Genomic DNA, 144,179 nt, shown 5'->3' with positions numbered 1-144,179 from the left:
AATAATAAAGGTCCATCTTTCTACCTATAATCCACTTTAATACCTGTTTTTTATGAAGACCTGATTTTTACCAAAGTTCCCATGGGCTTTGCATGTTCTAATTCCCCATAATTTTTTATTAAGTTATTTGAGATCCATGTACCAAAGTTACACTCACTCCCTTCCCATAATGTATCCTGACCCTAACTTTATCTTTCCTTATTAGCCTTCAGGGGTAGTTGATTCAGGAACACCCTATCACCTCACCCCCCAGGATATACCTGATCTCCTGAGATGTTAAGATCAAGTGGAATTCCTATATAATAGCTTTAATGTTGGACCCTAAATTAACCAATCACACCTAGGCCAAGAGGATATAGGCCGTGTGAAGAGCAGCTCATCGAAACCTTAGCAAAAGTTGGTGTCAGGGGCAAAAGCTAGACAGACAAAGGAAAATTAGCCTTAGGTTGAGAGAAAGCTCATGATGGAACAGAGGACACACTGTTAAGTTAGAAATAGTACAACACTCTATGAACCAGGAATTTAGGCAAATGTCCAGCGTGGCTGGATGGTATAAGTTTTACAGAGTGAGTACAGCTTGAAGTCAGAGCATCCAGGAAAAATGCCACATAAAGGAGGCAGGGTTTGAGGGCACAAAGTAACTTGCTTTGCCCCTGACTCCCTTCTGAGGGGATAAAGCCTGATGTCACAGGGCCAGTGATAAGAAGCACAAAAACAAGCACAGTGAACATGGCTTAGATAATGGTGCTAGAGATAAATGTTAGAATATTAGAACATTTAGAAATATTAGAATACCTGTATTAGAACCTCAGTATAATTTTGTGTCTTTCTGCATTTTGTGCATCAATATTCATATGTATTTATCCACACATTTAATTTTTTGGTGTCCTTCTTTCCATCCTGCATTTCTTTGTATCTATTTGGATCATTTTCCTTCTGCCTGAAGGAACTACTTTTAGTTTTGCTTTTAGTGCAGGCCTAATAGTGACATACTCCATCAGTCAGGGAAAGACAAATACCTTATATCACTCATATGTGAGATCTAATAAACAAAATAAACTGAAAAACAAAATAAAACCAGAGGCATGGACACATGGAACAGACAGATCTCAGAGGAGAGGGATGTGGGGAAAACTGGAAGAGATTAGCCAAAGAACATATATGCATACATGTAACATTACAGACAACAATGTGCAGAAGGCCCAGGATGGGGAACTGGGTAGAGAAGGGCAAAGGGGCAGTAATGGGGGATATCTGTAATGTTGTCAAAAATAAAAATAAGTAAATTTAAAAGTATAAAAATAAAAAATAAATAAAATTATATGTGGTCATGTGGCTTTGTTTAGCTACTAACATGTTAGTGGAAGGGATGTGTATCACCTCTGAGTGGAAGCTCTAAGAGCTAAGGCATAATGTCACCACTTCCTCTTTCCCTCTTCCACAGGGAGTGGACACACTCTGGAGGGAGACTGAGGGTGAGGGTGACAGAGATCAGATATCCCAGCCGATCCATGTAATGTCGGCCAGAAATAAACCCTGCTAGTTTATGTTACTTAGACTCTGACAAGTACAAATACACTTGGAATGAGTTATAAAAAGCATATCAATGCAAGGTATTATTATTCTTTTCCTTAAAATTGAAGGCCAGGAAATAAACCCAAAAGAAAATTGGAAGTAAGAAAAGTGTTCATCTTAAGTGAGAGCCTTTATTTCACATATTTTTCCAAATGGGAGCCCTGACTGACTATTGACAGATCAATTAACAGCACTACAACAGGGGTGAATATTGTAGAGGGTTGGGACAAAATTATACCATACATATCAGAGCTGTTTGATCTGTTCAAAATGAGATGTTATCTGGACCTCCCTCCTGCTGTGAGCCAAAGAAAACTAAATCAGAGAAAAATAGCTTGATTAGCTCTAATGGCAAAGCCTTAAGTGGCATACAAGACAGCACTGTTGACATGAAGATTTGCATTGCCCTTGGTTTCTCTAAATAGAGAAATCCTGAATCTATCACCCTATCCACTGGCCATGGTGCCAAAACATACTTCCCTAACTTGATGGCAGAATGAAAACATTTTCATAAAGTTTCAGGTCCCTTTATACCCCAGTCTCAAGGTTGAGCTTGAGACAGGAATTGGGGGAGCACAGAAAAGGGATAAAAATAACCAAAGTAAAATCTCTTCAATCCCTGTCTGTTGTAGGTAGTACATTCTCCATAGTTTCATGGTCAGAGATACTTCCTCCATCCCATATTTCATGATGACACTTTGCTGAGTGAAGGGATGCTTATCTTTTAGAGCCAGGCAGCTTTAAAGACTGCTCTCACCAAGCTACTGCCCAAGGAAGCCTCCAAAAAGGTAAGTGTGTACATGCAGCAGGCCACTGGCCAGGGCCACTGCACTCATTTCTGCTCTGACATCTCAGGCACTGATATTTTTTTAAGTATTCATGAATATGTAATACTAACTTTGTTGAATCTTTAACAATGATTTCCTCATTATGAACTGCTTAAAAAATCTGCATGCACTTTTCACCAGAATGAGCTTAGCACAATTATGAGATGAGTGGATTGCCAAAGCCCAAGAACGCAGAGTTAATGAAATTGTCATCAGCATGAGCAGTGAGTGGCAGCTCGATCTCTAACTTCGTGGTTAGCATGTGAAGAGCAAAAGCAAAGAGAGTCTGTTGTATTCTAAGTGCTGAGCAATGGTGTGCCCAACCTGAACAGACACATCATCCAGACTTCCAGGGAGATAAATGGATTTCAAACAAGTATAGATTATCACAAGAAAGCATGGCCTAGTAATGTAAGTAGCGTGGGAGAACTGGGTTCTAGACGCAGCTCTGTTATTGAGCAGCTATGTGACCTTGAGAAAGTCATGTAATTTCTTTGAGTCTGCTTCTTTATCAGGAAAATAAGGAGATTGAACTAGATGATTCCCAAGTCCGCTTCCCTTTCTAACATTCTGTGATTCTCTGTGAGATATGTTTTGAGTCAGGCTGTATAGAGTATCATTCAAATGGGTAATGCTCTGGACTGAGAGCACCATTCCTATGGAGACAGTCCTCACTCCTCATCCCCTGTGAAGGCTGGAGTATGGAGAAATTGTGTAGTTCAAATCAAGAGCTAGTATGATAACCCAAAAGGCATTTAGCTTGGCTGGATCTCCTGGTTTTAGGCATTTGTCTTGGTCAGAGAGAATTACCCATAGTCCCCTCAAACCCTCTCCAGATCAGGATCTCCCATCTTACATCTCTGGCCTGATAGCATTACCAGTGCCTCACTATGCCTGGATTTCTACTGGTCCTAAGATGATCTACAGTTATTAGCATGACCCTCAATAATTCTGCTCAAACTTCCCTCCTCCAAGGCCTGTCACCATAGCCAACTCTATCTGTATCTCCTAGTGACCTTAGCATTATGGCTTTTTGTAGGTCCCAGAGTCTATACTTCAGTAGCTCCTTCTGGTAGCCAACAAAGACTTCTCTCTAATTTCAGCAAAACTGTGGGCTTGATCTAGAACAAACTCTCAGAGGCTGGTCTGAAAGTTACCAAGGAAAAGGTCTTCTAAGCTGTGTTACCATCTTTTTTTTTTAATAAGCCCTCAGCCCCAACTGTGCCTCAAAGTGAAGTTTATGACCTTAGTTCTCTCCTATATTCACTTTTCACCCAGGGTTCATTCTTCATCTTTCCAGAAGATCTTCAGAAATTGAAAGGCACTGTTTCTCTCCTGTTTTTGATGTAAGACTCTTCAACCCCAAATCCAGACCCTGTCTTTAGACCTCATGCAATTATTTCTGGTGGCCTGAAGTGAATCTCAGAGTTTCTGGACTTGGTGAGCCAATTACACAACCACCTGAACCTTCTATTAAACAACAGACAGACAGACAAACAACTGACAATGCAATTAGACAATACAAGGAGCCATGTGTGTGGCATAGATTATAAATATCGTTATTATTTTTATAAATAAGAAATAACATGAAAGCTAAAGTAGCTTTGTTATCTTCCCAACTAAATTGTTGAAGAGTGAGGTACAAAAATGTGTTGACTGAATTTCCAGAATGTTTCAGGAACCGTGCTAATTTTTATCTCATTTAATTCTTATAGTAATACCATGAGATAAGCATCACTGTTGTAATACAATAAAAGAAAATAAATGTTGAGAAATGCAAACATCTTTCTCTAATAAGTAGCACGGTTTGTCTTTGAAAAGAATTCTGACTAATGAAGATGTTAAACATACCACGTTGTGTATCTTTCAAAGCCTGAGTCATGGACCTCCTGACCCAGTTTCACCTGCTTCTTAAACTGTAGATTCAAGCACCTCCTCCTACACTGAGAGATCTTCAGGCAGGGTTCCTGTCTGACAATCTCTGCAGGAGACTCACATACACTAAAGTTTATTTACAGGCATTCTATAGCATGCTGGCACCCTCTGAAGTCAAAGGCTGTGTCTCATAAATCTTCCATGTGCCTGGCAGCATCAAGCACAGAATTGGGCACCTGGTAGGTGTCTCATTAAATCCATGCAGAAACAAATTTGTTCAGATGCAGCCTTTCTCTTCAAATGAGCAACATTGTCTGTGCAGAGGTTAAGGTGGCATGAGCCTTCCTTTTACAAACACAGTGCTACAAAACACAATACAAGATGAGATGCCTGGAAGAACAATAGTTCAGGAAAGTCCCAGGGCACTCTCACTTTGATTCCTTCCACTGCTCCCATGCTGGTCCTTGGAATCGGGCAACAAGGAGGGCGGTTGCTTCCTGGGCTCCAGTTTGATTGAAAGCTGCTCTCCTTGGCTCCTCCTCACTCCTGAGATTTGCTCAAAATTCAACAAATAACTTAGCCAAATACTACACAGGAGTACAGAAAATATAAATAAAATGAAGACAGATGCATATCTGGGATACATGTGTTATTACCTCATTGGCCTTGATATTTCACAAAACAGAGTGACAGTGATTAGCTTTTTGAGTCCAAATTCCCTTTTGGAAGGTAATTACATGCCTGTGCCCAAGGGACTGGTATAACATCAAAAGAGCCCTCCTTCTTCTTTCAGTTCTTTGTTTCTACATGAATTTAAGGTTAATTTTTCCAAAGTAAATACTTATTTCCTTAATCAGAAAAGAGAAATGTAGAAAAGTGGTTTGTTTAACATGGGCCTCATATTCAAATAGCAGCACAGAGATCTGCTTAAGGGAGGAACACAAAATCTGATCTTTGCTCCATCTCCTAAAATGAGGAAAGCCATAGAAAAGGAAGCACTGATTATCTCTAGTGAGTAGATTTTAAATTTACATGTCAGCACGGCCTCAGTAATATATTCAATTAAAAGTCAGCCTGATTATGTATCGATTCTACACTTTCCTGACCTACTACTGTCTAGGCAATTTTCTAACCACTCTCAAAATATAATTCGTGCTTCCTGGGAAAAGACTGATGCAAACCAAGAATTCCCAAACAAGAGCTGAAATATAAAGCTAATTATTTCAGGCATGCCTCTGCTGCTACAGCAGGTCTTCATGGTTCAAGAGAAGTCTTAGGTCTGCTGCAAAGGCCAGGTTTCAATTTGGGTAATTAGACTTTGCCCTACCCTTGAGAGGTACCCTGACATAGTTTCCTCCCATTTCTTCATGAGCCTCTACACATCTGTTTTTTTTTTAATAACCTTGGTTTCTACACACTCTGCCACTCTGACTGCATATTCCTAGGTATTTCTCATCAGCAGGATCAGAAAAAATGGTTTCAAATCCTTCAGGACCTGTGTTGATGTTGTCTTCCCCCAAAAGCCTGCCTTGTCCAATTCCCAGCAGAATCAATGATGCCTTTTATTCTGTATCTTTTCATATATCTCTCTTTTTAACACACTTAATTTTCTTCAGTCCCATATGATAGTCAGTTGTGGCATGTCTTCCTTCTCCCATTGGAACGTAAACCCTTTATGACCACAGACATATCTGACTTCTCGCAACAATCCTCATGGCCCCTAAGTAGGGGAAGGGGGGAAAGCTGACATCTATTAATGTTTTTTTGTGTACTTAGCAACATAAATAACATAACCTAACAAGAACTTCAAACCAATTGATCCTAAATTTACAGGGGACAAAAAAAGGATGCTAAAGATGAGGACATATGCTACTCAATGTGGCAGTGCTAAGAAGTGCTAGAGCAGAGCTGGGTTTGCAGGACTGGTGGACCCCATGGCCCATGTAACAGCCCAGCTGACATCATTTTCTTAACCTTATGCAGGGCCTGACCTGCCATGGGCACTCAAGGTTGATAAGTAAGTAAGTAAGCAAAGTTGATATCCAATATCCTTCTCCATCTAATACCTTTCTGACCTATTTCTGAGCTGATGACCCAGTCACCAGTCATTCGTGGGGCTTGATGGTCCCTACTTGTAGGCTTCCTATCCCCACCTCTTAGTGGCTATTAAGGCTTTGGTAGAATCCTATCTATCTCTACCCACAGTCATTTGAAGGATCCCTAAACAATGCTATAACCCTTTTCTTTTAACTTCCTACTCACTACATGACTAGTTCTCAACTAAGGTATCAGACCAATGTACCATACTTCTAGATCATGTAGATTAATTTTTCTCCTTATTTGGGGAGTTTCCAAAGCAAAAAATCACAATCTTTGAATAGACAATAGAGACTTAATTGTGTGTAAAATATGGCTATTTTTCAACAGGAATGGTACATATACTGCCCAGCCATAAATATGAACAAAACTTCAAATACCTTCTTCCATCACTGTTGCACCTCAGGCCTCCAAAATACAGCCCAAGTGTGGGTCAGAAGCCAAAGTTCTACTAATCAGGAGCTTCACTCTCCAACCCGGCTGCTCTGAGCACTGCTTCTGCTCCAGCTGACCTTGCTGTTCCTGCTAGATCAGTAAATGCCAACCATTTAGCACATGAGGAGTTGATGGATGGATTACAAGTCACATTAAAAAACTTAAAATGCAAGTGATGTTTGCCCTTTCCCTTGTCCACACCACAAGAAAGATTTAAGAAATACCAAAGAGGCAGAAGCACGGTCCTCCTTCTTTAGGCAAGACTTTCCAAAGCCATTAATTCATTTAATTGATGAGAAAGTAATCAGAAGTTTTCATTTCAAGTTGTACAAAGACCAGAGACATTATTAAAGTTCCTTATTTCTTTTGAATTCAGATCTGTTATTATCTGAATTCTATTACCATATTGGATATTATCTATATTGATAATATTACCAAACATTTATGATCCTGGAATCTTTTCTCTACTAACCTGTAGGAGACCATTCTGCGTGGTGTGGGCCCAGCTCCCACTCAGAGATGCACAGGCCCTATGCCCATGGATAGGTTCTCCCATGGGGAATCAGGCCTACAATGTACCTAGGCTACTTTGAGTCTTGCTCTTGCTAAAAAAAACTCCCTTACCCTGAATTGAGGACATTTACTGCCAAGTAACTTCCTAAAATTCATGCTAAACCTTCCAAGGATGAGTGTAACCGGTTCAACCACTTTTGCCTTTTCATTTGCAAATATCCCTCTTCTGTGATGTGATTAGCAGCATTGGCTCCTTTGTTTTCTGTAAAGGGTAACCACCTAAAGCGAACCTGTGCATAGTAAATGAGGACCACAATGTAATGTGCCAAGAAAACCCAGTAAAGGCCGGTCATGGCAAGGGCCAAAGCTTTTGCTCCCCTTGAGAGAAAAGCCATGCTGTCCCTTTTCCTCCCCGGACTCAGTAGTCCATGTGAATGTCTCATTTCATTCATAATGACACGGACACTGTGGACTGGCATCTGCATCACTAACCATTGACTCTATTCCCTTACTGGGTGGAAAGTGAAGGGGTCTCTTTCCAGGATAAGTAACAGTAAGAGAGATTCTCTTAACCTTTCCCACGTGCTAGTGTTTACTTTAGGTTACCTCCAGCACTACATGGGAGAGCTTACCATTGGCGGCCAAAAAATGAGATTAACAATTGCAACTCATATTTAAGAGAGAAATAGTGATTAAAAGTAAATTAACAGAGTTATTCAGTACTATGAAGTGCACATGTCAGAGGTTCCAGCAGGAGCCCTAGAAGAGTTGTCAAATAGTTTTCTTCAGATATTATTTTGACTAAATTTGTTTTTGCCACCTAGACTTCAGTATTTATGTTTCTAGAAACATGGCCATACACAGTGTTAGTATATGTTAGTTTAGAGGCATTTAAAGCAATTACCCAAACTGAGTAGTTTTGAAGTTTCTCTCCATGACTCTCTTTTTATTGGTCCTGTGAGGTCTGAGATTTTTGACATCTTTTGTTGGACATCATCAGCAGTTGGACAGCAAAGTGGAGGAAGAAATTATAGAATAATTCCCCTATTGGCTGAGAGAAGTGAGCAGAAGATAAAAGAAGCAACAAGATGCAAGATTACAGGTTGGATAGCAGAAGTATGGGTCCCAGGATGGAGAGCCAGTGCCTTTCTCATCAGCCATTACTGTTGGTAGCCAGACAGAATTTTCTGGCGAAAGGACTTGGTAACTTTTTGGGAGAAAGAGTGGGTTTTATTCCATGGTAAACATCAGAAAAGGTAAACATCATGGTAAACATCAGAAACAGCTTCCCTTGATCAATTATGGCTGCCTCTAAAAAATCAAATTAAGAGATTTAGACTTTTCACTTATAAGGACAGATTGGTGTTGATGAGCAGCATATTAATAATGGCACAAATGTTCAGTTATAAATATATAACAGAGACCATAATAATAGTCTGGATAAAGTTAAGACTGTGTTTCAAATTAATTGTTCTATAAATTGCATATGTCTATGTGTTTATTTCATAATAAATCTCAAGTGAGTTGACTAATTTTGACCAAATTTGGTTCATTTATCAAGGGAATAAATTTACATCACATGAAGCCTATGAGTCAATGTATCAAGTGACAGCCAATAAAAGCTTTCAAAGAGCTTTATTTTCTATAATTTGTAATGACTTTCAGAGCCTTCATTTTTTACCCTCTTTAACCACACCGCAGAACACCACAAGATAAATCTCCCAATTTCAGCTTATTTCATCATTTTCTGTATGTCACTCTCTTGCTTACAAACCTAGCCCACGAACCCTAAATTCCTCTATCTGTCTTTTGATTGACTGATTGATAGGTAATTGTATAGGAAAGACATAGAGTTCACAGAATCACAAATATCCAGGCATTTTTCATGGTGCAGAGGGCAGGATAGTTTATGAAACATGTTTTTGGGGGTCAGAGAAGGGATCACCTCTCTCCCATTAAAAAAGGAAACTTCATAGAGGCTTTCAAGATTCTGAGACCTGTTTGAAAGGTGCAGAGTTAAGGGTGTCCTGGACATATATTTTTGTCTGGAACAAAGTTTCTAATGCAGTCAGGAGAGGTAGTTAGAGAGCCATCATGGAAAATAAAAAGAATATAGCCAGTTCTGTGTGCTCTTGACAGGAATCTGCAAACTTTAATGTGCCCATAGATCACTGGGGATCTTGCTGAAATGCAGATTCTGATTCAGCAGGTCTGGGGTACAGCCCAGTGTTTACATGCAAACAAGCTGCTGGTGAGACCCATGATGCTGGTCCAGGGACCATACCCTTAGCTAGCTCTGAGCTATAAGCTATAAGGAATGGTTTATTTTTGTTTGTTTGTTTTTCAACAGGGCTATCAAAAGACAGAGAGAAAAATCTGTCAATGGAAATAATAAATTTCTCAAGAAATGTTATATATGGCATGTGGACAGCTTAAAATCTTTAGTTTTATCCCAACTCTACCATTTAGTTTCTTAATTTAATTAATCTATTTAAACTCAATTTTTTCATCTTTAAAAAGGGAATAATAAAAAATAACTTGTAGGGATGGTGATAAAAATGAGCTAAGGGCCATAAAGCACCTACCACAAACTGCACCGAGCAGATTGCTCAATATTACAAGTTTCCTTCCCCTCCCCTCAATTACCTCTTCTTCACTGAGGATGTTCAAGCAGAGTTTCAATCACCCCCACGAAGGAAGTTACAAAACAAAGACCACACTCACCCCGGGGTGAGGGCATTGATGGCCCTGAGATCCTATAATACCGTACTGGTCAGCAGAACCTAAAGACAGTGACTTTCAGGGTGTAAGCCCCAAGTGCATCAGTATTATTCAGGTCTGTTATTGTTGTGAACACATCTATCATGTTCATATGATAGATCAACAGCCTGGAATCAGAAGCTAACAACAGCTAATAACTCAATAAACCATTTAATAATGAAGTGAATGTATACATAAAGATGTTCCCATCAATATCCTTTAGAAAGGATCTTTTTATACTAATACTTTCCACTTACACAGTCTTTTGAGAGCTTTCAGTTCTGTTATCTCACTTGAGCCTTAAAAGGACCCTAGGAGTGAAGCTTATAACTCCCATTTCACAAACAAAGAAGCTGTTCTACAATGTGCTTTGCCCAAGGTCCCCACACCAGTGGGGCCCAGGACCAATCCCAGAACCTGGAGCTGAGTTCTCTCCCCTGTGCTCTACTGCCCCATTGAACAAGTCATTAACTCTGTTGAATCCAACAAATGTTTAAATACCTTTAGTGAGAAAAACCTTGCAAAAGAATAAAAGACACAATTAGAGATTTCAGAACATAGATAAGCTTATGCTTGCATCCTATTGCAGCTCTTTCATTTTAAGATCAGATGACTAACGTTCAAAGAAATGTAGCAACTTGCCAAAAATCACCAGTTAGTTCTTGCCTAAGGAGACAAAGCACTTTGTAAACATTGCATTAATCCTGAGTAGCAGCTTTTAATATTCCACACTCTGCAACAGCCAGGGTTATCATGTTTGTCCCCAGTGCTTTCTGACCTGTTATAATTACCAATTAATCTGGAGCTATTATGTATTTACTTTAATAAACAAGTAAAATGTTGAGATTAAGATTAGGGGAGAAAACAATCCCCCAGTTATCTTTGTCCTATTTGAGTCAAATATTTTTATTTGATTCTGTGTTCATAGTTAAGAGTAAGATAAAGCTAATGTACCAAAGGCAACCATGGCTGGTATTAAAAAATTTCAACTCTGATCTGGTAGGAAGAGTCATGTCCACCATCTTCTTCATAAATTAGCCAAGGACTAGCCATTCACCATTCCATTCCTGATATTTCTTTAATCAAAGCCAACCAGAATGAATTGCAAATAAAAAGGGAAAAAAGTAAACATTAAATATGAAAGACCAACTTGCTCACCTATATTTTTAGTTCAAGTGACAGTTTTAAAATTACAAAGGTAAAAATCCTTTGTTAAATTGGGTTTTAAATGTGCCATTTGTCAAATGCACATTTTTTATGATTTTTAACACTACTGTTTTATCATGAAAGGTAAGAATACAAAGCCGTGGTATTATTCTTCATTTCTAGCACTATCATCCCATTTGGGGGTGGTTTGTTTGTCTATGCAGGGAACTGGGCCTTTCTCAGCAAAACTCTTAGAAAGACACATTTTCATTCATGTTGTAATGCTGTTAGATCATTTTCCAACCCAGAGCCATTACTGTTTCTCAGATGTAAGGAGAGCGGCCCTTGCAGCAATCACGGAATTCCATAGCTGAAAGGGACCTGAGCAGTCATCTCAAACAGTACACTCTCTCACAGATGAGAAGACCAAGTCCAGAAACATGAACTGACTTGCTCATGATGCTCCAGTTCACTGGTGACAAAGCACATTGTAAACACTGCATTAATCCTGAGTAACAGCTTTTAATATTCCACACTCTGCAGCACCCAGGATTATCATGTTTATCCCCAGTTCTTTCTGACCTGCTATAACTACCAGTTAATCTGGGGCTATCACAAACAAGTAAAATGTTGAGCACCTGACCTGGATTCTAATTGTCTTCATACTTGATGAGTGATTTTCTATCATGTCACACTGCTCTTCCTGACACTGTCTAGCCAAACATGCAGTGATTTCTGGTTTTGCCTCCAGGTCTCTTCTTACTTCCAGCCACAGTTAGTAGCTTGACTTATAGAATGGCCCCAACCTGTAGACTCATGGAGTTTTGTGGCGACAGACAAGAGGAAAGCATCTTTTCTGCAGGGTCAAGATAAGGACCAAATCATTGCTTCATTACAAAACAGATGTGGATATCAGGAATGGGAGATGAGGAAGTAATATTATGTTAAAGAGAAAAGAGGAAGCTGTAAGAGCACAATAGAACATCTCCTTTACCCCTAGACAAGTCCGCCTTTTCTCGACTATTACCTTCAACAATTTTGTAAATTTCCCCAAGCAAGGGAAAGAAATTCTGATTTTTTAATCACTCAGAGACGCTCTCTGTACAGCTGTGGAGTCTGTGTCTCTGAATATAAATAGCTATGGCTGGTAGGAGGGGGGCTGAAACTGTCACCAAGCAGACAAGACAACATCCAAGAGGGTTCTCTGATCGGTTTCTACCTCAGGTCTTGTATGGGTCCCTAGACAAAACCTTTAGTTTTCCATAATACTCTGTGCTTACTTCTAAAATGGAAGCCCTAGTAATACATTTGTGGATAACCGTATTTAATACCATCTGCAGAATCCAAAAAGATCATCCGTCTCTACCATGTCTTCAAATGACAGCCATCCTGAGAGTCAAACCAGCCTTGATCTGAGTGCGAGGAACCACCAGCCAGTGAACAATCGCTAAATATGAAGTCCCACATAATGGAATTGCAGCTCTCAGTCCAAAATGGACATTTTTATTTTGCTAAAAGTGGGTTATCATCATATGAGTCATTAATGAAAGAAAAAGCATGTATTCACATTTGCTAATTATTTTTTACTCACTTATGGCCCAAAAAGTGCTTTAAAACCTATAATTTGGTCACCAATTAGTCTTTGATTTACCCTGATGTACTTGGGCTTTATTTTTTTTTGTAATTTTAAAAAAGGCTTGCAGCTGAAAATTTACATTTAAAAAGTAATTAATGCCAATTCAGTGAAGAAATCCTCACTTTCCTAGGGAATTATATTAAACCTCAAGCCCTTAAAACGGGTTTAGGAACCCTAAACAGATATCAGACCCCTTCCCACTTCCACTTAACTTCATCTCCTTGACTCTCTGTACCTATGTGTGGTGTTATTCAGAACAGAGCTTTTGATTAAGTTACTGTCAAGTTCCATTTCTTCATGTTCCAGCTGCTTGACCAGTTCTGCTATCCAGAACTCAGGACAATGATTTAGGCAGAGTCACTCATCTGTCCTGACAGCTGAATGGCTTCCCATCTCCTTTCTCCCTCCCAGGTTTCTTGAAGCCTCATTGATACAATCCACCTCCCCAGTGTGAACTCACTAGCACATCTTCATTTTCCTCCCTCGCCCCCAAAACAAGACCCCTCCCAGGAGTAGGAGGGTATGGTAACCGGAAGCTGCTGCTACCCAGGGAGCAGTGCACTACCTTGAGATAATCATTCTGCTATGCTAAGAACTGCCATTCTTAGAAAATTAACCTCTGCAAGGTGGGGTTTTTTTCAATATTGGACCAAGAAGTTCCATCTTCTCTTTTGAACTGATTCCTTGTGGTTTTTGTATTGGCATAAACTTGAGCAAAATGCAGTTTACTGAATTTTTCCTTTAAAAGAAAGATAAAGGGCAGTCCAATGTCTCTGGGTGTTTCTGGCACATGCAGTGCACACCAGCGATTCCCACCCATTCATCCTCCCACGGTTCCACTCTGCCACCATTGCAGGCCTCCTCACACCAAGACCCCGCCCGGAGGTGAGGGAACAGGAGGAGGGATGGAAACCACAGTGTATACAGTCACTAATGTATTAAAAAATAAGTGCCAGACCCTATAATGGAAAGTTTTCATGTGGTTTTTGATCAACAGGAAAAGACCCAAGTGAATAAAATCATTTGACCATTGTTTCTAACATCCTCAGTTCACTACAAGTTCATTGCAGAGCTCTGTGACCTGGCTTTCCGACCTGTGCATGCGTGTGCCACTCCCAGTTACTAAGCAGTGACTTGGTGCCAGGCCTTTTGCTCCATTAATTCCAGCACTCTACAAGAACAATCTTTTGTTCCTATTTTATTGACAAGAAACATGAACTATCTCAAAGAAATCATTTTCCCAATGTCATTGAGCTTGGGAGTGGCCAAGATAAAATTCAAACCAGTCTGTCAAGCTTTAGATGCTACACTATATAGACACCTGAGAATAGGACTTACTTGGAGTTACAGAGTTTACTTCTGGAATGGGAACATGTCTCCAGTAACCTCTCAATGAATTCTTTATATTTTAAAAACCTCAGTGCTTCAGCTGGGACACATTATCTAAAGCCACGGTGATGTGAAGGGTTCAAATACTGTTCAGGGCATCTTCATTTGGCAGCTGTTTGCTGGGTACCTTGATGGATGTCACCATCCTGGCCAGTGGAAAGGGTGGGCTTTATAGGATGTGTTCCTAGTGACTGGAAAGCAGATGTCTCTCTGTCCATCTTTATCTCCAATTCACAGCAGCTTGAGTTTTAGTAAAGGTAGGCTTCTTGGCCTACTTACACCTATACTGCCAGGGAAAGCAGATTTGCAGAGTAGCTTCAAATCAAAACATGAGTTACAGACCTGAGATCTAAGGAGCCTTCACAATTGCTGGGTTCCCATATTACCCTCCCCAAAAATTTCTTTGAAATCCAGACGTCTCAGGATGCGGAGTGCCCACAACAGCCCTGGGCTTCCAAGTATCTCCATCTTAATCCCATCAGCCTCTCCCATGTTGGTCCCAGGCATAAGAAAGACCTTCCTCTTAATTCCCTCTGCCAAGTGTAGGTCACACCAACTTTCAAGCCTAGGTCTGGTGATCTGCTCTGAACCCTGGCATGACAGGGGCCCAGTGGTCCCCTTGCCCCACCAGCCCTTTTCCCTGTACTCAGGGAATCTGGGCCTTTCCCATGTGTGTGAAAAGACCTTCTGGCTACTGCTGCCTCCCACCTGCTTACACAGGTCCAACCACTGCAGCTCGGGCAGGGCCTTGCCTCTGTGACTGGACCAATTCAAACCCACTAATTGTTGTATGACATCAGCCTCTGTCCTTGGACAGTCAATTAATGGCTCCTGGCTAATCCCTCATTTCCAGACCTAATAAAATGTTCTCTCCCAGAGCCAGACACTCCTAGCCCCTCAGGATTGAGTTGTTACCCCAACTGCCTCGAACTGCCTTCAGAGCTTCCTCAATTTTCAACAGTTTCCATCTGGACAGACTTGGAGCCCCCACCAACTCAGGTTGCCTTTCCCCTCACAGCCACTATGATCATAGGGAAACTGTTGTTTCCCTGCTTTTCAGGCAGCCTGTCAGAAATCAAATAGCCCATATTAATTAGAGCCATTCAGAGTGACCTTATAACAGCCAGGTCAGTTTCAGCTCATCACTCTGATGAAACATTGAAGGAGGGGGCTCTAATTCAGGTATTTGGAGATGTATTTGGGAAAATGCCAAGTAATGACCAATTTCTTAATGATTTCTTTTCATTGATTGCCTCAAAGTAAACCCAGCGAGAGGTGCAGCTAAGAACATTCAGAAGCAGAGGTCCCGCAAAGGTTGCCTCAGGCACAGGAATCTGGGCCGAGGGTGACCATGTAGAGGGAACTGGTGGCCTCCACCCAGCCAGGATTCACAAAGAGAGGCAGCGCCACCAGCAGCAGAGCTTTTGACTCGAAAGAAAACATGAACTGTGGGAGTTACAATATTTCTCCAGCAATTTCATCCTTTGCTAGAATAAAAACCAGCACTGTGCTACACACCACCAAAAAGTAGACTTTACCACCTCTGTAAGCCTCAAAGACAGAAACCTGATTGCTTACGAGACTCACTTGGGCTGCCTTGCAGATACATGATGGCGCTTGATTCTAATAGCCTTCTTCCTGAGTCAAAGGCTGCCTCCCACACAGCCAACCTAATGAGTGATACTTAGAGTACTGTTAACCATATCACTTCATTAATTGCTCAATATAAATTAATCAGATATTCAGAAATTTCTCTTGTTTTTCCAAAAGCTCTTGTTAGAGCAGACTTAAAAGAATCAGGGTCTCACTTAATGAGAGCAATAACAATAGTCTGTTTTTATGCACTGCCCTACTGCCTACTAACTCAAATGCTCACTGCGCCCACACAAGCAAAGGGAAGTGCAGGGCTGAGGAGTTGCCTGTAAATATAATTGCTATGGAGATTTAACCTGGTTCGACCAGGCCGAAGGAATATTTTTCCACAAATAGCAATTTAAATTCTGAATTACATTCATAATGACCTTGGTTCTCAGTGCTTTCCTTGTTTCATTATGTCTCAGCACCCCACAATGATAATGCCAAAAACCCATAATGCTTCTTTTTAAAAGTCCCTTTGCTGCCTCTGTGCCAGCCAAAATCATACCTCCAGGAAAATTTCTTCTGCCAAAGGAGGTGCCAAAAGGAGCAGTCTGAAATTAGGTACAGTCTCCCAGATTTAGGCAATAACTGAGACTGGATTTCAGAATAGGCCAAAGGGTGACCCTTCACTCATTGTGACACGAAGGCCAATCAAGAGCTCTTGACAAAAATCATTTTCCTTAATATAATTTGATTCCAAATTATATAATTACCTGAAGGGGTTTTAGTCTCCTGGACATAAAACATAAGGGAAAAAAGCCTGCAGTGAGGAATCAAAAAACCTTGGTTCGAGTCCCATCTCTGTTACTCATTAGCTGTGACACATTGCCAAGGTGCTTCATCAGGATAAGCCTTAACCTGACATGTGTAAACAACAATAGTACTGACTCCATGTTAACATTGTTGCAAGTGTTAAATCAAATTGCACTTACAAAGCCCTTAGCTAAGTTCATGAAAACATCAAAAGGGAGACATAAATGTTAACTCTTTTGTTTCTGATGGTGATGGCATCAATGTTATTATTACAAATTAGTCAAGGTAGAGTAAAAAATTAACTCTGACTGCTTACCTAAACATTAAGATTAAGAATAAGGAAGAATAAGAATGAGAATGAGGTATTTCAGGGTAGTACCATGGACAGCTGCCTTGGTAGGTCCAGAGAACAAAGGATCTCCAAACATCTCCTGCCCATAAGGTTTTGCCTAAGGCCTGAGCTTTCAGTACCATTTCATGGACAGAGGTGAGTTATTTCCACCCCAGGTCAGGTTCATTGTCCACTCCAGTCTTCCCATAGCCTGCTCTACAGCAACAATAATATCAACAGCAATATAGTCAACCGAGGAAAGGCCCTGGTGGACAGAGAAACAGATACAAGGGACAGTGAGGAAGTAGTATCCCAGAGGATTAATGGACCAGACACAACAGAGAGAAGCACTACAGCTTCCGAACAGTGTCTAGTGGCCCCGCAGCAGAAAAGTCAAAGGTGTGACCTGATCCCTTCTAGCTCTGGATCAATGATCACATCTTGGCTGCTGACCTTCTCTACCAATATGTTCTTGTTTTGGCCAATTTAGAGAAAAGAAACACAGAGAAAAATAGGCAGAACATATGTGAAAACAAATCCACATTCCCTATTGTTAATTACTCTGTGTTCTATCACTCTTGTTGTTTTTTCAGTATGGCATTTATTATTAGTTGTGCACCGAAATCCAATGGTAAAGAAAGAAGAAAATGACACATAGACATACCAGAAGAAGCAATTACAATACAATGTTTAAACATTCTGATAAATATGCTACAAGGTGCTTGGGACTATACAGAAGGGGCAGTCAAAAAAGTCGAGGAAGACGTCCCTGAAAAGTGATGTTTCAGCCAGCAGCTAAATGATAGGTGGGAGGTAGCAGGAGAAGTAGAACGATTAGAGTGTGCCAGTAAGATAGAACATACATGTGAAGGCACAACTTGTTAGAAGAACTACGAGAATTTCATTATTCAAAAACAAAGGAATACATCTGAAAGAATGAAGACGACATGATGTAGAACCTTGTAAAGCAGATGCATACTGTAGCCTTCTGAGCCTACAGAAAACAAATCAGAAGGCAGTTCCCATGAATCAATCAGAAGAGTTTAGATTTTGCAGGGGTAACAAATGATCCAAAATCAGGGTAGTTTAGTAGATAAAAGCTTACTTCTTGCTTCTATTAAATGCCCAACATGAGTTGGGGAGGGGATTTCTCAACAAGATTGCTTCAGGGACTCAGGCTGCTGAAAACTCCATCTCCAAAAATTCTTCAGAATGACTTCAGTAAGGGGAACAATATAGACATTCAGACCCGGTTCTTAAATATTTAGTCTAAAAGTGACATTCAACTGTGGCTGGTGTGCCTCAGTGGATTGAGTGCCAGCCTGTGAACCAAAGGGTCGCCAGTTTGATTCCCAGTCAGGGCACATGCCTGGATTGCGGGCCAGGTCCCCAGTGGGGGCTCAGGAGAGGCAACCACACATTAGTGTTTCTCTCCCTCTCTTTCTCCTTCCCTTCCCCTTTCTCTAAAAATAAATAAATACAATCTTTTAAAGATAAAAATGGCATTCATGTCTCTTTGGCCAAAGAAAATCATGTGGCCACATCTACTATCAAGAGAGAAGGAAAGAGCACCCAACATGGGCTGAAAGAGAAAAGAAACAGAAATAGATGGTGAACTGCACTAACAACATCTATGTCCCTTCCCTCCTCCTTCACGGTTCATTATAAACTAACTCTTCCTCACAGTGGGCACAGCAAACAGTTCTTGTCTAAATGTTCTCATAAATTTACTTGAGCTACACCAATATGAGTCCCCAAAGAAGCACTTTACTAGTGAATGTCATAGGCTAACTAAGCCAGCTGATCAGAGGATTGAAAATAGTTTCCAGACAATTCAAGGAAATTCACAGAACATGAATTCCAATGGACTGATGTGGCTCTGATGGGGCTTACAGGATTGTAAAGACCAATGAAGATAATGGACTTCATGCTTCACAAGTTGGTGGCTACCAAGCACTTTCCGAGTCCCTTTTGACTTCCTCAATCACAGAGCCTTTCTGAGGGGAAGCAGGTCCAAATACTGGAGAAGAAGAATATGCAATAACAGAGTACAGGATATGTTACAGAATGTGCCACTTTCTTCTGAGAACCAAAGTTCATTCTCATCATTCTAACAATTATTCCAAATTATTAAAAGCCTGTCACAGTGATGACTAACTTAAAAGAAAAGTAGCCCAAAGTTTCTGTGATTAGGAACACTCAAACACATATAAACTCACACATATATGAGTGGGCACTTGAAATGTTACAAAAAGAAATAAATGTTTTAACCTGGTTTACCCAGGAACAAATCAGGCTGTGGCAAATGTGAGAATCTCCCCCTGCCCCTACCTTGTTTTGCCTCTTGCAAAGATTTCAGATGGTAAATCCAAGTAAAAGTCCAGCAAATCTTCCCAAATAAAACAGAAACCCAGAATCCTAGCCTAGAGCCAAACACTTTACTGAGGTTTCCATAAACCAACTGGCTCTGAACTCAGGGTGTGACTCAGGAAAAAAAAAAATGTGCTCAGCCAGTGGCCTGCACTAGAAATCTCATGGGTGCCTTAGAGCAGTGTTTATTTCCTCCTTTCTTCTCAGAGTTATTTAGCCCCAGGTATTTCTAAAGCCTTGGGAGCAGAGACAAAGATTATCTCTCTGCCTATTTCTCCATCAGTTCTGAGCTATATATCTGGGGTCCAAGACACATGTGTCATTGTCCTGGACATTGAATTCTGTGTTCACCTTATATATCACTCACTTGCTTCATTTTCTCATCATTTTTTCCCTCTCTCTTCCTTTCTTCCCCCCCTGCCCCGCCCCTTATTTGACAGAGGCTGCCAGACCCTTCTTAGAACATAAGGATGAAAATGAATCTAACTTCGGAACGGGGGCTACTCTCTCTGGAATATTTAAATGAGATAAATGATGCCGATGGAACACCGATTCCCTGACACATTGTAGTGCCAAGAGCCATGTACAGCTGTCACTCAGAAGAATGACTTCCCAGCCACCATTCTGCTGTCCTGCCATCCAGCCACCCCCAGCACCTTCTCATGAATGTGTATTTTCCGCAGGAGGTAAGAAGGCAGGCTCATCCACATTGCTCAGGGGCCAAATCAAAGAAGGAACAGGTATTGCCTCAGAATAAGCTAGCACACAATAGCCTGAGGTTGCAGGTGATATAGTGGAACTGTAGCCGAGTCTTCCACAAAATGGATGTGGTTTTGTATTCCCTGCAAATGCCCCCGATAGTCAGCAAAGCTGCCTAGGGTGCATGATCCCTCTAAATTGGACTATTGTATTCAAGCTGTCATTTTTCATTTTTAAAACCAGGATCCCTTCAGGTAATCAGTAACCTTGAAAAGAACTGAACTCTAAACCACAGGTCTGCCAAAAGTCCTCCGGGAGCCTGCAAAAGTTGGTGAAAAATATAAACAGCGCTTCCCACACTGCATTCCTCCACCTCCGCCAGTGGCCCTCACTATCTCCTTCTATCTTCCCCTTGAATGTTTCACAAAGTTTAGACAGGTTTAGGTTATCACTCAACCACTATGACTCAAATTCAGGGAAATTGTTCCTGTAATGGAGTTCTCAATTTATTGGTCAATTTCACCTTGATTTTGTGTTACTGTTAGCTTCACTAGTCCTTCAGCTTGTATTACATACTCTTAAAATGTGAAATATTTCAAAATACTTTAAATATCACATACAGATCCTTTTATTCAGTTTATAATCTCCTTCTGAAAAGATAAATAAAAATAATTTTTCCAAAAGGCAACATTGTTCTCTGCACTTGCCCTTTCATAAATAGCTAAAATGTGCCACCTTCTGGATTTTGCCAGCTGGCTGCAACACAAAGGATCTGTATTTTTCTAATCCCCTGCAGCAACCTTCTTCAGTTATGCAGTGAGACTGCCATCTAGTGGGCATTTCCTAGACTATGCATTCATCAGAAACATGAAACAAGAATTTTTGAGGGGGGAAGAAAATACTCTTTAGAGCAATTTACTCAAATTATAATTACTAAAAGAAAACAAACCTTATAGCATATCAATATTTGAACCTAAAAGTCAATATTTGTTAAATAATTTTGCAAAATAAAAATAAAAGGATATAATGATCAAAATAATAGAGCTTCACGTGAAAATGCATTTTTACTTCACATGGCAACACAAATTGAACAATGCCCAGATTAGCACCACAGACCTTCATTCATCTTCCACAGTAACCTGAGAGAAGATGGAGAAATTGAGCTATTTCTTGGTCTTTTTGTCTCCTTTGTGTGAGGAAGATGAAAACATGCTGGTTGCCTAATACTCAGCCTTAAGATTGCAATGAAAATAAGCGATATTTTGCATTTTTAACAATTTCTAGGCTGTGCACTTCAAACTCTTCCTGGAATTTCTTGAGTGGCTGAAGAGAACCCATTCTGAAGAGCACAGGAGGTCTTGGCTGACAGCATATTCATTACCCGTCTTATCCCCAGGAATCTGCAGCAGTGAGAGCAATGTGTAAGACTGGATGGGCCCCTGCTTATGATGTTTCAAGGGTATAATTTCATTGCCTACCCTCTCAGATGCTTTGAAATCTCCCCAGAGTTCTTTGGTAAGATGCAGGGGTGGGGGTTGTCCCCCTGCCCCAATATCTAAAACAGCCACTGCAGCTGTGAGCTCCATTTGGGGGGTTGTCAGGAATTTGACAGACTATCTCAGCCACTGTAAATCCAATTTGTGCCAAAACACAGTGAAGTGTAGACTGTATCATCGCAATGTGGTACCCAGTCTAGCTCTAGAAAATCAAAATCAGTTTAAAGCTCTTACTGACTGAGGGGAATAGGAAACACATCATCCCCATCCTTCATATCTTCCTTCCCATCCATTCAAAGCATATGCCCTGCCTCATCTCTGTGCAGCTCCAGCCCTAGGCACTGACCTGGAAGCTTTGTCCTTCCCTGGGATCATTTGACTCTGAAGGTGAGCACTGACTGGCTTACCCCTTATGGACACACAGGTAACCTCAGGTCCTGGGTCAGTCTCATAAAAGCGGCCCAGAGAAGGCTTTCCCTTGAGCCAAGCTCCCTTGTCTATTGTTTATATATTGTTCATTTTGGGGGGCAGTGGAAAACAATTGGGGTTGAACATAGAAAATAAGTTGATCTGATCCCCCTGGATAAAGAACACTGCATGTGAAGCCAGCCTCCAACCTCACAGCATTTCAATGTTTGGCAATACAAGCAGAGTCTGGCCCAACTCCCAAGCTGCTTGGGAGTGAGAGCAAAGGATTTCGGCAATGCTCTGGCCAGGATATTATTAGCAAGGCCATCTCCAGGCACATATGGATCACACAGGAACTACCATCACTGTTAATGCCTCTCCGTCCTTTCTGTCTCTCCACTGCAAGTGACCTGGCCCAAAGCCATCTCAGGTCAGACCTGAAGGGGGATAAAACTGCCAGCAGATAAGTGGGAGGCTGAGGAAGAGGGCCCTGTGGCTACACAAGTGGCCCTCGGGCTTTGATAACATTTCAGCTGCCCAGAGATGAAGGTTAGGTTTCTCGCTGCTACCTGCTGATGTCCTCCCTAAGGTGGCTCTAGCTTTCCAGTCTCTGCGGCCAGATCTGCACATAATAAGTAAAATAAGTAGATACATAAGTCAGCACATATGGTAAAGACAGTAAATCAGAGCTCAGAAAGTCATTTCAGTTTGTTAAACCATAGGTGCTATTTGATCTCATATCACCAGATTAGCTGTTTGGGAAAAAAGCTAGAGGCAGGAGCACACCCTGTGGACAGATCACCACCACGGCGGCTGTGAGCAGTGGGCTGAGCAGTCGCAAGAGGAGGATTCAGGGTTCAGAAGGTGCTTTAGCTAGAAGGCAGCATGACGATGATGGTTATCCATGTCTGTGTTTGCCCTGATAATTCTACACCAAACTCAGCACTAAACACCAAGCATTCCAAAAATTTCCAGTGTTCTCCAGCTGGAAGACTCAGCACTCACACAACTAGCTGTGGAGCAGCATGATAAGCTGGAAAGAACAGAAACTGTGAGAGTAAAAAGGTCAGAGCCATTAATTTTCTGGGAAGGGTCGGGGGAAATATCACAGACATGGTAATGTCAGTAGGAGGTAAGAAATGGGGTAAGGGAGGTGATGGCAATCCAGAAAAAGGCCTGTGTACAGGTGAGGAGGCCAGGTGTCCAGGCCAGTCAGGGAGCTGAGCAGAAGGGTGCCGAGTCCATTGGTAGGTGATAAGGCTGCAGATGTTCACTGATCCAAATGAGCTGGAAACTGAACATCTTGCCAAGAAGTGTGGCAGTGGGGAATTGTCAGAATCCTTCAGGCAAAAAAGTGTTTAGAGATTAACTTTGGCACTAGTGATGAGAGAGGAATGCAGTGCAGAGGAATGGAAAGAGGCCAAAGACAGGCAGACCAGGTAAGGGGCCTTTGCACTGGTTTAGGTGAGAGACGGCAGGATCCTGAACTGTGGACAGAGACTCAGGATTGCAGAATAGTATGAGAGACATCTGGGAGAAAATTGAAGCAGGGTTGAAAGAAGAAGGGAAAGGACAAGCTGACTAAATTGAGTAAAACTGTGGTGAGGGCATGAGGCCCTCTCTGGAGAGGGAGAGGGTTTGGGGTTTGGTCATAAAAAATTTGAGTTCAGATGTGCTGTTTTGGAGTTTGTGGGGCCTCTACTGGGAAACTAGAAAAACAGCTCTGGAGGTCAATAATACACGTGTTAGTAGCACAGATTTGATCCCAGAGAACATAAGCTCCATAATGGTATGAATCTTGGAGTGTTTTGTTCAATAGTACAAAGCCTACAATAGTGCTTGCCACATATTAGGTACTGAACAAATATCTATTGAACAAATGAATGAATTATAAAATGGTCAGTCTGTGGGAGATCGCTGAGTGTACTGGAGGTGTGTGAGATTTCCCAGTGGAGAGCAAGTATCTGGGGGAATCAATATAAATATCCTAAGTATGAAGAAGACATTTTCAGGAAGTTTGCTGTGAAGAAAAGGAGAGAGAAAGGACTATACCTTGAAGTGTCTTTAAATATAGCCACCACCATAGGGTTCATCAGTCAAAGTCCCAGCAGGCAACAGAATTTCATTCAGATAGGTCAAGTGATGAGACTGAATGAGAGGACTGTTTGCAGAGGTCTGGACACAGTTAAGGGAACCACAAAGACTGCAGCACCAAAAGACAGACATAGCAGGAAGCCTTTACCATCCCTGGGTCTGAAGGGGCAATGGGAGGAAGCATTGTTACCAGAGCTCAAAGACTACTGGAGCCTTGAATCAGGGGCCTTCAGGCAGGAGTTGTAGTTGTGGGGAGATAAAACTATTGCCAGACCGTGGTGCCAAAGTGGGCAGTGAGTGGAGAAGAAAAATCCCACCCTTGGATCTCTTGCCAAGGCTTCCCATTGGCAGAATCAAAGAGGAAACCAAAGCAGGTAGGGAGATACAGTGTGTGGGAGCCAGTCTGCTGGGGTGCAGAGCAGGTCAGAGAAGGGAGGGCATGGGGTCTGGCAGGCTGGGCAAATGGAGAATTACCAGAACAGAGACACGGATGGCCAGGAAAGATGGAAAGCTTGCCGGGCCAGGAATGCCTGGGAATAATTGCTGCAGTCAGGGGATCTAAGTATGAGATGGCAGAATAAAGCTCATAAGGACAGCGATGTCAAGATAACATAGATCTGGATGACACCAAGAACATGACCACTCTGAATGCTCCTTCTCCAGATTCTAAAAGTAAACACTCCATTGATCTTCTTCCCTGTACCCCAGATGACACAAATGCTGTGAGTTTCAGGGAGTTGGCTGAACTGGTTCTCCAGGGCCCCCTCTGGGTATATTCTAACTGTGTCCTTCCCTCTGATATCACCACCACCTGCTATCTCACCAGAGGCCCCGCATGCTGAATGTTTGGATTGAGCCTTGGAAGAAGCAGAGGCCTCCAAGAGCTTTTCTGCTACCCCAGATCTTATACCTATGGTTCTAACTTCCATTGTCCACTCCAAATAGCTGTCTGTGGAGCCCAGCATGCCAGATATGGAAACTGGGGCCATGCTTTAATTGTTTTAAATATCCTGATGAGTATGCTAGAAAAATCATTGTATTATTATTCCTATTTTGGGGATAAGACCAATACTTAATATCATAAAGAAACTCGTGCAAGGTCACATTTTAATAATCTAACTGCACAGCCCATGCATGAAACCCTTTCTTTCAGATAACTCATATTCACTAGGCATCTATAACATGCCGGGTATAGCTTCAGATACTGGGAATTGAAATGTGAGCAAGCAGAGAGATTCCACTTCTTCCTAGAGAGAGCTCACCGTCTGGGTGGGGCAGACAGTCAGGAAGCACAGAAGTAAGCACAAATCAATACGTTCATCCCTGGCAGTGATAAGGTCCTTTTCCCCAGGGCCTTGCTGTACAGCTTTTGGACATCCTTCAATGCTGAGCTCCAAAAATCCATGATCACAATACAACGTTCTGATAGCTGAGAAGGTGATGCACCCACACGGTGGGCCCATCTGCTGTGTTTGTGCTGCCTCTTCCCACCAAGCACTTGAAACGTGTTAAATAATCATTGCCATTCCACTGCAATAGCATTTCTCTTTTAGTTTAATCCTATTATAGAATGTTTTGATGGTGACCTGCTGTTAGAGTACATCTAACTCTGCTAGAGCTCCGCAGACCCTGAGCATGAAAGAACCTCTTCAGAACATAGGCAGGACAGGTCTACCTTGTTAGCACAAAAATGAAAATAAAAAGGGCTGCTTTGGAGCAAGAAGGAGGAGGATGGGTGTTCTAACACCAGTGTTTAGAAGACATCTCTCCTTGCTCTCTCCTTCATGCTTCAGGTGGTAGTGGCTTGCTGGTGAGGAATCCTTTCTATATTCTGCCCAGTGCCTAGTTCCTGGTGTTTGAGTAATGATGACTAGTAATATAACTTGCAACCCTGAAGCTAAAGGTCATCTCAATTATTCTTATGCTCCAATTGCTTTTTGGTGCAAGTGAATCAGTAGTCAGGATAACCTACAGATACACTCCTGAACTTTGGTGATGTTTCATTAACGAAATGGAAATACATACCATTTAAATATGCAGGCGAACAGCCCGCCACCTGCAATTATGCAAATGAGAACAGCCCTGGTGTGGCCGAGTAACAGCTTCCTAGAGAATGTTGAGTTCATTTTCCTTAAACAAAGTTACATTTATGGGTTTCCACAAGAATGTGTATTTCGAGTAATTATTTCACTTTAGAGAATAACAACACATAGGTAATATTTTATTGCATTAAAAATTAGAATATCTCCAAAACATCTGAATTCTCTGGGCCTCCTGTGTGCCCAGGAGAATATACAATGGAAGTTGTAAATAAAATTAATAATTGAAATCCATTTGAATAAAAGATGGAGAGGCATGTTTGCTCCCGTTTGTGGTGGCAGCAGTGGTGGTGGTGGAGGTAACAGTCACTCGCCACGTGTTTCGAAAGGCCAATTCCTAGGAATACTGTGTATAGTAAGCAGGTTCTCCTCTAGGAGGATGCTTTTTACAGTCTTTTGGGATCATGGTATAATGTTAGATCTCAATGTATGTTTAGGAGTCAATACAAAGAGGAAGAATTATTAATATCTTGTTGTTTATGAATGTTTTTATACTAACAACAAAAACTGCACCAAAGTGATAGCAGGTTATTTTATAATTTGGCCAAATCATTTTCATGTAAGTGTGAAAGCATTTGTATATATGTATGTATGTATGTATGTATGTATGTATGCAGCTACATGATTTCTCACTGATATCGGAGAAAGATATGTAATTTATCCCCTTACAGAACAGTGTAGAAACACATGATGAGTCAGTCCCTCAACTCAGGGTGATATTTAAATATTTAATAGCCAGCCAGGCATGAAGCAACTGTAATGGACCCTGGCTTTACTATTTGTCATGAATGTAAGTCCTGCATTAGTCAACTCAAGGTTCTCCTACAAATAGGAACATCTGTTTATTTAATAACAAGCTTTTACTAGGTGCATTCTGCAGATATCAGAGCCCCTGAGCTACAAGTTATTCCTTCACAGAATAAAAATATATGTCCCCTGCCATCAAGGGACTCAGAATCTAGTAAAGAAAGTAAAACACATACAAAAACACAATGGAAAGCATAAATGTCCTAAGAGGGGTATGCACAAAGTGTTATAAAAGTTGAGAAGAGGAAAAATTATTTATAGCTGGAGAAAACAGGAAACTCTCTGAGGTTTGAAGAGTTGATGGGATTTAGACATTGTTGTGGACTGAATGTTTGTCCCCCAAAGTTCAATGTTGAAGCCTTAAACCCCAACATGATGGTATTTGGAGATAGACCCTTTGGTAGTAGTCAGGTTTAGATTAGGTTATAAGGGTGAGAGTCTGCCATAATGAAATCAGTGCCCTTATGAAAGAGGAGATCTGAGTTCTCTCTCCATCCCACGAGGACACAAGAAGCTAACTGTCTGCAAGGCAAGAAAAAGACTCTCATCGGGGGGAACTGAAGCTGCCAGCACCTTGATCTTCGACTCCTCAGCCTCCAGAACTGCAAGTAAATGTTTATTGTTAAAGCCACCCAGTCTATGGTATCTTGTTATAGTAGCCCAAGCTGACTCAGACATGGACAGTCAGGAAAATGAGTATCCCAGGGGAAAGAACCATGTTAGTGGTGACACAGAGGTGAGAAATCATGGGGCAAGTTGGGAATGCAGTTCAGTTTGTCTGCATCACAGAATTCATGAAGCCTAGTAACAAGTGATACAACTGGGAAGGTAGATTGGGGTCAGATCACGACAAGCCATGAATGCCAGAATAAGGCATCTGGACCTGATCCTGTAGGACTTGGCGCATAGTCAAAAATTATTTCAGCAGGAGAGTAACACGATCAGAGCTTCATCATCAATCAGCTCAACAATATTTTAACCTTAACAGGCAATGGTGGCAGCGAGCTGGCCCCAGAATGCCAAGCTCAGCTGCATAAGGTCAGGCAATGGGTTGCATGTGCCTCTTGTGCCCGAGCCTGGAGAAATAACTGCTTATTCAGGCTGTCAGTCACCGACTAGCTCGAAGCATCCTCTGTGTGGGAATGACAATGAACACTTCTCCTACTTAGTACTTAGCAGCAGGATTTTGCCCTGCCCCACAGCTGTCATCCGGGACCAGGACAAAGGAAAAGCTTAAGAGGATCTGAGAGAGGAGGCAGAGAAGTCGTAGGAACTCCCACTTTTACTCTATATTTCTGTGAGCTTGGCTGATGATGGCAGTCAGTGTTGATTTTTCTGCATGAAACAGAAAAGCAGAACTCTGTTGATTTTATGTTTTATGACTGATCGATAGGGGTCAGAGTGAGGGCTTTGAGACATGCAGAGAGGGAGGAACGATGATGCTTTTGATGGCCTCATCTGTGTTGAGTCTTCTGGGAAAGAGGAAGGTCAAGGTGAGTCCTTCTTTCAGACTCAGATGGCTCAGGCAACATCACCCCTGGCTGAAGAGGCAATGATGGGGGCGTTTCCAGCCAGGCCAAGCAAGGAGAGGTGACATTGAAGGGCTTTGAAGAAATGCTGCACTTTTGGCAAAGGGACCCTAAACTGCACCTGTGTTTCTGCAGGCTCTTCACTTGCTTTTTATATCCTTGCAGGCTGTCTCTTAAACTGCTGAAAGATAGAAAATATGCACATGCCTTAGGCGTTCAGAAAGACAGTAAGGGCAGGGAAGGAAGGGGGGCAAGCTCAGGAGAACTGGTCACCCAATAACCAGGTTTGTGAACTTCTAGCCCTGATCATGATTCCCTCACTCAAGCCTCGTAATCTGTATTTCTGTCATACCACCACTAATAGTGCTAGCTACCAATTATTAAAGACCCTCTATAGGAAATGCTTTCCCTATACATGATCATATTTAATCCTCACAATATACTATAAGAAAGCAATACTGTCCTTATTTTACAGAAGAAATTGAAGCTCTGACAGTTGGGAAGCTTGTCACACTGAAATAAGCAATAACAGGCTTGAGCCCCAAATCCATGCTCTTGGTAATTGTTCCGGCTATCTCCTCTACCTTGCTCTTCTCACCTGTGTCATGGGCATACCATCAAAAGAATGAAAGCCAAACTGAGCCACAATATATGTAGACAGGTCTTGCACATTGTGAATGGCTGAGCAAATGCAAAACACCACTGCCACTAAGTCAGCTCTGCCTCTCTTTTTTAGGGACACATAGGACTTAGGTGTGAATGTGCTTCCAAAGCCCAGAATGGGGTGCAAACCAAAGTGTTACTATCATGAGCATTTCCAGGAATCAATGAGCCCATCACTGTATTATGCACAGGAGTTGAGGAAATAGAGAAAGGGAGGGGCTACCCTGGGATCCACAGGAAACATTTGACTAGGTAAGGAGGTTAAATGGCCTCTTGAGCAAAAGTTGAGAGGAATGAGACACATGCCAGGATACATCTGCTCCATTCGACAGAGCAGAGATGGATGTCTCCTAATCTAGCATCACCCTTTTGTTCCTATGCCAATTTAAACTTCTGCCTCTGTCTACATGGTTTGCATGTAAAAGCAGCACATTGTGGACATCATTAAAAGTATCATGACTAGAGGCTGAAATAAGACACTGATCATCCTATTAAGCAATATATTTCAAAAACAAATGCAGTTCATTCTGCCTGTAGCCTGACATGGCTGTCTGAGGAACATTGCTGAAAATAATGGATTGGCTCATGTTCTGCTCTAAGTTTCAGATGCTGGAGCCCCACTAAGTCACAAAGAGAGAGACCTGCAGATAGCTGGCTACAGCCACACTATGGTTAATGAGCCCCCACCCCACAATCACCCCTACACTGCCTCCAGAAAGCCTCTGCGTGTCCCAGTTGCTGTTAAACTGCCATGGCTACAAAGCCACCAGTGCAGCCAACCGGAGCAACGGCCTCCCAAGAAATGACAGATTTAAGGAAGAAATACTGTGCACTTGCTTCAGGCGAGTTATTTTAATATAATGCCAAGATGACAGCTCTCCACATTTAATCATCAGACTCCTGATTTTTTGCCATGACATTAGAATTTCTCACAATTTGGGAAAATGTTCCTTTTCCACTCATGCCTGACAGTTGCATGTTTGCAAGAAATGTCTGTAAACTTCACCAATTATTTTTAATAAATTGTAAATGATTATCTACATCAGTCCTCTCTTCCCCAAAAGCCTCCTCCCACAGCCAAAGACAACAGTTGGCCATGCCTTCTGGGCAAGTCCTCTGCAGCTTTGTACTTTACTCCACGGTACTAACTTCCACTCAGAAAGTTTGCCTCTCTCTTTGTCACCTGCATTATGACCATTTCTTTTTTAATGGTGTCTGTGATCAGCAGCTGTCAGTGATGCTGTGCATTTGATTATCTATGCCTCAGTGGGCTGAGGCAGCCTGGCTGGCTCCTGAGCATAAGCTCAGCCACATCTTAAGGTCTGGCAGTTATTAAAAATGAACATTTGCATAAGTCTCTAGTTTACTAATTCCTACAAGGTCCCCTAAGATATATCTGTATGATTTTCACACCCGTTCCTTTTTAACAGATGAAAAGCTGGAATAGAGACATGTTATATCTTAATTAAAGATACACAGCACGATGGGACTACAGCCAGGACCCACACCCAGTGTACAAGCAACTGTGTTAATTTCTTCTTTCAGAAACTTTCAATGAGTGTCTACCATCTGGAAGTCCTAAAGATGCAAAAATAAATAAGATATGGGCCCTTCCCTAGAGGAGTTAACAAGGTAATAGAGCAGACAGACAGGTGAATCATTTGAGCACAATGTGAAGAGCAGCACAGTCCAGGTAAGCTCAGAGTGCCGTGGAGACATTCCCACAACTCAGTGTGTATGGGGCTGGGGAGGGAGTCACAGAGATAACAACTGAACTGCACTGCAGCATTGTCAGGTAGGGAGGGCAGCAGGGAGGAGGGCCTCTGCCTGCCCACAGACTGTGAGAGGCAAAGGCAAAGGCAAAGGCAGGAGACATGAAAGAGTGTGGAGTGTTCCCAGAGCAGAGCATCTTTGGGGAATGGGAAGCATACAGGCCCCTGAATAGAGGGAGCATCTGGAAATTCAACTAGAGAGGAAGAGGATAGAGATGGTGGTGGTTTTTTAACTATTGAGGGTCTAATACCTGTCCCAGATCAGACTGAAATAAGTTTGTGTATGTCAGCAATCCTTTCCTCTCTGCCCGCAAGAAAGGACAACCCAAAATATATAATCACCCAATGGGCAAAGTTCCTACTACCCTCTGTGATAAACCAACTGGAGTGCCTTCCAAAGGACAAAGCAGCCCCTGAGACCAAGAACCCACTTCCTTGGCCCCTGAATAAACAGGAAAAAACTGTGCTTCCCTAAGAGTGTTACTGTCTGTGCCTAGCTAGATATCAAGAAGTGGAATAAAAGAGACTTAGACATTGAGCTTAATAAACAGTATAACAGAAGCTTTATTGCCAGCAAGGAAGTTACAGCTTCACCTATGATCTCCATGGAGATCATAGCATTGCTTCACCAAGGAATTTAGCACTCCTCCCTCCCCCATCCTTTGTACTGGACTGAGGGGCACTGAGGTAGGTGCTGGACCAAAGAGGCCAGTCAGTCTAACTCAGGCTATAAACCCATCCAAAGCCCATGAAAACTTGAAAAGTTGATTTGAGAAAGCACTTGGTCTATCCCAAACCCCAGCTCTTGGTTATAACCCCAGAGGCACAAAAAAGCTCTCTCTTGATCATGACCCACACTCACACAGTGCATGCCCTTGTTCTCTCCATAGCCATGTGACCTTAGCAGCCAGGTGGCCCGTGGCCCCCAGGAGAGAGCCTGAATACTAAAGCACTGCATTGGACAACAGCTGGAAACACACATTAAGCTAGCTGGATGCTGGACTGGATTGGACTTTAATATGGACCATAAACTCTGGGCAGTGGCCTTCATCCTGCCCAACTGAAGACAAGATTGTATTTTTTCTATGGTGAGATAGATGGAGATAGAACATTGGGAATTCAGGATGGGAGCCCCCTTAATTATACAGCATCGGTGAACCATGCCACAGAGCCCCATCCTCCCATGTGGGTCTCAGGAAATTCTTTACCTTTAGACATTGCAAGAACCCCACTTCCACCAATGCAAGAGGACTACAGAAACAGCCTGTTTCCTGTACTGGAAAAATTAAATAATTTCTCATTGGCCCACTAGTGCTCTGCCCATCTTCATTTAAGCCTTCTCTGTTGGCTTTTATATAGTAATGCCTTATCAACCACAGTGTGGGTCTCCCAGAGAGAATGAGGCCATCAACATCATACTGTGTCCCTGTCACCTGAAAGAGAAGTGCTCCTCTGCATCCACTGGAAGAATAATGAATTGCAGCTAGGGAACCAGTGCCGGAGTCCTGAGAGCCAGTCACTGCCTCTCTCTGATCTCATTTTCACCTATTTCTGAAGTGCAAAGCTGGGACTTAGGAAGTGGTGCTCTTAGCAATAACATAAGGCATTTTATAGATCTGGGTGAGCTTAAGGATGATATTCTGAGTAAATAATTTGTGCTTCTTCCCAAGATCTGGGCTTCAAAGTCCCACTCACCAGGGACAAGTGGAGGACATTGGTGTCCTACTGAGGATGACCCTGGAAATGAGTAGCATTCCAGGCTCTGTTACCAGCTATGGTTGACAATGAGCACTGTGCCTGGCACCAACAGCAGTACTAATGGGATGATTTATGTACATAGCCCTCTTTGAATGCCTGGGAAGGTCATTGCTTTGTAAATGCAAAGTATGGTTCCCAACAAGGCAGGTGCCTGTTTCTTAGCAATGTAGGAGATCCAGCTCTGCAGTCACTCAGCACCTGTGCTATCTTTGAGATTTCCCTTTCTTTTCTTTCAGTGTGTTAAATTGAGGTACAAATGAAGTTGAAAGAGCCCAAACTCTTTTACATTCTATACACTTCCAAGGAAAAGTGAAATCTTTTGAGGTGACTATATTTATTCTGCCAGAGCTCTGTATAACCACGGCCATACTACCTAACCACAGGTTCCAAATGAAACATTTTGAGGGCTATTGAACACATTGCAAGTTTTCAGAGCAGATTCATGGAAAGTTATTTAGCACAGTTGTCTCTGTAATTGCGACACATTAGAGAAGTATGTGGTGTTGGGCTGTCCTCGGCCTTGCTTATGCCTGGGCAGCAAGACAGTCAGGGGTTAGGATGCTGCACAAGAGCCCTTTATCACCAGCAGGGAGATGGCTGCCTGACAGAGGGACAAAGCCAGGCCTTGCAGCTTAATCATGTTTGGTTTAATGGATTTGTTTCCTGAATCAGAGGGTCATGAATAGAAAGAAGATAAAACCAGTGCCACGGAGTAGCCTTTGAACTCGCTGGTGTGCCCATCAAATGGGCTTCTTACCCTCTCGCAGCCACATGTTCACAGTGCCAGCCTGCTCCGTGTGCTTCCTCCATGGTCCTTCATAGCCTGGAAGCAACTACAGTTTTTCCCCTAGACCACTGCCACCTTCCCCTACCCTTATGTCCACGCCCTACCCCTGGCTTCATCATCCAATCTATCAAAAGCTCCTAGGCATAAAAGAGACTTAACGCATTTTAACACACACATTTTTTTCTTTAGTTCTTCATTCAGCCATACATGTGTGAATGTCCCTGTGCTCCCTAATTTACTCAGGAAAGAACATAACATGAAATAACAGTATACTCAAAAGTTATCATATATGTTCTTCTCATGCTAACTATCTGCCAGTCAGACACTAAGTGCATAATTTGTAACTGCTTGTTTATTCTTCATAACAGCCCTGTGAGGGAGCTATTATTATTATCTCTATTTTGCAGATAAGCAAACTGAGGCCAGAATAGGAAATTATTAAGTAGACATTATTAACTGCAGGACTGTGTGTATTATTATAACAATACAATAACAAATGGTGGAGCAGAAGAGTCCAACTTGCTTGTGGGTGGTGGAGGAAGTGACTGAAAGCCAGCCCAGGGCTGAGCAAGCAGTGCTGTTCCCTCTCAGAACTCTATCCCACATCAGTTCCACAACACAGCTGTGTGGGTTGCCCTGCCCTGGCATATACCTAAGGCTCTGCCCCTTCCCTTACTATGTAACAGGCAAACAGAGACAAAAATATATGGCCCAAATGAAAGAACAGATCAAAGCTCCAGAAAAAATACAACTAAGTGATGAAGAGATAGCCAACCCATCAGATGCACAGTTCAAAACACTGGTAATCAGAATACTCACAGAAATGGTTGAGTATGGTCACAAAATAGAGGAAAGAGTGAAGGCGATGAGAAGTGAATTAAAGGAAAATGCATAGGGAGCCTATGCTCCCTATAGTATATATATAACTACTATCTATATATATATATAGGGAAACTATATATTTGGAATATTGCAGGGTTCCCAACCTCTGCCTTGTCTTCATGATATGAGTTCATATGAATGAAGAGCCCATAACAGAAACCACTGATGAATCAAGAATGGCACTTCTAAACTGCATTGCCTCCAAGAAGCTCTGAGTTAAATACATGGGAGAAAATGCTCTACTTACTTCACTCTAAGAGAATGATTTGACCAGCCATTCAAATACATAAACTCTGCTAACATGAAGGTCACAGAAACATATTTTCATGGTTATTTGTGGCTGATTTGAAGTTTATAAAATCAAACCAACCCAACTGATGACCAGACTTCCCCTTTCAATAGCAATATTTCAGGTTTCTTCTCCATCCTTTTTCAAGATGTGAATTTCTTAAACTCCCGTGTGTTCAGGTTACCCATGGCAGAGGGTTATTAATTCTGATCCCTTTACAATTTGGAACTTCAGTGAAATCTTTCCATTTGTCACCTCTTTAACCCAGCACAGATTTGACGCCTCTCAGATTAATTTTGGTGATGAATCCAATTTCAAAGAACATTCATCCAAAGTTGAACCCATGCACTTGCTAATGTGTTTCAGTACTTTTAGTAATAGCTTTAGAGGGATTTTTAATTTATATTTCACTGTATATTAAGATATCTTCCTTCATCATGCCTGCCTCTCCATGAGAACATTTTTCATATTTCAGATTAGAACACCAAACACTAGAACTAAATGGATGAGATCGTTTTAAATATTATGCAGATACCCACACAGGTCAGATATTTTAATATTTTTTCATCCCTAATTTATTTCTGTACTTGTTGAATGTGGCTTCTCATATGTCCTTTTAAGTATCTTCTTAGTTTTAATGACATTTTAGAAAATTATTTGAGTATGTTCTATGCATAGAAGTTTTTGTGTAATAGAAAAAGGCCATGAGGGTAACGAATTAGAAACTATTGTGGTTTGGAGTTTTTAGCACAATAAGGACATGCAATTCTGCCATCAGTATGTTCACTGGTCTTGGGCAAATCACTTAACCTTTTTGTAAAATGGGTCAATGATGCTCATCACATCACTCCCTACTCAATTCTTTCCCAAGACAAAACTCAGAGCAATCATCTATTCTGTGTCCTCCCACATTTAACCACATTTCAACTGTATATCATTTTCTCCTGACCCCATTATTTTTCAGTTCTGTCCCCATCACTTCATCCCTAGCATCACTTTTCTAGCCCAAGCCTCCATCATACTTCACGCCTATGGCTGCTACAGCTTCCTACTTGGTCTTCCTGCTTCCTCTAAGACTAAAATCTGATCATACACACCCACAAACCAACAAACAAATCCACCCTTAGCCTCCTTCCCTACAAGAGGCTCAGTTCAATTCAATAATCATATCCTGAATATCTCCCAAATGACAGAAACTCCTCACCTAGCCAACAAAAGACTCACAAGAGCTATTGACTGGACCAAATTGAGAATTAAATGCAAAGGTGAAGGGCAACACCCTCTGATCAAGTATATATTGTTATTATTGTATACGTGTTCAGGGATTTTTTTTTACTGACAAAAGAAAGGAGAAAAAATCATGCATTAATTGTGCATTAGTCATGGTGCCATGCTGGCTGGGTGGCTCAGTTGGTGAGAGCATCATCCCATACACCAACAGTGCAAGAGTTCAATCCTCCCTTGGAGAGTGCATGCAGAAGGCAATGGATTGATGTTTCTCTCTCTTTTTCTCTCTCACCCTTCCTCTATCTCTAAAATCAAGAAACATATCCTTAGCTGAACATTAATAATAATAATAATATAATATAATATAATATAATATAATAATATAATATAATAGTAGTAGTAGTAGTACCTGTGTAATAGTGGAAGAGATAAAGTCAGAGGAAAGAATTGGATGGCAAATGCCTCTTCTTTGGGCTTGGGGGATGGTTATAAGTCCTAATGAGGGAAGAATTTAAGATACAAGCTAAAGAGTTTACAGGGGACTCTGCAAGAAATATAGCCTCATAGACAGAGTTCTCTCTCTTTCTCTCCCTCTCTCTCCCTCCTTCTCTCCCTCCCACCCTCCCTCCCTCTCTCTCTCTTCCCCTCTCCCTCTATCTCTCTCTCTCTCCCCCCATCTCTCTATGTCTCCCCTCCCTCTCCCATACACACATACACACATTCACATAAAATGGAACAGAGGTGAGAGCCTGACCAATCCTCATTCCCAGTCACAGATCCGAGGATAGATTTGACACAGAGAGTTGACGGTGGCCACAACCAAGATGCCTGGCTAGGCAGAGAATGTCTGGTGGAGGGCACAGTTAGCAGTGGCAAGCTCAAGCAACCTAGTTAAAGACACAAAAGCAGAAATGGGAGCAAATGATCCTGAGTCCAGGTGCGACACATGCCTGGTAGAAATGGGTCCCCAGAAATACCTGGAAGAGAATTCAGGCATGGGGTACCCCCAGCAAATTAGATACCAATGAAAAGCCGTAAAAATCAAAATCTTAACTAATGTGACCCCATTGTACTCAGCAGCAGGTAAGGCCTAGGGCATCTCATGGCAAGCTCATCTCCCTACCTCCTCCTCAGCCTTTTGTGGATAACCCATGTCCCAGGTACCTGAAGCCTGTGCTCACATGTTTCTGAGTATTTTTACCGGAGTAACTTTCCTTTTTGCCCCCAGGTAATAGTATCCCACTCATGCTACAAGGTTTACCTTATTTGACTGCTTCTCCATTAACTCTTCCTTCCACTGTATGTTACCAACTCTCCCAAAAACCCTCCAGGAAGAATCAGTCACTCTCTCTACTCTGTCCCCTCATACTTAGTACAAACATTGTACTTTCCAATTATATCCTCAGTTGCTTATGTGCTTATTCTCCCACTAGGTTGAAAGTCAGAGACTAGACTTACTCAGTTTCCATACTCATTTTATGAGGCCATCATTATCCTGATGCCAAAACCAAACAAGGATTCCACAAGAAAGGAAAATCACAAGCCAATATCCCTGAGGAATGTAGATGCAAAAATCCTCAACAAAATATGAGCAAACTGTATTCAACAATACATTAAAAACACCAGGCATCATGATTAACTGGGATTTATTCCACAGATGCAAGAATGGTTTACCATACTAACAGAATGAAAGATAAAAATCACATTATCATCTCAATTGATGCAGAAAAAAACATTTGACAAAATTCAACATCCATTTGTAATAAAAGTTATCAATAAAATGGGTATAAAGGGAAGATATCTCAATATAAAAAGGCCATATATGACAAGCCCACAGTTAATTTCATACTCAACAGTGAACAGTGGAAAGCCTTATGCCTAAAATCAAGAACAACACAAGGATGCCCATACTCATAACTTTTATTTAACATAGTATTGGAAATCCTAGATAGAGCAATTAGGTAAGAAAAAGAAATAAAAGGCATCCAAATTGGAAAGGAAGAAGTGAAACTGTCACTATTTTCAGATAACATTACACCATATATAACCATAAAAACTCCAAAAAAGTTGTTAGAATAAATGAATTCAGTAAAATTGAAGAATACAAAATTAATACTCAAAATCTTTTGTATTTCTATATACTAATAAACTATCAAAAAGAAAAATCAAGAAAACAATCCCATTTACAACTGCATCAAAAAGAATTAAATATGTAGAAGTAAATTTAACTAAGGAGGTGAATTATCTGTAGTATATTAAAAATACAAGATATTAAAGAAATAAATTAAAGACACAAATAAATGGAAAGATATTCTGTGCTCATGGATTGGAAAACCAATATTGTTAAAATGTCTATACTACCCAGAGCAATCTACAGATTCAATGCAATCCTCATCAATATTCCAAAGGTATTTTTCAAGGACATAGAAAAAATAATCTTAAAATTTGTATGAAACCAAACACACACACACAAAATAAATAGCTAAAGCAATCCTGAGAAAGAAAATCAAAACAAGGAATCATGCGCCCTGGTTCTAAACTATGTTACAAACCTATCATAATTGAAATGGTATGGTATTGGCATAAAAACAGACAAATAAACCAACAAAACAGAATAGAGAGCTCAGAGATAAATCTATGTATATATGGTCAATCAATTCACAACAAAAGAACGAAGAACATACAATAGGGAAAGGACAATTTCTACAATAAATGGTGTTGGGAAAACTGGACAATCACTTGCAAAAGAATTAAATTCAACCAATATCTTACATAATTTACAATAATTAACTCAAAATGGATCAAAGATTTAAATGTAAGACCTGACACCATGAAACACCTAGAAGAAAACCTAGGTGGTAAGCTTCTTGACATAGGTCTTGGTGATGATATTTTGAACCAACTCCCCCCCCCACCACAAAAAGCAAAAGTAAAGAGTGGGACTACATCATACTGAAAAGATTCTGCACAGCAAAAAACAAAGAAACAAAAATACATTAACAAAATGAAAAGGAAACCTACTGAATAGGAGAAAATATTTACAATTCATATACCTGATAAAGGGCTAATATTCAAAATGTACAAGCAGAACTAATACAACTCAATAGCAAAACAAAACAAAAAATAAACCAATCTGATTTAAAAATGGCCATAAATTCTGAATAAGCTTTGTTCCAGAGAAGATATAAAAATCCACAACATACAAGATGTTCAATATAATAATCAGTAAAGAAATGGAAATCAAACCCACAATGAGTTACCACCCTATACCTTTAAAATGGCTATAAAAAAAGAATAAATAACAAGTGTTGTCAGGATGTGAAGAAAAGGGATCCCCTGTGCACTTGTAAATGGGTGAGGAAGCCCCTATAAAAGGAAGCCACTATAGAAAACAGCATGGAGGTTCCTCAAAAAAATAAAAATAGAACTACCACATGATCCAGGAATTCCACTTTCAGGTATTTAGCCAAAGAAAATGGAAACACTAACTCCAAAAGATATATGTACTCCCATGTTCACTGAAATATTATTCAGCCATAAAACATAATAATAATAATATCTTGCCATTTACAGCAATAGGTATAGACCTCGAGGGTATTATGCTAAGTGAAATAAATCAGACAGAGAAAGACAAATACCAGATCATCTCTCTTATAAGTGAAATCTGAAAGAAAAAAAATCTCACAGATATAGAGAACAGACTGGTGGTTTCCAGAGATAGGGGGATGGGGATAAGAGAAATGGATGAAGGGGAACAAAAGGTAAAAAGAAAAAAAAAACATTAACTAGCTGTGAAAGCCTGCCAAACAAAGTGCATTTTATCTTGTGGGCAGATTATTTCTAGAGCTGTGTGTAGGTCCCTGCACTGAGGGTTGTGTTTTTCATAATAGGAAGCAGAAATGAGCTAGACCACAGATTCATGCACAGATTTAAAAATCTTAAGACACAAAGACACTTGCAGTGTGCAGAAGACACATGTAAACTGCTCCTGGCCCTTTCATTGCATGCTGACTTGGCTCTGTCAAAGGGCAGAGGAAGGCAGGGAGAAGTCTAATGGCAGAAGTAAGAGAAAGTGTGTGGGTGTCCAGACATACCCATTGTGATGCTTTCACATACAGAAAGAAAAAAGCCAACACAAACTGACTTAAACAATAAGGAGTTACTATATAACTAACAAGTAGCCTAGAGTCAGGGCTTCAAGTAGGGTATTATCAGGGCACTGATTCAGTTTTCCTATAATCCTGCCTGTCTGTCACCGCCCACCAAATTTTCAAATTAAAAAAAAAAAGAGGCAAGGAGAAGAAATAAAAACCACTTCCAAAATTCCACTTGCTGTCACCTACTTAGCAGATAACTATCTACCACGTGACAGAGCCATAGGCCTAGATGTGGGACTGGAGAATGTTGATGGAGACAGATCCTCACAGAATGAGTCTGGCCACATGCAGGAGCAGCAAGAAGGCATCAGGGAGGAGGGAAACAATTTTCCTGAGTAGTTTTCCTTTTTTAAGTTAGAATAAATCAGTTACTTTGGCACCATGTACAAACAACTTTTTAAAAAATAATTGGTTCAGGAACTAGGTGTTCTTTCTACTTTTCTATTTTTCTCCGTAAATAACTAGATGTGTGATCCCTAGCAAGCCACTTAACCTCTCTGGGTCTTCATTTTTTTATGTAAAATAGGAAGGGACAGAACATAATGGCATTTAATTTTCCTCTCAGCCATTAAATCTTAATTCTACTCCAAATCAGATGGTTTCCAATCACCTCATACCATCTAACCAGTCCCACCATCTCACAAAATATAATTTATCTTTCTTCCTTCCAATATTTTCAATTTTCCTCAAATTATCTCATTAAATGAAGAATATTTTTCCCCCTGGCTGATATGGCTCATTGGACTAAGTGCCAGTCTGCAAACCAAAGAGCTATCAGTTGGATTCCTGGTCAGGGCTCATGCCTGGGTTGTGGACCAGGTCCCCAGTAGGGGGCTCAAGAGAGGCAACCACACATTGATGTTTCTTTCCCTCTTTTTCCCTTCCTTTCCCTCTCTAAAAATACATAAATAAAATCTTTAAAAAAAGAAAAATATTTTTCTACATCATGACAGCTGTATTTTTTTTCCTAGGAAGCATTCTTTTCATAATACAACTACATACTTTGTTTCAATTTACATGATAAAGAAAAATAACAAATTATCTCCTTGCTTCTATTCTATTCTTCTTCCTCAACGGTCACCATTTCATTATCCTGGGGACTTCCTTCAAAAAAAACAACAAATACGTGTGATAAGATGAAAAGTTTTCTTTCTAAATTCTTCTGTAACTTGAAAAGAGATAAATTATGCTAAGAAAACCTTTACTTATGGAAGTTTCTGTTTTAAACACCTTGTAAGAGAAAAAATAAAACTTCTAAGACAAAGAAAATATAGTCTGTTCCATGATAATGTTAATATGATCAAGTAGACATCAGACTATGAGATTAAAAGAATTGAGTTTTAGCTTCTTAAATTTCTTATTTTTTTCTCCAAAAGAAAAAAAAATTAACCATAACCAGAGCTGGCATTCAGCTGTTCTTCACAGAATCAGCCATGTCTGGTTGTTCATGGCTGGCCCCTTTTCTGATTGATCAAGCAGCTGTTCTGATTGATTGCCATACAGTTGTTAGATATTTCATTATTGCACCTGCCAGTAACTCAACAACAGAAATACTGTGGTTGCTAACTTGTTGGTTTGGAATAAGTAACAGAATGATGCAAAATGAGTAAAGGAAATGAAGAGAAAGAAAGGAATGGCGGCCTGAGAGGAGTTCCTGCTGGCATATTTTGATATTTTATACTTATCACATACAGATTCCAAGGACTAGATTTTGAAATTAACATGCTCTGTAAGTTACTATGCATAGGACTCTATTAAACAAATAAACTGAATTAACAACCTGTTCTCAACTCTGTTTACAATGAAGTTTATTGTATTTGAACTAGCACAGCCCAGTTGTCAAAAACTTAAAATAGTAGAGTACCAGAGGTAGCACAAACCTCCCTTCTGTCAGTAAATTGTCTCTCCCTCATATTTAAGTGATATTTTCCAGGGCATCGGTGAAGTCTTTCAGTGTCTGGAAAGAAGTAATTTATTAACCAAAAACCCAGGTTTATTCATCTCTGATGGATGAATATTTTGCAATTAGGAAGTAATTTTAGATTGTTCATCTAAAGTCAAGGATTTGACCAATGTTACCATTATTTTATTTAAAAGATTTCTCATGTTTACATAAATATCAACTTTGACACACTGGTTAACCCGTAAGAAAGACTCCTCTGGCCCTAGCCATGTGGCTCAGTTGTTTGGAGTGTCATCCCATAGCATCATCCCATACTCCAAAAGGTTATGGTTTCAATTCCTGGCCAGGGCATATACCTAGGGTGTGGGTTCAATCCCTGGTCAGGGTGCATACAGGAGGCAACCGATCGATGTTACTCTTTCACATTGTTAGTTCTCTCTCTCTCTCTTTCTCTCTCAAACCAATAAAAACATATCCTCGGGAGAGGATGAACAAACATAAAAGAAGAAGAAGAGTTCTCTGTTGCTAAGCTTTTTACTGATTTCCAAATTTCCAAACTTTAAAATTTATCATTATTCATTAATTCACATTCTACTTTATTTCCAAATAAATTTTTAAAAGATTATATATAAAATATAGTAAGCGAATAAATGAAAAGGCCATATGTTAGAATTCCTTTACCCCAAGAAAAAAGTGATTCTAATAAAATTTAATATTTTTTTAGAAATAAAAATAAATTAAAAACTAGGAACATAATTACACAATTCATTTTTTCTGTTTGAAAAAAAAGTGTTCTAGGTGATTTGAAGAAGCAATCTCCTGGGAACTGAGGGTAGTCAGTAATTCTTTGGATCCTTGAAAAGATAGCACTGTGTGAGTGAAAAATATTCTCAAAAAGTATCCTCATGAAAGAATTGGACTTCTTGGATTATGGTAGAGTAGGTTGCATCAGAATGACCTTGTTACTAAGAACAATTATAAAATAGATAAAACACAAAAAAACATTTTTTAGGCATTAAAAAAATTGAAGCAGCCACGACAAGATCTTATACAAAAGATGCCCTGGGTGGTATGGCTCAGTTGACTGAGTGTCAGCTTTCAAACCCAAGGGTCGCTAGTTCAATTCCCAGTCAGGCCACATGCCTGGGTTGCTGGCCAGGTCCCCAGTGGGGAGCACACAAGATGCAAACACATATTTATGTTTCTTTACCTTTCTTTCTCCCTCCCTTTCCCTTTCTCTAAAAATAAATAAATAAAAACTTAAAAAAAGAGATCTTGGACAAAAGAGAAGTAAGTATAGGGAAGAAAGCCAACATTTTGTGTCATGTTTTCCATAAAATATTTCTTATGTTTAAGTTTCCCATGTTAAGAAAGTTAAGAAGCTGAGCATAAAGCAGTATTTAAATCAGACCCAAATTTAGATAGAGCTTTTCAAGTATAAATCTTCCCGTGCAACCCCTTGAATACAGTTTTTCTCCATCTGAAAACCTGTTAACAAAAGATACACATTATCTACACCACACACCCTCAATACAATGCTAATACCAGGGTATTATAACTGTGATAGATACTGTCGTTCATAAGTGGGGGCCAGAGGGTTGGGATGGAGGACCTAAGGGGACAAAACACAGCTGTCATGGGTCCAAAGCAATTCTGAAATCCACTGAGACATATGTTTTGGGTTTCTTGATTAGGACTCCATTCTGGGAATTGTTTTCTAAGGATTTTGGTTCCACCCTCTAGAATTTTATCTCATCCCTCTTGGTTTTTAATTCCAAACTTCTTTCCCCCCAAGAAATGGCCTGTGTTTGCAGCTAAGTAGCTTTCTCAGCCTGCTTCCTGCCTCATAAGATTAGATATCCAGAGTCTCTTTTCATCGTGAACTAACTCCATGCTTTTTAGCCCAAGATTATGATGCTTCTGTCAATACAATTCCCTTAAAGATGTGTAGGCTTCCTATAAATAATAGTGGGATTCACTTCATTAGACAAAAGCTCCACTCAGAAATCTTTTTGATATAGGCCCCAGTCTGCCTTGTGCCGAAAGTCAGAATGCTAAAGAATAACATCCTTAAGATTCTCAGAAAAAAAATAGTCTAATTCTAAGGCACACTCTTAAATTTTTCTGAAATCTTAACAATGTGTCTTACAGCTACACCCTTGAGATAATCTTTATCCTGAGATCAGGTCTTATAATGAGAGCCTTTGCAATATGGAAAGACTGGGAATAACATACAGTTTTACTTTTACACTCAATAAGCTCTGGATCCTTTGTATTTTCTCTAATTTTGGCATCAAACTGAAAAAGTTCATTTTTAGCACCTCTCTCTTTTTCTCTCTCTTGTATAATACTTTATCATACATGGTTAAAAATAACCAATTAGCACTTCTGACATTCCTTCTGAAAATCTCTTTACACAGGTTCACTTTTTTATTAGGTACATTCCTATTGTCCATGTTACCTCAGGCAATAGTTATCTAAATTTTCCCCTACTATATCACATGGATTACTTTTCTTCTAGCCTCTACTAATAGCCTGCCCACTGTCCTTCCAGTTTCATCAATAATTCCAGCCTCCTCTTTCCTCCTGGCCCCAAGGATCATGCCACATGTTTTAAGGTTTTGTTCCAACCATATCCTACTTCTAGGTATTATTTTCTATTTTGTTTATCTGCCACTGTGTAACTAACCACACCATAACTTTATGTCTTAAAGTAGGTTATTCTTAGCTCTCATAGTACTGTGCATGGACTGCCTTCAGCTACACAGTTCATGCTTGGGGTCTCTCTCACGGTCGAGTGACTCTCTCATAGACTGGCATGGCTTGTAGTCACATGAAAGCTGGACTAGGCTAGATTCCCAAATGGCTTATTCACTTGTATACCTGGCATCACAGATATATTCTCATCTCTCTCTCTCTCTCTCCCCCCCCCCTTCTTTTTTCTCCCTCCTTCCCTCCATCCCTTCCTCCCTCTCTAACAACCCCTCTCTCCCCCTCACTCTCTTTTCTCTCCACTGGAAATACCTTCCAAGATCTTCCAGGGCTTCTCCAAGGGGCTTGATTGTCTTTTAACATGGTTATCTCAGAGATATTGCACCTAACAGTAAGCTTCTCAAAGGACACATCTCAAGAGTGAGTGTTCCAAGAGGCCAGGTAAGCACCAAGACTGATGCCTGGACCTCAGAAGTCACACAGTGAGAAAGCTGATATACTCTGCTGGCCAAAGTGAGTCAGGAGACTACCCTAGTTTAAAGGGGAAAGGCAATATGAGGGCAAAAGTACAAGAAGGCAGGATTCATTAGAGAGACATCTTTGGAGACTAGCTTACATATAAAATGACTGAAAAACAAATAGAAAACTCTGAAAACCAGTTACATAAAATATGACACATTATTTTCAAAGGAGCAACAATAAGACTGACACTGACTTTTCAAAAATAAGATGATGGCATTTGGAAGAAATATCATTTTTAAGTGCTGAAAGAAAACAGTCACTGATATGGAGCTATAAATCTAACAAAATTATCTTACAAAAATAAAATATAGCCCTGGCTGGCATAGCTCAGTGGATTGAGCGTGGGCTGGGAACCAAAGTGTCCCAGGTTCGATTCCCAGCCAGGGTACATTCCTGGGTTGCAGGCCATAACCCCCAGCAACCGCACATTAATGTTTCTCTCTCTCTCTCTCTCTCTCTCTCTCTCTCTCTCTCTCCCTCTCTCTCCCCCTCCCTTCCCTCTCTAAAAATAAATAAATAAAATCTTTAAAAATAATAAAATAAAATAAATAAAAATAAAAAATAATATATATATAAAGGTATTTTACAATACCAGCAAAGAACATCAAATTATTAGAATTAAATCTAAAAAATGTGTAAGACTTCTACACTGAGTGAGAGAATTTTAAAAGACCTATGGATTCAACGCAATCAAAATAGAAATTCAAGCCAATACTTTTACAAAAATTACTGATTTTCCTTATGAAAATAAAAAGTCAAAAATAAACAGAGTAAGCTAGAATAACAAAGCTGGAGCCTTATTCCACCATATAGCAATACCTATAATAGTGTTAAGGAGGTATAATGTATGAATAAAAAAACTGACTCTTGGAACATAACAGAGATGTCAGAAATAGACATACATACACATGGTCATCTAATTAATAACAATGGCAAAACTATAATTCAGTAGGGAAAGACGTATCTTGTCATAAATGGTGCTAGGTCCATTGGATAGCCATACAGAAAAAAAAAAAAAAACTGTGACTTGAGCCCTATAGTGGATTGATTGTTTCCCCCAAATTCATATGTTGAGCTCTTAACTCCCAATGTGATTACATTTAGAAATAGGTTCTTTAAGGGTGTAATTAAGATTCAATGAGGTCATAATATTGGGGCCATAATCCAATAGGGCTGGTGTCCTTAGAAGAAGAAGAAGAGACACCAGGAATTCACAAAGAAAAGGCCATGTGAGGACATAGAAAGCGACCAGCTATAAGCCCAGGAGAGAGGCCTCAGGAGAATACGACCCTGCTGGCACCTTGATTTTGGACTTCCAGCATCCAGAAGTATGAAGAATAAATAATTTTTGATGTTTAAGCCACCCAGTATATGACATTTTATTACGGCAGCCCTTGCAGAATAACAGAGATTTTCGTGCTCTGGAAGTGGGATGCTAATGAAATAAATACCTAAATATGTGGAAGTTGCTTTGGAACTTGGTAATGCAGAGAAGCTGGAAGACTTCTGAGTCACAAATTAGGAAGAGACCAGAGATTGTTGTTAAGAATGTGGACAATAATGGTGATTCTGGTAAGGTCCCAAACTGAAACAAGGAACATATTATTGCAAAATGGAGAAAGGGTGATTTTTTCAGAATGGCAAAGAACGTGGCTGATTGTGTTCTACTGTTTTGTGGAGGACGTAGTTATGAGTGTGAAATTGAATATTTCCCTGGAGAGATTTCTAAATGAACTGTTGAAGATGTGGCCTGGTTTCTCTTTATTGTTACAGTATAATGTGAGAGAAGAGAGATAAATTTAAGAAATTGTTAAGCAAAATGAAACCCAAAATTAAAGACTTAGAAAATTCTCAGCCCATCCATATTGTAAAAAATGAGACAGCATACTTCAAAGAGACCACCAAAGCATAGCTAGACAATCACTCCATAAAGAGATTGTCCTTGGAACTAAGCAGTCATCTCAGTAGAAGCCGGAAAGAGGGACAGGATTTTATCAGGAGAAACACTGCCAGCTTGAACTAAAGGGGACAGGTTCTAGAAAAAATGAAGGAGGCTTTCAGTCTTCTGTGATTCCACAACATGAAAAAATGGAGTTATTTGACTGTGAATGTGTGTTATCCTTAAAAAAATGGGGGCTAAATGATCCTGAAGGTGATTCAGAGGTGAGCAGTAATGTCACTGCCACTAGTGTCGCAGATGGCGCAGACCCATGGGACAAGGCTGTGTCCTCCTTGGGTTTCAGAAGGCCAAGCTGCTGCCACCTAGTGCCTCAGAGTTGAAGCTGCCACCCAAAGCCCCAGGTGCAGGGCTGCTGGCTAAGGCTATGGACCCTAGGGATGCGTTGCCCCAAAGAGCATAGCATCAAGCCAAAGAGGACTATTCTTGAGCCTTAAGATCTAATGAAATTTGCCTGTTAGATTTCGAGACCTGTTATCTCTTTTCTTCTTTCCAATTTCTCTCTTTTGGAATGGAAATGTCCATCCTATGCCTGTCCCATCACTGTATTTTGGAAGCATGTAACTTGTCTGATTTAATAGGTTGACAGAAAGAAATGTATGCTCAGGAGAAATCATACCTCCAGTCTCTCCCACATCTGATTTAGTTGATATTTAGATGAGACCTTGGACTTGTAGTTAACACTGAAATTGGTTAAGACTTTAGGAGCTTTCAGGATAGAGTAAAGGTATTTTGCATGTGAGAGGGACATGAATTTTGTGTGAAAACATCCATAGCTGCACTATATGTAATCAACCAAAATTGGCAACTACCCAATGCCTACCATGGTAAAATGAATAAGCATATATTGGTATATCCACATAACAGAACATTATACAGGTTAGCATCCACTCTGTAAATACATGAAACATGATGTTAGGAATCAGGAGAGTTGACACTCTTTGGTGGGGAGTGACTAGAGGGGAACATGAAGGACTCCTGGAATGATGCTCATGTTCTGCTTCTTGAGCAGGGTGCTGTTTACACAGGGATTTTCAGTTTGTGAAAAACTCATTGTACTGTGTGTACTTCCTGTATGTATATTATATTTTGATAAAGTTTTTTTAATGAAGAAGAAGTAAAGGTGTTTTCAGATAAATTAAATACAGAAAATTCATAGCCAGCAGGTCCAGAGTAAAATAATTATTATTGTGAGTTCTTCAGGAAGAAGAAAATTGTCCCAAATAAAAGCAGAGAAAGAAACTATGAAGAATAACAGAAGATAGTAAACATGTTAAACCATATAAGACAACAAGATTATTATCTTATAAAGAATAAAGTATACATAAAATTAACATACATGACAATTGTACAAAAGAATGGGTTCAAGGCAAACTGTTCTACTTCCTTATATTTTCCAAAAAATGGTAAAACTCCTAACTCATAGTAGGTTCTATAAGTCTAGTATATAGGTTGTAATTGCTAGGCAAACACTAAAAAATATATATAATTTCTAACAAAAGCAAATAAACAATGGAGGAAAATGGCATAGTAATAAATAAAAAGTTGATTCATTCAAAAGAGGGAATAAAAAAGAAAACAAATACTAAAATAAACATGTAAAATAATAATTTCAAAAATATAAATGAAGTAGATATGTTTTATTTTAATATATTTTATTGATTATACTATTACAATTGTCCCATTTTTTCTCCCCCTTTACCCCTCCACCTTTATCCCTCCTCCCACCATCATTCCCCTACCTAAGTTCATGTCCATGGGCCATACATATAGATTCTTTGGCTTCCACATTTCTGATACTACTCTTAACCTCTCCCTGTCTATTTTGTACCAACCATTTATGATTCTTATTCCTGTACCTTTTCCTCCATTCTCTCGCCATCCCCTCCCTGCTGATAACCCTCCAATGTGCTCGCTATCCCTGTGAATCTGCCTGTTCTAGTTATTTGCTTAGTTCATTTTTGTTTTTGTTCTTGTTTTAGGTTGGGTTGTTGATACTTGTGAGTTTGTTGTCATTTTACTGTTTGTATTTTTTATCTTCTTTTTCTTAGAAAAGTCCCTTTAACATTTCATATAATAAGGGCTGGTGGTGATGAACTCCTTTAACTTGACCTTATCCAGGAAGCACTTTATCTGCCCTTCCATTCTAAATGAAAGCTTTGCTGGATAGAGTAATCTTGGATGTAGGTCCTCGCCTTTCATGACTTCGAATACTTCTTTCTAGCCCCTTCTTGCCTGCAAGATTTCTTTTGGGAAATCAGCTGATAGTCTTATGGGAACTCCTTTGCAGGTAACTGTCTACTTTTACTGTCTACTCTGGCTTCTTTTAGGATTCTCTCCTTATCTTTCATCTTGGGTATGTAATTATGATGTACCTTGGTGTGTGCTTCCTTGAGTGAAACCTCTTTGGGATTCTCTGAGCTTCCTGGACTTCCTGGAAGTCTATTTCCTTTTCCAGATGAGGAAAATTCTCTTGCATTATGTTTTCAAATAAGTTTTCAATTTCTTGCTCTTCTTCTTCCCCTATGATTTGGATGTTGGAACATTTAAAGTTGCCCCACAGGTTCCTCAGCCTCTTTTAATTTTTTGGAATTCTTGTTATTCTATTCTGGTTGAAAGTTTATTTCTTCCTTCTGCTCCAAACCACTGATTTGGGTCCCAGTTTCCTTCCTTTCACTGTTGGCCAGTTGGCTCCCTATACATTTTTCTTTATTTTACTTTTCATAGCCTTCACTTTTTCCTCTACTTTGTGACTATACTCAACCATTTCTGTGAGCATCCTGATTACCAGTGTTTTGAACTGTACATCTGATAGGTTGGCTATCTCTTCATAGCTTACTTGTGTTTTTTCTGAACCTATGATCTGTTTTTTCATTTGGGCCATATATTTTTTTTTTGTCTCAGCAGGCCTGTTACGTGGTAAGGGGCGGAGCCTTAGGTATTTGCCAGGACTACACAACCCACGTTGCTGCATTGTGGTGCTGTCTGTGCAGGAAAGGCCTGACAGGGAATAATGCCTCTTGCTCAGCTCTGGGCTGGATTTCAATCACTTCCTCCACTACCCACAAGCAAATTGGGCCCTTCCGGTGTTGATTCCTAGCTGGGTGGTTTTGTGTACATTCTAGAACCCTGTGGATCTCTCCAATGAACTCTCCTGTGAGGCTGGGAGTTTTTTCTGCCACTTCAATCCCCACAGGTTTTTTCAGTTCAGAGGTTTTGAGGCTCTGTGTCCTGGCACTGGGACCCCCAATTGTGTGGTCTGTCTTGCTCTCCATTGTTCCTCCTCTTTTATCCACAGGCAAATATGGGACCACCCTCTCTGCTTGCCACCACCTTGCCTGCCAGGTCTGCCAGCCAAGAGTCCTCTCTACCCTGGCTGCCCATCTCCACCCCTCCTACTGGTCTGGATGAATATTTCTTCTTTAACTCTTTGGTCATCAGACTGCCATACATTTTAATATTCTGGCAGTTCTAGTTATTTTTTGTTTTTAAATTTGTTGTTGTCTTTCTTTTGGTGGTTTGAGGAGGCAAAGTGTATCTACCTCCACCTCCACCTTCTGAAATACATATTCTAAGACTAAGATTGTCATATTGCATTTAAAAAACCATATACTGCTTATAACACACATACTTCTAATATATGGACACAGAAATATTAAAAGTAAAAAAAATGAAAAGAGATATGTCATAAAGACTAAACAAAGTAAAACTAGGCTAACAACAGGCAAAGTAGGTTTTTAAGAAATATGTTACTATAACACTACTGAACTGTACACTTAGAAATAGTTAACATCGTAAATTTTAAGTTTTGTACTTTTTACCATGGTCAATATTTTTAATATTTTTAAAACAGACAAGCATTTCTAGAGGCATTGGTATTTTATAAAGATAAAAGGGTCAATCTACAAGGAAAACAACAATTTAAGTTTGCATTAACATAGCATAGCCTCAAAATATATAAAGCAAGTCTAAGAGAACAGGAGAAATAGACAAAAAATATCCTTATGGTAAATAAATTGAATTTCATAACTCTGATTCTTATAATGCTCTCCACATGATGGCCTCTGGAATAAACCCAAAGCCTAGTTCAGTAAAAGCAAGTCCTAGGGAGGGAGGGTAAGTAATTTCAGGTGTGCAGATGAGTAATGGCTTGGCTTCATCTGCAGATAGTATCTGGAAGAAGGCATGGCGTGCATATCCAGATCATCAAAAGCCCCTAAAGGGAAGAAAGTAAATGTTTAAAGGCTCTTTCTTCATTAAAAAAAGTATTAAAATTATATTTTATGACTGCATTGGTACAAACACTAATACAATAAAACTGGGGTTACATTCTTTCTTATTAATTAATTAATTAATTAAAATATGAATCACTTAATTTAAAAATTCAGCTTGCCAGAGAGACTATGGACATATGATCCTATGACCCTTTTTCTTTTTCTTTCTCTCTCCTTTTCTCTCTCTCTTTCTTCCTCTTTCTTTCTTCCTTTTTCTCTTTTCTCATTTTTTTCACCCCTGACTATTGAAACACAACTGGGCATAATTCAAGAGAAGACCCTTAATCACTGGGGGGTGGGATGGGGCTATACTGTGTTTAGTAACATATTTGTGAAAACCATGCTTAGTGGCTTACAGTCTGTGTATAACTATGTTTAGTAATATGTGTGTGAAACACTGTGTTTAATGGTACATGGAACATCTTCTACTGTATTTATTGATATAGGTCTGAAATACTACAATACATTGTGACTACTGGCTTTTCCAAAAAGGCAGAAAGGTGTGGTAAGAAAAATGTTTAGATTTTCAAGTCAGACATACATGGATTAAAATCCCAGTTTGACAATATTGAAACTTGTATCCTTAGATATATCACTTAACTTTTTTGAATGCTTTTTTTTTGTCTTAAAATGGGGTAATAATGTCTACCTTGCCAATGTCTGCAAGAATTAGAGATAAGGGACTAGCATCAAACCTGTTTCTGGAGCACATACTGACATTCACAGCCCAAAGTCACTCTGCCTTGTGGAAGATCCCTGGGCTTCCAAGCCAAGTTTATTCCACCCAAGTTCAAGCACAATTCCTGACACTAACTCTACAGGACTTACAGCAAGGTTTTCTCCACAAGGATAAATTATGCCTAAGATTTTGCAACACAAACTTAAAACATACTGATAGTCAAAGAGTAACTTAACTACATATGATGTCACTTAAATGTTCCTTTATCCTTTGCTGAAGAAGTAATAAAACTTGACTCTTCCTTTTAACCAGAAGTAGTAAAGACAGAAGCATAATCTCCACCTTCACTCAGTATGCTAATATTACTCTTAAAATAAAATACAGATATAAAAGTGTGATAAATGCACTTAAATAAAATTTGCATAACTTTGTTCTCATAAATTGTTTCATTATTTAATGATCATCTTCTGGAAGTCTACTGGTGTCAAATAAGATGCTCACTTAAAGCCCTGGCTGGCGTAGCTCAGTGGATTGAGCGCGGTCTGGGAACCAAAGTGTCCCAGGTTCGATTCCCAGCTAGGGTACATTCCTGGGTTGCAGGCCATAACCCCCAGCAACCGCACATTGATGTTTCTCTCCCTCTCTCTCTCTCTCTCTCTCTCTCTCTCTCCCTAAAAATAAATAAATAAAATCTTTAAAAAAAAAAAAAAAGATGCTCACTTAAGGCCCCAGGTATCTGGGCTAGGAAAAAGTTGCTCTGCTTTCACTTCAGAAATTGGCTGCACAAAAACCAGATTTTGAAACCTCCTAACTTTACCAGATATTAAGTATTTTGAAAAAAAAGATGGGTGGGTGGGCTGGATTGGGAGTAAAAGGGAGAAAACTGCACTTGAACAATGATTAAAATAAAATTTTAAAAAAAGAAAAGAAAAAAGGAGAGAGAATAATGATGAAATAAGATCATATCTTATATTTTCCATTTCTTAAACAAACCCAGCTCAGGTCCCTATGAAAGTAAGGGTGAGAAGTTATCTGCCACTAGAAACAACCATCTCCACTATCAGCGACATTCAGTGACATTGGAAAACCTATCATCTTTCCAGGCTGCTGTGGACTCAGATGGTTGGGGTGGGTGGAATCGCCAAGCAAAGAGTAAATGGGTACTGAAGTGACCCCTTCTGACAGACAACTGGGTCCCCAACAGTTTCCAAAGCTCAGCCGTCTCTTTCCTCTCTGGGCAGAGCAGGCATTTAATAAGAAGGGAAGCTCTGTAAAGGGAATTCCCAGGCCCAGTCAGATGTGGACAAACTTTAAGGCTGCTAAAACATGCATTTTATAACCTTCTCACAAAGTAAGTTAAAATTACTAAACCAAAATCTACAGAACATTTTTTTTCATTAATCACTTCTTTGGTTTGCTGCAGAAAGCATGGGTTTCAGCTAAGGTTGATGTTTTGTTATTTAAAAACAACAAAAATTCATAGCATAGAACTAGATTAATTTCTGTGTACTTATGGTTAAACAACATCTCTAAATGTGAGTCACAAACTTGCATATGTGGTTCAATCATTTTGCAAATTTTAATCTTAGTCTTTCTGAGGGAATATGGGCAATTGGTTGCATGGTATAAATATGATGGTTTGGATACCAGAAAATAAGAAATAGTAGGTTTAAGGGAGGAAATTCATGTTCACTGCAGAAAGGTAGTACTTCTTACCCCACCTTACTCTAGCTGTCTAGCAAATATATTAGTAGAAGCTGCAGCTCCAAGCATTGTACTGGCTGCTTGATTTATCTGACCTGTTTTTTAGAAATATTTGTTTGGTCAAATCACAATGGAAGTCATATTTATATGTGTGACTTTCCTCACTCTCTTATCTTGTTTCAACATTACAAAACTGCTAATGAGTAGCAAAAATGAACAGCAGTCAGGTAGCCAAAAAAGAAGAAAAAGATTCAGATAATCCACAAAGGTGAACTAAACCCCAGAATTAATAAATATAAATTATGTATACATTATATGTTGAGCTAAGTGAAGACCAGGGCACTAAAAGGTGTATGTAAACAAGGATACACCATCAGCAGAGGTGTTATAAAGGTGCTCAGGTGTATAATGTGCTATCCTAACATTAGTTATGGTGTACTGAGCATTTCAAAAAACATTTTCTAGTTTCATAGATTACAGAAGGTTTTGTTACCTTTAGGGAACATCATAAAAATAAGTGAAATGGCATTACTATAACCTGAGAGAGGACGACAAAGTTAAATACTTTAGGTGCTTTATATATTAAAATGTTGTCCTTTTTTTTTGCTTTAGAAAGCTAGTGGTTTGTGGATTACAGAAGGGGAGAATAGGTTGCAAAAGGGTTAAAGTCACTTCACAGAATCATTGAATGACAAGCATAACCCCTGACCAGGCCACTAACTGTTTTCTAGTGTTTTATGTAAAACTCGAAATTGAATTTGCCAACAGACATGGAAAATTAAATTCCCTGGAGAAAGTTGCAAGAGCCTACATTTTGCTATAGGAGAAATAGAACATTAGTGGAAGTTGCACAATATCTGTCTTTTCTAATCAAAATCTCAACAGGGTCCTGAACAGTACATGCCTCAAAGGAAGTACCACTGAATGAGGAAGAAAAGCTCCCCTTTGTGCAAGACCTGCCAGCTCTATTAGGAAAATGAATGATGGATGAGGGACACTCAGCAGGAGAACAGATCACATCTTTCAGTGGTTGAACATGCATTTAGGTTGTTTGTATGCTCATGGTGATTTGAGCAAAGAAACTACTAAAATGGGATTTTAAAAGACTGATTTTTAAACCTATAGACCTAATAAAATGCAGAATTAACAAGCTAAAGGAAAGGCAGGGAGGCAAGGTGGAACATTCACTTGAACCCAGAAGATGTGGTCTGGCATGAAAGCTCCACAACCCACTAGTTCTGTGACTTGCATAAGTAATTTAACCTTCATTTTTTGTATGGAGGAAAAAGATAATAACATTAACTTCTTCACAGGATTGCAGTATCACTGTACACATGAAAAGCTCAACTGATATTAGCTATGATTAAATCATCATGCCTGATGCAGACATTTAATTAGGAATGCTCTGGTGTGTCCAGTGCAGAGATCAGGATGGCGTATTGGCTGGGGAAGGACCAGCAGGCTGTCCCCTAGAAGGCCTCAGGGACTTGCATTCATTATCTTTGTCAGTTTACCATAATATAGGGTTCAGCACTCACAGGCTGACTCAAATCCCTGAATTTTCAGCACTATGAAAACAGATACTTTTCTGAAATAGCAGAATCACTTCAAACAACTGATGTATAAAACCAAAATTGCAATTTAAGTAATTTAAAATGAAAATTCTAATTTGTGCAAGAACAGAATGCATACTTCTACATGTCCAGCCCATTCTCCCTATAAATGGACCTACATGGAAAACTAAGTCATAGGCAGAAGGAGAAAGACCATTGCAAGCAAGGATTCTGGTGAATAGGTCATCAACATATTTCAGGTATCCATCTCTCTAAAGGTCCTCAGGTGTACCCTGGCTCCAAGGCTATCTGAGAGGTGGGCCTGACTCCTGGGATCAGAGCTTGGGCATATTGTCTATGTTGCTGTCCCATCTCCATTGTAGGGGATGCAAACCACTGACAGTAAGGCAGGGAGTGCAAGCAGAAGGGTGGCAGGAAATAGAACTGAAAAGTAAGCATGGACCAGAGCATTTGCCTTTTATAAAAATGTCTACTAAAATATCCATGAGTTTTGAAGAATGCCTCCTGGGCCTTAAGTGGAAGAAACTCTATAGGTTTTCCTGGCTTCTGCTGGGAAGGAAAATGCCTCTCAGGTTCTGTGTGTGTGTCTGTGTGTGTGTGTCTGTGTTTTTTTTCCTGGAAGATTCTATCACATTATTAAGAAATGCCCCTTTATTAGTCATGCCCCCAGCTCCAGTGGCCTGGATTAGAAGCAGATCATTTACCATTTTATCACTTTGTGCCTTACGTAGGATGTTACTACAGCACCATGGGATGATGGGAGCATGCAAGATGCAAAGCAGGTGGCCTATAAGTTGGATTAAGTGGCCAAAGAAAGGAAAAGTGGGATACCAAGTTTTTTTTTCCAAAGAATTCTTGAACTAAAGAACTACTGCACTTATTATTACTAAACTGTGACATTTAAATAACCTCATGTGCCTTTCAAATTCACTGCAGGCTTGAAATATAGTCATAAGGTAAAATGACCAAACTTATAGGAATTCTTGTAAAAAATGCTTCTACCAAAGGGTATTTTGTTCTTATCAGATTCTCATACCACTGTCAAAAATATTGTTAATCCCTAGAGGACTTTACTATTGTCCTCCCATTTGAGAATTTAGTTTAAAAAATAATAATAGCCAACCAAAAGAGATAAAAAATAGAAGAAAAGATGGCACCAAACAGAAAGGAATAATATTTGTTTTATAGAGAAAATTTTTAAATATTTGGAATAAGCAAAAACATCAATTTAAACAAGACAGGGGAAAATGAGAATTGTCTCTGATGTTAAAAATAAATATTTAATAAGTGATTGCTATATACAAATCATTGCTATAAACATTTTACATGTACTATCTCACTTAGCTATCACAAAATCTCTATGAAGTGGGTACCTATTACCCACATTTTAGGTGAGGAAATAAACAAACAGGCTGTGGTATTTCTTTAGAAAGAGATGACATTATTTTTACTGTTTCTCCAGGCCAGTTGTTATATTAATAGTAGAATTTGAATCCAGTGCAATATTATACATTCTGTGTCAAATGGTATATAAATCTTGTATGACCAAGGCAGTATGAACGATGCTTTAAGGAAACCAGGCACGCTGCAAACACCTGTTCTGTAATGCACAGGTCTGTTCAGTCTCCTAAAATGTAATGCTGCATTGTCAAGACTTCAAGAGAGCCTGAGAAAATTCAGTTAGCCTGTAAAGTCAGTTTTAGCCCAGTCTTCCCACACCACATTACAAAAGAGCTCCCCTGTACAACACCCAAAAATAAGAATCAATGGACATTAAATTAAGATGAGCCAGAGTCTGAAAGAAGGTGATAGAACAGGCAGCTGGCTGAGGTTTTGCCTCCCACTACAGCTAAATATTTCATCTTCCCCAAGCAAGTGAAATGACTGGCACACACCTAATTAAACCTCACAGTGGTTGTGCTATGCTGCCTTTACAGAAATGACAGACAGATGGCCTCACCAGTAGTAAGCCACAGAAATCAATAGCTGACATTTAGTCAATGAAATACAAATTGAGATTAGCTAGCTGCGCTTTTTATTCAGCAAATTCAAGCCCGCAATCGATTCCTGTGCATGCATAGACTATGGAAATTGGTTTTAAATTGATTTGTTTCTTCCTTAGCTAATTACAGTATACAAGTAAATGAATAATCAATTGCTAACTCTACTCTTACTGTATACATTTCAATGAGCAAAACAAGGCTGTCAAAGATGGATAATATTATAGTCTTTTCAAAGAGAAGCTACTAAGTGTTCACATATACTATAACACATCAGCTATGTAATGATAATTTAAAGACTATCTTCTTTGTTGAACAAATATAACTTTCCCAGCTATTAGTTAAGCTTATAGGAAGTTCTCATTTATATTAAGAGCCTGCTTAGAAAAATAAAGCCTAACACAGTGGCTAACAGAAAGTTTTCAGCCACTGTTAGCTGTTAATGATGCAGTGGGTACTGCAACAATGGGTAATCATGAGAAAATTCAAGCTTCAAATCCTAGATCCATCACCCTTTGACCCACCAATTCTACTCCTGGGTATATGGCCAACAAAAAGGAGTGTTTATGTCCACCAAAAAAGTTGTGAATTAATTCACTATTCACAGAGGCCAAAAATTTGAAGTCATTCTTCAAGTCTTTACAGTTGTCCATCAACTGTAGAAAAGATAAATTGTGGCAAATTTATAAATGAAATAGTACACAGTGGTGAGAAAGAAGGAACATTGATACACCCAGCATAGATGAGGCTCATAGACAAAATACTGAGCCAGGAACCAGAGGATATGTTGCACGATTCTATGATTCTGTAGATGTGAAGTTCAAGTACAGGAAAAAGTGATAGATGCTGAAAGAGGCTTCTTTAACAGTGGTTCTTTGGCAAGAGTTAGTGCCTGGGAAGGAACAAAAGGAGCCTTCTAGGGAACTTTGATCCAGGTTACATGAGTATGTACATATACAATTTCATCCAGTAGAAAACCTAAAATTCATGAACATTAATGTTATATCACAATTCCTTCACTTGTATCATCTCAGATACATTATCCTCCCAAAACCTCTTTTTCCTGATCTAGAAAATAGGGATAACATTACTAACTCCTAGGATGGTGATGATGGAGAGACCCAATAATTCATGTGAAGCATTTAGCACAGAGCCTTGTAGACAATGAGTGTTTGATAAATGTATTCCATTATTTCTCACTGAGAATTCAGTCATAAACAGGCAGGATTTAGGAGTTATAAATTGCTTGAGGAAACATAAGATAGAAGCCAACATCACAAATAAATCTGGTTTTAAGAAAAACAAATGTTGGTGGGAGGGGGTACAGAGTGGAGGGGAATAAAGTGGAGATGAAAAATAGAACAGGAATAGCATAATCAATAAAACATATTTTAAAAATACATCTAATCTTTTTTTAAAAGATTTTATTTATTTATCTCCAGAGAGGGAAGGGAGGGAGAAAGAGAGAGACAGAGAAACACCAATGTGCGGTTGCTGGGGGTCATGGCCTGCAACCCAGGAATGTACCCTGACTGGGAATCAAACCTGCAACACTTTGGTTCGCAGCCCACACTCAATCCACTGAGCTACGCCAGCCAGGGCTCAAAATACATCTAATCTTATTATTTACAAATTTGAGAGCAAGTTTTAAATTCTTGGCTTTCTAAACAATGTTTTGCACAAAATTTATTCACATAACAAATTACTCCAATAAAGTTGAAATATCATTCACTGTAATCTGAAAGATAGATGTACATTTTACTTTTTAGGTATGTCTCATGTAAAGCTGCAGTCTCTCTGGTGCCTAAACCACCTGTTTTAGAGAGCTGATACTTGGGACAGAGGACTGACTAAAGACACCACAGGATCTGGAAACCAACTTCTACAGCAGTAATTTTCTCTGGAAAGCCAGTGGTTGAAAGAGTTATAAGTATTTACTTGCTTTTTGACTAAGATGACTTACAATGAATTACTGGTCATAAAAACTGTGGAATTATTTTTTGGGAGAGTTTAGGATTAAGAGTAGGTTGATTTTATAATGGCTACTGCTGCAAAAGCTCTAAAGTTATAGGAATAAATATGAGGACTATAAATTAAACGTGCTGGCTAGAATAGCTGAGGAGCCTTTAGACATTCCCCAGGCCTGAAAAATAAAACATTGTACTATTGGGAATTCTTGTCTTTAGATGTTTTTCAAAGATTTTGTAATAAATAATACAATCTGTCAATCCATTTTTAAATATTTATATGAACCAATAAAAGAATAATTATCATGAACCAGGGAAGTATGGAAAACATAAGAATACACAGTCCCCATATATGTGCTGAGCAACATTGGTGGGTCACTGGCTGTACTCAACACCCCCAGCCCATGAAGTTGGTCCTCTGTCCTGCCCCTTTTTCTAGATCAGTGCTGTTCATTAGAACTGGGATGATGGAAATGCTTTGTAGCTGTTCTGTCCAACACTGTAGACATTAACCACGGGTACTACTGAGCAACTGAAATGTAGCTAATGCAACCAAGGAACTGAATTTTTCATCATATCAAATATTAATTCATTTAAGCTTAAGCAGCCACATACAGCAGTAGTTTTTGTATTGTGCAGATAATTCTTGCCTGTCAGATCTTGATGAGCCCATACTCTTCCAATAAGGAGACACCAGTTTCCTGCACTTACTGACTCAATTCTTCCCATAGTCTGAGCCAATCTTGAAGAAAACAACACAATCCAGATGCTTCCATCCTATCACCCAACCTTGCTGACCCTGGATCTGGTCAACCATAGATGAGACCCAGCTGCTCACATGACCTGAAACACACTGCATTTTGAGTCCAACCTCTTCTTTTACTCCTGATTTTCTGCCCCAATTTCCATTGAGCCTCCTATTCACAGCTAGGAGAAGAACCCTGATGGGAACTTGAGCCCAGATGACTGAGGCCTTGCTCTCTCTAGCTCTTGCCACCCATGTTCTCCAAAGCCCTGCTTCTGAGTGAGCTGCTGAAATGAAGAAGTTTAGTGCCCCAAAGCCACTTGATTTCCACTTGATTTTCACCTGTTGCCTGAATCTGCCACTGCTGTCCCCATTAAGTACTCAGAAACCCCCTCAGGTGTCAGGCTAGAGAAATGATTTGGGTTCCCGCACCCCAGTGGTGTTTATCCACAGCCTCCTCCTTTTCTCCATGGATCCTATGCTTAACAGTTGAGGTCCAGACTCTTGATCCAGCCTAAAGTTATTCAAAGTGAAATTATATTCCCAGTAGAATTACAAACACTCAAGTGTAAATGAACAGCTAGATCAAATATTTTTAAAATTTATTAATGATACCAGAATACAAACTATATATCCTTTTATTCTATTTGTGGTAATAAAGGCTACATCTAAGGCTTTTTGGTAAAATATTCTGTATTATATAAAACCATCATATGCTCTGACATTATTGACATAATTTAGGGAAATGTCCATCAAAACTGGGAGGCTCATGTATACAAATTGACTTACAAATACCTGACAGAAACATAAATGTATAAATTCCCCAAACATAACTGTCTATATGAGTTGCAGCATTTCAGAATGAACTGGCTATTTCTGAGGTATGTGCAGTTGACCCATTCACTGAAGGATGATTTAATTCATCATTCTGTCTGAGAAGGAGGAGAGGTGACATTGCTGGCCTGTGGTTTTGAACTCTGTCATATGCACTTGGCAGCTCTTCATTCTGGGATGCGTAGATTTGAAAATAACATCCTTTGAGTTCTGAATATTCTTGTTGGAAATTCATATTTCTCAGCTGAGAAATGTGAGGGCAAATAATACTTGAAGGAAGTGTAGTTTTGTCACTATTTTCATGATGTGATGAAAGATTCCTGCTGCTTTGAGATTCCCTGAATTAATCTTTCAGGATCCTGAAATGTTTTTTGTCCTGAATGATCTGAAAGAACTTGGAAATAAAGTGGAACACATTTGAAAAGTCTACATAGCAATATACTTAAAGATGCAAACAACATTCAGTTGTTAAGGGACAGTTTTTCTAGCTGTTTATTTCATCTTTCTTCCTCTGTATTTTTTATACCAATGACTTTTACCTCCACCTGCTGGTGCACCGAGGGAATGAAATGGAAATTAAATTCAAGCAAGTAAATTAAATTATTTACTGGAGGAAATAGACATGCAAGTCCAGTAAGCACAGAGAGTCCCAAACAGGATGGATGCAAAGAGACCCACTCCAAGATACATCATAATTAAAATGCTAAAGGTTAAAAATAAAGAGAGAATCTTAAAAGCAGCGAGAGAAAGGCCATTAGTTACCTACAGGGGAGTTCCCATAAGTCTGTCAGCTGATTTGTCAAAAGAAATTTTGCAGACTAGAAGCAATTGGCAAGAAATGTTCAAAGTCATGAAAAGCAGGGACCTACAGCCAAGATTGCTCTACCCGGCAAAGACATCATTTACAATCAAAGGGCAGGTAAAGAGTCTCCCAGACAAAAAAACTAAAGGACTTCATCATCACCAAACCATTATTAAATGAAATGTTTAAGGGACTTATTTAAGAAAAAATAAGATCAAAACTATAAAAAATAAAATGACAATAAATACATACCTATAAAAATTGAATCTAAAAAACAAATTAAGCAAAGAAGAACAGAGACAGAATAGTGGTTATAGAGAGCATTTTGATAGCTGCCAGATGGGAGGGGATTATGAGGAAATAAGTGGGGAGGTGAGAAGTACAAATAGATAGTTACAAAAAATCCATGGGGATATAAATTACAGTATAGGAAATGGAGTAGCCAAAGAGCCTACACATGATCCATAGCCATTAACAATGGTGTGGGGATTGCCTGAGGGGAGTGGGGAACACTAGTTAGAAGGGGGCAATGGGGAAAAATTGAGAAACTGTAATGGCATAATCATTAAAACATAATTAAATATAAATAAATGATTTGCTGATATCTCTGACAGAGATTAGGTGGGAGGAATAGATAAAATTACAATCTAAAAGTTTCTGAAGATTACAAATATATTCATTAATTGATTTATTCTTTGTGTTAAGCATTAAGAGTAAGATGCAAAAATAATAATGATACCTTCACTAAACTTATCTCCAGCTTATCAACATGGAATTCAATGACCTTGCCACTACTTATATATCCTCCTTTCAATAATCCCACTAAAAGTTTCTTTTATCTTTGTTAATGTTTTATTGTTTATGCTATTACAGTTGTCCCAATATTTTCCCACTTTGCCCCACTCTGCCCACTTTCATAGTCAGTCCCCACTCAGTTGTCCATGTCCTTGGGTCCCTTGTATATGTTCTCTGACTCATCCCTTCACCTTCTTTCAAACAGTCCCCACCTGCCTCCTTCCCTCATACAGCTGTCAGTCTGTTCCATGATTCTATGCCTCTGGTTCTATTTTTCTCATTAGTTTATTTTGTTCATTAGATTCCTCTTATGAGTGAGATCAGATGGTATTTGCCTTTCTCTGACTGGCTTATTTCACTTAGCATAATGCTCTCCAGATCCATCCATGCTATCACAAAAATGTAGGAATTACTTCTTTTTTTATGCTACATAGTATTCCATCGTGTAAATACACTACAGTTTTTTAATCCACTCATTTACTGATGGGCACTTAGGCTGTTTCTAGGACTTGACTATTATAAGTAGTGCTGTTTTGAATATAGAGGTGCCTAAATTCTTTTGAAGGATTCTTACAGTATATTCCCAGCACTGGAATCACTGGGTCAAAAGGTAGTTCCATTTTTAATTTTTTAAGGAAATTCTTTGCTGTTTCCTACACTGGCTACACAAGTCTACATTCCCATAAATAGTGCACTAGGGTTCCCTTTTCTCCACATCCTTGCCAGCACTTGTTGATTTATAAATGATAGTGATCTTGGCAGGTGTGAGGTGATATCTCATTGTATTTTAAATTTGCATCTCTCTGATGACTAGTGATGTCAAGCATTTTTTCATATGTCTACAGGCCATCTGTATGTCCTCCTTGGAGAACTGTCTATTCAGGTGCTTTGCCCATTTTTTTATTGTATTGTTTGTTGTCTTCCTGCTCTTAAATCATATGAGTTCTTTTTAATTTTTTGGAGAATTAAACTTTTGTCAGATGTATCATTGGCAAACATATTCTCCCATACAGTTGGTTTCATTTTCATTTTGATGATGGTTTCTTTAGCCATACAGAAGTTTTTAATTTGATGTAGTCCCATTTATTTTTTTCCTTTATTTCCCTTGCCCTTGGAGATATGTTGGCAAAAATACTGCCACACAGGATATCTGAAATTTTACTACCTATGTTTTCCTCTAGGACTTTTATGGTATCATGGCTTACATTTGCCTTTTTATCCATTTTGAGTTTATTTTGGTGTATTGTGTAAATTGGTGGTCTAGTTTCATGTTTTTGTATGTACCCATCCAGTTCTCCCAACCCCATGTTTTTTTTAAGATTTTATTTATTTATTTTTAGAAGGGAAGGGAGGGAGAAAGAGTGGGAGAGAAACATCAATGTATGGTTGCCTCTCACATGTTCCCTACTGGGGACCTGGCCCACAACCCAGGCATATATACTTAAATAAATAAAATACACTTAAAAATGAAAAAGAATGCCCTACAATGACTGTATTGCCTTCATCTCCTTAAAGCCCTCCAAAATTTCCCTTATGTATTTAAGGGAAATACATAATGTATTATGTATTTTAGGTAGCCCTATGTTGAGTGTATATATGTTTATAGGGATTATAGCGTCTTTTTGGACCATTCTCTTAAAAATTGTGTAGTGACCTTCCTTCTTTCTTGTTACAGCCTTTGTTTTGAAGTCTATTTTGTCTGATATAAATATTGCTACCCCAGGTTTTTTTCATGTCCATTTTCTTGGAATAGTTTTTCCATCCTTTCACTTTCAGTCTGTGTAAATCTTTTGTTCTTAGGTGGGTCTCTTGTAGACAGCATATATATGGGTTGTGTTTTCTTTTCCATTCAACTACCCTATGTATTTTGATTGGAGCATTTATTCCATTTGCAGTTAAGGTTATTATTGATAGGTACTTACTCGCTGCCATTTTTTGCCTTTGTACCTGTGTTCCTTTCTCTATTTCTTCTTCTTCTTAAAGCAGTCCCTTTACCATCTTTTGCAATGCTAGTTTGGTGGAGATGTGCTGTTTTTGGAAGGATAACATCTCTTTTTGACAGCATGCATGGAACTGGAGAACATTATGCTAAGTGAAATAAGCCAGGTGGTGAAGACAAATACCACATGATCTCACCTTTAAGTAGAACTTAATCAACAAAACAAACAAGCAAGTAAAATATAACCAGAGACACTGAAATTAAGAACAATCTGACACTAATCAGAGGGGAGGTGGGAGGGGACAATGTGGAGAAAGAGGAGAAGGGTTTTCAGGAACAACTATAAAGGACACTTGCACAAAACCAAAAGGAGCGAAATCAGGGGAGGGAGGTGGGGATGGTTGGGGTGGGTGAGGGAGTGGTGGGGAATAAATGCGGACAACTGTACTTGAACAACAATAAAATAATTTTTAAAAAAGAATGTTAAGGACCTAATGAACTAACAGATATAAATTAACAATAAAATATCTAACCTGGAAAAAAAAGACGTACTCTTTTTAGCCTTTTTATTTTAATCTGGGAAGCTCTTTATTTCACCTTCCATTTTAAATGAGAGCCTTGCTGAATAGAGTAGTCTTGGTTGCAGGTCCTTGTTTGCATAACTTGGCATATATCATGCCAGTCCCTTCTGGATTATAGTGTTTCTGTTGAGAAATCAACTGATAGTCTTATTAGAGCCCCCTTGCATGTTATAAGCTATTTCTCCCTTGATACCTTTAAGATTCTTTCTTTGTCTTTAAATATTTCCATTTTAATTGTGAGGTATTCTTGAGTCATCTCTTTGAGTTCATCTTGATTGGGACCCTCTGTGTTTCCTGAACTTGAGTGACTTTTTCTTTTACCAAGTTAAGGAAGCTTTCTGTCATCATACTTTCAAACAGGTTTTCTATCCCTTGCTCCTTTTCTTCTCCTTCTGGTGTCCCTGCAATGTGAATATTGTTACATGTTATCCTGCAGCTCCCTTAGTATATCCTCATTCTTTTAAGTTTTTTCATTTTATTGCTCTGACTGGGTGTTTTTTCTACCTTGACTTCCAATTCACTGATTTGATTCTCTGGTTCATGTAGCTTTCTTTTAATTCCTCCTAGTGTGTTCTTCATTCCAGATATTTATTCTTCATTTCCACCTGGTTCTTATTCATAGTTTCTATGTCCCTTTTCATGCCAATGTAGTTCCCACTAAACTCCTTGTTCTTCTTATAAAGTTCCTAGTAGTTTCACTAAGTTCCTTGTGTGTTCTTATAAACATTACTTTGAACTCTATGTCATAAATTGCTTATCTTGATTTCATTTAGCTCTTTTTCTGGAGATTCCTCCTTTTCTTTCAATTGGTTGTTTCTTTGTCTCCCCATTTTTGGTGAATCTTTTTGTTTGTTTCTATGTATTAGATTGATCTGCTTTATCTCCTTGTCTTCATGGGGTGGCCTTCTGTGACGTGAGTCCTCTGGCTCTGTGCTGCAGTGTCCTTTATCTCCTGAGCTAGATGCTCTGGGGATGCCCTTTATGCAGTTTATGTGGGCTCTCCTCTTGCATTTTGTTTTGATTATTGTTGGTCCATTCATTGGTGGGTTCTCCCCTCCAGCTGGCTGACTGAGAGTCTCAACCCCTACCATGTCTTGAATGCTATTGTGTAGGTGCTGACTGAACAAAACAAAACAACACTGAAAACAAAACCTACACAACCAAAAGTACCCCCCAACCCAAACAGCAATACCAACAACAAATGAGTAAAGATTAATTAAGGTGGGAGGATAATAAGAATATTATAAGAAAGAAAAAAGAATATGAGATGACAAAATGAAAGAAAAATTATTGTGAGAGGATAGAGGGAGGAGAAATAATAATAAAAATTAGATGCAAGGAATTGACACAAAATGTTGAAGGAAAAAAATATGAAAGAGAAGGAAGAAGGCAAAATGGAGTAAGAAAAGGGAAGAGTAAATGAGCTTTAAAATTAAACAATAGTGAAAAAATAATAAAATTGAAGAAAAAGGAAAAGGTATTAAAAAGCTATGCAAAAGGAAATATACTGCAAATAACAAAAAAGAACAAAGTGCAATTCATCTCAGCAGAGTTCAGCGCTTGTCTTCTGGGTTTTCCTTCTGGATCTGACTCTAGTGTTGTCTGGAGCTGGTGTAAGCCAATGGCAAATGTTGTCCCTGTCTAATTCAGTCAGCCTGTTCTAAGCTACAAGCAACCCACAGTCTGTGTCTGTCTCCTTCTGGCTTGACTGTGTCTGGGATGGTCCTTGGTGCTCTGCACTTTTGGCTTTTTATCAGCACAAGGCCCACAGGTGTGTCAACTAAGGACCGAAAGCACCATAGGTACCTCCTCCACCTGCCTCTGCCTGCAGTCCTGCCATTAGTCTTAGTCTAATTGCTGACCTGTTACCAAGAGGACTTCTGGTGGAATTGAGAATATGAGACCACTAGATCTCCTGTGGGAGGTGTTGTTTAGACTTCAGGGAAGATGGTGGATGTGTTCACATGTCTGAGTCTGTCCCAGATTACTTCCCTGAACTCATCTAGTAGGATAGCAGGTGGGGCCTCCAGAGCCCAGGGTTTCATTCTGCTGGAAACTGGGAAGGCATTCCTAGGCTCTCTGGTGAAGGGGAAGCACCAGTCTGGTTCCCAGGAAAGTATATAGAATGGTTGTGCCCTAAAGTCAGTCTCTAACACTTTTGAGTCTGCCTAAGTTGGTGTCTTCTCAGCAGGGGATAAGATGAAGGTTGGGGGAAAAAAGAATGAAAAAAAATTGAAAAAGGATGCAGGGTGAGGCAAGCAGGATTTCAAAGGGTGTGGCAAGCAGGAATCCAGAGGATGGATTCCACAAGCTCTGGCAAGTGGTTTTCCCATAGGTTGGGGTAACTGTTTTTCCCTAGGGAGGGCTTGCTCTTCTCAACAAAAATGGCTGCTATGGTATGATGTTAAATCCTAGCACTGGTAACCCAGCAGCCACTCCCCCACGTCTCTCCCATAAGGCTCCCACTCCAGATTTTCCTTGTGTAACTGCAGACCATGCTGTCCTCCCTTTGCCTGAGCCAAAGGTGAGTGGCTGGGAATGTGAAACTTGTGCATTGGCCCCTTAGAACAAAAAGTAGAGAGGAAAATAGAAAAAAAACAGTGGCTTTGTCTCTAGCAGGCTCTCCCTTTCTCCACTGGAAAAAAAACCACGGCCTTTCACCACTGGATGCTAGGTGGGCAGGTGATCCCAACACAGGTGCCCTGAGCTTGGGAACCTGGCATGAGGTCCAGGCTTCACTCCTCTCCAGGGAAAGCTCTCACAGCTGTGTGGTCACTTCAGCCGTGGCCCTGAAAGCGGTGCTGGCCCCTGTCGTATCCCTGCCCTTTCTACTGGTCACAGGTGCTTTCTGCCCATCTTTGGTTAAGTATCTCCTCTTCAGGTAGTCTTCAATTGTTTATTTTGGGTGGATATTCTCCTGTTTATTTTTATTTTCAGCTTGGTTCTGTTAGGTGGTGCAAGATAAATTCTCCTACTCTGCCGTCATCTTGCCCATCTCCCCACTGACATTTTCACAAGAAAATGAAGTAGAAGACTTGAGTTTAAACTAAACCATAAACATGTCATTTAAATGTAGGAACATCCTCAGGAATGCAAATCAGTCCTAAATCTTTAGAAGACATAAACTAAATGGTAAAACCCACTGAAAACGCACTACAGCAGAACACCAAATACATGGACTCCAGAGTCAGACTTCCAGAGTTGGAAACCTAGGTTTGCCCCTTACAGCTGAGTGGTCTTGATTAAATTACCCCAACAAGTCTATGCTTCAATTTCCCATATGGGAAATGGAGGTAAATGACAGTACTTACCTAATAACATTATTATGAGGATTAAGTAAGCTAATATTTATAAAGTACCTTAAACAGTTCCTGGAACATGTTAGGTACTGTGTAAATAATGTTTAATAAATGAATAAAATATAGCTATTGGATATAGGTAAGAGGGAAGATTATGATTGTTAATACCAAAGAACTATATCCTGTTAGATTAAATATATTCCTTGATCACATTATTGCTTGCCATAGCATCACCTGGAGCTATCGTGGATTCAGAGAGCCTGCCTATTATTATGAAGAGGAAACTGAGTTAAGAGAAGAATAGCTGATAATTTCCTAAACAATAAACAGCAGGAGTTCCAGGAATTTAGGTGTTTGTTTGTTTGTTTGTTTGTTAAGTCTAATTTAACATTAAATGATCTAGAAAGATAAACTTACTGTAAAATCTTTGTTATAAAATGACACTAATAGTTTCCACCAAGTAAGGCAACACTATGGAACTTCTAAAAACACTGACGCAATTTTACCATATCCTAAAATGTAATATTATAATAAAATTAGTGAGAGCTGCAAACAAGGCTAGTTTGACCACACCTTCATTCATGCATGCAATAAACTTTTTAAATACATATTTGATGCTGGGAATTCAACATAGAATAGAAAACAAATAAAAATATAAAGTAATGTCACATAGTGATAAATGCTATGAAGAAAAATAAAACAGGGTGGATGTGATGGGGTACGAGGCAAGTTGAGGTATGGAAGTCCTCTTTGAGGAGATGGACATTTGAGCAAAGGCCTAAATGTAGGCAGGAAGTAAATAATACGTACACTTACAGAAAGAGCTTACTAGGCAGAGGGCACAGCAAGACACTGAGGTCTGAGATGGAGATATGCTGGGTATATTCAAAAACAACAATAGCCACTAAAATAACCTAAATTATCACAGGGAAGAGTATTTAGAAATCAGAGGGAGAAGCAGCCAGAGGCCAGATAATATAGGACATTATGGGCCATGTGTGGCTTGTTTACAAACAAGGCCACAAAATTAAAAAAAAAAATCATCACCCGTATGTTCATTGACTTTAGAAAAAGAGGAAGGAAGAGAGAGAGAGAGAAACATCAATGTGAGAGAAACACTGGTCAGTTGCCTCCCATATGTGCCCCAACCGGGGATCGACTGACAACCTTTTGGTGTACAGGATGACACTCCAACCAGCTAAGCCACCCAACCAGGATATGGCCTTGATATTGTTGAATAATTTTCCAGCATAGAGGCTAGGTCTTTACCCCCTCCCTTTGAATCCAGGTGCGCTTAAAACTACTTGGACCAATAGGTTATGATGAAAATGACTGTGTCAGTTCTGAGGCTGGATCCTAAAAGAGAATGTGATTTCTGTCTTGTTTGATGGAACATTCATGTTTGCAACCCTCAGCTTCCATGTGACTTTCCTGAGGATGTCATCCTGTGAGAAAGTCAAGTCACATGTAGCTGGCACATGTAGGCTCCCTTCCCACCCCCAAGTTCTCAATCCTAGACTTTCAGTCATTTCAGTCCACATGCCAGACATGTGACTAAGTAACCCTCCAAATGAGTTCAGCTCCTAGCCATCACGTCTCAGGTAAGCCCTCAAAGACTAGAGCAGAAACAAGCCATCCCTGCTATGCCCTGTCCAAACCAACTCATAGAATCCACAAACATAATAAAATGGTGTTTTAAGTGACTATATTTTGGGATAGTTTGTTACATAGGTGTAGTAGTATCTGGGACACCATCATAAGAATTTTGGATTGCATTTTAAATGAGAAATATTTGGAGAGTTGAATAATGTAATCTAATTAATGATGTAAGAAGATCACTCTGGTTCTTCCATGGAGAACAGACAGAAGCAGAGAGGCCACTTCTGAGACTACTGCAGTTGACCAAGCAAGAGATGATAGTGCCTGAGGAAGAGTAGCCACAATGAAGATAGTGAGGACAGCATTGATTGAGAATATATTTTCAGAGTAATCCAATAGGATTTGCTGATGGATTGGAAAGATACATATCAAGAATAACTTAAGGATTTGGGACAAAGCAAGCAACTAAGTGAATAGAGAGTTGTCATATACCTAGACACAAACATTAAAGAAAGAACAGGTCTGGGGAATAAAAGTTAAGAGTTCAATTTTGAATATGTAGCATGTCCATTAAATAACCAAATGGAGATGGTAAGTAGGCAGTTGAATACATAAATTTGGAGATCACTATAGAGGCTGGCTCTGGAGTACTGTGTTCAACTTTAAGTGCCTCATTTTAGGAAAGATTTACAAACAACAGAGTATTCAAAAGAAGGGCACCAGGGCATCTAGAAGTCACCTCATTAAAAAAAAGTGGAAGGAACTAAACAGAGTGGGCAAAAATACACACACATAGTGCCTCCATGGTGAAGAGGCACTAGAGTGAGCAGGACATACCATTCAGAGGACTCACCTTTCAGATTCAAGTGTCTTCTTTAAGGGACTAAAGATCCAGAGACTGCTTTCATGGAGACTAACACAAAGTGCCTCATAATTGACTATGACTTAATTTCCTCATAGCAGACACCACTCCAGAATCAGACACCATTACAGAGATTTTGGCATAAAACAAAACCCCCACACAGCAGAGGAGATGGACTGAATAGCATGAGGTTATATTGTTCAGGATTCTTTAAACAAAACAAAGCCAAACAAAACTACATATCCATACATTCCCAGTAAATGGATGGCATCCTGGCCCATATGAGACTTACCTATTCATATGTGATTCCCATTTGGGATGCCCATGTTTGGGAAGTTATCCTTAGTGCTAGTGGCACAAAAATATTTTAGTATTAATAACCACAACACTCTGATTTTTAGGTATTTTAATCTTTTTGCATTAATAGAGAGGAAGTTTTAGTAGGGCGATTAAGAGCAAGAAATTCAAAACCAAAATTCCTGGGTTAAGATCTTAATGCCAACACTTGGGCAAGTTACTTAAACTCTCTCTACCTTGGTTTACTACCTCATTGGATTTGTGAAGGGGAATAAATAAGTCAATAAGTATAAAGTATCTAAAATACATAGAATCAGCAAAATAATAAGTGGTCAAAAAATGTCACCTCAATTCAGGAGCACTCGGCATACCGCACTGTATGAATGTGCAGTTGGGACCACTGTTCAGTGTTTTTCTTACTCGTAGTATTTCTATGACTATGAGAGGGACAGCTTCAAAGTCACAGGTTTGAACTTACCCTCTTACTTTGCCATCTTTCAAAAAATGTTTTCTTGAAGCCCTCTCTACTGACATCAGAACTGCTATCATTCAATTAACTGTCTCCTTTTCCATTATCCTTCACACTACAGTCATCTGGATTTGAATACGTGCAGGAAGTGAAAAGGAAAGAATTACTCTGTTATCCATAAAAATGTACAAAACATCAAACTCGTTGTTTAGAGACAACAATAAATATTCTGAAATTTCAGCAGATTTATCCTCTCTACACAGGTGTGGGTAATGAAAAGAAACTGAGGCTGAATCTTTAAAAGAAAGTAACAGTTAATGGTATTTCGCCCTTAGGATCCAAACTGACAGCACAGGCACAACACCCCTCATCTGGAGTGCTTCAGAAAGACAGCACTTAAACCCTGAGGGGCGATGGTATTCAAACTGGACCCATAAAGAAGTTACCAATGGGAAAAACATCAGAAACAGATGTGGACCATCAGTCACGTCTCATGCCCTCATCTGTGAGAAATTTTCCTTCTCAAATAAAAAATAAACAAGTCCTGAAAAATTAGCCATTTGAAGTCCCAAACCTGACCAGGTGCTATATTTTCATAACGCTCCCGGTATAAAAATCTACTAAATGTTAACGAGGACACTAAGAAAGCTGTGGTGCTTTTACCTGGGCCCTCGGTATACCGCTCCTCTCCGGAAGTGGGGAGCACAGGACATGCCACTGTCCCTGGACACTGCCTGGACTGGAAAATCTCCCAGCAGACTCACCCTCCTGGGCCTTTGAGGAAAGGAAAGGGGCGTTGCCTCCACGAAGAACTCAGGTCAAAGCTCCCTCCAGGAGTCAGCACCCGACGCTATGTGACTTGGACCAACCTGGCCACTTCTCGCGTGGCATCCATCCAGACTGTGCTCATAAAGCTCGCGCCAGGGCAGAAACAAGTCACGGCGACGATGGCCACCAGCAGAAGGCAGCAGCCGCTGGCCAAAACACCGACCACGGAGAGGTCAGGCTGCCCGCCTTGCTCCCAGAGCCGAGCACCGCCGCAAGGGTCCTTCCCTCCACATTTGGCGGCAGTGGCACCAGCACCACTTCTCCGCCAGGTGGCGCCCAGTCCACAGGCACTTTTTAGCAACTGGGCCCTGCCGCGCCAGGCTGGCCCGCCGAAGTCCAGCACCACCAAGACCTCCATCTGAGGGCCGGAGGAGTGAAGGGACAGGCTGCGCTGCAGGCTCAGCTCTCGCGCGTTGCTAGGTGTAGCGTTAGCGCCAGGGCTGCAGTTGCCATGGAGAAGACTGTAAGTCAGCTCAGCATTAGGGCCCTGCCGTGTCCCTTGCCTGCCGTCCTGTCACCAGGTAGCCCAGGGGCAAGCCGCAGGGCCCAGGCAGTGTGGCTGCGCCACTAAAGACTGGCAGGGACACCAGCCGAGGAGGCTAAGTGGGACATAGTCAGTGACTATGAGATAGTCACTATGAGATAGTCACGGACTATGAGCGCCAGGACATCTAAGTCCCACTAAGGTGAGGCAGCCTGAACGCGGGTCGAAGCAGAAGAGGCTGTGTTCAGGCGCTGGAGGCTAACACCACGTCGTTTTCGAGGCTCTCATCCGTGTCCACCTCATCCAGGGGGATGTGTGTACCCACGGCTACGCCTTTGGACACCTGCATGGAGATCAATCTCCACGTTCACGTGCACCCACCAGAACTGCTCCCATGAGAAACTGACCATATCAAAGTACAGCAGGCACCGCCAGGCCTGGCTGCACTTTGGTCCAGACCCACCTCCCTGACGGTCCACTGCCCATTACCTTCTTGCACCTGTAGCGGCAAACCGTTGGACTTCGTCAGGTGAAATTCCAGGTTTGGCACCTGGAGCTAAGAATGAAATAGGAGATGGTCGGATAGAACACAAATGATAATGCAGGAGCCTTCTTCCTCACAGATGAGGAAATCCACAGTTTCGTGTAAGACCCTGCCACCACCAGCATCCACAAAAGTAGCAAGGACTCCAGTCCAGCCCAGAGTAAAGGGTCAGTGGGAAATCTAAGCCTCTGGCAAGACATCTTTGCTACTCAAAGAGAAAAGCTAATTGTAGGCTCTGAGCTCAGGCTTCCGGTCCTCAGGAGCCCTCCTGAGTGTGCAGTTAGGAGACACTTGACCTAGTAAAGATATCTGATCACTAAATCACCTCTGCTGTAATCGTTTTTCTCTGCCTCAGGTCTAAGCATGCCTCTTTTGAAAAATAAAGGGAAAGTTCCATAGACAAGAATATGCAAATCAGCATCTATGTGGACCAGTCTGCAGGGTCTCATGGCCTCTGGGTCCTGCAGTTCAGGTAAACAGGCGCACAGGAGGGCCTGGAGAGCTGAACAGTGGCCAGGGCTGTACAGAGGGTCATTAAGAACTGAAAAGAAGTTTGCTCTGAAGAAATGTGTCCCACTTGCTTTTCCAGTGTGCTTGAGTCTCACTTTGATATTATGAACAAGTTATCCACAGCCTCTTTATTCCTTCCTAAGCACACTTACTATTCCTCAGACAGAAGCACAATTGCTCTTTTTCTCTACCATTTTGAAATGAATGCATATATGCATCCTTTGCCACCCACAGTTATCTATCCTTCTGTGTTGGGTTATTTCCTGTACTGAAAGATTCTGAGGGAACAGCTTCTCCTGAGTCAGGCAATGTCTAATCAGGAAAGAACTGTTCTTGAAAGTAATCAGTTCTGAGTAGCTTTTCCATAGCAAAGAAACCATTAATGATGAAATTTCAGCCCCTCTATCTCCCTTTATGTCAGTAATTACTTAGATGTGAGGAAACAGTGTCAGTCAGGAAGGTCTGTCAACCACAAACTGCTTTAGGGATAGTTAAGGGTAAGAAAAAGATTTAGGGGAATATATTGCAGTCAGTCTTGTTAGAAAATTACTGTAGACCAATTATTTTTTAAAAGCCCTTGGCTGAAGCAAACCACGGGTGGCTTGATAGGCTGAGGGCTAAAGAAACATTAAACCATCTGTCTAAAGCCCAATAAATAGGCCTGTGTTCAGTTCTACTTTGTGTGTGAAGTGTTCTAAATGATAAACTGTCCCACATATTAATGACGGCATTGTTCCTCCTGCCAAGGAGTCATCAGTGCAGAGTGTTCCTTAACCAGTCATCTTGAATAAAATCAGTGAGCAGGCTGAGTTATTAACACGCCCAGGCTATTCTTGGCTCTTACATGATCTGTAATGTTATTGATTTCTGCAGAGACATGTCAGTAAGTGACTTTTTTCATTAACTCTTTGGAGGTAACTACATTTATTTTAGTGCCAGAGTCTATGAATCCAGTTCTAAAACTGAGCCACCTTTGAAGAGGTAATTAATTTGCAGGGGTTTTAATTTAGGGGAGCATTTGGCAATCACTCTAAGTACAAGTCCCAATACCCAATATCAGAGAAGTGCAGTGGGAAGCATGAGTTGATTTTGATCAGGTACTCTGAGTCCTAAAAAGAAAAAGAGCTAAGTTTTGCTTACTTTATATTTTTAATTTTGCTAATAAGACATCGTTCTGAGGAAGAAAACAACTCTACTTCAGTTTAGTGAGACCAGATTCCCTTTAAACCAGTATCTTCAATGGCATAAAGACAGTTTGCTTTCTTCCTTAGAACTAGGCATCCCAAGAAGTGCCTGGTTCTTCAGCCTCTGGGTCTCTGGAAAGATAAGAGTATCTGATCCCTTCACTCAGCTTCTTAATTCCTAGATGCCCCTTAAGTGAAAACTGAAAACCAATTCTTTAAAAAGGCACATGCCTCCATACACATTAGCCAGGAGAGGGACCCATTTAACCACAGTCTGAGTCTCATTTCTTCTCCCTCACCTTACACCATCCCTGCCAGGCCAGGCTTCTGCTAATCTTCAGCACAATTGTCACCATTCATGATCAGGAAAACTGCTCAGCATATTGAAAATGAAGAATAGTCCACAACTCTCTCTATAGAATATCAAAAGATTCAGATAAAATATGAAAAAGACAAACAATTAAACACATTACCTCCACAATGCTAAGCATCTGGACATTTATGTTTGGAAACAACCAGCTATGATGTTTAAATGTTTGATTGCATTTTCCCTACTCTTCCTCCAGCTGTTTGGCAGCCAGTAGCCATCCGCAGTAAAGAATATGCTATATTGTTAGTGTTTCGTTATTAGCATTAGCATAGTTTCCTAGTAAACAATCACCTTATTAAAACACTGCTTTATGAATGAAGGACAGCTGGAGTTTCAGGAAAGAGACATTTTCTGAGGCAAAAAATCAATGCTGTGCCAGAAGAGTGCCAAGCTGAATAATATAGAAATTGTATGATCTTTCCCCCCCAGGGATGTGTCATCAGGAAGCTGTGTTTACAGCCCTGAGTTGCTGGTGCTCTCATGTTCCATTCTGTTGACTCTATTAGATAAAAATCCATCTCAGTGTTAAAAGCATTGTGGCAGAAATTTGCTTTACATTGCTTGTTTTCCCATTTGCCAGCATATTGCCTAAGTATAAGTTCATAAAATGTAGTTTTGATCTCTATTGGAGTCGAACACAGAGCAAAACAAACAGTGCGGGCAGGGGGTGACCACCACCACAGGAAGACCTTAATGTGAATAGGGGCTCAATTTGTCCTCCTGGTAGGTTTGGTTTTAAAAGAAATGAGCGGAGAGAATTTTAGTGAATTTCCCAAAGTGTTTACTTTTAGTTCCAAAATGAAAGCACCAAGCATGCTACTGTTCCCCAGAAATACCAGGAACTAGAACTATAAAACAGGATTTGCATTCCAATCATTTCAATTAAAGATGTTCCATTTTGCTAAATATGTAATACCAGTGTGTTCCTTCACACATTAATGTATTCCATAAGTGAACTAAAGTCACTCTCACCCTAAGCATGGGAAGGGGTAAAGAATGGCCCCAAATTCAGGATAGTGCCTGAGCCTTTGCATATTCCCTCTTCCTTAATACCTAAAGCTAGTCATATGTTTGGAGGGGAAATAATGAAGCCAAAGAAAGTTCCTAATGTGCAAATTACCTTGCCCACGTGTCAGAGTAGGTAACCATCAACTTTTATAGGATCGTGAACTAATACTTCCCTGGCCCCAAAACAGTATATATGCCATTTAGAACAAAACTCTCTGTGTACCATGCCGAGACCCATTTTAATTTCTCGACTGAACAAACATTCTGGAGACAAGTGAGCAAAATATTATCAAGTACAATGTTACTGTCTTCATGGAGTTCTAGAAATTGAAGCTGTTGAGGCTGAAAGAAACAAATAAACCTAATGAGTTTCATTTTAATATTTTAATCATACATTGAAAAATACTAAGTCAGTCTTCAGCCCAAAAACAGTGAGAAATACTTTTAATTTATTTAATAAGTATAATTCTCACATGCCTGTGACCACATTGCATAATCAATTTATTATTAGGTCTTAACTGTACAGGCATCTAAGAGAAAAGTTATCAGCAGATTTTGGTCCTTCTGTAAAATGATTTCAGGGAAAGTAATTCAGCCCTAAAGTCAACCAAAATATCATCTACAAGTATAGCATAGAAGCAAACAATATTTTATCAATTACTTAAGTGCTTTAACCTAGAGAAAAATCACAGGGAACCACTATAGAGTATCAACATTAATCACAAATTCCCCTTACATAAAATGAGGATTTAAATTATATAATCTTCACTTTAAAATGTTTCCCATAGGCTCATTATGCTAATAATGTTATCAAAACTATATACTCTTAAAATACTACATAAAACTGGCTTTTAAACTGCTGATTTTATTAGTATAGCTGCATGAAGGAAACTAAATCAATGAATAGTGAGATATATGTTACTATTTTGGTTCAGGTATGCCTTAAACCCCAAGTGAGCCAGTGAGACAGACTTCGACCCCTGACCTATAATCATGGACTCAAGGATTATGCTTTATATTCTTACCACCCTGTAGGGAGGAGGCCTTTCCCACTTCTGGGGAATGGGGCAAAGCAAGGAAAGGATAAATATTGAAAATATTTATTCAAACTTTTCATCTGTGCCTTATTTCATCTTCACCCTTCTTTCTCTTAGCTGAACGTCTCTATTCTTACTCTGCACCAAAGCTCATGTCCACCAGTAACCTGTGCACTTTCAGTCCTTTATCAACAGATATTTGATCAAGTATTGGTGATAATATAAAATTTAAGCCTGTAAAGAAAACACTTGACCATTAAAACATAAAATAAAGCCATCACAGTTCAGAGAAAGTCACAAATACCAAATGTCATGGAGAAAGTTATATCAAGTGCAAACAAGAAGTGATCTCAGAGTTTGCAGGTAAATCGCCGTTAGCCAGAACAGCCAGGGATGGAGAAGGGCAGGCACGGAGTCTTTTACAGACTGGCTGATTGGAGTGGATTTGGAGGAGGACACGATGGGGCCATATCTGAATGGGTGGCATAGTTGAGAGACAACTTGAAACTAAGCTAAAGAATTTAGACACTTTTAAGGTAGTGGTAAGAAAGAGACTGGAAGCAAGGAGATCAGCTGAGGTGCCCTACAATCTTGGAATGAGAACTGAACAATGAGTTGGGAGAAGTATAGGGTGAAAACCTGAGGAACATTACAAAGGAATAATTGGTAGGACTTCATAACAGATATGCTCTAAGCACAGGGGTGTCAAACTCATTTTCCCCAGGGGCCACATCAGCCTTGTGGTTTCCTTCGAAGGGCCAAGTGTAGTTTCAACTCCGTAACAGTTAAGGAGTAGTTACATTTATACAGTCCCAAAATTACATTTGGTCCTTTGAAGGCAACCAGGAGGCTGATGTGAACCCCGGGGAAAATGAGTTTGACACCCCTGGCTTAGAGAATGGGCATGCTCTCATAGTATTCCCAGCTACTAATAAATACAGTATTTCCAAACAATTCCCAAAGGCAGTCCTACTACTTATCCACTAAATGATCAAAAGCAGATTTCATCTCTTCACAGCTCACTGTGTTTCAGAAAATGTCTGTCTTGAGGGGTTGCTTTAATATTTCAGTGAGAAAATATGGGAAGGGCCAAAAGCCCAGTGCCTAGCACCTTGTAGGTTCTTAAAAGACAACTGTTTCCTTTCTTATAGACATTTGCATATCATACTGTGATTTATTAAAAGGTATATTTATACCCCTATCATAAGTCCTTCCACGTATTAACCACGTTTTTATCATATTTGTGTCCCGGTGCCCAGTGCATTGCCTACCACATAAAGGGGTTCACTGATATTTGTGGAATAATTGTCAGGGCTCTACCACCACATTCCACTGCTATGTAATTCTTACCTCATAACATCATCTCATTCTAAACTAGAAAACTGGATAAAAGATCATAAGCTTAGTATATGGAATTTGTATATTATGTGAGACTCGTGGAGTGAGACTTGAGGATAATATGCATGACTTGGTGTGGCCACATGTAACAATACTGGTGTCTTTAGTCAGTTCCAACAATGACCTATTGCAAGACATTTGTTGGTTTTACGTACTCAACATCCAATTTTTCTTTTGAGAAACCAACTCTTTATCAAATCAATCCATGTGAGTAGGGTATGACACACTCCCCAACATCGTTGCTAGGATGCCCGCATGACCCGGGCTCTGCCAAACTAGAGAATTCCATCCTCCCAGCTCTAGACATTTATTCAAAAAAGTGCATGATTACCCATCTTGGGCAATCATGGCCACTGAGCATAAGCTCCAGGATTATTGCTACAATTACTAACAAAAGAATATGTTTTCCCTCTGCAATTGCTGAGCTAAGAAGATGTAAGATGGTTAGAAGTGCTTGCCTGAGTATAAAGCCAATATTTTTCAAAGAAAAGCTGAGATGGCACTGAGCACTTAGATCCATCCCTCACTGAACTTTTCATTTAAGTATGACAGCAAGTTCCCCTTTTATCTTCAATCCAATCAGTGTTTGGAATTCTATTTGTCCTCTAAACAATCATAACAAATTCCAAAATTGAGAAAGGAACTATAAGTAACAGACTCTAAAGTGTGTAATTAGCTGAGGAGGATACAGTGAGGAAGTCCATGGAGAACTCTCTGTACTGAGTTGAGAGGCTGACCTGCATTCTTGTTATGTGTTTGTACAGATGCTGGCAAACCAGTGAAACTCATATTTTGGGATTCAGATCATGTATCTATTAAATCCAGAGAATAGGGGTCAGGGATTGAAAGAATTTGGCTATATTTATAAGGAAAGAATAAGCTCCAATTGAAGATAGTCCACTGAGAGCAGAAAGGGAAGAAAATATATCACTTTCTGACTGAAGCCAATAATTCAAAAGGGTTGAAAGTTAGCAATCTTTGCAAATTTTAAGGGTAAGGAAAAAATGGTGTCCACCAAACTGAAGTTAATGCAAAACAAAAAGGCAAAAAATAATCAGGAAGACACAGTGAGCCCGTGTTCTTTTAAACTCCCCATAAGTCCAGAATATCCACGTTAAGAAAAAAATCACCCTATTGTAAAAAAGCCATCCCTTGAGATGCAACCTGGAAACAAAGGAGCATATATTAGCTGTGACTCCCACCCCAACAGAGTGTTCCTAATGGCCCTGGAGAGGCCCAAGTGGAGGTCATTTAAGCTGAGGGCTCCTTAAGGGCAAGAACAGACCATCTAAAGCAGAGGTGTCAAACTCATTTTCACCAGGGACCCCATCAGCCTTCCAGTTGCCTTCAAAGGGCTGAAATAATTTTAGGACTGTATAAATGTAACTACTCCTTAACTGTTAAGGAGTTGAAATTACATTCAGCCATTTGAAGGCAACTGCAAGGCTGATGTGGGTCCCAGTGAAAATGAGTTTGACACCCCTGATCTGAAGCTATTTTTGGGAGATGAAAACCCCTAGGCTGAGAGTAAATTCTAGTACTGTCTCCAGTTTTGATCATGAAGTTGACAGAATGTAAATAAACGCTAGTCTATTACCTAGCAAACAAAGAACTGTGCTTCCTGAATCCCCCCGATAAAAAATAGCCTGTTACCTTGATAAAGCCCCTGGAATATCATCCTGATGTCTAGCCTAGATGTGGTCACAGGGGACAACGGCTAAGAAAGGTCATACTTGTGACCAGAATCTGGGGAGGCCATCTTGGTCAATCTAGGAACACGCATCTCAGTCAGAATAGGGAGCCCTTGCATCTTCTGGCCAACAGGATATGCTTACCAGCTATAGACAGTGGCTATTGTGTGTGGTTTTCCCCTTTTCCAGATGGGCTTTTTTAATGGAAATTATTTTTCATTCTATGTGTTGGGGAAGATTAACTGTATCACACAGATTGTCAGCTCATGAGCACTGACACCCAACCTGACTGAGTACAATGCAGCTCTTCCAAGATCTGACCTGTTGCAGAACCCAGGAATCATATCTTATTTTGGTGGCCTTTAAGCTTCGTTGTGGGAACTGATTAAGTTGCCAGCTGGTGGGAGCAAATAATGTCCTAGTTAGCAGGGCTCAAGGTACAGGAGCAGAAATTTTGCTTATTTATCTTTCCCCTTTCCCTCTAGCTCACCCTCCCTGATAAACCCAACCACCCCAACAGGTCCTGTGTCCAGCTATATTTATCCCTCCCTTATCTTTGTCTCTTTACCAGCCATTCAGTATCTCTGTTGACTCATTTTGTCTCTGAAATACTGTTGTCAGCCTGAAGATGAAGATTCCATTCAGTTGACTCACCCTGCCCTTCTAAAATCCTCTTCTCTTCTTTTAATTCCAGGTAGACAAGGCCCCATCTCAATTCAAGAATGCACCTCTTATCCGTTTCTCTGGTTCCTGATTGCTTTATCTATTTCCCTTATTCAGGACTGCTGACAGCTTTATAAAATAGCTTCTGTCTCTCAAGGAAATCTCAACAAAGGAGGCTAGGGGAAGGGATTTGGGATCCCTTCTAAGACAGAGAGCAAGGAGGACCTGACCAATGCAAGATACAGTAGGCAATATTTCATCTGCTTGCTCCATCTATTTCTGACGGACAACGTAGGGTGTGCTTCTAAATCTCCTCAGTCAATTTAACCATCAAATCCTTAGAAGTAAATGGGTGACAAGGGTAGAATTCTCAAGTGTTCCTATTTGTCTTCAGAATTTACTCCATTTTCTTTTAATAAACTCCATAAACTTAATACCTATAAATAATAGATTTGTTTGGTGCTAAAAAATGAAAGAAAATATGTAAAGGAATTATATATTACACAAAGGTTAAGTTCTAAATTTATCACAAAACTTAAGTACTTTACAACATTAAAGGGGCTATTAAATAAAAATTATCATTACATCATTTCCTGATCAAAAACTTGGAATTATTCCCACTACCACTACAATAAGGTATTGCTCTTAGACCATCCATGAACTCAGCCTACATTATCTTCCCGCTTCTCACTATCTTGCACTCCGCAGCTGATGCTACAACTCAACCAGGTCTGAGATTCCCTTGGAACTTCTTTAATCATCCCTGCTGCTGTGCCTTTGCTCATGTTGTATCTCCCATATGTGCTGCTGAAATGCTATACATTTTTTTCAATTATAGCGACAGTGTTATTTTATATTAGTTTCAGGTATACAGCACAGTCATTAGACATTTTTATAATTTACAAAGTGATTCCCTCAATAAGTTTCATACCATTCTGACACCATACATAGTTATTACCATATTATTGACTATATTCACCATGCTGTATGAAAGGCTATACATCCTTTTTAAAATATTTTTTATTGTCGTTCAATTACAGTGGTCCTTATTTTCTCCCCATTACTCTGTAGGAGACCATTCTGTGTGGTGTGAGCCCAGCTCCCACTTGAAGATGCACAGGACCCACACCACAGATAGGTTCTCCCATGGGGAATCAGGCCTGCAATGTGCCTAGGCTGCTTTGAGTCTTGCTCTTGCTAAAAAACTCCCTCACCCTGAATTGAGGACATTTACTGCAAAGTAACTTCCTAAAATCCATGTTAAACCTTCCAAGGATGAGTGTAACCAGTTTAACCACTTTTGCCTTTTCATTTGCAAATATCCCTCTTCTGTGATGTGATTAGCAGCATTGATTCCTTTGTTTTCTTTAAAAGGTAACCACCTAAAGTGAACCTGTGCATAGTGAAGAGAACCATCATGTAATGTGCAGAGAAATAGAAATAAAGGCCTGCCATAGCAGAAGCCACAGCTTTTGCTCCCCTTGAGAGAAAAGCCATGCTGTCCCTTTTCCTCCACGGGACTCGGTAGTCCACGTGAATGTCTCATTTCATCCCTAATGACGCAGACACTGCGGGTGGGTGTCTACATCATTACTCTCCCCCACCCTCCCCACCCCCACCTCCCACATTTGATCCCCACCCCCATTGTCTTAGTCTGTGTGTCTTTTATACATGTTCTTTACAGCAGAGCTTTCAAACATTAAGATCCTTGCAGATCACCTGAGGATCTTGTTAAAATGCATATTTTGATCCAGTAGGTCTAGGGTAGGGCCTGAGATTCTGCATTTCTAATTCCGAAATGAGGCTTTAGCCATCCCTCCACAGCTGTTGTTTGGGAAGCAAGGCTTGAGAGCTTATTCAAAGGTCAGCTCTTTGGGGAAGTATTTCTCACGGCTTCAGCCATGGTGCATCTCTCACACTTTCATCAGCCTGCCTTACCTTAGAGCTAGACTCCCAAATAAAATAATGACATGGCATAATTTTTCTTATAAGCTTAGTTGTATATTTTTATGTCACAAGAAGAGCCCATCATACTTCTATATCACAATAGTGTCAGGCTCAAAGTGGTTTCTACTGTAGGCTGATGGAGAGACTGGATAAGCCAGCATTCCTGCAGTATCTCCCTTAAAGAACATTTATAACAGACCCAGACCAGGTATCATGGGCAACCACCTGGATACTGCACAGGGCAGTGGGTAAGAGAGTGAGCAGATGACTTAGGTTTGACTCCTGGAACTACCTTGTCCCAATTCACCTAAACTCTCTAAGTCTCAGTTTTGTTTTATTTTATAAATTGGCAATGTTATACTGCTTTGCAGGACTATTTTAAGGTTTAAGTTAGGGAATAGGTATAAGCAGGTGGTGTTTGTAAAGCACTCTAACTGTTGCATCAGAAGCATTCTACAATAAACACAGACTTCTATTATTACCTAGAGTGCCAACTCTTTAAGGTTGTCATGAAAATTCCATGACAGGTTTTTGATTCCTTACATTATTTTAGGGCTATTCTTTAACACCTCTACTGTGACTCTAGTAATCTCTTTAAGGGCAAATGGAAATCACAAATATACTCTGTAATGATTAATAACCACTAATTTCTGCTTCCTTTCTGTATGTTAAAGTTAAGAATATGCCAATTCCAACTCTAGAAATTTACATAAAAGATTACTAAAATATAGCCAGTAAAATTACCACAGCAACCACTAGATGTCATCTTTAGAATATTCCTTTGCTTCTCATCCTCTTCCAGTAGGAATCATAAAGTATATATATTCACCTATCTACAAAATAATTGGCTCACACAGAGTTTTAAAGAGTAATCATAACCATTCATGCATCAACATAATAAGTTATGCAACAACAGCACATATTTTAAAATGCACACTGTAAAGGGAAAAGATTTCCTCAGTATTTAATTCCTTCTTTCTTTTATTTATCTGCTACCAGAGCCTTTTCTTTAGAATTAGTGAATCACAATTAAAAAACTTGTTTTCCTTTGGGAAAAGATTATTATATTTTGACAGCTATTCCTTTCTAATAGTCAATGTAATGCATACCCAAAATGAAAAACATAGAAAACCTCATATTAAAAAACTAACTGCAATTCCACAATTTAAACATAGAACTGTCAACATTTTTATATTTATATATTATATATTTACATATGCTTATATTTATATAATGTATATTACACTTATCTCTATAATGTAAATTATATATTATCTACGTAGAGAGATATATGTATATAGAAATACGTGTGCACATAGAAAAACATACATGCATACATATAAATACACACATACATATATATGTATGTAACAAAAAGCAGGTTCAGCTGCCTGCTGCTGCAAAAAACCAATACTCAAGAGGCAAGTGCTGATGTAAAGGAAAGTGGTTTATTTTCAGGAAACAGACACATGAAAGATGGGGGACTCTTGTCTCAAAGCCCATCTCCTGGGTAGATTGGGGACTCATGTCTCTAAGCCCATCTCTGCCTGTCAGTGGAGGCAGAGGTTTTATAAAGAGGGAGAAGGGAAGAGAACAAAGAGATCAAGGGCAGGGCTAGAAAAGTTCTCTATGTGCAAATGAGCACGGTCTATTCTTATAATGCAAGTGAAGGTCCGGTGTGCATCATCCTGGTTTAGTCATCCTGGACTCCCGTCTCTCGACCTTACATCATCCTGGATCCACGGTTGAAGGTCAGCAAATGTCCCAGAGTTAGGATCCCTGATGGTCAAAGTTTGTATCTTTTGAAGTTAATTCCTAGGACTCTAATACAAGCATCCTGCTACATATTAATCAGAGTCAGAACTTACAGAAAAAGATGTCAAAAGAATGATGGGGTGTATTACCATTTCCTGGTGTTACATTTTTTTTTCATTGTTACATGTATATGAGTAACAAAATGATATTTTCAAATATTGTCTGTATCCTGCTTTTCAGTGTAGCCCAATCCTTTCTTGTTAGCCTTATAGTATGAAAATTTTCTCATGTTAATAAAGAGCCTTGCACGATGTCATTTTATAGTTGCTTGGTATTGCATGGTAAGCATAGACCATAATTTAACCATCCCTTTGCTGTTGAACATTTTGTTTGTTAGATTAGATTTGGCTATATATGGCTATATTTGTAACCAAAAAAATTCCAACACAGTGCTTAAACTAGATTGGAGTTTATTTTCTTTCATCCGAAAAAGAAAAACAAAAAACGCAAATTTCATTGTCTCATGGCTTGCGTAGAAATTCCCACAGTGCCAGGACTCAGTCTCCTCTCCTGTTATTCTGTCATCCTCAGAATGTTGCCTCATTTTCCAAAATGTGTGCTTCAAGTCTGACCACTACATCCACAATCCAGTAAGCTGGAGGGAAAAGGTCAAAGAGGGTGGTTCTTTGAGGAGACTTCTTAGAAGTAACACATAACATTTACAATGGCCACAAATTAGTTGTAAGAGAGGGCCAAAGGTTTGTATTGCTTTACTGGATGGCCATGTGCCATCTACAAACCAGGGTTCTTATTGCTAAGGAATAAGAGACATGGTAATGAAAGAAAAATGGCAGTCTCTGACTAGGACATTTACTTTGTTTCCAGTTTTTGGTTTTGATTGATCATCCGGTGGTGAACATCCTTGCATGTATACCCACACATGCACATCTCCGTTAATTTCCTTAGAATAAATTCCCACAAGAAAATTTCTCAGTCCAAGAATATGCCAGATTTTAAGAGTCTTGATACCTATTGCCAAATTGCTCTCCAGAAATATTGTACTAATTTCTACTCTTATCAGCAATCCAGGTGTAGAAGAGAAAATGCTATTATAAGATTCAATTTAATTTGTTCAAAGATCTTGTACCTCCTCCAAGGAAGATAAAGATCCCCATACCTGTGGAAACCTAGTGATTGAGAAAATATCTAGGGCGTGGGGTGGGGGGCAGGTGGTGGAGCTTGTTGGGGGGAACAGTGCCAAGTGAAAAAGACTTTTCCTATCTAATGTCATCAAAGGAAATACAATTTAAAGCCTAGCAATGGAAAGGACATTGTTAGTTTTGGTTATTGAAAAGATTTTAAAAGGATGGATGAGACAAACAATATAGTATAGTGGAAGGAGCATTGGATTTAGTGTCCAAATATCTGAATCCCAGTTTCTACTTTATTATATTCTAGGCAGGCAAGCCATTTAACCTCTCTAAGGCTCATTCTCCCTAATATAAAAATGGAGCCATTAATGCCTCTTTCTTGTTCTTTTGCAAAATTTAAATTTGTTAATGTGAAAAGGTTTAATCATAGTCATATTTGAATTGAAAGTTGTACCTCCTTAAATTTTATGATATTGCAATTATATATTTTACATCCTCTATAAGTGGATAAAGATAAGTAATACTTTTTCTTCAATAAAAAGAACCATTCAATAAGACATTCTCAAGCCTTTGTTGTTGTTGCTATTGTTCTATTATTTTTAGCATTAATGGATTTGTTTTAAAATTAATTTTATTAAAACCTCATTTGTATACAATAAAGTGCATTTATTTTGACAAGTGAAATCATCACTTCTATCCAGATGAAGAACATCTCCCCAGAAATTTCCCTCAGTGCCACTTTGCAGTCAGTCCCTCTCCAGACAACCCTTGATCAGAACTGTATCACTTTATGATAGTTTTACCTGCTGTTAAATTTCATATAAATGGAATCATACAGCAAGGACACTTTGGTGTCTGTCTTCCTTCACTCAGTATAATATTTTTGAGATGATACATGTTGTTCCATGTATTTCATTTTTGTTTGTTTCATTACCGAGTATTATTCTTTTGTACAAATACACTACCCTTTGTTGATCACTCACCTGTGTGAATATTTGACTTGTTTATAATTTTTGCCTCATGAAAAAAGCCACTATGAATGTTAGTACATGTCTTTTAGTGGACATGTTTTAATTTGAAGGAATAGGGGAATGAATATCTATAAGTGCAATTGCTAAGGTATATAGCAAGTGCATGTAAATTTTATAAGAAACTAACAGACTATTTTCCATAATGGTTGTGCCATTTTACATTCCAACAGCAGTATATGAGACTTTCAGTTGCTCCCCATCCTCACCCACATTTGATATTCACAGTCTTTTTAAATTTTTACATTCAGATATGTGTGAAGTGATATCTTATGGTGCTTTTAATTTGCATTTCCCTGATGAATAATGATGTTAAAAATCTTCACATGTCCTTGTTGACCATTTCTATTTTTGTGTATGTGTAGTGTTTATTCAAGTATTTTTCCTGTTTCATTAGATTGTCTTCCTTAGTATTAAGGTATATATGTTCCTTGTATATAATATTTTATGAGTATTAAATATTTTCCCATTTTTAATAAGTTGCTTGTAATACTATTGTTGAGTTGTAAGAGTTCTTTGTACGTTCTGATTACAATTCTTTTTTTTAAGATTTTATTTATTGATTGATTTTTTAATATATTTTATTGATTATGCTATTACAGTTATCCCATTTTTTTCTCCCCTTTATTTCCCCTGCTCTGTACCCCACCTTCCACCATCATTTTCCCTACTTAGTTAATGTCCATGGGTTGTACATATTAGTTTTTCGGCTTCTCCATTCCCTATACTATTCTTAACCTCCTCCTGTCTATTTTGTATCTACCATTTATGCCTCTCATTCCCTGTACCTTTTCCCTCACTCCCTCCCTCACACTGATAACCCTCAATGTGATCTCTATTCATATGTATCTGTTCCTGTTCTAGTTGTTTGCTTAGTTCATTTTTGTTTTTTGTCATTTTAGGTTCGGTTGTTGGTAATTGTGAGTTTGTTGTCATTTTACTGTTGGTATTTTTTATCTTCTTCTTTATCTTAGATAAGTCCCTTTGACACTTCATATAATAAGAGCTTGGTGATGATGAACTCCTTTAACTTGACCTTGTCTGGGAAGCACTTTATCTGCCCTTCCATTCTAAATGATAGCTTTCCTGGATAGAGTAATCTTGGATGTAGGTCCTTGCCTTTCATGACTTTGAATACTTCTTTCCAGACCCTTCTTGCCTGCAAGGTTTCTTTGGAGAAATCAGCTGATAGCCTTATGGGCACTCCTTTGTAGGTAACTCTTTCCTTTCCTCTTGCTGCTTTTAGGATTCTCTCCTTATCTTTAATTTTGGGTAATGTAATTATGATGTGCCTTGGTGTGTGCTTCCTTGGGTCCAACTATTTTGGGACTCTCTGAGCTTCCTGGACTTCCTGGAAGTCTATTTCTTTTGCCAGATTGGGGAAGTTCTCCTTCATTATTTGTTCAAATAAGTTTTTAATTTCTTGCTCTTCCTCTTCTCCTTCTGTCACCCTATGATTTGGATGTTGGAATGTTTAAAGTTGTCCTGGAGGTTCCTAGGCCTCTCCTCATATTTTTGAATTCTTATTCCTTCATTCTGCTCTGGTTGAATGTTTATTTCTCCTTTCTGCTTCAAACATTGATTTGAGTCCTGGTTTCCTTCCTATCACTGTTGATTCCCTGTACATTTCCTTTTATTTTACTTTTCATAGCCTTAAATTTTTCCTCTGTATTTTGCAACCATACTCAACCATTTCTGTGAGCATCCTGACTACCAGTGTTTTGAACTATGGATCTGGTAGGTTAGCTATCTCTTCATTATTTAGTTGCACTTTTTTTCTGGAGCTTTGATCTGTTCTTTCATTTGGGTCATATTTTTTTGTCTTGGAGAGCCTGTTACATGGTAGGGGGCAGCGCTTTAGGTATTCACCAGGACAGGGCAACCCATGTCACTGTGTTGTGGCACTGTATGTGGGGGAGGGGCCTGAGAAGGAACAGTACCACTTGCTCAATTCTTGCTGGCTTTCAGTTACTTTCCCCACTACCCACAGGCAAACTGGGCCCTTCTGGTGCTGATTCCCAGGTAGGTGGTTTTCTGTACATTCTAGGACCCTGTGGGTCTCTCCAATGAACTCTCCTGTGAGGCTGGGAGTTTCTCCTGCCACCTCAACCCTCACAGTTTTTTTCGGTCAGGGGGTTTGAGGCTTCATTTCCCAGAGCTGGAACCCTGGGTTGTGCAGTCTGTTTCTCTCCCTAGTTGTTCCTCCTGGTTTATCTGCATGTGAACGTGTGACAGCCCACTCTGCCAGTCACAGTCTCCCCTGTCCCCATCCTCCAGCCACCACCTTGCCAGGAGTCCTCTCTGCCTAGCTGCCCTTCTCCACACCTCCTGTTGGTCTGGATGAATATTTCTTCTTTAACTCCTTGGTTGTCAGACTTCCATACAGTTCGATTTTCTAGCAGTTCTGGTTATTTTTTATTTTTAAATGTGTTGTCCTTCTTTTGGTTGTGCAAGGTGGCAAAGTGTGTCTACCTATGGCTCCATCTTGGCCTGAAGTCAAGTGATTACAATTCCTAATCATTAATTTGATGATTTGTTCTTTTTGTGTCCTATCTAGGAAACTTTTGCTCATACTGAGATGATACAGATTTTTTGTACCTCATCTTCTAAGTTTTAGCTTTGACATTTAGGACTGTGATTTATTTTTAATTAATTTTTCTGTATGGTACGGACTGTGGATCAGGGTTTATTTTTTCTCATATGGATGTCCACTTGTTCTAGTACCATTTGTTGAAAAGACTACCTTTTCCAATTGAATTATCTTTCTGCTTTTGTCAAAATAAATTGATCACATACATGTGGGTCTATTTCTGAATTCTTTATTTTTCCCTTCTGACAATTCCATATTGTCTTGATTTTTACCGAATTAATAGAAATTCATGAAATCAGGTAGTATAAGTCCTTCAACTTTGTGTTTTTTCAGACTTGTTTTGACATTCAAGTGTTCTCTGCATTTCTGTGTAAATGCTAGAATTAGCTTCTCAATATCTACCAAAATGACTTCTACATTTTGAATGGTAAATCTACCATTCAGTATTTCTTATTTCAATTTTGAGAAAATGAACATCTCAACAATATTAAGTCTTCCAATTCATAAACATAGTAAATCTCTTGTTTAGAATTTTAAAAATTATCTCTGGAGTGTTTACTTTTTTGAATACACAAGTCTTTTTTGTCTTTTGTTGCATTTATTTAAAAGTATTTTATGATCTTAATACTACTGTAAATACTTTTAATATTTATTTTATAGTAGTTACATGTTAATACATAGAAATACAGTGGATTTTTTTAACTTGGATGCATCCTAAAACGCATTCACTAATTCTAATTCTTATTTTATTCTTTGTTTCCAATAGACTCTTTAGATATTCTATCATATCATTTGTAAATACAGACAGCCTTACTTCTTATTTCTTAATCTTTATCCCTTTTATTTCTTTTTCTTGCTTATTCCATTGGCCAGAGCCTCCAACACAATATTGAATAGAAGTGATGAGAGCAGACATCTTTGCCAAATTTTCAGCCTTAGAGAACAGCATTTAGTGCTTCACTAGTAACTATGATAGTTGTTATAGATATATATATATAATATGCTCTTTATCAATTTTGAAAACTTTCCTTCTATTCTTAACTTTCTCAGAGATTTTATTCTAAATGGGTTTTGATTGTGTCAATTTTTTTTCCTGAATCTATTGAGGATCATATGCTTTCTCTCCTTTATTTTGTTGGGATGCTGGATTACATGTGTTACTTTTCAAATGTTAAACTAACCTTATATTCCTTGGATCAACACCACATGGCCATGATGCATTACTATTATTCTTGCTATTGCTGAATTTGACTTACTAAATTTTTAATTTTATATCTATGTTAATGAGGAACATTAGTTTTTTTTATCTTTCACAAGCAAATTAATTACTAGCTAGTAAATTTGAACTTGTTAGCCTAGATTTTAGGCTGTGAAAGCTCTACTTGTTTCTCATTCCCTATGACTTAGTGGACTTAATTTCCAAACTGTGTCTCCCATCAGGATCTTGGCAAAGCTTGGAATTTTAGACTTTAATATGGTGGGTTCTAGAGTAGACCTTACTACAATGCATGGTCTTTTCTTCTAAAAGTATGACCTTTCTGGTGTCTCAGATAAATGCCTGGGGTGCTAACAGGAAGTTATGCCTCAGACTGGGTCAGAAGTCCAACATTTTCAAGCAATGTTCAACCTCTGGTATCTGAAGTAGTAAGTCTCGTGTGATCTTGCCCTACACGTATGTATTCCGGTCCTCAGTGAAGGATTCATGAGAACCCCTGTATAGACTTCTCACTTCCTCTCACCCCATCCAGCACAGCTCCCCTTTCCCATGTCCGGATAAGTCCAAACTCTTATCTCAACCTTGTCAGGCCAGTTGGACCACCACACATTGCTTGGACTCCAGTTTCCTGGGCCAGCATTGGAAACTGGATAACAGGGTAAGAGAGCTTCCCTCCTCTTGAAGAGTGTGTCACTTGCCGTTAATATCTGCAAATAGTTGTCTCATATATTTGTCCAGTTTTAAAGTCATTTATAAGGAAAAACATTAAGTCCTCAGGGTTTTGTTTTATATAAACTTTTTGCTGCCAGACAGAAGTTATCACAAACTTTAGGACAAAGATAAAATGAATTTTTTTCAATTGTCTCAAAGTAGTGCTGAAAGCAAGATGGTTGTAAGTTGTATGTGAGTATTCAAAAAATACTATTTCTCAGTCATTTAAAAATCCTACCTTCTTACCTCTTTCCCAAGAATGTTTTCATTCTCATAACATTCTATGAAATATCTTGCTATTTACCACCCACTAAATCAACAAGAAAAGTCCAGGTTAACTGATCCTGGTTGCATTCCAAAAGGGAAAAACTGTGACAGAGGGAAGTGCAAGGGGAAATATCTACCTCTGTGCCTCACTAACAGGGATTAGGAAAACTAGCTGTGTTTTTCCTGAACTGACTGTGACTGGCCAGAAAGACAGGTAAGAAGGAGCTTTTTGGCCCATCTACGAAGAATGGAATTCTTGTAGGAAGCAGGCACAAATTCTTGATCTCAATTTCAAGGAAGAAAATAGAGGAGGAGACTCGAGCTCTTTTCCTCCCACCAACTCCTCCTACTTTGGAGGTTTTTTTCTTATTGTGTCAAGTATCGATAACTGCATATCAAAAACAATCCAATATATAGTGGCTTAAATAACCACATTTTATTTGCTCTGATTTTGTGGGTAAGGAATTTGGGCTGAGCTCATATGGGTGGTTCCTTCTCTGGTCTCAGCTTAGGTTGGTCATGTTTCTATAGTCTTATGTCAGCTTGATGTGGTTGGGTAGGCTAAGCCTCATTCATGTGTCCTGGCTGTCAGCTGGCCATGTGTTGCCATGAGACAAGAAGACTTCCTATAGTTACTGTGTTCCAAAAGCAGAAAGAGAAGTTATCTGTTACACCTCTGCTTGGGTCATATTTGTTAATGCCATGTTGCCAGAGCAAGTCACATTGCCAAGGTCAGAATCAATATGGGAAAGGACAAATAGAGAAGGAAAATACAGGGAGGTATGATCCATTGCTACCATTACTGCAGCCATCTACCAAAATTACTGAGATATCTAATCATGTACCTAAGCCCATTTACATTTGTCGTCTTTCTGCAGCAATCCTTTAATATCAAAATATGTTTCTTCTAACAGAAGATGCAACAACCTATAAAATCAAGATGATAGACTGGTAATTCCTAAGGTCTTTCCTGCTTTGGCAGTTAGACACAAATAGCCAAGGCTCCATTCCCACAAGGGTAGTTGATATTTAGCTAGCATGCATAGGAGCAGTGCTACTGGTTGTTTATATCAAGCCTCCATTTTGATTGGTGAGTATTTATGCTGTAGGGCTGGTAAATATTTAGAATATTAACCCTGCCTACATGTGTCAGTTACTTGTAACATACTAATCCAAGTCTGGTAAGTGCCCTAGGCATAATGTACAGACTCATAGGCTCCTTAACATTTGTCCAAACCCTTCTGGTTACTCTAGAAAAAACTGAGACCCAGAAAGATCAAGTGACTTGCTTTAATGAGTCCATACAACAAATAGATGGAGGAACTAAGTTTGGAATCCAGATTATACCAATACTGTTTCTATTAAGCAGTATCCCAACTGATTTTCATGTGATTTAGTCCTGCCTTTCTGGACTTCAGTTCTTAAACTGCTGCCTTAGTGTGTGTGTGTGTGTGTGTGTGTGTGTGTGTGTGTGTACCTAAGCCCTGACACCAGCAGTCAACCCTGATACTGAGGAATTTCAGTACCTCCAATATTGGTTTAACACAGCAGTCATCTTCAGAAATATTTTTATTCTGACTTAGTTACCTATTTGAAAATGCCCCAGAAGCACTTCAGTCTCAGCACTTTAGGATCTGGGATGTTTTCCTCCCAATAGCAATCATTTAAAGCAAGTTTGAACTGCCCTCTAAAAGAAGAATCGAATTGTGCTCTGTAATAGGCTAAAAGGCAAGACACTGAAAATAGAACTATCTTTTCCATGTTATACAATCCAGGTGAGTCTTTCAAAAAAAACAAAGGAGTGAGCACAGGACAGGAAAAAAATTTTTAAAAACCTGGGGCCATTTGGATCTACTCAGACTTCTAGGACCCTAGGATTTCATGTGGTCTAGCCTAGCCACAAATTGTACAGTTACAAAGACATCAGAACTCTATACAACTACAAATCACTCATAAGTTTGTAGAAGACATTGAAAATCCAAATTCATTTTTACCAACTGAACAGCTCATGGAGAGAGATACATAACAAAAGTACTAACACACCAATTCAAACTCTTGTCAGACGTCTTTTTAGAGCTCCTGTCAGCAGGAAGCCAATTACTTGAGAAAGAATGAAGTTTGTTTTATGAGCACAATATTACAAAGGCAGCCCTTCATCCTAACATCAAGAAAGAATTTTACATTTCCAATAGAAGCCAGCAATGTTTTGCAGCCGATGGGCTGGTAGTTTACCTTGAAGGTTAAAGCTATGGGAGGGCTCTGGCAGGAATCAACAAACCCCTTATCTTCCTAAATTTAGCTCTGGTGATTAATCTATGATGCTTAATTTGTGATAACTGGTACAGAAGACGAAGGTTTTCAGGGCACAATAACTGATGCCATAGCATAACTTTCGGCCTCATGGACTTTTTAAAAATCTCTAAGTCTTTAATACTTTGAGCAATGGAAGCCTATGATCTTCATCAGAGGAACAGAAAAAGAAACACAGAGCATCATCTTCCATTTCATAACTTTCAAACATAATTATTATTATTTAGTAATGTAGCATTCCCTAAGAAGAAACAATTTTTTGAAAGTTTGCACATAAAATAATGTTTTTATCTTTGTCCTTGTTCTGAACACAAAAACATCTAATTTGTCTCACTTTGTTTGTATATGTCTTTCCTTCGTATTTGAGCAAAGATAGCAGGATTCTTAATGTCTTAGCACAGTATGCTTGGTTAAATAATGATGTAAAGTGCTTCCCTGTACTCCTAAACATCTGCCTAATTTTTTCAAGGGAAGCATAACATTTTTCATGAATGAGAAAAGGAAAGGACTCAGGCCCAGTTGATGGATCTTTGGGTGTCAGAAATATAATTTCTATGCCTGGGTACAGTGTTCAATGTTTCTAATATTATTTTCATTATTGTCCCAGAAAGCCACTCTAGTTGACCATTTAACTTATAAGATTAGCACACCAAACTATAAAACAAACACATGAAAAGCCCTACCATGGCATTTCCACATCACAGATACGAAATTCTTGAAACCTTAACAGAAAGAGAATGGAAAAGAAAAAATCTATTCCATTTCCTTTGGGCCAGTTTCTTGGCTGCTGCAATCACGATTCCAGCACAGTGATGGTAGTTTTCTTTCTAAAGCCCAGCTACATTCTCACTTCCATTGTGATTTCCTCTTCACCCATGGTTTATTTAGAATCATATTGCTTCATTTCCAAATATTTGGAAATTTTTCTAGTTACCTTTCCATGATTTCTTTTTAGCTTAATATCACTGTAGTTGGAGAACGTACTCTGTATGAACTTATTTGGAATTTGTTGAGACTTAAAGTTGTTGGATCAATATTCTACGGACGTCAATCGGCTCAATGATGTTTAACATGTTCAGTTCTTCTATATCCTTATTAATTATTGTCCTCTGCTAATCCTAGCAGTCACTAAAAAAGGTATGGTGTTAGTGCCTTTTTCTCACTGTGGCTCTAACAGTTGTTACTTTATAACTTTTGAGATGTTGTTGTTTATATCCATGCAAAATTGTCAGTGTTACTTCTTGGCAGATCAAACATTTTATCATTGTGAAATATCTCCAGTGTTTCTTCCTGTTTTAATGTTTGCTTGGTCTGTTATTTGTTTAGCAAGACAGTTTTCTTGGTTAGTGTTAATAAGGAATAGCCTTGTCATCCTTTTACTGTCAACATGTCTGCATCTTTATTTTTAACTCATTTACTATAAACAGCATGATTTTTTTTAAATCCAGCTTTATAATGTCTTTTAATTGAAGTATTTAGCCTTCCATTTAATGTACTTCCTGATATATATGGGAATCTACCATCTTACTGCACATTTTTTCTTTTCCTCAGATGTTCCTTGTTAGGGTGCTCTCATTTCTTGCTTCATTTTGTTTTAATTAAATATTTTTATTATTTCATTTCCTCTTTTATTGTAGTGTTTATTATACTTTTACTATTGTTTTAAGGGTTACCCTAGAATAAAACATGCATCCTTGACTTTTATAATTCAAGGACTTGAGAATGATATAACTCTTTTTATCCGTTCTCCAGACTTTTGTTCTATTTTTGTCATGTGCCTATCCCATAGACATTTAACCACAGAATAGTATCATCATTATATTTTTTCAATGTTCATCTAGATCTGCCCATAGATACACACTTTACATTGCTTATCATTCTTCCTTGTATCTACATGCTTCTCTCTGGAATCATCTTTCAGAATGACTTACTGTACTTTAGTATTTACTATGGTGCATGTCAGCTAGTGAGAAAACTATCTCAGCTCTTTTTGGTCTAAAATTACTTATTTTGCTCTGTTTATTTATTTTCTAATCTTTACCCAAAAAAAATTTTATTGACTTTAGAGAAAGAAGCAAAGGCAGAGAGAGAGAGGAACATCAATCAGTTGCTTCCCCCTCATTCTCTACTCCCCACACACACCCCGACCAGGAATGGAACGTGCAATCTAGGTACATGCCCTGACCAGGTATCAAACCCTGAACTTTTTGGTGTACTGGATGATGCTCCAATCAATTGAGCCACCCAGTCAGGGCATTATTTTGCTTTATTTTTAAGGGATATTTTTACTGGGATATTATTCTATGCTAATAGTTTGGTTTTTTATAATTTTGAGTAAATAAAGAAATTTTTCAAAACTTTGAATAAGTAACTTTACTGTTAGATAGCTTCTATTGTTGGGGGAAGTCATGTTACAATTTTAGTTTAACTTTTTGCCTGCTTTTTTGGGGGGTCTCTCTTTTTTAAGGGTTTGTAGCAGATTCACCATAATAGGCCTAGGTTTATTATTTTTATATTTATACTGCTAGGGATTTGTAGTGCTCCTTGACTTTTGATAACTCTCATTATTTTTGAAGAATTCTTGACCCTTATCACTTCAAATATGGCTTCTGTCCAATCTCTTTTTCTTGTCCCCACATGCCCTCTTCCATGAAAAATGTGTTCGACCTATTTATTAAGGTCCAGTATTTCTGTTATATTGAGATACTCTTCTGAAATATCTTCTAATAGTTAACTAATTCTCTCTAATGTACTTTTAAATCTGCTACTAAACCTATCTATTAAATTATTAATACTTACATTTAGACTTTCCATTTGATTACTTTTAAAGTTGTTATCTCCCCTGGCTGGTGTGGCTCAGTTGACTGAGTGACAGCCTGAGAACAAAAGTGTAACTGGCTCGATTCCCAGTCAGGGCACATGCCTGTATTGTGGGCCAGGTCTCCAGCAGGGGACACATGAGAGGCAACCACACATTGATGTTTCTTTCCTTCTCTTTCTCCTCCCTTCGCCTCTCTAAAAATAAATAAGTTTTTTAAAAACTTTAAAAAATAAAGTTATTATCTGCTTAAATTTTCCCTCTTGGCTTTTATTTTTATCATGTATATTAAGTTTATGTCAGATAATTTCAATATCTGGATCTCTTCTAGTCTATTTCCATTGTGTTCCTTCTCCTAGTATTCAGAGACATATATTTATCTCCTGGCATTGCCTGCTAATTGTTTTTACTGAATTCCAGATATCATATATGAAAACTTGAAAAATTAATTGGAAACTTTCAGTGTTGTCAACTTCTTCAAGACAGCATTTATCTGAATGCTGAAGATATCTTAAAGATTATCTGAATCTGAGCAGAAAATAAGCTGATTTCTATCTGGGCACAGCTTTGAGGAGCTGTCTGGTCTACCCTCACTACTAGGGTGTGGGCCATCAGGTACCTAATTAAAACACTGGAGGGTCCCAGGCTCTGTTTCCTTGAGCTGGCCCTGAATTCCAGTTATTGTCCCCTAGCCCATGAGACCACTAGAAGCTCTATTTGGCTTCTCAAACTTTTAGCCATTGATCGTTGTTCAGTTTCTCAGCCTCTCTGCTGTTTCCTTGGAATTGGCAAATACCTTGATGGGGAAAATATCCCTGAAAATCAAATTTAACTTTCTGCACTTTTCTGTCCAAGATCTTGGCTCCTAAAATGGTAGTTGTTTTGGTAGCTCTTCAATGCTTCAAATAGGCTTTTTATAAAAAGTACATTTTCTCTAGATTATTTTAATTCACTATTGCTAGAAACAGATACAACCCCCCAAAAGAAAACCATAATATTTTTAATATCCAACCCCAGCAGCAGCAGAAATTTGACCATTTCTATCCAGTTTAGCTAAGGGGAGATTCAGAGCTTCCAGAGTGCAGTGGCTCCTATTTGGCCACGCACAGGTCTCAGCAGCACAGGGCAGCTATGAGCTCTTAGTAGCCCCTATTCACAACAGCTGGCAGATTGACTCATTAGGTGAGAAGGAGGTGTAGGAAGCATCAATAACATTACTACAATTGATATCCTGATAATTACAGCAATGCAGAATATTTTACTTTTTCAGTTTTTATTTAGCACTTCCTTAATCCCTTGCCTGTTGCATTGCAAACATTGTTTTTCAGGACCCTCAACAATTGGTCTGGGTTTGGGGCTGAGAATAGGATTAGGGGGGAAAACCCACCCCAATACACACACATACAATCTCTAACACCATTCCTATACCACTTGGCTCACTGCTGCCCCAGTAACACAGCCAATCAGTCTCTTTTTGAGGGAAACCTTGCCCTCAGAAGTCAACCTCTTAGGTAAAGCCTCTTCAAGATTCCTCTGAACTTGCTGCTTACCACAGAATGTCCATTTAGCCAATGAGAAAACTTGCACCTCTGTCTTTCCAAAATCTGGACATATGGCACCCCTCCTGTGGTCTCTTCCATTGGTCTCATCTTTGGAAGCATCTCCATATAGTCTCTTGCCTTTAGGACTTCCCAAGCTAGGACCAGTTCTCTGGCTTCAGATTCCAGAGGACACAGGTTGAACTCTCCCTAGAACTCTCTCTGCATTCAGCTCTGTTTTCAAGATGACACACCCAGGATGAGATATCAGGGTCTTCTTTCTGGCAAACACCACATGGCAAATGTCTTATGTGGCATGGAGTAGGGGAGGCACTACCTCAACCTTAACCTCTGAGAAGGGGAAGAGAAACAAAATTCTGATCGATTTGAACAGTATAGAAAACCTAACCATAATAGCTTAAAAAGATGTCAAGTAGGTAAAGGACTAAGTGATAGTTTTTAACACCTTTTCAATTAGTCCCTATTTTAAAAGTGTTTCTTTCTTAAACACAATGGGCAAAGTATTGGTATACTTGTCCTTTATGCTTCCACCAGAGCTCATGAAGCCTCCAGAATTTTATACTTGTATCCAGTACAATTTGCCACAAGATGGTATAGATTACCAATTACTTGATTCTAAAACATTATTTTTAAAACCTAAATGTTTGACTTAATAGAATTTTTTCTCTGAAAAATAAGATTTTTAAGTTTAGAAAGGACACATAGAATATAAGCTATTACTGCACAGCCAGGATCTCCTTTCTATGGAGTAACACAGAATTAGCACTTAGTTTTGACATTAAAAATAATTCTATGTTAGCAGACCATATAGAAAAGAGTATCTGTGCCTCTACACTTTCATGGGTTGTGAAATCAGAATATTTCAAGCCACTCTCACTGTATATCACTATATCTGTATTCTGAGAAGCCAAATGGAGCAAATTTTTTGAAGATCCTTGATTTCTTCTCTTAATTGATTCCTAAGCATTTACTGAGTATTTTGCTCTAGGCTTGGTGCTGACTTTCAAACCAAGTAAGAAATGGCCACTTTCCTCAAGGAGATTACAGACTAATGAGGGAAACAAAAAAGTAAACAGAAAAATGAGAAAAATAATCACTCATATATGCCTGAGCCATAAGGGAGATGTGCACAGGGTGCTGTGGGAGCACACAAGACAGTAACCAGCCTGTCTTGGGTGGCCAAGAAGGGTTTCTAGGAGAAAATGCTATTTGAGTTGTCTTAAAGAACAAGTAAAAATTAGCTAAATGATTCCATATTGTATCCTGGATGACTGAGTGAATATTGATGGCATTAACAAAGATGAAATATATGTATGCATGATTTAGAATGAAAGATTGTGAAGTTAATCTTAGGACTGGTGGGCTTGTGCTATTGGTCAAAGAAGCAAAGAGAGGAGGTAAACACTTGGATATATAAGAATAAATCTCAGGAGATTTAGGCTAGAAATACGGATTTTAGATTCATCATCATTTAGTTGGTATTAAAATACTGAGAGTAGATAAAATCATGAAAGGAGAACATATAGTAGTTTCACATTGTCTGGTTCATGGATCTTTATGAGAATCTGATAAAAAGAAGGGACTCTCTTCCGAGAAAAATGTACCTAGAGAAATTTTTGCATGCACTTATAGTGAATACATAGATTCCCTGAAGTTTATTCATGACTAAGAAAACACAATGTGTAACAAGAAGAGAAGTGAATTAATGATTGAAACTTCCTGAGCCACAATCAAAAGTATTGATGTTTAAGACAGCAGGCAAGATAAAGCTATTCAGACAAAGAAGGCTTGAAAAAGCTGGGCTTTTGAAATGAAATAGTTTGCTTTTTATAACAATTTAACTATGTATTTTACTACCTGCCTTTGGAACCAGTTCAGTCTATAAAATACATTGCCACAAAGATCCAAAACCAGGGGCAGTTTTGAAATATACATTTGCAATGAAGTTGGATATATTCACATCACAGCCTCAGAGAATATATCAAGCTAGAAGTAATGAGCTCCAGTTTGTAAGGATTTTTACAGCTCAAGAGAAATTGGCTTTCCTGAAGTTTTCCCCTTCTCTGGGTTCCCTGAGTGCTGTGCTTATGCTTCCACTACACAATGCATTTCACTTTTTCTTCTTCACCTGTCAACCTTCTCCCTTCAAAATGTAGGGTCTTTGTACAAAAAAGGATCAATTATTGTTTATCTTTGCCAAAAATGTTGTCCCCCATCTCCACTTGCCCTACCCTTACCAACACAAAGCCTTGCATATGCATTTGATATATGTTTGAGGAATTAACCAGAATTGTCAACCCCATCACAGAATCTTCTAACACTAGCAAAGCAAAAACCAGAAGTGTGGAAGGTAATAGAAACTGGAGGTTCCAACTGCCTCTTTCCAGGTAAGGTCTGATGCCTCTTATTTCTGCAGCAAATGACCAGAAGCATCATCACAGTAAATAATATTAATCAGCCCAGGGTCTCCACATCACATTTGTCATGCTTGTATTATACTGCACAGTATAGAATTAGAGTTAAGTGGAGGGAAAAAATGTAAGTTCCCAGAGGCAAAAGGATAGAGAGAATTCTCTTCTCATACTATATAAAAAATTATCTCCTAGATAAAAGGAGACTACCATTACATGCAAAACAAAGGATAAAACAGGTTTTAGTACAAAAATAAATAATCTCAGTGGTCATTAACTGAATCCTTTGCTCTACATTAATCAAGACAGAAATCAAGAACACATGCAGGAATTAAATCACAATTTAGTCTGGTTTGCTGTGTAACATTGTAACAAAGATTGGTGCAAACTGACATCTTTAAACATTTCATATGAGTCTGAAGGGAAGCCATTTTCTGACCTTTGCAGATTTACAATCCCACCTAGTATGAAATGGAACAGAAGGTAATTGATGTTTCCAGAAGAATACTGGCTGTAGCCCATTGCTGATACCCTCGTTACCTTCCTCCAATAAATCCTCATGTTCTGTTTACAAGTGGAGCACTTTTATCATCCACTCCTACACACGAAAGATCTAAGTTTATTGCAACATTAGACAAGGTGCTTCTTTGCTTTTGGTGTTGCTTTTGGCTTTTTGTTTTGGTTCAATTTTATAGTTTTTGCATCTTGAACTGTCTAAAGGGCACGTAAGCCCCTGTGACTCACAATTCAAAAACATGAAATAAAATTTAAAAATCAGATGAATACCAATTTCAGACTAGCCTTTACTTCACGTGAACCTCCTGAAATAATACATAGCCTAAAATAAGCTCTGGCTAGAACTACAGGCCACCCAAACTATTTATCTTTTCTCTGGGATTGTGGGATTTGTTCCATTTCCAGGGTTATTGCATAGAGGTTATAGTAGCTCTGAAGAATAGAAAGCATTGTTTGGGTCTTTGATGAAGACACTGGCCTGCAGTGTTCTCATCATTACAGATGAAATGAGATATTCAAATGGACTACTGAGTCCGGTGGAGGAAAAGGGACAGCATGGCTTTTCTCTCAAGGGGATCAAAAGCCTTGGCCCTTGCTGTGACCGGCCTCAGTAGTCCGTGTGAATGTCCCAAGTGCTTTTTGGGAATGTCATAAGGGTGTGTTGGATTTCAGAGGAAAGGGGTCTTTCTTCCTAGGTTTCTGTCTCTTGCGACTGCTTTGCAATTGTACCTTCTTCTTTATATATATAATTTTAATCATTCAAGTACAGTTTTCTGTCCTTTACTCCTATCCCAGCCCACCCTCCCATCCCTCCCCACCTCGCTCCCATTTCTACTCCCACCCTACTTTTTGTCCATCTGTCCTTTATATTTGTTCCTGTAAACCCTTCCCCCTTTCCCCTGAAATTCCCTCCCCTCTCCCCTCTGGTCACTGTCAGCCTGTTCTCTATTTTAGGTTCTTTGGTTATATTTTGCTTGTTTGTTTGTTTTGTTGTTTAGGTTCCTGTTAAAGGTGAGATCATATGGTATTTGTCTTTTGCTGCCTGGCTTATTTCACTTAACATAATGCTTTCCAGTTCCATCCATGCTGTCCCAAAGGGTAGGAGCTCCTTATTTCCTTCTGCTGCATAGAATTCCATTGTGTAAATGTACCATAGTTTTTTGATTCATTCATTTACTGATGGACATCTAGAATGCTTCCAGCACTTGGCTATTGTAAATTGTGCTGCTATGAACATTGGGGTGCATAGGTTCTTTTGGAATGGTGTTTCAGGGTTCTTAGGATATAATCCTAGCAGTGGAATTGCTGGGTCAAAAGGCAGTTCCATTTTCAGTTTTCTGAGGAAGTTCCATACTGTTTTCCATAGTGGTTGTACCAGTCCGCAAACCCACCAACAGTGCATTAGGGTTCCCTTTTCTCCACAACCTCTCCAACACTTGTTATTTGTTGCTTTGTTTATGATGGCCATTCTGAACGGTGTGAAGTGGTATTTCATTGTGGTTTTAATTTGCAACTGTACCTTCTTTAGTAAGCAGTAGCCTTCCTCTCTTTCCCAACTATTTACTGCAACCTTGCGGGCTTGGGTCAAGCAGTTAAGAGCCACAAGGGCACTCACCGCATCACTGTAAAAACACCCACAAGCTGATCCTCGCAGCACAACCCCCAACTAGGTCTAGGCTTGGAAGAAAGAGCAAAGATTTTCCCTTTAATCAGCTTTAAAAACATCAACTTGTTACAGGACAATTTACAAGCATTTCAGCAAATTTCTTGTTTTAAGCCACCTCTTGCAGTCCCTTCAGTTTTGTTTTTTTCCCTCCCTCCACATGCATAAGGATTTAAAGGTGCAGGTGGAGAAAAGGCAAAATTGAGATTGATTTTGTAATCACCATGCTTGCAACAGGAGAAATTTCAGAAAAAGGTTCTTTTATTTGTTAAAAAATTTCTTTAGAGGTTTCTGTGAATCCTCAACCATGGGGAATGGGCTGTCTAAGGAACAAGAGCAAGACTCAAAGCAGCCTAGGCACATTGCAGCCCTGATTCTCCACAGGAGAGCCTATCCGTAGGCATGGGTCCTGTGCACCTCGAATGGGAGCTGAGCCCATGCCATGCAGAATGGTCTCCTACAAGTCTTTAACTAAAAGAAAATTCCAAACCAAGAAGTCAGTTTGTCCCAGACAAGGAAGACACTGTAATAAAAACAACCCAAAATATATTCTTTGTTAGGCCAGGCATCTTGTATTTTTATACTGAGCAAAATGCTTGATTCAAAAGATTTTGGAAGAAAACCAGAGAGAAGACAAAATAGTATAGTGAGTGAGAAAAGAGAAAAATGATAAATAGGTCTTGAGTTGTGTTGGAAATTCTACAGTTGGGTATATTTTGATAAATCAGACATTTGCCTGGGATGTTCTCTCACTTCTACCAACTAGATTCTGCCACATGACAAATTCATATCCATTGTTCAAACCTTAGTTCATAAATCAGTTCTTCTTTAAAGCTCCCCTAATACCACGAAAAGAATTCCTTTCCCCCTTCTTTGTGCTCCTGTCTCACTGAATCAATCCCCTTTTTAGAGAAAGGCTTCCCCTTCACTTGGAGGGCCCTACATTATTCATCATTTTCTCCCCAAGGCTTGTCATTATAGGTGATATTAAAATGTGCTTAATAAATTATGTTGAATAAATCTAAATGACTAACAGAAAATCCATCCCCCAGACACTTAAATTAGACAGACACGTAATAGAGCTCCACTCACCATATATCACAAAGACCTAGTCTGAAATCAGAGAAGCACATCAGAAGACAACACTTAAAGAAATCAGCCTTGAATGTGTCAACCTCTAAGAGTAGTTAAAATAGAGACAATGCAGATAAGAATTTTTTTAAGAAAAAGAAAAAATAATTATCATTCCTGGTTTATTTTTCAAAGGAATTTTAGCAATGAGCACATATTTTCATCAGAAAAAAATGAAAAAATATTTACCCTGAAATATCCCCATGTGCTATGCAATCCTATCTTGGGGAGAGTATTATCCACCCACAACAGTTTTACAGATCGTGTGGGTAAGGATCTGAGGAATCACCTCCCCCTCAGGAATTGTTCAGTCCCATTCACGAGCAGTCACTTACTGCTGTACTTAAAGGGATGATTTAAAATAAATGCTGCATGAACCACTACACAGATAACCATGGACACTGTGCAAATGTTGCCTCTTTGTATTATAGGAACCTAAAGTTTATTGACAAAAATGTCTATTTCTTTTCAATAAGCCTCTTTTCAAAACTATGTTAAATATATACTGACTTATTAGAATTAGTCAGCTGCTGAATTACTTGAATAACTTTCTCCAGAAGAGTCCCACAGTCTTCAGCAGAGTCTGTATAGGCCTAAATAATGAATACACACATTCACATACAGAGGCACACTCACATATATTTGCACATATGCACATTCACATCCAGGTGTGCAAACATATTCACACATATATTGACTCATACACTCCCACACACATATTCTTCCCATCTGCCTGTCTGTCTCTCTCTCTCTCTCTTACACACACACACACACACACACACACACACACACACACATTCCAATTAACCAGGAAAGGCAGCTCAGTGAATAGAGGATTTCCAGAACAGCTAATGGCTAGCTGTTACCTAATGCTCGCATGATGAAAAGGGGCTACCTAGAAAGTTTCCTCTCAGTCACCAGATGGATTTTATGTTAGCTATCAGTAGCAACAAAAGTCCTATAAATTGAAGTCTTGTTTAATATTAGCACATGCTACTATGGGTAAGGATCTGAGGAATACAAATTTCTGGCTGGCTAGCTGGCAGGTCTTGACACTAGGAGAAATTATCTTGATATTTTTAAATCTCATAAAAGTAAGCTGGAATCACAAAATTAGGACTATTAAAAACAACACTTCTTAGGTCCTGAAGTATCTTGGGGTTGCTTCTCATACTACAATTAGTGAGTAGACCCTTTTTGTTTTTCCACAGGATTCACCTTAATTAGACTTGACATACACAGGGGCAGGTCCTTCTGTGTCTTACTTAATACTGAGTGCCCAATGTTAGCACTGTACCCAAGGAATGAATGGCTGGGTGGGTGTTAACATGAACTTTAGCCTGTGGGGGTTTGCCATGACACATTATGGTACTCTCCACTAGAGAAACAAAGGGGAAATTAGAAGTAAGCCCAAGAAAATGCAGCCTTTCCCAGGTGTTTTCACAGCCCAGATATGCATTTCTCAGCATCTTTTTTTTCCAGGAGCTTGGCTTCATTGTCGAAGCTTCCTTCACTTACAGAAGAGACTGAAATCATGCACATAGGTTATCTATAGCCTTTCATATAAATTATCTTTGCTCCTTCCTGTAGTGACACTGAAGAGGAGAGCAACGACTCAGTCTGTACCTACAAGGGGGCAGAGCTGAGCCATTGTTCAAAGACACTAATCAGAGCAGGAGAAAATATGTATTATTCATAGCCTACCTTTTTTCTCAGTTGAAATGTTTTGACCAGAAAATCAAATAATTATTTCAGATTTACAACTAATTCATCTTATGTAAGTATCATTTCACTTATACTAAAGAGACTTAACCTAAAGGTTTTGTCCAATCATTTGTACTAAATAAATGAAGTTATTGAGTAGATTCTCAACATTTGTTGGAATCAGTATCTTGTTATATGTAGGTCCTACATAGCACACTTACATGACATCCTTTAGCCATATTGAGATTGAGAAAGAAAAAGTAGAGAAATACTTATGGGGTTCAAATTAAGAATAAGATCAGACTGATTTGTAAAACTGACTATATATAAACATATATATCAGAGATGAAAAGACACATACAAATCTATCCATACAGAATTACCCCACCCTAATCATGCTTCCTGAATTTTTGGTAATTGTAGCATCTATACACCTACAATAAAAAATTAAAAGAAAAAAAGACAACAAATGGGTCTTTGAAAGCTGTGCCAAAGAAGAGCCCTTTTAGCTTGAACTGAGCCACAGTGTTCAATTTGTCTCTGCCCCAGACGAAACAGTATCCATTTGGAATGCTATATGAAGATGTTTTGCTTTTGTGGAGATAATTGGCTCTAAACAGCCATAGTAATTAGCAACATCAGGTAGCTCAGGCAGCATTTGGTCGCCCATTGCCTATTTATTTGTGAGCAAATGGGAAGGTGAATGGGGTGACAGAACAGATGGGGAAGAGATACAAGTACTTCACTGGCACTTTGCATGGATGCCTCATGCTGTCTTTCTCCCTCTGGCACCATCATTAGTGCCTCTGGCTTCTGATCCAGGTCTGAAGAGCCTGTGGGCCAGTGTTGTTGCCACCAGCTATTCTGGTTGCCCCTTCCCATAGCCTGCTCCTTGCCCTCTGCTCATCCAACATGAAGAGGGAATTTCTGTGCTGATACTTTCAGTGTCTGTACTTTGGTTTCACAGTTGAAGGGGTTTTTTTTTGTTTTTTGTTTTTTTTTTGGCGGGGGGGGAGGTTGGCAGCAATAATAGGCCAGTAGGACTGTAGTTAGGGTTTAATTGGGCACAAATGCAAAATGTGAAAAGACCCACCTGTTCCTCTCAAGGAGGATTCCAGAGAGTTATTACAGTTGATTGCTACCTTTCAATAAGCACTCTCCAGTGGCAGTACCAGTAACCAAGATCTGACCAAAGTCATGGGGGAGGAATGCCAATCAGAAATGCCCATAAAAATGGAGGTAGGATAAGAGAAGCCATGAAAAGGGAAAAGCACAGGAAAGAACACAGTTACAAAGGAAAGAGCCATAATGAGACTTCAGATAGAAAACATAGGAGCTAATGTTTATTGAGAAATAACTATCTGTCGAGCCTTGCAGTAAGCAAGTTACACAGATACAACACTTTGATCTGGTTTTAATATCACCCCAACTTTACAAATGAGAAAAAATCTTAAAGGTCTTAAAAGTGATCAAATGTCATTTAGCATTTTAGTATCAAACTGCAATATAGATGAAAAAATCCCTCCCTGAGGCTCACCTGGGCGTCCAGGAGACTGGAGTTCTGCTTCTGGGCTGGCCTCTGTGCAGCAGAGCACCTTTCGGCGTGTCACTGAACATCTGTGTCTATCTCCATAGACAAGAATAGCAATTCCAAGTATGGGCACCAACCTCCTACATCAGAATCATCTGACAGCATTATTTCAAATGTGAATTTCTGGGTCTCTTCTTAAATCAGTAAATCAGACTCTGTACTGCAAAGGGCCAAAATTACAGTAGGAATAATTCCCCTGAGGATTTTTATAGTCGGTAAAGTTTAAGGACTGTTGGACCAACCAATCTCTAAGGTATCTTCTCAATGGGAAATTAAATGGCTCTGGTGGCTGATATAACACCAAAGGAAATTACTGAGTTATCTATAGTCAAATTTTACTTATTTAAAAGAACATTCAAAATAGTTTTATTTGGTATAAATTATTTTACTCACAAGAGGTGATTCTGAATGATTTTATTTCCAAAATTCAAGTCCATCTTCCAATGATACAGATTGCTTTTCAAACATTGATGAAATGAAAGCCCTCAGGTTTAGGACTATTAGAAAATGTCCTAAGCCATGACAGCACTTTTGGTTCCGACTTCTCTTAGGATGACTTTAAAGGAGTTGATACTCTTTAAAAAAGAAGATTTTATTTTTTTTAGAGAGAGAGAAAGGGAGGGAGAAAAAGAGGGAGAGAAACATCAATGTGTGGTTGCCTCTGATGTGCCCCCTACTGAAGACCTGGCCCGAAACCCAGGCATGTGCCCTGACTGGGAATCGAACCTATGATTCTTTGATTCACATGCTAGCACTCAATCCACTAAGCCACACCAGACAGGGCTATCTCTGTCTTTTTTTAGAACACATTATTAAAATAATTTATTTAAGTACATAATTATTTTATAAGCATACCTCTCAAACAGTAGCTTGTATTAGGTTGAAGCATATGAAATTGCTTTTCATTTGCAAAAACAGTGCATTCATATGGTTCAACCTAGTGTGTGTGTAGTGTGTGCATGCTTAAATATGAGCTGAGTATAGTTCTTGTGACTAGAATACATAATTAATAGTTTGCTTGGTTCTCCTAATGAGTGCTGCTCTCTCAGTGCATTCTTAATAGATGTTAGGTGATGATATTGTTGATGAAATTTCCCATTCAACTTCCCAGACTTTGTCCTAAATCCTTAGATCTTAATTAAAAGGGGAATATGCACAACTGTATGAGACAAATCAGTGATCAAACTAAAAATCTAATAACTTCTTTTTTTCATCCATTCCCACCCATATTCTTACACACAAATGTGTGCATCCAATCCATGAGAGCCACAGCATTTTCCCTAGTTGCTCTTCACACATTGTGTCTGAGTTTACTGTGTCTTGCAAGAAGACTTCGTTGTCTAACAGATTTTGTTAGCTATGTATGTTTTCCCATTATTCAGGCCATTTTTCTAAAACTAAGTATTCAGTCACATCACTAAAAACACATTACTAGAAGAAATAAATCTAAAAGTTAAAAATTAGGCAAAATGACACGTATTTGCCTATATTGAATGCTTGGAAAAATAAAAGCGACTGAGCTTATTTGGCCGCATGAAATATTTGTGCCTCTTCCACCTCCCGTGCATCTTCCTCCCCTGTGCCTGCCTCTAAATGCCTGCAGGATTATTTGGCAGCAGTGAGCTCTAAGTAAAGCCTCTAGAAGCTCTCATTCAGCAGTGAAATTGTTGCCTTCCTCTGATCCTCAGATTATGGAGATGAGGGGATGAATGTACAGCACCAAGATTTCCTACCGAGATAGCTTTTCACTCTTTTTAGTTAGAAAAAGATCAAAAGGAAACTGGCTAATTAGCATACCAAAGGAGACAAAGCCCCCCAGAGCTTCATCGTTGTTGCAATCCAATAATAAACACCCGAGTACCAAAAAGATTATTTGATAATGACACACAGAATTGAAAGCCTTTGAAACAGCAGCTTCTAGAAAAAAAATATTTTTGGAAGGAAAAATATCCATAATTATACAGAATAATGCTTACACGCTGGGGAGCAGCTCTTCGTTCCAAAGGGAGACGCTGGCAGAATTACTTCGCCTAAGGAATAGTGCTGTGGTTGCCTTTATCTGAAAAACTCAAAAAGCCTAAAAAAGGTTTCAAATCCCTTCCCAAGCAAACAGTCATCTCTTTCATATTCCCAAAAATTAAACACAGAATTCTAAACTTAATGTGTCCCATTTACCTAGACCAGGGCCTAGCCAAAGGCTTCAGTTCAAAACCAAAGAAATTTGCAACTCTTTGAGGTTTATTATTCTTCTCTACAGCTTTTCTTGGTTTAGAAACTGTGGTAGTCTTTGCAAACATGAGGTTTGTTCAAGAGGAGGGGGGAGAATAAAGCAATCGTTTAATTATACACAAGTTACTCTAGAAGAAAATTCTAGGCATCCATCAGGTCTGAGGAGAGAGACAGTCTTGAAAGAAAATCAGACCCTCACTCCTTGGGTTAATATTAATATCATGTCACTTTTCTTCAGACATGAAGGGGAAGGGGACAATGTGCACCAGAATGGAGTTTGCAGTAGTCACAGCAGGTTGACCAAGTGATGAGCACATCTGCCTCTTCCTCTAAGGTACAGGTAGACCACGCTGCTCAACACTGGGTACGTGGTCAAGCCTGGTTTCCTCGTGAGAATCTGACCCACATGCAAATCAACACCAGGACCTCACTAAGACATGAGCTAGTGGGATTCTGAATTTGGGGGCAAATGCTAATAAATAAGTTCTGCATGAAAGAACAGATTGCTAAACCCTAGTTTCCTCTTAAAATGCATACTGGCCACAGGGAAGGTATGATTTTGCCTGGAGATCACCCAAGTGGTTATAATGGATTTGCCATAGACCACTGGCTCTAAGCCACTGGAATTAAGCCCAGAGGCCCAGGTGATTAATACTTTATCCTGTTTCTAAGCAAAGAATTATTGTTAATGAGTCAAATGGAAATGATTTTCTTTACAAATCTGAGTTTAAATAAATAATGCCTCTTTCATTTTATAGACCTATTTTTTAAACCACAAATGGATGAGAAATATGCCTTTGACTTGCCATCAAGTAACCTACGTCCTCAGATTTGACAAGATCACTTAAGATCTTATTCTGTTAGTTTCACGCAGAATTCATTTTTGTTCCCTTTTATAAATTGTCCCTTTGCAATAAAACAAGCCCCAAATCAGACTTTTACTTGGAAAATGTGTCTAGAGGAGTAAAACAAATGCCATTTACCCACCACTCCAAAGAATTAATTAGACTTAGCTCTTTGCCAGCTAAGTACCAGAGGAGCCCATGGTGATTAGCTGCACTAATTGGAATTTCAAGTGGTGCTGATAACTACACAAAGATAATAGGATTATACCTTCCTGCCCTGAAAAAAGAAGTGGCTTTGTCATAACTGTTTAGATGATGGGTTTAAGCTGTTTCACACCTAACTACCCCCAGAGAAAAGAAGCACTTTTAGATTCTATTTTTATTCCTACAGAGAATGGGGGAATGAAGAGCAACCGAGGTACAAAGTAACATCCTTCTCTGTCTCTGGATTTCATCTTGCTCTCCAAGAAGCACAAAAAAAAACCCTTCACTTGACCACCAACAACAACTCTAATGGAGTTATAAAGTCAGGCAGATCCTCTCTTCCCCCAGCACAGGTTTTTGTTTTGGTTTGCAGAAAAGCTCTCAGAAATTATGAACATCTCCATTCCAAGGGTAGTCAAAACTAAATATAACTTTTATTTGGGAAATCTGGGCAGATGTTCTTACCTGCATTTTATACTTTAAAAAACTATTGTTTGAAGAGGTTGAGTGCGTCTTTGCCATTATTTCCCCACTTGAAAGCATTCCATGTTTTTTTCAAAAATGTAGCAGTTTCTACATCTGACAGGTCCTGCAGGTGTCAAGAGGCAGAGCAGGACTCCAGCAGCTTCTGTTCTTTCTCTACTCACTGGAGCCAGGCTCTGGACCACCTCCCGTGGCTGAACTGTCTTTGTGGGATTCAGATACCTCTATTTAATCCTCATAGATTAAAAAAATGAGTGAGGAGCTAAAAACCCTGCAAGTGGATCACACCCACTGTCTACCATCCCTTCTGATATCCAGACCAGATGTTGCAGACTATGGTGTAAACAATCATAAAAGAAAATTACACTAGGGAAAACAGAGGGGGAGGTTGGAAATCTTTCTCAGATGTTAAATATTCAGAAGAGATAAATTAACATAGATTTATTTCAAGTAAATAGGAAAAGCAAATGCTGGGCACAAAGTTCGCTGCACATGCAGTGGAAGTTCTGGTGGCTACAAGGTAGAAATGTTACCACTTGACTTACCAGATTCCTTCAGCAACTTGAAGAGCCATAAGGTGTTTTCCAGAGTAAAGGTATGAAGCCAGTATATTTTACAAACTTTGTAGTTTGAAAAAAATGGATAAATTAAATTCCACAGCCACTGGTACTACCCACCCTTCTTCAGCACAGGCCTGACTCCTCTGGAGAATTTCAGGAGGTGCAGAAACAATATGAAGATGCCAGAGCAATTTAAGGAAGTCTGAAAGGCCTACTTACTCCTTCATATCTCCATCATAAACCCAGGCATAATTTTAGACACTTTTTGTGTTGGAATAATTACATTTGCAGAAAATTTCTATCTGAATGTTACTATTTTATCCAGGAAAGCAATAATTACTTGATATCCTATTACTAAAATTGAGTTTGGAGAACCTGAGTCAAAAGCAAGGCCCTAGAGGAATCGAAGAAGATAGAGATGTATGTATTAGTGTATAAAAAGGCAGGAAAACCATGGATAGATAGATCCTAAGGCTATTCCTGGCATAAACCAAGCAGAGGACAAAGACTTCCTAAGAAGAAATGCAAGAACAGCGAACTTCAGGGAGAGAATTTCCAAAGATGGGGAGTTCACCAACAGGTGAAGAGAGGTAAATTAAAAAATTTGTTTTCACTTTAATGCTTTCTCTTGGTCTATTAAATAACAAAATGGGTTTTCTGGTTTGTTTTATTTTTAGGAGAACTAAGGGAGAAGTTTTTTTCTAGAACATAAGCTTTATGTAAGCAAACAAATTATTTTATTTCAGTACTCTAATGCCAAATACTATGTGCCTGGCTCATATGAAGCACTCAGTAAATGTTTTATAAATGAATGAATATAGGAAGAGAGAAAGGAAGAAAGGAGGGAAGGAAGGAAGGAAGGGAGGGAGGGAGGGAGGAAAAGAAAGGAGAGAGAGAGAGAAAGTAAGAGAAAAGAAGGAAACTTGGTTGCAAGTTAAATCTAAGAAACAATATTTGGCAGTTGAGACATTTTAATAACTGCAACTATGGACATTCTGGGCTGTAACTGTTGATTCAGAAGATATAGAGGATCAAATTAAATGTGCACTTATTGCCCTAAGGAAATAACTTGGAAGAGGTTTTGGTTTGTGTTTTTGTCTTAGCAGGGAATGGAAGGGCAGTGAAGCAATAGCTATTGGAAGCTGGAGAAATGGGGACCTGAGTTATGTACTGGCAGAACAATTAATAAAATAGTCCCTTGAGGTATCTTGAAAATTGGAAACTGGTACTCAGAAGTGGAGTACTGCTGCACCAAAAACCTAAAACCTGTGACATTTGAAATTGCACAGTGGGCAGAGGCCTGAAAAACCCCAAGAAGGCTCTTAGTGATAGAAGGACAGAGAGGAAATTGCTTTTGGAAGTTGGAAAAGAGAAAGCCCAAGTTATGTATGTGCAGCTTAATTAGTAACTGTCACATACAATAACATGGGAAATAGAAAAGATATCTAATTAACTTGTAGATCCAGCTCAGAATCCATGACAGAATGTTCAAAGTAGCACCTGACATCCTTTAGTTGTTTCAGATAAGCTAGGGGAAGTGTAAGGTGAGTTAAAGAATTAACTGTTCACTGTTGTCCATGTCTGTGGGTCATTCATACATGTTCTTTGCCCAGTCCCTTCAGTGTAGGAATTGACTATGGGAGTGGGGGGTGCAATAGGCAGAGGAGGGCAAAGGGGGAAAAATTGGGACGACTCTAATAGAATAACAATAAAAATGATTTAATTAAAAAAGAATGAATTGTTCAGTTTTCAAACAGAATTTAGAGAAAATGTAAAAGTCTTTAGGATTCACCAATAAAACAATTTCTTATCCTCAGTGTGTTGTGAGAAATATTCCTTCTTTTTTAAGTTTTGGGGTTTGGAGTCAGAGTTTTTTTTAACTTTATCAATTGATTTTTGAGAAAGGGGGGAAGGTCGAGAGGGAGAGAGAGACATCGGTCTGTCACTCCACTCATCCGTGCACCCACTGACTCGGGTTGAACCCACTACTTGACACATCAGGTTGATGCTCCAACCAACTGAGTCATGCTGCCAGAGCAGGAAAATATTCTTAAAGTAAAAAATTGCCTCAAGGAAAACATCTAATATAGGACACTACCAGTAAGAGAGGGCCCCAAAGTAAACATCAAATCAAGGATGTTTTTTATGATGGCTTGGAAAAACTTAGGGCACAGCCTTATAAACTCTTGGCTAGATAAAAGGACTTCTAAGAATTCTCAACATTCATTGACTGTCTCAGTTAGAGGGGGGAAAAAAGACTTCTAAGAATAGTAAGGGATGGTAAGGATAGTAAGATGCTGTCCCACAGTACCCTGACTTGCAGGCAAAATTAGAGAGGGGTCTGTCTTTAATAGCTTTATGGGTATGACAAAGCTAATGTTAAATGAAGTGGACTTATAATAGGCTTTATAATAAGCCCACAAAGTTTTTAGAGAATTATATTTTAACAAACATTGCCAGATTGGACTAAAAGGGACAGACATTTCAAAATGAAATTTGAATTTCAAAATGAAAAGTGCTTTTAACCTTCTATGATCAGGATGAAGACTACAAACTTGACTCGTTGCAATCATGGTCCACAGGGAACACTACCAGACATCAGGACTAACCAAGAAACTAGTAACATGTACCCAAAGAGATTTCAGATTTGCTAAGGACTGGTGTAAACATACAGAAACTCCATTTCCACTTCTTCAACATGACCCTTTCTCTTTTCTGTTCGTCTACTCCCTTCTTCTATCATTAAGCCCTTAGAACATCAGATTCTAGTCAGTATCAAACTGTCTGAAGAACAAAGCCTCAGATCTGCTGACTACAGAAACAAAGTTTAGGTCAAGCTAAAGATAACATCTGGACTTCAGCTATGTTTCAGCCCCAGACCCATGAAAGCAAACCACTTGGTAGACCACACTCTCATGAAACCAAACAGAACAATGACATGGCTGATATCAGGACCTGATACAATGGCCAACTACTCCCTACTCTAGCTCCAACCGATCAGTAGAGCCCACAACCCCAACTCATTTAGTCATCGTGACTAATGATTTTTCCCCTATGTAACCTATCCCCTGGTTGTCATTGGGTAGCCAGGTCTTTTAGCATTAGCTTACCTGTGACTCTGGAATTGGTGCCATTTTCTCAATTAAAAAACCTCTACTTTGCTGCAAATTCCTGTTCTCATTTGATTGGACTTTGATGCATGCAGATGAATGGACAATCCTTTTAGTCTGGTAACACTAATGACTGCTATATTTCTTCCACTTTCCACTTTTTGAATGGGTGCTTTCACTTCAGTTTTTCTCTTGTTGTTCCACCATTATACGTTGTTGGTAGGCAGAGGAGGGAAGGATAACTTACCTATTCTATTCATTTTGCTAGTATTCATATTTAAAGCAGCCACAACTATGAAGCCTCATTCTCCCTGGACATGATTTAGATGATGAAATTTAGACTTCAAGCTTCAGCCTGATGCTGTAATGGAATGAGAATTAGGAGTCTCAGAAAGGGTGCAATGGATTGTCCCCACAGGAAAAATGAGAATTATTGAAGTTCAGAGGGTTGACAGTGATGAGTGATAGGAAAATAATCTAACTCCCAGGAAATCGTGCCCTAGTATAGTTGCCTCCCAGATTGATTCTGGGCTTGACAATGTAAAGCTTTGATCAATGGGACATTAGCAAGTATGATGCAAGAAAAGCCTTGATGAGCACCTAGTATTGGGCTTATCTTTTTGGAATTCTCCATCTTGAAACTCAGCTGTCATAATGTGGTAAAGCTCAAGCAATCCACTTCAAGAGACCACAAAGAGATAGAGAAGCTGGGATAGCTTCTGCAATAACAGTCATCCAACTAACTCATTAGTTAAAAATGAAGAAGACCTCTTGGATTCCAGCCCAAAAGATATGGAGCCCAAAAGATATAAGGATACTTGTCCTTATCAAGTTTTGCCCAAATTGCAGAATCATAAGTTGCTGTTGTTTTAAACCACTAAGTTTGGGGTGGTTTATGATACAGCAAGAGAGTGTTTGTGTTTACATTTTAAAAAATTATTTTCTTTTTATAACTATTCTGAGTGAACTAATTTTCTTATTACTTGATTTTAATACCTAAACATGTGTTGAAGGATCCCAAATTCCAGAAGTTTGAAGGTTCATTTCAGTTGGGTTTTAATTAATACAATATAGTCAAAGAATGACTATTACATTTTTAATTATACAAGAAAATAAAAATATGCACTAACTTTCTAATGGAATACTAAGATTCTTAAAACATACTGCTGCTACAGTTACAGGGAACATATTCTCCATCATATTATCCTATTCTCTCTATAGCATTTATCACTGTATGCAGATATCTCATTTATTTATTTGGTTACTGCTTTGTTATCATTGCCCCATAATGGCATATAGCCTCTACTTTCCTTTTTATGATGGACCACAAGCATGTAGAACATTGCCTGACACGTAGTAAGGGCTCAATAAATACTGTATAAAACACAATGTTAATATAAGACACACTTTTTAGAAACAAAGTGCCTGAATAGATATTACTAGTATTCAGCAGCATTTCTAGACCTCCTCCACTTCCTGACACATGGAAAATGATGCTTCTTAGCCCCCCTTGCATATGGGCAGGGTCATGTGACTAGTTCTGCCTTACAGGCTGGGAGCATAATGACATGTGTCACTTTTCAGTTGAAGCATCTGCCTTCTCCATGATCTCCACTCTGGCCAAAGGAAACCCTAAAGCTTCATGCTGAGTTGCCTGAGATGCTTTGCTCCCATGTTGAATATGATAACTTTGGAGAATTTCCTGAATCTGCAGAATATTTTGCCTGATCAAGAAAAAAACTTTGTTGTATCAAATCAGTAAGAATTTGAAGTTGTTTTATCCTGCAGCACAGCCTAACCTATCCTGGCTGATATATTGCTTAACATTGAGTTTGTATACTTCTTGAACTCTGTAACTATAAATCCTAGGTGGTCATTCATAGATCAATTACTTACTGGGTATCTACTAGGAGTGAGTCTAGGAATAGTAACAAATATGATTTAGATACTGATTTCAAAGAGTTTAATATTTTATTTATTTATTATTCATTTATGTATATTATCTTCACCTGAGAACATTTTTTTTCATTGCTTTTAGAGAGGGATAAGGGGAAAGAAAGAAACATTAATGTAGAGAGAAACACCAACTGGATGTCTCCTGTACACGCTCTAACCAGAGATCATATGCATCCAGACCAGGTATTGAACCTAAAACCTAGATATGTACCCTAACTGGAAATCAGACCCCCAGCCTTTGGGTTATGGGATAATGCTACAATCAACTGAGTCACTAGCCAGGGCTAAAGTTTACAGTTTTACAGGAGAAATAAATTATGTACATGAGGAACTGTATATAATACAAGTCATAAAATTGTATCAAAAGGTTGGTACAGGTAAAGTGCTATGAAAATCTAACTGAGATGAATATAATGAAGATGTCTTATCCCAGACCCTTACAAGTATGCCAATTTATTAAAGTAAGAGAAATTACTTCCTCTTCATATGTGCTATAGTGCCGAAGATTAGACTTTTAGGCTTGTTTTTCCCCCACCTTTTCATTGCTCTGTGTAGCTTCAGTTTAGATTTATTATGGGTTGGACTGTGTATTCCCAAAATTTATATGAAGTCTTAACTCTGAGTACCTCGGAATGTGATTTTATTTAGAGATAGTCTTTACAGAAGTAATCAAGTTGAAATGAGGTCCTTAGACTAGATGCTAACCAGTAAGACTGGTTTCCTTAAAAAGGGGGAAATGTGGAGACAAGCATGTACACAGGAAGAATGCCAAGTGAACATTAGGGTAGAGATTAGGGTGATAGTAGAGACTGGTCAGGGAACACCAAAAAATGACAGCAAACCACTAGAAACTAGGAGAGAGGCATCAGACAGATTATTCTTCCCAGCCTTCAATAAGAACCAACCCTGTCATAGCCTACAGAACTGTGAGACAATAAGTTTCTGTTGTTTAAGGCATCCATCTGTGGTACTTTGTTACAGAAGTATTAGCAAACCAATATGAGCTTTAAATAGATACATGAGCTAAAGAAAGCAATAAAAGTCTATGACTATTCAGCCAACTTTATATTTCAGCTGTCTGTTATCTAGTGTTTTACTGGCAAAAAGCAGGTTAATATTTTCTAAAAAGTGGAAAGTAACCATAAATTTCTTGTTTTCAATGCCAGAAATGTGATGGAAGAAAGAAGGAATCTAGCTCAGGGTCAGGGTGGGGGATCCAGAGTAGGTCTTTCAGAGCATTTGACTAAAATACTGAGGGGAAAAGGAGGAAGGTGTGTGTGTGTCTGTGTGTTTAGTGTTATTCTTTCTGTTTTCCTTCTTTCCTTCCTCAGTAAAAGTTTTTAAAGCAGTTTTGATTTTCCCCAAGCAACCAAGTTTAAGAGATAATCTAAAATTTAAAATCCTTTGTAACATTTCAATGTTTGTGTTTGAAATTTTCTTAAGTTTATGTAGGTGTGCACAGCACTGGCATGGTTTGCTTAATATTATTGCAATGAGTTTCAAAGTCATTAACTCTGAGTCTATCACACGCCAATATGGACAGATCCCTTTGGACATGTTTTCCACTGTTGAACTCTCATGCTCTTTTCCATACGTAAGATGTGACCTTTTTTTAAAATTTATTCTTACCCAAAGGACATTTTTTCATTGCTTTTAGAGAAAGAGGAAGGAAGAGAGAGAGAGAGAGAGAGAGAGAGAGAGAGAGAGAGAGAAGGGAAAGAAAGAGAGAAACATTAATTTGGTTGCCTTCTTGTATGTTCCCCAACCAGGATCAAACCTGCAACCTGAGTATGTGCCCTGACTGGGAATCAAAACCACAATCTTTTTGTCTATGGGGTGATGCCCCAACCAAATGAGCCACACTGGGTGACACTCCAGCTCTTAATATGGTTTGTTAAATGCTTCTGAAAGCTGTTCCAAATGAGGAGAACCAAAATTTGGAGTCTTATCAACATCTCTGGTAGAGTAGATTTCACCATCTTCCCTGGTGACCACTTTAAAACACAAACCTCTTTAGTTACCCATGTTTTGACTTTTTAAAATCTATCTATAGTTTGTAATCACAGCTAGATTTTAGGCATACATTTTCATTGTAAAAGTAATCCATCCATTGCTAACAGCATGACAAAATGTGCATTTCATTTATGTGAAATGACACAATTTCTGCCCTCTAGGAAAGACAGAAAGATAGTGGAAGAAATTATACTTCCATAAATGCATATATTAACTTTTGACCTCATAAAAATGCTCATCTAAAGACAAATAATTTCCCTTGAAGTTAAGAAGGCTTAGAACTAATGGAAAGGGAGAAGGAAAATGTTCATGGGGCTGATAAAAATAATTAGCACTTATGTCAACACTATCTTCAAAACTTTGGATGAATATTACCTTGCTTATCTTCCCAGTGTCTTCTCGAGTTGATAAAGCTTTAGACTGTTCTGTTGTTCCTCTTGTATATTCCATATAATGTGAACATTTGTTTGCTTTTTGCATTCCAACATTCCTGGAATTTTGACCAGCCCCCATGGTGTCTAATACCTCATCAGATCACAAACTTTGATGTAATGAATAGATAGTACTTCCTGGCCATTAGTTCAAAGACTCACTCAAAACTGAAGGTCTGCCCAGAAAAGAATTAGCATATTAAGCACCTAACAATATTTTATTAAAATGGGATCTTTTTATGTTTTTCTTCCTTTAAATCATGAACTCCTCAAGGAAAGGAACTGTATGTTTTTTGTGTTGGTTCCAAGGATCACCTAGGCCTGTGTTGGCTCAGAGTGATGTTCAGTAAGCACCAGTGGAGCCATAAAAATCAAGTTTTTATTGAGAACCTAATTATACTGTGAAGTGTAAATAACATGCAGTATCTTTCCTGTCCCCTAGAAACTTAGCACAGAAGAGAAAGTAGGACTTTCATACAGGAAACAATGAGACACAAAATGTAAAATACAATTAAGTGCCATGATGTATGTTACAAGAAATGAATGCTAGAGGAGGATTATATCATATGTACAGTGTGTGTGCGTGTGTGTGTTCTCAGCCCATTAACCACACCTCTTTCCTTTGAGTTTGTACATGTTTGTTTAACCTTCTGACCTGCAATAAGTAGCTACAGTAGTAAAATATTACATTTCCTAGAATGCTTAATATAGAAATTTCACTCCTTTGGGAATTACATACAGACAAACGCAGACAGAAATAAGCACACACACATACAGAATTTTAATGCTGACTTTTGTCTAAATTAAAGCTACTTCAGGATGTTTTAAAAAATAATACAGCTCTAAGATTTCACTGAAATTTTGTATAAGTTTAATAAATTTGAAAAAAGTCTATTTTTCAGAAGATTGTTGTTTAAATTTTTCTTAAGGTGAAAATTTGTCTTTCATTCTTTTTGTTTGCATATGAGTTTTTTGCAGTTGTGAAAATACATAGTCCCTATATATATTTGAATCCATTGTGCTTTTTTCCAGGAAATTCTAGAAAGTGTTCCAGTTAAGATGGAAGCGTAGGTAAACATGGTTCACCTCCTCATACAACTACATCAAAATTACAACTCAATTATAGAACAACCATCACTCAAAACTGTCAGAAATCAAATTGAATGGAAGTTTGACAACTATGGAATTAAAGAAACCACAACCATCCAGACTGGTAGGAGGGGTAGAGACTTAGAGATGTTGAATGGGCTAGTCCCACACCCACATGTGGTGGAATAAAAATCTGGAAGGGATATCTTGGAAGCTAAAAGTCCCAGGCCCACACCTCACCCCCCAGCCCAGGATTCTAGTGCTGAGAAAGTATGTCCCTGTAACTTCTGGCTGCAAAAACAAGCAAGGATTGAGTTAGTGGAAGAAACTTCTAGAGTCTCAAGCAGTTCCTCTTAAAGAACCCACAGATGGATTTACTCAGACTCACTCCCTCTGAGCTCCAGCACCAAGGTAGCAGCTTGAAAGGCACCAGTAGCGTACGGGGAGAAACTGAAGTGTCTGGTATCAAGACAAGAGCTGGGGAACACCTTTCTCCCAGAGAGAAAGGCAGGCAAAGGCCTTTGTTCCTTTTCTGAATCCTCTCCCACAACAGAGCACAGAGCCAGCTTGTGACTATCATATCTGAGACTCCATCAATCTGCCTCACTCTGTTTGCCCTGCCCTGGAGATCCCCTGAGGCTCTGCTCTACAAAACTTATAGACCTGCCCAAACTATTAACAATGGTTTTTCCATGTAAATAGTTGGTCTTGGCTCTTGCTTCTCAACTTCCTAAATTCTCTCAAACAAGCAATAGCCAGCCGCAGCAATCCCCCAGCCCCTGTACCTCTTACTAAGAAGCTACAGGCCTTGGCACTAGCAAAAGCCAGCCTAAGTTCAAAGCTTGGCTTTGTCTGGGAACCTCCAAGCCCAGAACAAGTAGCAGCCATCTGCAGATTGCTTTGTAGCTCATGCAGGGTGGTCCTGGGGCATAACACAGGTGGGGACTATTTTGGCCTGCATCACTTGGGAAACCGCAGAGCCTGAGCACCCAGTGGACAGCTACAGACCACATCGGAGCACTACCACCCTGTCCCTGTACAGATGATCCTCCACAGATGTCAGAGATTGGTGGTAAGTGATCTCAGACAATCATTGCAGCTGACTGCTCTAGGTAAATCCCCCCCATTGACCTGCCAACAACAATCAAGGCTCAACTACAGATGAGGGTGTAGTCAGACCACACAGAGGGTGCACTTGAAGTTTCCAGCTTGGGTGATTGGGGACGCTGTGCCACAGGACACCTACCACATTAGGCCATACTACCAAAAAAGGGAGTCATAGCAGCTCTACTTAATACATAGAAACAAACACAGGGAGGCTGCCAAAATGAGGAGACAAAGAAACATAGCCCAAATAAAAGAACAGATCTCAAAGCTCCAGATAAAGAACTAAACAAAATGAAGATAAGCAATCTATCAGATGCAGAGTTCAAAACACTGGTTATATGGATGCTCAAGGAACTTATGAGGAACTCAACAGCATAAAAAAAATCCAGTCAGAAATGAAGGACACACTAATTGAAATAAAGAACAATTTACAAGGAAAAAACAGTAGAGTGGATGAAGCCAAGAATCAAATCAATGATTTGAAACATAGGGAAGCAAAAAAAAAAAAAAGCAATCATAACAAGAAGAAGAAAAAAGTATAAAAAAAATAAGGATAGCGTAAATAGGCTCTGGTACAATATCAAGTGTTCCAACATTCACATCATAGGGATGCCAGGAGGAAAAGAGAAAGAGCAAGAAATTGGAAATCTATTTGAAACAATAATGAAAGAAAACTTTCTTAAGTTAGTGAAGGAAATAGATAATCAAGTATAGGAGGCACAGAGCATTCCAAACAAAATGAATGCAAAGAGGTCTACTCTAAGACACATAAAAGCAGCAAGAGAAAAGCAGTTAGTTACTTGCAGGGGAATTCCCATAAGTCCACTAGCTGATTTCTGAAAAGAAACTTTGTGGGCTAGAAGAGATTGGCAAGAAATATTCAAAGTCATGAAAAGCATGGACATACAGCCAAGATTCTTCTACCCAGTAAAGCTATCATTCAGAATGGAAGAGCAGATAAAGAGCCTCCAAGATAAGAAAAAACTAAAGGAGTTCATCATCGCCAAACCATTATTATATGAAATGTTAAAGGGACTTATTTAAGAAAAATAAGAAGATCAAAACTATGAACAAAAAAGTGGCAATAAATACATATCTATCAACAACTGAATTTACAAATCAAACTAAGCATATAAGAACAGAGACAGAATCATAGATACAAAGAGCAGTTTCATGGTTGTCGGATGGGAAGGGTGTTTGTGGGAATGGATGAAGAGGTAAGGGGATTAAGAAGTACAAATAGGTAGTTACAGAATAGCCATGGGGATGTAAAGTACAGTACAGGAAATGGAGAAGTCAAAGAATTTATAGACATGATCAATGGACATGAACAATGGTCTGGGGATTGCCTGAGGGAGTGGAGGTTGCTGGTTGGAGGGGGACAAAGAGAAAAAAATCAGGACAACTGTAATAGCATAATCAATAAAATATAATTTTAAAAAAAGAAAAAGAAAGAAATTCTGAATCCTGTCAGGATATTCTATAGTTACCACAAATTGAGATGTCCAAACAGAATTCATTATCTTCTCCTCAAACCCAAACATGTTTTCTCCCCAGCTGTGAAGTCCACCAGACATGGCAGCATTCCTTTCACTTCCATTTCACATGTTTCCATCTCACCAGCCTGGAATCCTTCTCCCTGCCATACACACAATCTGAGCCACATTTCAGGGCCAACGTCAGTGCATCCAGCTGGCGACTTCTTCCTATCCTACCTTTCCCATTGCCCCATCCACTCCAGCCTCCAGATCTCTCCTTTGCAGGCCAGCCTTTACCACTTGTTCCAGTTATCTACTTACTGTCTGCAAGCCCCAATCATACTCTTCTGTGCCTTGCTTCTAGATACTAGAACTGAACCCAATAAATATTTTTCTTTTGCCAGAGGCACAGTGTCAGTCCTTGTCAGGAGAGGGTACTAAAGGGGAAAGTGCAAAAGGAAGGTGCTTTCTCTCTGGTTCCAGTACTTTTCTTCTTACAAAGTGCTATATGTTGCTTCCTTGCCAACTAGCAGCTCCCTTGCCGGTGTGTGCAGGAGACCTGGTGATGAAAACCCTCCACAAGTTCCTCCCACACTCCAGCAGGTCATCTGCTCATCAGCCCAGCCTGCATCACCTCAGTGAACTTCTGCCCTCTACCAGACCACAGTGGATGAAATCACAGCCTTGGCAGCTAAGAGAGGAACTTCTTCCAAATTTGTCCTTTTCTTGCATGCTCTCTCTCAACCCTGTGAGTACTGACTGCTTCCTACAGCTTATTCCTGTATTCTGAAGAGTTCCCGTTATACTTCTTACTAGGTAATACCAATAACTAGTTAATAATTTTTATGCAGTATTTTGTTTTTCCTGCTCAAATTACTATTGTAGTTTCAGTCTCCTGACTGAACTGGCTCACCACTTTTGTTCTAAATATAAATCAAATCATATAAACTCCTGCTGAAAACCTGCAGTGAGTTATCATTATATATAACATTAAATGCAAATTATCTTCATGTAAAAAACAAAAGTCTACTTGGAAACTATAATCACAAAGTTTGGCTGTATCCATGGAAAAGATGACCCAATAAGGATCAAACTACAGTTTGCCTGTGTTCTTGCAGGACATGGCATTTGGCCACATGATACCAGGGGTTACTCAGACATATCCTACTCCCTTCTGTTTACTGCAGCTCACCTCAGCTACAGCTATTGGACCACAACCCGAGCCACCCCTTTCCCTGCCCACAAAGCTTTATGGTACCCAAGGGTAAAGCAAACCCAGTTATAATGGTACTCAGTTTTTCCCATCATCCCAGCTCAGCCCAATGACCTTTACCATGGTCCCTGAAATGAGAGATGAAAGTCCACTGAAGAACTCAAGGCATATTTGAGACAAACTTTTCTCCTTGCTTCCACCTCAGAAATGGCAGGGTCTACCTGTTTCATTCTAAAAGGCCTACAGACTCACGGCAGCTGAATCTTTCTCCTTTTTCTACAGCCATCACCAGGAGTCCAATTCAACACATCCTTCACAGCATTCTTCAGATTTATCTGTCGGGGCAAAGGATCCAGATTAAAAATGAAACAACTATTTCACTTGCTTGACAAGGAGAGACCCCGTCTGCCAAATTTCCATTCCTATCTCTGGGAAGCAGGACTTTAGGAAATAAATAATAAATGCTTTCTGACCTAGGGCCACCCAGCCTGGAAGACTTAGGAGTTTCTCATCTTAGTGCAACAATTATTACAGCTAATATATATATATATATTTGGTAATCCTTTCACACTGTTGTTGAGTAGTTATTTGAGATGCAGGACACACGTATTTAAGATTAGCTCTCCTCTTTCCTTACTCATATCCATAGAGTGATACCACTTCCTGCTATTTTCTCTTGCAGAATAGAAATGAAGAATAGCTACACTAGGGGAGTTATTACAATCAGGCTCTTTTATATCTTTAAGGCAATTACAAGCAAAGACAAGAGTGCCTAATGCACAGCATTTCCAGAATTTGTAATTTCAGCATCTCATCTTGCCAAGCCTGATAACATCCAGATGTTGCCCTATTGAAAGGTGTTAAATAGAATAAACCTCAAGCCAAGAGTACTTCCATGTTTTATTGGGCAGGTTTTCAAAATACATAGCATATTTTCTTCTTTAAAATATCAGAACCTCTGAGTTTAGGAAAGAGTGCCTAATAATAATAATAGCAGTGGTAATTGTTTATTTATTCAACAAACTTTTTATAGTGCTATGTGCTTTTTAAATATCATCATTTCCTCTGTGTTCTCTCCTGATACAGCAACCTTCCCCATAAATTTCCCCAGATTGTTTTCTAATTCCAACTAGACAGTGTAAAATGCCACTTTTTCCAGGATTGTTTGCATGTAATAGGAAGGAAACTAACACTTGCTGAAGACTTTGCCAACAGCCAAGATAGATAGTCCTCATAAATCCACAAGAAAGAAGTACTGTGGTCATTCACAGATTTTGCCTAAGACTTTAGGGAAAAAAAATTTAAATCCTAAAGTCAATGTTCACTGGTCAATTCTGAGTCTAAGTTGCCTGGGAAACCTTTGGAGGTAGCAGGGATTTTTCTAGATTGAATGACCCAGGCTATCAAAGGCCTGCCTACTCCATTCAGCAAGTCCTTACTGGGTGCCTGGTGTGTCTCTGCCTGCACCCAGTGCTCCCATGTTCTCACAGATGTAGGCCCTGCCCCATGCTGGGTGCTGGCAGAATGGATGGCACAGTGTGCTAAGAGGCCACTTAGGACAGACACATAACCTGGTCTTCATATAGCTTCAACAATGGCTTCTCAAATATTAAGGAGCAACCTGATCAGATTAAAAAGCACTATAGAGCCAGATCCTTAGAGCCTTAGCTTTTGCTGTTCTTTTTCTTCAGCTTAATGTCTGGGGGTAGAGGGATAATTAAAAATCCAGGATCAGATACATGTCCTTAGATTTGTTCTGTTCTGGATTTTTTTTTAAAATGAGGCCAGCATTCTTGCTAGTCCCCCCACCCTGGCCCTGCCCAAGAAGATTCTTTAATAGATTTTTTAAAAGATTTTATTTACTTATTTTTTAGAGAAGGAAGGGAGGAAGATAGAGAAAGAGAGAGAAACATCAATGTGTGGTTGCTGGAGGTCATGGCCTGCAACCCAGGCATGTACCCTGACTGGGAATCGAACCTGCGACACCTTGGTTTGTAGCCCACACTCAATACACTGAGCTATTCCAGCCAGGGCTCCCAAGATTCTTTATGGCATTTCCCAGCTCTTTTCAGGAGTCAGCACATGAATTTTCTGGTTATCTTTGGTAGGGAGCTGCAAGTAGCATCCACAAACCTCTTACTCCTGTGTACCTGGATGACAGTAGGGTTTGGATGTGATAGAGAGATAGATGCTTATCTTAGATTCACCCACAATCTCACCTCCATAACTCAGAAAGTTGGACAGTGTGAATAGCAACCTGTCCTAGGAAAATTGCATCTTTCTCAAATACAGTATAAGGTCAGGCTGTAGGTTATTGCATCTCATGGACCAGAGATCAGAGTAGGATAAAATGGGTCTAGATCACTGTCAAGAAGCAAAATTTAGGAGCTTTTCACAGCAGTGGTATCCTAAGAACTTCCTACTCAGTAAAAAAGCAGATATTCCAAAATCAGGCTACCATAGTTAAGCCAGGCAAGAAGAGAACAATGGAAAAAAAAAGTCAGAAAGCAGAATAGGTGAGAATCATGAAGTGCTTAGGTGCAGGGAGGCTCAGAGTAGACGGAAGAAAGGAAAGATCTGAAGCAGCATCATGGAGACAAGGTCTGATATAGGATCTCCGTAACCAGGAAAGAGGCATGCTCTGAAAGTTTAGAGGAAGCCCAAAGTCAGTCAATGCCTTCACTTCACAGTTGACAGGAGAAGAAAAATAATTGCTCACTCATGCTGCTGAGTTTTGGCCTCTACCGAGGTGTTTGCCTACCACATTTGTTCATAGATGTGTAATGGCTGCCATCTGCCTCCCTCCAAACCACTTCCCCCCTATGGTACTCAGATCCACTGGAATCCACATTTGCAATGGCCTCACAATAGCCCCACACCCCTGTTTCTGAAATAGAGGTAAGGAGAAAACCATTCCCTTCCTACCAGAAAAAAAAAGAGCATGAAATTGAATGTCACTCAGAGTTTTTTGAAAGCACATAATTTTTGAGGACACAAAAATGAGAGAACCCTCCTTGGAAGAGTTCATAAAGCCCAAAGTAAAAGAAGGATAAAAAAAATAATTGAAAAACAGTTGAGGCCCTCATTCATTCACCCATTCATTCATTCATTCAACAAACATCCCCAGCTCACAGTTTGGAGATAAAGGTATATGCAGAACCATATATGAGTATGGAGATGCTACAACTCTACTAAGGAGACCCTAAAGGAAATAAGAAGAAACTGAACAATCTAAGCTAAGGAAGGATTCTAATGTATGCTTGCCCACTCTGCTTAGAGAACCCTTATATCAGGATGAAGGTGAGAGGTACAATGTCTGTAATTAGCAGGGATGAGAAATGACATACATTCAGCCATTTCCTTATAAACTACTTGTGACTGTAAGCTTCTTTAGGGCAAGAACCATGTCCCACTCACCACAGTATCCCAGTGTGATACATAGTAGTTAATAAACACACTTGTAACTGAACTGACCTGATATTCCAATTCTTGTTGTTTTTTTTTCTAATTTCACAGATGGTACCAACAACTGAAAAACATTAAAAAGTATAGGAGCAAATTCTTAGGAATTAATACATCTACTAATAGCTTGGCTTTAAAAATATGTTTAACTCCTTTTCTCTGTTCTTCTTAGATGGAGAAGGCTGAAATTTGGGTTTAGGTTATATTTGATACATTTATAATCAGTATATATTTTTAAATATAAGTACATTATAAAATTAATTATTAAACTGCCTTGAAAAGTCTGTAAAACAAAGTCTGTGAGGTTGCAGAGGGAGGAAGCATCAGAAATCAGGAGGCAGCAGTTGGTCCATGGGTGTTTGTTATACATTCATTCCAGACATTCATCATGAGCTCAGAAAAGGAATGTAAAGCTTGCTGAATCAATAAAGTTTCTATCATGTTTCATTCCTTTGAATTTACAAAATGATTTGGTAATTCTGCTTCTCAAGCCTACACATCTTGAGCAAATGAGAATGATTATGGGTGTCTTAGCCTATTAGGTTCTCTGTTAGAAAGCTGCTGGTGTCCTGTGAGAAGTTAGCTCTTTCCAAACACAGAAAGTACTGAAGGGGAAATATTGCTTTGGTGTCTCTTAAAGACAAGGGAGAGTTTAAATTGTGTCCCCATCCACTTTAAGCCCATCTTCCTCTCCAGGAGGCCAGCTTGTGAGGCGCCCTGCAGGCAACAGTATAGACAAAGAACCAGGTTGTGTCCTATGAAGCATCACAATGACCCCGCTACAGTCTTGGAAGCATCATTCCATCAGACAAGGTCAGTACTGGAGGCCCAACTGAGTTTCTCAACAACAAAAAGTATTTGCATGTGCTGCCTCAGTAATTCAGGCTAACCCTGGGGAACTGCCTCTATTTATTAATAGCAAGCAGTTCCTGAGTCTTGCCAGTTAATAGAGGACACTCCCCAGGGACATGTGCCATCACTCCTTATTTGGCTTCAGAGAATTTGATTTTGACCCAGAGACTCGGCATTAGGGAGAAAGGAGGTTGGAGAATGGAGAGAGGGCTCACGGGGAAGGAGGCCAGGATGAGGTGGGAAGTAGGAAGAGAAAATGAATGGACTGACTGGAGAGGGATGGATGGACACACAGAGAGACATAGATACAATGAAAGAGATAAGGAGACAGAATGATAAGACAAATAAAAATATAGAGAAGGAGAGAAGGAGAGACTGAAAGGAAACATTTTCAAAGTGAGGCTGATTATTCTCTTTTCATCCATGTTAGTTATAGGCTTCCAATACCACTGGTGTGGCTTACCTCATATTCTTAGTGCTGACAATGGGTATTTTATGCAGTACTCACTGAAAGAGAAGGAGAGTGGGTTAGGCCAGCAGATGAACCAAAAGGAGAAGGGAGTGTCTTTTCAATCTGGAGAATGATTTTCTGGAAGGGGGACTGCTCTCCAGAGGGAAATATGTACAGCCTGTACTCACAAAAGCAGCACAAATTTAGAGCTGACTCCAAAGAAGAATTGTCAGATACGATGTTTGTGGAAAATAATTGGAAGGTAATGGAGGGAAAATAAAGGCACATATCCATATTATCATGCCTGTGCCTGCTCATTAAGTCTTCTTTTCTTCTATTTCCTTCCTTCTGGTTTGTGCCTCTATTTGTTGCATGGAGGGGTGAGGGATACAGGCTCACCATGTTTCTAACAAAAAGGAAACAAAATGAGTAATTTACATAATATATTATTACACCAGGAAAATTTAACTTAAGTGTTATAAATCTTTTTTGTTCACCAAATACATTGTCAATTTGAAGAACAACTATTTGGTTCTTTCTATTTTATTGTGTGTGAGCTTAATTAATCACAATGGAATCCTATTCAAACTATTTTCCAACCCAAGAGGCAATTGTTTCCTATAGCACAATGTTTCCTTCTAAATAAGGATGGCACTAAACTGGAGAAATCATTAAAATCCTGACGCGCATCATAATGAACTCCATGCAAAGTAGTTATATTAATGTAATGGAGTTGAGATCTTAATTGCAGCATGTTTATATTTGCAACCTTCTTTTTTAAAGCCTTTTTATTTTACTAAATGATTTGAACAACGAGGTAGGAGAGGTTACATGGCCTGCTAAATAGAGATGGGTTTCACAACACTAAGGAGGAAAAATGAATCTGGGAGGGAAGTCTGGCTAATTTAATTTCGTAAAATAGGTTTTATTCTCAGTTGATAATGGCTAAAATTGCTCTGCGAAAGCAATCTTTCCAGAGCAAGAAAATGTTCCCTGAACACTTAAAAAGAAGCATGTCCAAGAGCCCTTTTTTTCCCTCCCTATGACAACCATTAGCTGCCACTGAAAAACCTCCAGCTTGAGTGCTGAATCCTGTGCAATGCAATTTAGGCAGATGTATCCTCCTCTGGCCTTTGATTGAAAGAGCTGATATATAGTAATATACCTTTCCCCTGAACTTAGGATGGGTAAGATTGCACAGCATGATGTGGAGTGTAGCGCGTGGGTCACCGGCTAGCAGTGACCACGGCACGCTGTGGATGGCTCGACGATAAACACGCGAGAAAAAACATGCACAGAGACAAACTAGTTTCTGTGGAGAAGTAGGGACGAAATGGCCACCCCTTCTAGTGAGGAGCGCGCCGATTTACAGTCCATACCTGCTTTTATTGGGCTCATGCTACATAATAACTCAGGTAACGTACAATACTCATTAGGGGAAGTAAGGAACATATAAAACAAAGAACTCTGCCGGTCTATTGAGTTGGGGGGTCAAAGAGCTGTAAGGCTGAGGAACAAACTAGCTTCCTCCTAAGACCCTCCTCATTCTACTAAGAGCATTCTTGGACAAAGAAGGTTTCACAGTAATTTACATGTTCTTTCTTAGGCCTGATCACCCCGGGAAATCCGCACTTCCCAGTACCGAGCTGTACTTCCCCGTCATTGTTGCAGGCTTAGGTGGAGCGCGGGAACTAAGGCCACCGAGAGATAAGGAGATTTTCTTCCGGACGCTGAGAACTCAGACTTTGTCAGAGCCGAGGAGTGAGGGTCCATCACCCCCCCTTTTGCTGCAGCCCCCCAAGTCCTTCTTTTGGGGGGCCTCCCAAAGTGATCGTGCCTGGCTTGGGTTGTTCCCCCCGTGGGGAATCTTACCCGTCTTTGGCTAACCGACCAAGCTTTTTTGGGGTTCAGCAGCAGAAACAGCATTACTGCCAGGGAGATAAGCTTTTTTCTCCTTGCTGGCTCACGGTTCCAAGGGCGTTCCCTTAGCCTAGCCTAGGCGGGGGTTTCAGCTTCTAATACCAGTCAGGGCGGTTCCCAACAGTGGAGGACAACTTCTTCATAAGGCTTTATATAAAATAGATATTAAATCAATAATGAGTGCCTTATGAATGAATGGGTAAACAAATGGATAAATAGGTGAAATGCTTAAGGATTTTAGTTAGAGGATAGGGATGCTCCCCTCTTCACTCTTTTTCTTGTCTCTGTTCATCAGACACAGACCAAAAGGAAATATACTCACTTTTCTAATTAAAACTCACTAATGTAGATGCTAGGCACATATTATAATCCCTTCCCATTGCTCAGCCAGGAATCATCCTGCTGGCTATTCTTTCAGAGGGAGAAGACACTGGTGTTCTCCAGTTACATGGTGCCTCTGTGAGAAATTTCTTTTGGGTCTCAAGACTTAGTTACTATTCTTCCCCAGAGTAATATCTTATTATATGGATACTAATACTTATATAAACTGATCTTGTACTCTTTATTTGGGCTGTGGGAATTTCAGAACATGTCCTGCAGAGGTCATCTAGTACCTGCCCTGCCCAGGCAGGCCAATGATGTGCTAACCCATCCTTGACTTTATGCTATTGCATTTTTTGTCATTGTTAACCCCAGCTTGTTTATTTGTTTATTTATGTATGTATTTATTTATCGCTTTTACAATATGGATTTTGATAACCATGTTTTTCTCTCTAGAGGAAAAAAGAAGGAAGAAAGAATGAAGAGAGAACAGAAAAACATAGAGTTGAGTTAGGTGTTACAAAGCTTTTAATTATTCAAAAACATTGTGGCTTTTCCATGGAATGCCAGGCACTGTCCTAGTAGCTGGAGAGGTCACAGTCTAGTGGAGGAGACAAATGAGAACACACAAATGATTGTAAAGCTTAGAATAAAGTACCATGGGGGTACAGTAGAGAGAGCCACCAACTTTAGCTAGGGCAATTACTGTCAGCTCCACTAATGTGAGAAGGGATTTGCCAGGTAAAGAAGGAGAAAAAGGGTGCTTCCCAAGCAAAGGAAATAGAACATGCAAAAGCACCAAGTCATGAAAGAGTATATTGTCTTTGAGACACAAGGAGAAGCTCATTGGCAGTTTTGTTCTTGGGCATGGGGAGTGACTAAAGAACAGAGCTTAAGAAATGAGAAGTCTGCCATAGTCCAATTTGTGAAGGGCCAGAATAACAATGTATGGAGTATAGAGACTTACCCAAGGCAATGGGAAGCCAGCAGCAATTTCAAAACAAGACAGCCATGTGGACAACTTTACTTTTTTTTTATGAAGTCGATTTGGATTAAAATGAGGAGAAGCTGGAAAGAAAGGCTGGCTAAAGGGGCCCAAGTTCAATGAGAAATGTTGAGGATGAGAATCAACAGAAGACAGATACAGGGATATTTCTGATCTAGAATGGCAGCTGATTGGACACAGAACTAGGGATTACGGTGCATAGCTTGGGAGATGGAGGATGTAACACTGTCCTACATTAAATACAGACTACAAGATGAAGAGAACACATAGCCAGGATAAATGACAGTTAAGTGTGAGGTGCCTACAGGACATCCAGGAAGATAGGAGATAGCTAAAAAATAGATCTGGAGCCTAGGGAAGGCACCCAAATTAAGGAATCATATTTGACATTTTCTAGCATGTAAATAGGACCTAAAAGTTACAAAGAAGATCTGATCACTCAGGACATAAGTAGGTATAATAAAGACAGAAGAAAACATGGAGACCTATAATAGAAAGTTATTTTTAATTTTATAAGGGAGTAACTTTTCTAAAAGTTTTCTGAAAAAGTCTATGTTTTCATCTTCCTAGGGTAGTTAAGAAGAGCCAATCTTATAAGAAGACCTACCAGCCAGGTATTCTTTCAAATGAGTTTAAGTAGCTCTCCCAGGGAGGGCCCTAGGCTCATTAAAGGAGCAGTCAAACACCTAGGCTCCTTAAGTTTTGTTGAAAAAGCACCATATAATAACATTAACAGGATGCCGACTTTCAGTACTTGAGAAAAAAACACATAATGTCCCTCAGGGGTCCAATGTCGTGTTTGGAAGAATCAGCGAAGTATAGAACTGGGCTGTTCCAGTATGAAGTGGTGCCTTAAGGCTGTTTAAGAAGCTATGAGTGTTACTTTGAAAAAGCAGAGGAGTGTCAAGAAAAAATGGTAGAGAAAATTTTAATGTCCAGAATGTATAACCATAAAGGATAGAGACTGCCAGCCAAATTTAAATATAGATAGATGACACCAGGAGTCAGGATCCTGCAGTGTTTTAAAAACCAAGAGAACAAAGAGTCAGACATAAAGGAGAAGGGCGGGGAAGAGAAAAGTCCTTGAAAGGGAATAGAACAGAAGAACAAGAAAGAAAGTAGTCAGTAGGAGCCAATATTGCAGGTCTGACAGGGAGGGCACAGGCCAAAGTCACTGAAATAGTCTGACAAAGACAGAGTGACCAGAGAATGTTGAAAGAGAGAAGAGATCAAGGGGATGCAGGATTTCTTAGAGTCAAGGGTAGAGATGCACAGTTGAATTAAAAAAGTCAAGGCTGATGCTGAGTCGATACAGTTTTGATCTGATGCAATAGACTTGCAGTCAGGAGCCCTCAGCTCAGACACTGAGCTCTGACACTGACTGTAAGAAGACAGGCAAGTACCTTAAGTTATTTGGGTTTCTGTTTTCTCCTTTGTAAGATGGGAATAATGATACTGACTTTTCTGGGATATTTGAAAATTCAGTAAAATGATACATATAAAAGTTCCAAACCAGGCATATCATAAGTGCTAAATAAATGTTTTCATGACTGAACACATTAATAAAGGCCAGATTATGGAGGGCTTTGCTGACTTTGGTTGGAACTAAAGTAAAAATCCAAAAAGGTCAACCAAAGCCCCAAGGAGGAAAAAAAAATGAAAAACAATTTACATATACTATGGGTAGAACTCTGTTTCTCCTCCCCACCAAAATAAAGAGATGTTGAAATCATAACCCCAGTATATCAGAATGTGACCTTATTTGGAAATAGGGTCTTTATAGACTTAACCACTTTAAGATGAGGACATTAGAATGGACCTATCTGACTGCTATCCTTATAAAAAAAAGGAAATTTGGACACAGACATGCACAGAGATCAAGGATGTGAAGACACAGGGAGAAAGTGACATGAAGACAGAGGCAGAGATTATAATCATGCCCCCACAAGCCAAGGAGCACTGAGGATGCATGGCCACCACCTGAAGCTGGAAGAGGCCAGGGAGGATTCTCTCCTACAGGCTTCATGAGTATGGCTCTGCCAACACCTCAGTTTTAGACTTCTAGATTCTACAACTACAAAACAATTTTTTTGTTATTTCTAGTGAGCCAATTTTTGATACTTTATCATGCTAGCCCCAGGAAAATAATATAATATCTGTGCTCAGAAAGAAATCAAGAGGAAGGTGGAAATCCACAGAGTGTGCTGAAACCTGCCATCAATGCTTTCAAGAACAAGACAGCTGGGCCTTATAATCCTGCACATTAGGCCTACTCAGGATTCTCCTGACTGCAGATAGCAAGGTGCCAACAAGCTGGGTATCTGTGGAATGAGAACTGGCAACGCAGGGGGACCAAGAAGATGAAGAAGTGAGGCAGATCCCCAGCAGACCAAAGGCTGGGGCTTCAGAAGGTGATTTTCTATGAGAGAACAATGCTTTCTATTTGTCCAACTAACAGAAACAAAACATAGGTCAATGGGGAATCAGACAAAGTCTCTGTGAGCCATTTGTATACCCTTTAAAAAATCATAGCATTCGTGTGATTCTGACCAAAAACTCAAATTAGAAACATTTGTCATGGTAACTACCAAGTGACTAATAAGACACACAGAGAATTAGGGAATCAGGCAACACATAGAAACACATAAGACAGAGAGATGTATGAAAACTCAATAAGAAAGAAATTTAATTTTTATATTAATTGAGAGTGGGCTCATCCATCTGAATGATGGGGGGAAGGAACTTAACTTATTGAGGCTGCCTGGTGCCAGGCCCTCGCTAAGCATGGGACACAGGCTCCTTTAGTCTTCTCAATGGATCTGTTTTACAAGTGAGGAAACTGAGGCTCAGAAAGATTCAGAAATCTGCCTAGGCCAGTGAGAGCCAGCGTAAGACTACCACCCTGATGTGCCTGACTCTAGGGTGTTAAGCATGGTAAAGAAAAAAGCAGCCTCTCTTCCCCTCACCATATGTGGACCAATAAGGATACAAATTAGAATTAAATTTCTCAGGCACCTGAAAAGACAGCAACAGAAATGGTCTGAGGTAGGGTGAAAGGAGATCACGAAAGGGTCATCAGCAGCCTGCCCCACTCAGAACCCAGAGCCCAGCTTAAGCACTTACTCGGTTCCTGGTGTGTCCTAAAGGTCAAGTGGCTGTTTCATGTGTGTATATGTGCATGTCAATCTCTCTCTTTCCTTGAGAAGTTTCCAGCTCTCCACTGGGCCAGCGCACAGCTGGGTGATTTTCAGGGGCCACCTGGGCTCCCCTGGAACTGTCCCAGTGCATAAGGACTTGGTTCCACCCACTGGAGAGAGACCTCCAGTCCTGCCCTCAAGCCAGGTGTATGCTCCCCACATCCTGAAGTAGCTCATTACAATCAAGGACTGAATAGTAAAACAGAAATTAAACTGACACTTTGAAGCATTAATCTAAGCACAAATTAATATTCATCAACATCTGCTATTTGTTCAGGTTAATATTCAGCTTAAACAAAAACAGCACTCTCCCAACCCAGAGATAGCAAGTACCAGAGAAAATGGACTCTGTGCTCCCATCCTCTGTGTGCAGCCAGCGGGAGAGGCTGGCTCCCTGCGGGGACAGCAGTGGTGACAGTCCTCCCACAGGGACCCTGGATATTTTTCAATAAGTCATCTTTATTTGGCCATTTTTTTCTTCCTGGCATTCAAGACATTGCTATTCCTTCTCAGAAGGAAAAGAATAGGAAGCTGGGTGATGTTTATTCCAGCTCGGCACTTGGCAACAGGTGCTCTCTGTTGTCTGCCATTTGGTCATCGTCACTGGGCAGGAGAAATTTCTTTGCTCGAATATTACTAGCTGAATCTCAAAATGCACGTTGAGAGAAATTTGCAAGGGAGCAGATTGGGATAGTAGAACCAGAAGGGTACATATAGCTCCACATGGACCAAGAATGAAGCAATTAAACAGCAAAAGTCTGTACTGTGACAGCCAAGGGGAGTGTTCAGTGGTGCAACACAGGAAGTATCATTGAGTCAGTAACATCTTTGGAGCAAGGGAGTGTTTTTAGGTCGTAACCAAGCTTACAGTATTTCCTCTTCCTGCCAAAAAGCCAGAGAAACTCCTGCAAGCCCTCCCACAACTACAGGCCAGGGCAGATCGAAGAGATATTTAGAGACATAATGTGTTCCCATGGTAAAACAATGGCTTCAAAAAGCACTTGAAGAATGTCTTTTCTTACATTTTACACTTCTCTCTGTCCTAGACAGTTGAAACACAGTTACTAAAATGGTAGAAATACAATTAATGAAGACAGTAAACAAATCAAAAGACTGCAAGTTCTGCACACATTTGAAAAAAATTCCTATAAGGATTGTTGAAACCAAGTAGCCAGCCTATTCCTGTACTGAGTGGTGAGGGAGGCATTTTGCAGAAGTTTATACACTCTCAGTGGCAGGAGCATGTATTAGTAAAGAGCAAGGACTTTAAAGTTAGACTAAGAGGCCAAAATCCAGCTTTGTCGCTTACTACCTGTGTGACTTTGGGCAATTTAGCCTCTCAGTGCCTCATTTTGATCTGGAGAATGGGAGTATTATGATGATTCAATGAGTTGAAACATGTAAAGCATTTGAAACACTATTTCCCACCTTGCCAGTATCACATAACTGTTAGCTATTGTCATAAACTTAGTCACAAAAGTTGTATATTAGAAAATCTGGCAATTTTATTAACAAGATCAATATTACAGAAAGTGTAGAGTGAATAAGCCTGGGCTGGAACTGGTCAATTCATTAAATATAATATATTCATTTGTTGAACTGCTAAAGGAAGTTTCATGTGGTGTCTAGACTTGGAAGGAATTTATTCAAAGGTGAATCTCCACAAAGGGAGACAGCTAATTACAGCAGAGATATTACTTGGGCCCCCAAAGGAGGGGAAGATAAATTGTGTCTATGCACACAGCTGATGGGATTGAATGCTGCCAGGAAGCACTCCCATCAGGGCCAGTGGGACCCAGACGGAGATCTGAGGTTGGGGAAGCCCATGGAAGCTGAGACAGAAAGAGCCCCACTCTCATGGGGTCTACCTTCTACTTGCAGGAGAGAGAGAAGGAAAGAGATATAACAAATACACAAACAAGAATAGTATTAAATGCTGATAAGCTCAATGCAGAGAACTAAAGAGATGGTTGTGATAGAGACAAGAGACCCACTTAAAGCTGAGTGGTCAAGGAGGCCTCTCTAAGGAGGTAAGAGTGAAGCAGAGATCTGCATGAGAACTGGCCATCTTTACACAGACCAGGGGAAGGTTGTGTGAAGTAAAAACACCTAATGTACAGGTCCAAGGAAGGAGCACATTTGGAGAACTCAAGAAAGAGAAAGAAAACCAGGGTGGCTGGAGGGAAATGGATGAGAGAATGCATAGTAAAATAAGTGAGAAAAGTAGTTTGGGGCTAAACACATAGGGCTTAGTAAAGCAAGAGAAATTTGGAATTCATCGAAACTGCAATAAAAGCCATTGGAGATGACTTTTTAATAGACTTTATTTTTAACGCAGTTTTTCATTCACAGAAAAATCGAAAGGAAAGTACAGGGATGTTTCATATACCCTCTCCTCCCACATGTGCATAGTGCCCCTCATTGTCAACATCCCCCACCAGAGTGGTACATTTGTTGCAACTGAGCCCACACTGACACATCATTATCACCCAAGTCTGTTATTTACATTAAGGTTCACCCTTGGTTTTGTGCATCTGTGAACTTTAAATAAATGTATAATGGCATGCATTTACCACTAGGTTTTTATAAAAAGGGTGTACTGTGGTATGATTTATGATCTTAGAAGATCACTCTCAGGCTATGTGATAGGCAGATTCTGATATGGCCATTGATGATCCCCACCTTGTTTTCATGCCCTGTGTAATCTCCTCCCCTTGAGTGTGCTCTGGATCCAGTGACTTTCTTCTAACTAATAGAACATGGCAAAAGTGATGGGATGCCACTTCCACGATTAGGTTACAAAAGTCTTTGACTTGCTAGTTATCTCTCTCTTACCCTCTTGCTCACCCTGATAAAGTCAGCTGCCATGTTGTGAGATGTTCAGTGGAGATGCCCATGTAGCAAAGAATCAATAGAGGCCTCCAGCCAATAGTCCACAAGGACTGTGACCCATAGTTTAAAACTCCCTAAGGAACTAAATCTTACCACAACCATGTGATTGAGCTAAGAGGCAGATGTTTTCCAGTTGAACTTGAGGCTCATTGTCAAAGAACCCAGATTCCTATCTCATGGAAACTGTTAGATAATACATGTTGTTGTTTTGAGCCACTAAGTTTTAGGGTAATTTGTTATGCAGTCTTAAATAAATGATACAGACTTCTGTGTTAGAAATTGATTTTAAAAGGACAAGTGTGGAAGCAGGAAATCTGGTAAAGTGGATATTGCAGTAAATGGTAAGAGAGATTATGAACTTGAATTATGGCAGAGGTAGATGAGATGGAGAGGAAAGGGATAGATTCCAGTATACTTTGTAGAAAAATTAAACATAACTGTTATCTTGGAAGCAAAAGAAGGAAGCAAGCCTAAGGGAGTTTTAGCTTGAAAACCTAGGTGTACATCAAGATAGAGAAAAAAGAAAAGTCTGAGGGTCAAGGGTTAATGTCAAGCTTTCTGTTTTAGTCATACTGAGTTTGAGATAATGCTTACTGAATACACAAGTGGAGGGCTCAAGTAGACACTTGGATAATTGAATTGAAGAGTCTGGAGTTCTGGGAAAAGATTAGAGCTGGAAAGTGGATTTCAAAACCATTAGCATTTATAGGTGATACTTCAAGTCATACTACAGGATGAAGCCTCTTAGGGAATGTATCAGTTCCATTGCTGTATAACAAGCTACCCCAAAACTCAATGGCATAAAGGAACTATTTTATTATTCTCTCAGGGTCTGTGGGTCAAGTATTTGGACAGAGCATGCAAAGAAGTCTTGCCCTACTGCACAATACCTGGATCCTCAGATGGGCTTCTGGCAAGAATATACAAATGGCTTTTCCAGAAGCTTTCTTACAGTATGACCTCCTCAGTCCTGCCAGCTCTGGACCACAAAAACCAATACCCCAAGAGAACCAGGTGGAAGCTCCATGACCTTTTCTGATCCCACCTCTGATGTTAAACATCTTTTCTGTTGCATTATGAATGAGTCACAAGTTCAACCCAGACTCAAAGGGAGGAGACACAGGTCCCATCTCTGGATGGAAAGACAGTCAGGAATGTGTGGACATGTTTTAAAACTACCACAAAGAGTTAATATAGAGAGAAAGGGAATACTTACGAGAGCTGTGAGGCATGCCAATATTTAGAAGATGAATAGATGAGGAAGGTCTAGCAAAAGAGGCTGAGATGAATCAGTAAGATAGGAAGAAAACCACTGGGTGAGTATGAGGTCATGAAGCCAAGAGAAAAATCTGTTTCCATAAGGTAGGAGTTGCCATTGTGCTAAATACTTCTGAAAAGTAAAATAAGATAGAGAAGATTGGTTCAACAGAAGCAATCTTGATGGGGTGGTTGGAACAAAAGTCATCTTAGATTGGGTTGAAAAAAACACTAAGGAGAGGAAAGAAGCATCAACCACAAGCTGACAGCTATGGATGCATGCATATAAACAAGCCACCTTCAAGACCCTAGGAAATCATACAACCACACAACCTTGGATTGAGAAGGTCATCAGGTGCATTGACTTGAACATCTCTGGTGTAAAGGAGCTCATTTCTTCTTTACAACCTATTTGTCACTATCAGAAGAGTTGTTTCTGGCACCCATCTCTCTTTCCCTGTCTGGAACAAGAGTCTAACTGTTGTTATGTAACCAATCTAACTTCAGGAGTCATGTGCCACTTCAAGCTCTTTTCTCAAGGCAAGCATGCTCAGTGCCTTAAAATTTCCAGACACTTTCTGGTCTTCATTGCTCTCCTCTAAATGAGCTCAAATTTGTTCCCATCACTTCAATAGCATGGTGTTCAAAACCAAACTCAGTATGTTGGGTGCTGTCTGAAGGTAGCAAGCTCTAGGCCAACTATTATCCCTACAGCTATCTTAGGTTTTTGTCATACTGCTGTCTCATACTGTGTAAATCAAGAGCCACCAGCTGTCATCCACATTGAGTCTTAGTCATCATCATGATTTATAAATGTTCAACAATATATGATACAATTATCTCAACAGATTGTTCTATAACAAAGCTAGATGTTGTCATGTCCAGACACACAAAAGAAGCAGATGGAAAGAGGAAGCCTTTGACCCAGCCTCATATACCCGTTACTGTGGGTTTTGCTTTTACACTAAAGATAAACTACCAAAAAACAGGCAAAGCCTCCTGAAAACACCAGAGACCCTGGTCAGTCTCTGGCTGATTAGAGGACTCTGAAGGGGTGAAATGGGGACTGCACCCCAGAAGAAGCAGGGAAATCCTGAACCAGTACCATATTTTACCAGCCTGAACATCCTCTGGGGCTTTTCCTTCTCTCCTTCCTAAGTGTGTGGAATTTATTTAAAAAATCAAATCAAGTTTCTCTTTCCAAAATCCACAAACAAGTCTTTTGCACTAGCTTTCTAAAATTGTCCTTTGCTCATTTATCCTCTGACATTGTTTGAAAGTATTTCTAAGTCATTTAAATTAATATTCATATCTTTAGACTATTTTTCTACCTTAAAAGGAGGTTAGGAAAGCTTGCCTGTCACCAGAGAGGCAAAATCCAGGAGAGTAAGATAAGAGATCTTTGGGCTAATTCTAACAACTCTGTCAATATAGCATGGGTATGTGCATACCCGCTCACACATGTACTTCTGCAGGCAGGGCAAAGAGAAGGCCCACTGTGCTAGGCAAGCCAGAAAACACTGCCTTTTGTTCTCTACTGGTACCTGTCAGTGTAGAGAATCTGAGCAAAGTGAGTGGCTAGTGTTCTGAACAAGTCAGAACAGAAGAATTCTCATTACCCCAATCATGACTTACCTTCCTTTTCTTCTTCCCTTGAGAGCTTGGGTATGAAGAAATAAAACATGCAAGTATATCAATGAAACAATTCTTGTGAGCATGTCAGTTTCAGCTGTTCTAGTTCGGTGTCTAATAGACCAATTAAGGATTTAGTCCTCCTTCAAGTCCATCAAACTCTCTTCAAATTCATAAGGTTGGGTGGAAATTATACCCTAAACAAACTTTTTTAATGTTAATATCTTGGCACACTCAGTATAGTAATTATGAGTTCATGATGCAAATTTCTCCTCATTGCGTGGATGAGGCAGATCAAAATTGTTCTTTGAGTTCAGACAGTCAGAAAAAAATACTTCAGACTCACATTCTAGATTTGAAATTCACAATCTAGATTTAAAACTTTGGTCAAGTTTCTTAAACCTTTTGAAGTCTCACTTTCCATAGCCTTAAAATGGGAAAAAGGAGTGCCTCCTAGTGAGTATATTCCTGAGGATTGAAATGCAGTAACTTCACAGAGCTTGCTATATAACAGGTGTTGCTTAATTTTAATTTTTTTTTGCATTTGTCTTCTCATAATCCATCCTGTTTGGGGGTAACATCCAATCCACCAAACACCTTGCTTTGATCATGTCACTCCCTTCATTGTAACTTGCAGTTATTTTCCACTGTACAAAGGCTAAAACCCAAATCTTTCTGTTACCCTTCTCACCTAGCTTACATTCTAAGCCATATATTTTCCAACTACAAAAAAGGAATCCTCAGCTCCCACTATCTGCATGACTTGCATGGCTCAGGTGCTCTCCTTTCTTGCCCATTTCCATGCTCCAGGTTGCTTATGGCCATGCTTCTTCTGACGATACTATCTGCACACATCTCTGCCAATTAAAAGGCTGTAAATCCATTAAGAACCAGCTCAAATAATTCTCCCCCATAAAGACCCCAAGATGGAATCACTCTTTTCTTCCTAAGTCATGCTCAAGAACTAACTCTGTCTCTCATCAACTACTTGACAGATGGATGCTATTTATATTGCTCCTTGATACATTTGAAAGTCTAAGACTCCCTCAGAAAATGAAGCCAAGAAGGAAAATGCAAATCATTGCCTATCTAATTTTCATCTACTCCGAAGTTTTCTAAATCAATCTGATCTATATCAGTCTCAACATAGCCACCTGGGTATGGCTCACAGTTGTTAAGAGTACACTGAACCTGTGTGCCCTGGATGTTTGTATGTACCTGTGCCCAGATAGAGTTCTCTGGATAACTAGTTATTGCTTGAGGAGTCTTCAATTGGTTTATTCCAAGTTTCAACTGCTTGCTAAACACTCTACAATTCAGCATAATGATTTAGGAGCTCTACACTACTACTCCAGTACCCTGAGTGCAACTTTACTGAAGCACTTGTCACAATATATTGTGAAGTAGATTTGCTTGCTTGTCTCCACCAAGAGATTGCAAACCCCCTAAGAGTACATAGCATTTATTATTTGACATTGTATCTACCACATCAAGAATGGTACTTGGCATAAGTTTCAAAAATGCTAATCAAATAAGTGAATGAATGAATAAGTTTACACATCTAGGATTTGAATGCAAGGAATATTCCTACTGACAAATAGGAGTCAAAGTCCTAAAACAAAACCCATGACAGTACTCCATTTCTTCTGTCACCAAAAGCCTCAGCTTTGCATATTTTACCATATTATTAAATGTTTTCAGTCACCAGTTACAGAAGTCTCAATTCGAAATAGCTAAAATAATGAGAAAAAATTCTTATCTTTTGTAACAAAATATGTTGTAAGATATTGTGACTCCAAGGCCCCTGTCATTTCCCATCTTTCTGATCTAACATCCTCAGCAAGTTTTCTCATCTTCAAGCCAGCTATCCTCATGGCCACATAACTTCCAGCAAGAGAATAGAGCTTTCCTTTCTATAGGGTTCTGAATGGACAAACATCTCCTCACATCCCTTTGGCCAGAATTTTATCTCAATTCAAATGTTAAATGAGCTGCTGACAAGAGAAATGAGATCAATGATTAGCTCAAAGAAGCCCATGGCTACATAGGGAGGATGGATCACCTGAACAAACCTGAACAAAATCAGAAAAGTAGGGAAAGGAGTTGGATAAGTGGCCAACAGTAAAAATTGTTTACAATGCCATTCATAGCCTGTTTCTTGCTCCTTGCCCACAGCTTCCTCTCTCACCATTCCTTCTACCTCAAACCCTCCATTCCAACCATATATGCTGTTCACTGAACATACCATAAAGTTCTTACTTGACAGATCGTTTTTTCTCTTTGCTTTTGTTCTATGTTTTTGCATCTACCTAAAGAGCTCTTCCCTCCTGTCTGACTGGCAAGTGCCTATTTATCCTCCACCTCTCCATTGAAGTATCACCTCCTCTTTGAAGCCTTTCTTGACCTCCTTATGTAACTGACCACTCTAATAATGTCCCTCCACCATAACTTGTCTACCACTTCTATTACAGTAAACATCACACTCTAAGGTGCCTCTTTGCTTGCACCTTCATGTGTCCCATTAAACTAAGAGCCCCTAGTGACCAGGACTGTGTCTTATTCATCACTGTATGCACCCTCAGGTGCAGTGTCACATATTTATAGAAACTCCACATAGGCTTGATAAGTTGAGTGAAATTAATTTAAATGAATCTGACTGTGTAATATTTCCATCAGTTTCTCTACTATAACTCTGTCTTCTACAGGGGAGTCTTTGAAAAAGCAGGGACCATGCTCTGGGTTACCCTTCGCTGAGGATGTTGGGGAAGAAACTCAGAGCTGTCCAGGGGCCAGAGGCCATGGGGCTGGGTGTCCTAGCTCAAAGAGGTGCCCATGTCCCCATTGTGATGAACAATGATCC

Source organism: Phyllostomus hastatus, unplaced genomic scaffold (genome assembly GCF_019186645.2).
Source record: "Phyllostomus hastatus isolate PE091 unplaced genomic scaffold, TTU_PhHast_1.1 phas_contig_29, whole genome shotgun sequence".
NCBI classification, from domain to species: Eukaryota; Metazoa; Chordata; class Mammalia; order Chiroptera; family Phyllostomidae; genus Phyllostomus; species Phyllostomus hastatus.
Note: the sequence above shows the minus strand (reverse complement) of the source record.